Source organism: Gorilla gorilla, chromosome 21, assembly GCF_029281585.2.
Source record: "Gorilla gorilla gorilla isolate KB3781 chromosome 21, NHGRI_mGorGor1-v2.1_pri, whole genome shotgun sequence".
Taxonomy (NCBI): Eukaryota; Metazoa; Chordata; class Mammalia; order Primates; family Hominidae; genus Gorilla; species Gorilla gorilla.
In genome coordinates, this window is record NC_073245.2 from 56,565,024 (window position 1) to 56,676,696 (window position 111,673).

The following is a 111,673-nucleotide window of genomic DNA, read 5'->3' on the forward strand; positions in this document are numbered from 1 at the left end:
TGTGCTATGCGTGCTGAGAGAGCCAGGCTTACTTGTTGACACTACTGGGTTCCTAAGAGCCAAGGCTGTTTGTGTCTGCCTTCCCTGGGCTGCAGAATTTGCCCTGGTGTATCGAAGATCCCAGCCTGTTGTAGTCCGAAGAGCCAGAATTGGGAACCTATCAAAGCGAAACTGGGAACAGCCTTCTTCAGTGGGGGCACCAATTTCAGTTCAGTTTCTTCAGCGGGGCATCCAAGGCCCAAAGAAGGAAAGAAGTTGCCTCAAGACACCCAGCACACTGGAGGCAGAGATGGGGCTAGATCGAACGAGTCTCTCTTGTCCTTCTGGCATAGTGGGACAGCCCCCATAGGGGTCAGGGGTCGCAGCCCTCACCCCTCACTGCTCTGCCCTCCCCACCTTCCTCAGCATCCAGCAGGAAGGTCACTGCTCCAGCAGGAAGGTGTGTGCTTTGGCAGCTGCACTGTCTGGGCTGCCTGTGGTGGGAATTCCACATGTCTGGAGAGGACCCATCTGGAGTAGCCCAGTCCCAGCCCCCAGCCCTGCTTCGCCAGCTGGCCCAGGGTTTGGCCTGCTGCCCCGAGACTAGGTTCAGCCTGGGAATCCTCAGAGCTTGCTAGAAGAGTAGTCTGAGGATTGCAAATTCTTCACCTGTGTTTTTTGTATAACACCTTTCTGTTGTAAGTCTATCCCCTTCTATTACAAAAGTAATGCTTGTTATTTTTGGGGAATACAGGTAATGAAACAGGAGAAAATAGAACTCTTTCTTAACCTAAGACTTCAGCAACTCAGAGACCAACGAGACTTTAAACACACACACACACACACACACACACACACACACACGTCCATTATCTACATACTCACACATTCACCTGGGGACACATGTGAACCAAGAACACTCAAACACACACGCATGTAAGTATACTTGCACACACATACAAAAGTGCATACATACTCTCACAAGTACACACATGTACACACAAACACATTCACACACACATTCCTAGAGTGCATACCGTGTGCCGGCCACTGTACTAAGGCTCCACAAATGTTCACTCATTTCATCTTCACAGCAATGCTACAAGGTAGGCACCGCTATTTCTCCCATTCTACAGATGAGTTACACAATGGTTGAGTAACGTGCCCAACACCTAGTTAGTGAGGGGGTGGGATAATGGAGATTTAAACCCAGATTCGTGGGCTTAATTCATTTGCTAATGAATAGGCTGTGTTTGAATGGCATCACGATGAACATCACCCTAGGCTTTTTTCCTTATGCATCTATATTTGGTTTGGTTAGAAAATGGCATCTTTGGCTAATACAAAAAAATTAGCCAAGTGTGGTGGTGCGTGCCCATGGTCCCAGCTATTCAGGAGGCTGAGATGGGAGGATCACCTGAGCCTGGGAGGTGGAGATTGCAGTGAGCCGAGATTGTGCCACTGCACTCCAGCCTGGACGACAGAGCGAGACTCTGTCTCAAAAGAAAAAAAAAGAAAGACAGCCTGTCCAATATGGTGAAACCCCATCCCTACTAAAAAGTACAAAAATTAGCCAGGTGTGGTGGTGCGCACCTGTAGCCCCAGCTACTTAGGAGGCTGAGGCAGGAGAATCGAGGTTGCAGTGAGCCGAGATTGCACCACTGCACTCCAGCCTGGGCAACAAAGTGAGACAAAAAACAGAAAGAAAAAAAAAAGGAAATGAAAGGAAAAGGAAAAGGAAAAGGCATCCTTTTTAGGTACTAACCAGGCCTGGGGTCAGATCTGGACTTAAATCCTGGCATGATTGCAGACTGGCTGGCTTGACTTTGGGCTTGTTCTTTCTCCTCTCTGGGGCTCAGTTTCCTCATCCATGAAATGGGGAGCTATAGTACCTGCTTCTGAAGGTTGGCTGGGCTTGTATGTAAAGCACTCAACCCTGGACCTGGCACATAGCAGGGGCTCACTAGATGGGCCATATTAACTGTCTACTCCAAGGCTGGAGGGTGTTATAGGGAAAACAGTCAGAAAATACTCTCCAGATGCAAGGTGGCCTTAATATGTCAGGATGTGGAAGGCAGAGAGAAGCCTCGGGGTCTGGGATCTCCCATAGGGGATGAGTATTTTTTCCTGGAATCCCTGCCCTGTTGCCACATCACTACCCTGACCATTCGCCCAGCCCAGCCCTACATGCTTCAGGTGAAAGCAGAGAGAGAGTGGCGGGAGAGAAAAGCCCATCAAGCAGCAGGCGGAGCCTCCCTGCAGGAGTCTGGCCTGGCTGGAAGGGGAGGGGGCTGTGGGGCCAGGGACGTCAGATGCCAACAGCACCAGGGGACCCTTAAAGTCGCTGCGCCGCCAGGTGGGCCAGGGTGTCTGCGGAGGTCCCCGGCCTCCTGGGCTGCGGCCTGCTGCCGCTTGGGCTGCCCGTCCTGGGTACGCACCGTTGGAGCCTCCTGCCTGGTCTCTCATGCTTCTCTGTCTCTTCTCTAAGTCGATTTCTCGCTCTTTCTTCTGTTTCTGCCCCTCTCTCTGTCTATTTCTGTCCTCCCCCAGCCACATTGTTGCCTCTCTCTCATTCTCTCTTATCTCTTTACCCTGCTATTTCTCATTCTTTTTTCTCTGTAACTCTTTTTTTCTGTCCCCTTTTTGGTCTTTTTTCTCTGCCTCTTTCATTCTCTGCCATTGGGTTTTCTCTGTGTCTCATTCTCAATTCCTAAATTGCAGCAAAGCAGGGACAAAAGGACCCTGCAATATGCTTTGGGGTAAGGTGGGCCCTGCCCTCCGAGGGCATTGACTGAGCCAGCTCCAGCAGGATTGGTGAAGAGGATGTCTAGACTGGAGAGGGCTGCTGTCTGTCTCCTGGGCTGGAGGGACAGAGCACTGGCTTTGAAGTGGTGGCACCATCTCACCCCAGGGCCATGTCTGGATTAGCCACTGTCCGGGCATTTCTTCCCCTTGCCCAACCCACTCAGTCCCCTGGGGTGGAAAGGAAGGGGTGCTGGGCATCTGGACCAGAGCTGCATCTGGAGATCTTTGCCAAGTTCCCAGGAGGCAGCATCCTCTGGGTCGGCACTGTTGGAGAACACTCAGGGTCTGGTGCTCTCGTGCCTGCCCCTTCCAGGCAGCCGGCTCTGATTGCACAAAGCAGACCTGTGACTCCTCCATCCAGCTATGCCCCTGCTGCCCAGCACTGTGGGCCTGGCAGGCCTGCTCTTCTGGACTGGCCAGGCAGTGAACGCCTTGATAATGCCTAATGCTACCCCAGCCCCAGCCCAGCCTGAGAGCACAGCTGTGCGGCTCCTGAGTGGCCTGGAGGTGCCCAGGTACCGCCGGAAGTGCCACATCTCTGTGAGAGACATGAATGCCTTACTGGATTATCACAACCACATCCGGGCCAGCGTGTACCCACCTGCCGCCAACATGGAATACATGGTGAGTCCCTGTACCTGCCCCCCACCCCCCGCAGTGTCCCTTCTGGCAAACGCAGCCGGACTCATCTTGGCCTAGAATGACTGGCTTTGAAGAGCTGGACCACTCGCCTGCCTGGCCCCACTAGCCAGTATCTGGGTGTCGACCTGTGGAAAGGGCAGGAGTTAATCTGCCCATTTTACAGATGAGGAAACCAAGAAGGTTGCACAGCTGTTCCAGTGAGTCAGGCATGGGACTACTATGTAAGGAGCGCCTCTGTGCGCTAGGCACTGCACGTGAGTATCGTCTCCATTCTCCAGAGGAAGAAACTGAGACTCAGAGAACTAATTTGCCCAAGGTCACCCAGCCAGGATTTCAATCCAGGTCTGCCTGCTGCCACCTGGCACCATCACAACTGTAACCATCACAATCCCCTACCCAAGAATTTTGGCTCCCCACACTGGGGACCTGCATGGGGTGCGTGGCTGGTGCTTTCTATGCTATTGTCTCTTTACCCTAAGGTTTTGACTGACACACCCACAGCATCCTCCACAAGCCCCTGGAGGCAGGCTTGGAGCAGTGGGGACAGGTACTGGGGAATCTCAGGCTGAGGAAAACCAGCAGCTGACCAGCAGAGGAAGCTGGGATGTCTCCCCTCAAAGAGGCAGGGCTGGTGGCTCTCACTCCAGCCCCCAAGAAGTCAGAGGAGGGCACCAACCTTTTGCTTACAGCTCCTCCCCCAGGGCCACTGTCCAAAACCAGCCTAGAGGGATGGGTTTCCAGCCCACCCAGAGATGTCTTTAGGGAAAGAGTTTGCCAGTCTGCCCCCTGAAAGACCAACACATGCCACTCGATAGCCTGAAAACTTAACTTTTTCGTCGTATCCATTGACTTATACTTGGAGTACACTTGGAACCAGGCACTGTGCTAAGCCTTGTGGATACTGCTGGGAACAGAATGGACAAGGACCCTTCCTTCATGGAGCCGACATTTTAGTGGGAATAAGAGAAAACAAGCATGAACAACAAGATATTAATATATATAAGATAACGTAAGGAGGCAACACGGTGTTGGGAGGGGCGGGAATAGGAGCCGGGACGGCAGGCAGCTAGAGCGCAGGGGAGTCATTGACTTGTTCATTCATTCTTTAGCACCTAGAATGCCCTCCATTTTTCAAACAAATGGCACATTTACTGAGCACCCATTGTGTGTGCGTGGCACCTGCCCCAACAGGTGTTTAATGATTGCAGGCAGCATGGAGCGGAGAAGGTTAGATGTCTCACCAGGGACTCCAGGGAGGGCCTGAACATGTAGGTTTGATGTTTAGCCTGCTCCTTCCCTCAGTTTACCCCTTTGTGGCATGAGGGAAGCATTCCTCTGCTCTGCCTAAAAGACTGAGCCAGACAGCCGGGCGCAGTGGTTCATGCCAGTAATCCCAACACTTTGGGAGGCCGAGGTGGGGTGGATCACCTGAGGTCAGGAGTTCCAGACCAGCCTGGCCAACATGGTGAAACCCAGACTGTACTAAGAATACAAAAATTAGCTGGGTGTGGTGATGGGTGCCTGTAATCCCAAGCTACTCGAGAGGCGAAGGCAGGAGAATCGCTTGAACCTGGGAGGCGGAGGTTGCGGTGAGCCGAGATCCTGTCAGCCTGGATGACAAGAGCGAAACTCTATCTAAAAAAAAAAAAAAAAAGATTGGGCCAGACCAGACAACCCTGGGAAGATACCTGGACCCCTCTTTGGATGCCCCATTTCTCCCTCCCTAGCTGACTTCTGCTCACAGAACAGGCTGTCCAACTCAGCAGCCTTTGCCCTAGCAGCCCTTCTCTCATTGCTTCAAGAAAGTTTGGCTCCCATTTCTCACTCTCACACCGACCAGGACTGTAATAATCAATGACTTGTTGAAGGCCTTGTTGCCTTGCTACCCTGAGTCCTTAGTGCCTAGAGATGTTGTTTGATATTTGATGAATGAACAAATCCTATCTCAGAGAATCCCAGGAAGTCAGAGATGGAAGGGAACTAGTATTTAATTGACATATTTTCTGGTTATAAAACTTGGGGAATTCATACGTTGGAAAATTATAAAACTGTTAAGGAGGATGAGGAGGGCATTTACCATGTACTGATGGGGAATAATCACTAAGACAAAAGAGCAAGGTGCAGAATAGAATATGCTGCCATTTGCCAAAAAAAATATATATATGTATATGTGTGTGTGTGTGTGTGTGTCTATATATAGAGAGCTGCTTGTACAGGTATAGAATATATACCTGTATACAGAGGACGCAAGAAGCAGTGGTGACTGCCTCTTGGGACGGCGTGCAGGGTGGTGGGGTTGGGGGAGAAGTATAGGAGAGAGATGAGACTTTCTACTGTTCCTCATTGGTTATCTGTTTTTGCTGTTGTTGACAAGGAATCTCCCTCTGTTGCCCAAGCTGGAGTGCAGTGGCACGATCTTGGCTCACTACAACCTCTGCCTCCTGAGTTCAAGCAATTCTCATGCCGCAGCCTCCCAAGTAGCTGGGACCACAGGTACACACCACCACGCCTGACTAATTTTTGTATTATCATTATTATTTTTGAAGAGAGTTTCACTGTTGTTGCCCAGGATGGAGTACAATGATATGGACTCAGCTCACTGCAACCTCGGTCTCCCAGGTTCAAGCAATTCTCCTGCCTCAGCCTCCCGAATAGCTGGGATTATAGGTGCCCGCCACCACACCCGGCTAATTTTTATATTTTTAGTAGAGACAGGGTTTCACCATGTTGGCCAGGTTAGTCTCGAACTCCTGACCTCAGGTGATCCGCCCACCTCGGCCTCCCAAAGTGCTGGGATTACAGATGTGAGCCACCATGCCTGGCCTAATTTTTGTATTTTTAGTAGAGAGGGGGTTTCTCCATGTTGGCCAGGATGGTCTCAAACTCCTGACCTCAAGTGGTCTGCCTGCCTCAGCCTCCCAAAAGTGCTGAGATTACAGACGTGAGCCACTGTGCCCAGGCGGATATCTTACATATTAAAATTATGCATATTTTCACGATTTAAAAAAGCTTTTGACTTAAACATTTTTAATGTTAAAATAAACACATTTAGAAAATACTACAAGGCCGGGTGCGATCCACCTGCTTCAGCCTCCCGAAGTGCCCTGTAATCCCAGCACTTTGGGATGCTGAGGCAGGTGAATTGTTTGAGGCCAGGAGTTGGAGACTAGCCTGAGCAACATGGCAAAACCCTGTCTCTACAAAAATTAGCCAGGTGTGGTGGCATGCGCCTGCAGTCCCAGCTACTCAGGAGGCCGAGGTGGGAGGATCGCCTCCCACCTCACCACCTCCCACTGTACCAGGAGGCAGAGGTTGCAGTGAGTTGCGATCGTGCCACTGCACTCCAGCTTGGGTGACAGAGTGAGATCCTGTCTCAAAAAACAAAAGAAAAGAAAAAAAGAAAGAAAGAAAAAGAAAATACTATAAGTACAATTTAAGAATTAGTTATTTTCTCATCCTTCTGGGTTCAGTCACTTCTAGGGACTGCTGAGAACTCCTGTACGAACGCCCTGGGACCTGCTCAGAGCAGAGCCCAAGCTCAGAGTCAAGAGATCTGGGTGTGGACCCCAGCTCTGGTATGGACTCATGGTTGCCCTTCAAGTCATCAGCAAGCTGAGCCTCAGTCTTCTACTTTGTCACGTGGGTTTGTTGCAGGGTTCCAGGGAGATGGGGTAGAAACGGCACCAGGTAAATGTGCATCTCTGGACACAGTTGTGACGATGGTGGCTATTCCCCTGGGAAATTTCATTGCCTTTCTTTCCCCAGGTCTGGGACAAGCGGCTGGCCAGGGCTGCCGAAGCCTGGGCCACCCAGTGCATCTGGGCACATGGGCCTTCACAGCTGATGAGATACGTGGGCCAGAACCTCTCCATCCATTCTGGCCAGTGAGTGACCCTCTGCCCTTCCTTCACTCAGTCATTCAACAAATACTCATTGAACACTTACTCTGTAGCAGGTGCTGCACTTGACACTGGGATACAGTGGCGAGCAAGGCAGACAAGCTCTCCACCTGCAGGGAGCCTGCATTCTAGTTAGAAGGGGCAGGCAAAAACCTAACAAAGTTGTGTATACATTGAATTGAGGCAAGTCTCGTTTGGTTTGAGAACAAACAAGTGCACAGATTGTGGTGGAAAGTGAGGAGGGATTGGAAGACTCAGAAAATAGGATAAGGGGGCCGGGCACGGTGGCTCACACCTGTAATCCCAGCACTTTGGGAGGCTGAGGTGGGCAGATCACTTCAGGTCAGTAGTTCAAGACCAGTCTGGACAGCATGGTGAAACCCCGCCTCTACCAAAAATACAAAAATTAGCCCAGTGTGGTGGCGCATGCCTGTAATCCCAAGTACTCGGGAGGCTGAGGCAGGAGAACCACTTGAACCCGGGAGGTGGAGGTTGCGGTGAGCTGAGATTGCGCCACTGCACTCTAGCCTGAGTGACAGAGTGAGACTGTGTCTCAAAAATAATAATGTCAATAAAATAAAATAAAGCTAAGGGGATAAAATAAAATAAAGATAAGTCTGAGAATGGCAAACCCACCCTTCTGGCCTGACCTTCTCACCGCCATTCTGACTCTCAAGTCAGATTCCGGGGACCTTCTGATCTGGGTAGCCTTGGGAAGTTATTTCCACTTTCTAAACCTTGGTGTCCCTGTTTGTAAAACAAAGTTGTTAGCCTAGCTCAGTTCTTTCCAGACTTGTGGATTTCACAGGCCTATAAAATTGCAAAAAGAAATCTGTGAGACTGCCACACAATTGTCAGATTTTTATTTTGCCAAATAAGCATGTTAGAAAAACAACTACCTTCCCATCCTCGCCATTCTGCCATCACCCCGGGGAGAGTGGGAAAGAATTAAGGCCAGTCCTTTCAAGTGAGCTCAGTGGAAATTCAGGGCCCTGTCTGCGTTTTTTCATGTCCTTCACTGGTCACAACCAGCACCAGCCTCTGAGAGCCGTGAATGGTCACTCAGAGCCCTACAGAGCAGACATCAGGTGATTCAGTCCTGCCTCCATTTCACTTTCCCTCTCCCCTGCCGCTGAACTCTTCCTGCCAGACTCCACCCCTAGCCATGGCCACCATTTGAGAGGCTCACAGAGAGAAAGAAATCAGTGTTACACACGAAGCTGTGCTGTCGTAAATTATGAATATGCATTCTTCCAGATTTTCTCCCTCTTTAGTCATTCATGTATATTTTTATATATTTGTGCCCCTGTCAAATATGTGTAATAGAAAAAGCCCTCAGAGGCTGGGTGCGGTGGTTCATGCTTGTAATCCCAGCACTTTGGGAGGCAGAAGCGAGCGGATCACCTGAGGTCAGGAGTTCGAGACCAGCCTGGCCAACATAGTGAAACCTCGTCTGTACTAAAAATACAAAAATTAGCCAGGCGTATGCAGGTGCATACCTGCAGTCCCAGCTACTTGGGAGGCCGAGGCACAAGAATTGCTTGAACCCAGAAGGCAGAAGCTGTAGTGAGCTGAGATCACACTGCTGCACTCCAGCCTGGGCAACAGAGCGAGACTCCATCTCAAAAAAAAAGAAAAAGCCCTCAGGTCCTCCCAGATGGCTTTTCAGACTGCAGAGGTTATCTCCGGGTGACACACCAGTATCTGCCTTCTCCTCACATCTCAGAGGCCTAGGAGATGGTCCAAGGAGCCCTTCCTTTCCTAAAAATGCAAGCTCCCCCGTCTGAGATGCACCTCCTGCCCGGCCCTCTGTATAACAGTAACACGTATCCTTTTTTGAGGACTTACCACTTGCCAGGTACAGGGAGGCACTTCACATGGGTTCAGAACATGCCTGTGAGGCAGGGCCACTGCCCTCCTGCTCACAGATAGGAAACTGAGATGGGGGAAAGGAAGCAAAGTGATCACCCAAGATCACCAGCAAGTTGGCAGCCGAGCCACTTTTCCATCCTCTCACCCAGCTTCTTCCGTGTCCCCCGCCTCCCCAGGTACCGGTCCGTAGTGGATCTCATGAAGTCCTGGTCTGAGGAGAAGCGGCATTACTTGTTTCCGGCCCTGAGGGACTGTAACCCACACTGCCCCTGGCGCTGCGATGGCCCCACCTGCTCCCATTATACCCAGGTACTCCTCCGTCAGGGCTGAGGGCCCCTGGGATAACACATCCTGGTGCCTTAGAAGAAAAGGAATGTGTGGAGCAGAAATAAGAATGCAAACAAAGACCGTTATGAGCTTCTTTTCACCAAAGAAACATATTCCTGGAAAGTTGTGTGCACAATGAATTGAGGTGAATCTTTTTTGTTTTTGTTTTTTGTTTGTTTTTTGAGACAGAGTCTCACTCTGTTGCCGAGGCTGGAGTGTAGTGGTGAGATCTCGGCTCACTGTAACCTCTACCTCCCAGGTTCAAGCGAAACTCCATCCCCCTCCGCAAAAAATTAAAAGTTATATATATATAAAGAAAGAAAATGACTGGGTGCAGTGGCTCACGCTTGTAATCCCAGTAACTTGAGAGGCCGAGATGGCAGGATTTCCTGAACACAGGAGTTTGAGACCAGCCTAGGCAACATAGAAAGACCTCATTTCTAAAAACCTTTTAAAAAATAGTGAGGCGTGGCCAGGCAAGGTGGCTCATGCCTGTAATCCCAGCACTTTGGGAGGCCGAGGGGGTGGATCACGAGATCAGGAGATCAAGACCATCCTGGCTAACACGGTGAGACCCCGTCTCTACTGAAAATACAAAAAATTAGCCAGGCATGGTGGCATGTGCCTGTAATCTCAGCTACTCGGGAGGCTGAGACAGGACAATCACTTGAACCCAGGAGGCAGAGGTTGCAGTGAGCCAAGATTGCACTACTGCACTCCAGCCTGGGCAACAGAACGAGACTCCGTCTCAAAAAAAAAAAAAAAAAGTGAAGCTTGGTGGTGCACACCTTTAGTCCCAGCTACTTGGGAGGCTGAGGCAGGAGGATTGCTTGAGCCCAGGAGGTTGAGGTTGTGGTGAGCTATGATCCCACCACTGCACTCCAGCCTGGGTGACAGTGAGACCCACCCCTCTAAAAATAATAATTTAAAAAGGAAATGAATAGAAAAGTATAGAAAATATATTGGCTGGCCAGGTGCAGTGGCTCACGCCTGTAATCGTAGCACTTTGGGAGGCCGAGGTGGGCAGATCACCTGAGGTCAGGAGTTCAAGACCAGCCTGGCCAACATGATGAAACCCCATCTCTACTAAAAATCCAAAAAATTAGCTAAGTGTGCTGGTGGTTGCCTGTAATCCCAGCTACTCGGGAGGCTGAGGCAGGAGAATCACTTGAACCTGGGAGGCAGAGGTTGCAGTGAGCCAAGATACCACCACTGCACTCTAGCCTGGGAGACCGCGAGACTCTGTCTCCAAATAAATAAATAAATAAAAACATTAGTGACTGTCAAAAAAAAAAAAAAAAAGAAAATATATTGGCTAGTCTGAAGGTAGTGAGTTCTCTCAATTGATTGTTTACAGTCAGTTACAGATCCAACTTCCTTCTCGCGACTTCACTTGACTGAGTGCAGTATGAAATGAAAGAAAATATATCACACATGATAACATGATAAGGCTAGTGATTTGTAAAACTCTTGTTCAAATTGTGTGTATGTGTGTGTCTGTTTGTACACCTGTAACAATATAAAAATTATTCCTTACTGTTGGTTGTAATAAAAAGAAAAGATTGAGAAACATCATGTTACAATATAAATGCCTCTGTTTCCTCCCCCAACACTTTGGAACAGGCAGACTGTCTCTCCCAGGAAGACCTCACCTAATGCAACCGTACAACCCCAGGGAGCCTGGGTCCCACTGAGCCCTTCTCATAGCCCCCTCTGTCTCTGTCCTTCACCAGATGGTGTGGGCATCCTCCAATCGGCTGGGCTGCGCCATCCACACCTGTACTAGCATCAGTGTCTGGGGCAACACCTGGCATCGGGCGGCATACCTGGTCTGCAACTATGCCATTAAGTAAGTGCCTGCACCAAGGCAAAGAGGGCTCTGGGGCGGGCGGGTGGGTCCTGAGAATTCAAAGAAAGATGCGCTCCATATCCCTTCTTCATTCTAAGTGCCCTCAATACCATATAATTTGGGTAGTTTTAAGAGTTTACTAAGGCCGAGCATGGTGGCTCACACCTGAAATCCCAGCACTTTGGGAAGCCAAGGTGGGCAGATCCCTTGAGCCCAGGAGTTCAAGATCAGCCTGGGGAACAAAGCAAGACCCCAACTCTTAAAAAAAAAAAAAAATTAGCTGAGTGTCATGGTGATCATCTGTAGTCCTAGATACTGGGGGAGGGGTGAGGCGGGAGGGTCACTTGAGCCCAGGAGGTTGAGGCTGCAGTGAGCCATTATCATGCTCACTCATGACTGAGAAACTGTCTCAAAAAAAAAAGTCAATTAGGCCGGGCGCGGTGGCTCACGCCTGTAATCCCAGCACTTTGGGAGGCCGAGGCGGACAGATCACGAGGTCAGGAGATCGAGACCATCCTGGCTAACACGGTGAAACCCCGTCTCTACTAAAAATACAAAAAATTAGCCGGGCGTGGTAGTGGGCGCCTGTAGTCCCAGCTACTCGTGAGGCTGAGGCAGGAGAATGGCGTGAACCCGGGAGGTGGAGCTTGCAGTGAGCCGAGATCGCGCCACTGCACTCCAGCCTGGGCGACAAAGCAAGACTCCGTCTCAAAAAAAAAAAAAAAAAAGTCAATTAATAATCCATTTTTTCTTTCTTTCTTTCTTTCTTTTCTTTTTTTTTTTTTTTTTTTTTGAGAAGAGGCCTTGCTCTCTCAGCCAGGCTGGAATGCAGTGGCATGATCTCAGCTCGCTGCAGCCTCCACTTCCCAGGTTCAAGCAATTCTCCTGCCTCAGCCTCCCGAGTAGCTGGGATTACAGGCGTCTGCCACCACGCCCAGCTGATTGTTGTATTTTTACTAGAGACAAGGTTTCGCCATGTTGGCCAGACTGGTCTCAAACCCCTAACCTCAGGTGATCTGCCCGCATCGGCCTCCCAAAGTGCTGGGATTACAGGAGTGAGCCACTGCTCCTGGCCTATTTTGTCTTCTTTTTTTTGAGACAAGGTCTCCCTCTGTTGCCCAGGCTGGAGTACAGTGGCACAATCACAGCTCACTACAGCCTCAACTGGCTGGGCTCAAGTAACCCTACTCACTTCAGCCTCTCAAGTAGCTGGGACTACAGGTGAATGCCACCATGCCTCGCTAATTTTTTGTAGGGACGGGGTCTCACTATGTTGCCCAGGCTGGTCTTGAACTCCTAGGCTCAAGCAATCCTCCTTCCAAGGTCTCCCAAAGTGCTGGGATTACAGGCGTGAGCCACCCTACCCAGCCCAATAATCCTTTTCCTTTACCCAAGTTTGAGAATCACTGGGAAATAGACAGGATTGACACAGGTGGAAAGACAGTGTTGCTGAAGTCAGTAGTGGAGAATGTGGCTTAGATCTGCCGATACACCAGCCAGCTAGGCTTACAAATATCTCACTACTGAATTAGATCTACACATCCAGTGGCAGGTAACACTGGATAGCCAAAGGCCCCTTCTTACGAGTACAGTGCCAGCCCTCTAAGCTTACGACAAGAAAAATACAGCCAAGAACACATGCTCCCTGCAGGCAGGCAGATCCCAAAGAAAAGGAAGGAGGAATGAGTGTGCTTAGCTTCTCCAGTTTGCTGGGTGGGAGAATTTAGGAGATGCCTGCATACAAGCCTCTTGGAAACAGGGAGCAAGCGTAATGAAACTTGCAGACGTTCCAGATTCTCATAGAAAAACAAGAACAGGCCAGGCACAATGTCTCACACCTGCAATCCCAGCACTTTGGGGGGCTGAGGTGGGTGAATCACCTGAGGTTAGGAGTTTGAGACCAGCCTGGCCAACATGGCAAAACCTCGTGTCTACCAAAAATACCAAAATTAGCTGGGCATGGTGGCGCGTGCCTGTAATCCCAGCTACTTGGGAGGCTGAGGCAGGAGAATCGCTTGAGCCTCAGAAGTGGAGGTTGCAGTGAGCCGAGATCACACCACTGCATTCCAGCCTGGGCAACAGAGCAAGACTCCGTCTCAAACAACAACAACAACAAAAACAAAAACAAGAACAAATTCTAAGTAAACATGATATTTAGAATTTCTTTTTTTCTTTTTTTTTTTTTTTTGAGACGAGGTCTTGCTCTGTCGCCCAGGCTGGAGTGCAATAGCCAGATCATAGCTCACTGCAGCCTCAAACTCCTGGGTTCAAGCAATCCTCCCGCCTCACCCTCCTGAGTAGCTGGGAGTACAGCCATGCACCATCACACCTGGCTAATTTTTAACATTTTTGTAGAGATGGGGGGCTCATTATGTTGCCTAGGCTGGTCTTGAACTCCTGGCCTCAAGCAACCTCCCTACTTGGACTCCCAAAGTGCTGGGATTATAGGTGTGAGCCACCCACCATGCCTGCCCTAGAATTCCAAAATTATATAATAACCACATTTTACTGTCACATAGCCTTTAATCATTTACAAACGACTTTCACACTATCTCATTGAAGAGATGAAAGAAAGAAGGAAAAAGGGGGGAACCCTAGGAGGACATTGTTTCTTTTTACAAATTAAGAAATTGAGGCTCAGGCAGGTTGAGTAATTTACCAAATGTCACAAAGCCAACAAGTAGTAGAGCTGGTTCAGAAGAATCAGTCTTTTGATTCCAAATTCCAAATTCTTTCTATTGTATTATTCTGATGTTCTTGAAGTCATTAGTAGCCTGAAACAAATTCTCAAAACAGGATACTTGTTATTTGTTAGAAATGGCATCTATTGACAATGTGTCACATTACAGCCCAGCTTTATCAGACACAGAAAAATACAAGAAACCAAATTTCATTACAAATAGCGTCTAATTTCTTTTTTTTTTTTTTTTTTGGAGGCAGGGTCTTGCTGTGTTACCTAGGCTCGGAAGTACAGTGGCATGGCCACAGCTCACTGCATCCTCAACCTCCCAGGCTCAAGTTTTCTAGTTTGTTTGTTGACATATCAAATGTTTGAAGCATTGAGTGTTATCAGTATAGTTGTTAAGATTTTTAGCCTCTGGGGCCAAGACTACCAGGGTTCAAATGTGTGATCTTACTTAACTTCTCTATTCCTGTTTCTTCATCTGCAAAATGGGAATAAAATAATACCCAATCTTAGAACTGAGATAACACAGGTAATGCCCCCAGGCTCATAAGTGGGAAATACAGATTGGTTACTATTGTTATTACCAGGCCTAGGTTTGATTCCCCTCTGCAATGCAACTACTAAGCATTTGAATACATCATTTTATCTTGACAGGCTTCGGCCTTCCCCTTCCTTTCTTTCCTTCCCCTTTCCTTTTCCCTTTTTCCTTTCCCTTTTCCCCTTTCTCCTTTTTCCTTTCTCCTTTCCTTTCCTTTCTTTTCTTCTGTCCAGCTCTGTCACCCAGGCTGGAGTGCAGTGGCAGAATCTCAGCTCTGCAACCTCCACGTTCCTGGTTCGAGCAATCCTCACACCTCAGCCTCCCCAGTAGCTGGGACTACAGGCGTTCACCACCACACCTGGCTTATGTTTTGTTTTTTGTTTTTGTTTTTTGTAGAGACGGGGGTCTCGCCATGTTGCCCAGGCTAGTCTGGAACTCCTGGGCTCAAGCAATCTGCCCACCTCAGTCTCCCAAAGTGCTGGGACTACAGGCACGAGCCACCAAGCCCAGCCCCTTTAAGGTTACTGCTACCTGCTCACAGAATTTAAGGATTAAAATATAATGTGAGGCCAGGTGTGGTGGCTCACGCCTGTAATCCCAGCACTTTGGGAGGCCGAGGCAAGTGGATCACCTGAGGTCAGGAGTTCGAGACCAGCCTGGCCAACATAGTGAAATCCCATCTCTACTAAAAGTACAAAAATTATTCAGGCATGGCGGTGCGTGCCTGAGGCAGGAGAATCGCTTGAACCCGGGAGGTGGAGTCTGCAGTGACCTGAGATCATGCCACTGCACTCTAGCTTGGGCGACAATGCGAGACTCTATCTCAAAGTAAAATAAAATAAATAAAACAAATAAGCCTCTGTGGTGCCTTGCCCATGGTACATGCTAAATAAATGGTGGCCATGACTAGAACTAAGTTATAAACTCTTGGGCGTGGGAAATCGACCGTTTTCATTTCTAGATCCTTCTACTATAGCGATTGCAATCCTTTGTTTTTTTAAGCAGAACTTTTTTCTAAGTGGTTAAATTAAATAAAAAAAGAACTCCATGTCATCCCAGGTATCACCACCACCCACTCTCCCTGCCCCCAAACTTCTGAGAGCACCTTTTGAGAACTGTGGACTGACAGCAACTGGCACAAATCCTGATGTTCAATAGGTGCTCCAGAAGTGTTTGTTGAATGACTAAATGATGGAATGAGTCCTGTTAGGAAACCAGAAGTGAGTATTTTTCTGAGCACTCCAGCTGATTTCACTCATGGTCACTCAACAATCACGTTTGGAGAAAAAAGATTATATTTCTGCTCAAAGGTGTGTTCATTTAAGGTGAGAAAACAAGGCACTGGGGCTTGGCAAAGAATGTCACAGGCCAGTGGTGAGATTATTAGGCAGCCATGAGCAAGAGCTGGAGGAACAATTTTAGGCTTTGAAAGGAGAAAGAGGGAGAAAAAGGCTGGACGCGGTGGCTCACACCTGTAATTCCAGCACTTTGGGAGGCCAAGGTGGGCAGATCACTTGAGGTCAGGAGTTCGAGACCAGTCTGGCCAACATGGTGAAACCCTGTCTGTACTAAAAATACAAAAATTAGCCAAGTGTGGTGGCACATGCCTATAATCCCAGCTACTCAGTTGGCTGAGGCACGAGAATTGCTTGAACCCAGGAGGCGGAGGCTGCAGTGAGCCAAGATCGCACCATTGCATTCCAGACTGGGTGACAGAGCGAGACTCCCTTTCAGAACAAAACAAACAAAAAGAATAAGAAAATCAACCCTTACAAGGGAGCCACTAATTAACTAGGCACAGTGCTAGGTGCATACATACATGTGATCTTTGCTGAATTCCTTAGAGAGAGAGGAGGCTCTTCTCTTGGTTTTACAAGAGAAACCAAGGCTTACAGGTTGGGCACAGTGGCTCATGCCTGTAATCTCAGCACTTTGGGAGGCTGAGGCAGGAGGACTGCTTGAGACCAGCCTGAGCAGTATAGGGAGACCCCCCATCTCTGCAAATAAATAAAAAATTAGCTGGGCATGGTAGCATGTGCCTGTAGTCTTAGCTACTCAGAAGACTGAGTTGGGAGGATTGCTTGAGCCCAGGACGTCAAGGCTGCAGTGAGCTATGGGTGACAGAGCAAAACAAAATAAATAAATAAAGGAAAGAAAAAAAAGAAACCAAGGCTTGCAGATGTGACTTGCCCCAGATCCCCTGGGCTGGTCAGTGGCAGCGCTGAGATCTTGACATCTGTGTGAAGGTTACTCACCTAATGCTCCTCTGTCTCCCTGGGTCCTTTTCTCTTCCAGGGGCAACTGGATTGGCGAGGCCCCGTACAAGATGGGAAAGCCATGCTCCGCCTGTCCCCCCAGTTATCAAGGCAACTGCAATAGCAACATGTGCTTCAAGGGGCTGAAATCCAACAAGCTCACGTGGTTCTGAATTTTCTCTGGGCTTTGGTGTGCCTCCAGCTAGGCCTGACCCTCCATGTCCTGCCCTCAAAAAACTGGGTGGAGAAATAATTGTTTCTTTAAAGGATATGAGTTAGAATCACCCCCTATTGAATTTTCCCTCCTAGATTCCCCTTCTTAAATGTCCAACATGGGTCAAAAGAAAATGACCCCCTTGCCTTCCTTCTTTCCTAGTTGCAATCTTTCTTTTCTTGGGCCTCTGGGAAAGAGCCCTGCATCTTTCATTAATTCAGTTCTCAGAGAACCAAGGCTGGAAGGCATAGAACTGGCACCTTGGGACCAGGCATAATGGCTCACACCTATAATCCCAGCATTTTGGGAGGCTGAGGTGAGAGAATCACTTGAGTCCTGGAGTTGGAGAACAGCCTGGAAAGCCTGGCAATACCCCATCTCTATTTAGAAACAAACAAACAAACAAAAAACCTGGCACCTCGGTTTTGTAACTCTCAGGCTTTGTCAAACCCAAATGACTTTGTCCATCCAATGAAAGGAATTCCACTGGGTGCGGTGGCTCACACCTGTAATCCCAGCACTTTGGGAGGCTGAGGCAGGTGGATCACCTGAGGTCAACAGTTCGAGACCAGCCTGGCCAACATGGTGAGACTCTGTCTCTACTAAAAATACAAAAATTAGCCAGGAGTGGTGGCTCGCGCCTATAATCCCAGCTACTCGGGAGGCTGAGGCAGGAGAATCGCTTGAACCTGGGAGGCGGAGGTTGCAGTGAGCAGAGATCCAGCCACTGCATTCCAGCCTGGGGACAGAGTGAGACTCTGTCTCTAAAAAAAAAAAAAGAAAGAAAGGAAACCCGCTTTCATTCATCTCATAACAGTCAACCAGTTTCTGGGCAGCCTTTGAGGACTTGTGATTCGCTCCCTGAGTTGGGCACATTTCAGGCCCATGATTTTAAAAAACATTGAAATTGGCTTGTGGACATCCGCCCCCCACCCCCACTGCATGGTATTGGAGCCATGACAGAGTCCAGGCCCCCCTTTTTACAGATGGGTACACTGAGGCTCAGAGCAGGGTGTAACTTACCCAGAGCTGCACAGCTTGTCTTTGATGGCCAAGGTTAGAGCTCAGTCTCTCACAGCTCCTTCCTGCTTCCTCGGCTCTCAGAACTGAGAAGTGAAAACCAAAGTTGGCCTGAGGCGACTCTCTCTGGGCCTTTTTTTCTCTTTCTATCTCTGCCTCGGTCTCTCTCTCTTTTGTCTACTGTCCGTTCTGTCTCTGCCTGTTTTTGTTTTGGTCTCTGCATCTCTGATTCTTTTTCTCCCATATAATCTTACTCTCATTCCAATAAACCATTTCCCCTCTCCCCCCACCATCCCACCCAGGGATCATAGCACACAAAAGTCCTTTTGTCTCCAGAGATAGTAAAATCTCCTCCCTCAGACCTTGCCCTGCAGCTGGGGCCCACTCCCTGCCTGGCTGGAGAGCTCCTCCTTTGAAGACCCGGGATGGAAAACAGGCCCTTTTCCATGGAGTCCCTACGTTGTCCTGGATGGAATGAGTTTTCTCATCCTGTGCATGTCACCCCCTCCCATTCCACCCCCAATAAAGTCTTTTGAGATCCAGTGTAGTGGCTCTTTCTGGTCCCTCCCTCCCTTGGCTCCCAAGAGGGTCAAAACACAAGGAATGGGAACTGGGTGGGGGAAGATGGGTGAGAGGAAAACCAGCTCAACTGGAAGACCAGGGGAAGGAACTAACAGCGCTTTGGGCCCCGCTCTGCAGAAGGCTAGATCAATGCACAAGTGCATGCACGTATACTATTGCTCCACTTTACAGATGAGATAAATGAGGCATGGGGTGAGTACTAATTTCTAAATGCTGGAAATGAGTGAAATAAGAGAATTAAGAGGTCGGGCGTGGTGGCTCATGCCTGTAATCCCAGCACTTTGGGAGGCCAAGGTGGCAGATAGCTTGAGGCCAGGAGTTCAAGACCAGTCTGGGCAACACAGTGAAACCCTGTCTCTACTAAAATTACAAAAATTAGCCAAGCATGGTGGGGCACGCCTGTAATCCCAGCTACTCAGGAGGCTGAGACACCAGAATTGCTTGAACCCAGGAAGTGAAGGTTGCAGTGAGCCAAGACTGCACCACTGCACTCCAGCCTGGGTGACACAGCAAGTCTGTGTCTCAAAAAAAAAAAAAAAAAAGAGAGAGAGAATTAAGGACACTGTTGTGAGTTCACTGTTCTTAGACTATATCTTTCCTACTTTATTTTTTGGAATGGGCTCTCGAAGGCAGTATCAGAAATGGAAAACTGAAGAGATCACGTGGAATTCCCACTTTACAGTGGCACTTTTTGCTTGTCTCTTCCCTGGCACAGTGGCTTATACCTGTAATCCCAGCACTTTGGGAGGCCAAGGAAGGTGGATCACCTGAGTTCAGGAGTTCCAGACCAGCCTGACCAACATGGTGAAACCCCGTCTCTACTAAAAATACAAAATTAGCCAGGCGTGGTGGTGTGTGCCTGTAATCCCAACTACTTGGGAGGCTGAGGCAGGAGAATTGCTTGAACCCAGGAGGCGGAGGTTAAAGTGAGCCGAGATGGCGCCATTGCACTCCAGCCTGGGCAACAAGAGCAAAACTCTGTCTCAGAAAAAAAAAAAAAAAAAAAAAAGAACAGATTTAATGAAACTTCTTGAGTCCCAGTTTTTACATCTGTAAAATGGGAATATTGACGGTGACAATTCAATGACATTAAGAATATACAATGCTGACAAACTAAACAGTTCATAAATGCCAGTGGTTGTCATCCTCATTATCCTGGTGCTCAGGAAGGCAATGTGAGACCTGTTGAAATAGCACAGGGTTTGGGGTCAGATGATGCTGAATTCCAGTTCTGTGTTGGCTCCTTCCTAGTTATGTGACCTCATGATGCCACTTCATGCAGGGGGTCACGTACCACTTAAATCTCCAGAACATTTTGGGAAATTGACATAGGGTTAGCAAACCTCCCCCACCCCCATATAAAAATATTAATACTTCTTTTTTTTTTGAGGTGGAGTCTGGTTGTGTCGCCCAGGCTGCAGTGCAGTAGTGCAATCTCGCCTCACTGCAACATTTGCCTCCTGGGTTCAAACGATTCTCCTCCTTCAGCCTCCCGAGTAGCTGAAATTACAGGTGCTCACCACCACACCCAGCCAATTTTTGTATTTTTAGTAGAGATGGGATTACACCATGTTGGCCAGCCTGGTCTCAAACTCCTGACCTCAAGTGATCCACCTGCCTCAGCCTCCCAAACTGCTGGGATTACAGGCATGAGCCACTACACCCGACCAAGAATATTAATACTTTTTTTTAAAAAAATCGAACAGTTATTTATTTATTTATTTATTTTGAGATGGAGTCTCTCTCTGTTGCCCAGGCTGGAGTGCAGTGGCGCGATCTTGGCTCACTGCAACCTCTGTCCCCCTGGTTCAAACGATTCTCTTGCCTCAGCCTCCCGTTTGCCACCAGGCCCGGCTAATTTTTTTATTTTTAGTAGAGACGGGGTTTCACCATGTTGGGCAGGCTGGCCTCAAGCTCCTGACCTCGTGATCGGCTCGCCTGGGCCTCCCAAAATGCTGGGATTACAGGCGTGAGCCACTGCACCCGGCCCCAAAATCTAACGTTTGTTATCACTGTTGTTTTACAAAAGAAAGGACATTTTAATGCAACCCATGCCCATCCGTAGGGGCTGAAGGTCCCTCTGAGGTGATTGATAAAGCTGAAAAAAGAGACTATGGGAAGAGAAGAGGAATATTATCAATTAGCTATTTTAGAGGCAGGGCAAACTATGAGCTAGGTATTCCTATAAGGAAATGACACTAAAAAACATACAGCAAGAAAATAATAGAGCTGGAGTTTTCTGATTTTTCTGAGTCCAGAATTTGTTTCACTGTTCTCATTTCAGCTCTCTCTAACAGGATGAATGACCTTGATTTCAGAATCCCCAAGCAGGTGGTGAGATCCAAAATTGAGACAAAAGAAACGGGGCTGTTCCGAAAAAAAGCTAGGTGGCAGGTGTCTAACATGCCAGGGAGCTAAAACAGGGTGTGCAAGTTTCAGCAGCAGGTTGAATTTAGAATGGGGAAGGAGACCAGAGGAGACGCCAGACAGGATGACTTTGTCCCATTGGCCTGGAGGCAGACCCATGTTTCTCCACCCCTCATATCACCCACCAGTTTGTAATAGTATCTTTGAATGACGATCTGATTAAGGTCCGTCTCCTCCATTAGTCCACAAGTTTCGGGGGTACATCTACTTTGCTCATTTCCATATCACCAGAGTCTAGCACAAGGCCTGGTACGTAGTAGGTGCTCAATAAATATGTTAGATGAAAGGAAGATAACACCTCTATGTACTAGCAGTGAGACTCCAGGCATGCAATATCTCTCTGTCCTTCAGTCTCTTCATCTCAAAGTTTAATTTAAATATGGTAATGCCTGTATGCAACTCCCAGCATCCAGTAGGCACTCACTAAACACAGTTCTCCACCCTCCTTTTTTCCTCTGCCCCTCCCTCGGTTTTCCCACTACTTCCTGCATGGTGACACACCCATAGTTTGGAGCCATAAAACCCAACCCAGGTTGGACTCTCACCTCTCCAGCCCCTTCTGCTCCAGCCCTGTCCTCAAATTGGGGGGCTGATGTCCCCATACACCTGGCTCTGGGTTCCCCTAACCCCAGAGTGCAGGACTAGGACCCGAGTGGACCTCAGGTCTGGCCAGGTCGCCATTGCCATGGAGACAGCAACAGTCCCCAGCCACAGGTTCCCTAAGTGACTGGTTACTCTTTAACGTATCCACCCACCTTGGGTGATTAGAAGAATCAATAAGATAACCGGGCGGTGGCAGCTGGCCGCACTCACCGCCTTCCTGGTGGACGGGCTCCTGGTGGCTCTGCTGCTGCTGTGAGTGGGCCCCTGCTCCTCCATGCCCCCAGCTCTCCGGCTGGGTGGGCTTGGCCATGGTCAGCGTGAACGCGCCCCTCGGGGCTCCAGTGGAGAGTTCTTACGGTAAGTGGGGCTGGGGGAAGACTGGACAGGGCGGGACTGCGGTCAGCTTTGGGAGACCATGGGACACCTCCCCGTGTGTTTCTTACGGGCCCAAAGCTCCTCCTGGAGCTCCTCTGGAAGGGCAGGAAGCCCCACGGAGGCAATGTGACTGCTTCCCTAAGCTCTCAAGCCGGGGCATGGCCTGCTTGGTGCGAGAAGTGCTGGGAGGGGCCGAGAAGCCCTGGGGCAGAGGCTTGGCTCATTTTGTCTGTCCAGAGGCCTTCCTGGGAATGCATCTCAGGGGTCTTTCCAAAACCCCACAGAGGGTGGGGCTTGGAAGCACCGTCCTGTTTCGATGCGGGGCAAATTGAGGTCCACCAAGAGAGGCTTGCTGGGCCTAGGTCAGGTTGCTGGTGCATTATCAAGCTGGGCGTGGGACCGGGCAGCTCGGTCGCTCCGCACCTCCGTTGGCTCTGGATAATGGGGAGGAGGTAGAAAGCGCCGCGCAGGGTGGAGCGTTGGAAAATGAGAATATCTTGTGCGGACGTGTGAAACTCAGATGCAGGGCTAGAAAGCATGTGTTACTGAGAGTGAAAGGCTCAGGCTCACTCCTTAGGGTGACCCCCACATTGGAAGCAACCCAACGTCCCTCGGCAGAGGGAAGACGGGTAAATAAAGCGTGAGACGTCTTTACAGTGGAATGCTATCCCATTGTTCAAGGAAACAACGCACATCTGTGTGTGACAGGGAAGAACCTCTCAGTTAAATTAAGTGAAAACGGTACACTGAAGAACTGTATAGCTGCTGATAGCGAAACGGATATAGATGTATATATGTACACACGCGTATACATGTACATTCCACGCATAGAAAATTCGTGGAATGACACGATAAAATTGGTGACAGGTTTGTTTCTGAGGAGGGAAATTCAAGAGAATGTTTTATCTTTTGGGGACACATTTTGGATTTTTTAAAAGTTGGGTGCCTTTTATAAACCTGTTCAAATCACACACCCGCACAGAACTTGGCCTCTGGAATCCAGTAGACCTCGGGGTCTAGTTGTGACTCTGTCACATGGCTCAACATTCACGTGCCTCTTGCTTTCTTTCTGAAGTGGAGACAGGACTAGGATGTGTCTTAAGATCATGGTGGATGCCGTGGGGAACAAGGGTGTAAAGCCCTTGATACCACGTGCATTGCAAAGACACAATCAACATTTATGTCATCAATTGCTGAGGACAGAGGGCCAGTGAATGACAGAATCAGGGCCTGATCTCCTGACTCTAGTCAGGGAGAATCTTCTTTGCTTTGACCCCCATCAAACAGGAATATGTGATGCACTGGAAATGGCAGAGGCTGAAGAAACCAACAGCCTGGGAACCCATCCCACACACCAGCTGTGTGACCTTGGGCAAGACATTTCCCCTCTCTGAACTTATTTCCTCATCTGTAAAACGAAGATAACAACAGGACCTATCTCCCAGAGGGTGGAGAATTAGAGGAGATAGCATAGAGGAGATTAAGGGTGAGGCCACCCTTAATCCACAATTTTAAGACCTGGAGTAAAGATGCAAATGGATGACTTGGTTGAACCTGTGGCTAGGGGAAGACATTGTCTCTCAAAGGGGCCAGAAAGCTTCTGGGGAAGGACAGCCCAGGTCATAAGGCTAAGCTAGGGGTGAACAGAAGGCCCCACAGTGTCTCTTAAAGGATGATACAATAATATAACCTGACAGCCTTTCACTGTCTCCCACGTCTCTGCACCTTGTAGGATGTCCTCATGTCTCTTCATCTCTGCTCCTGTGTCATACTCATTATATAGCAAGCATTCAGCAATTATTAGAATGGTTGCTTGTATCGACGGGTAGGTGCGTGAATGGATGGATGAATGGGTTAGTGAATGTTCTACTATTATCTCTCAGACAGCTGTTTCATTTTCCAAACGGCTGTCTGAGATAAATAATATTGTAATCTCCAAGGACAGAAGAAAAAACTAAGGTTCAAGATTAAAAAAAAACACACAAACAAACAAAAAATGTCATCTGACTCGAGACTTGACACAATCCAGCTGTTGCTGGCCCTCTGCTCTAGGCCACAGATATGGCTGAACAGAGAAAGGAGAACTCCAGTGACCTTGCAGTACATCCACAAAAAATGAGCACTTTTGTCCTGGGGCAGTGGAACATTCACTGCAGTGGATGTGTGCCTATGTGTATGTGTGTGAGAGTGGCTGAAAGACCCTGATTTGATATTTTTGATAAAATACACCTGGGTTAGCATCCTAGATCTACCTTATTAAAAAAAAAAAAAACTGTGTGGTTTTGTTAGTCAAATCATTACCCCTCTCTGAGCTTCACATGTTGTATCTGTAAAATGAGCTAGTGAAGTCTGCTGGAAGGCTCCAGAAAAAAAAAAAAGAAAGAAAGAAAAGAAAAATTTGCTTTCTGAGAAAAGAAACAAGTGCTCCAAGGAAACAAAACCCCTCTCCCAGGCTGGGTGCAGTGGCTCACGCCTGTAATCCCAGCACTTTGGGAGGCTGAGGCGGGCAGATAACTTGAGATTAGGAGTTTGAGACCAGCCTGGCCAACATGGCAAAACCCTGTCTCTACTAAAAATACAAACATTAGCCAGGCATGATGGCACACGCCTGTCCAGCTACTTGGGAGGCTGAGGCATGAGACTCACTTGAACCTGGGAGGTAGAGTTTGCATTAAGCTGAGATCATGCCACTGCCACTCCAGCTTGGGCAGCAGAACAAGACTCTATCTCAAAAAAACAAAACAAAACAAACAAAAAACAAACAAAAAATCTTCTTCTGGGGTTCTCTAATGGGGATAACATTAATCATCTCCTAAGATGACTATAGTAGAGGTGCATTGGTGGGTCAGGGACATGGCACATAGCAGAGCCTCAGTTAGAGGCAGAGGAAGACATGGCTGTTGTGAGGATCAAATGGAAGGATCCATGAGTGCTTAGAACAGTGCTGGGTCCAGAGCAAGCACGCAAGAAATCCTCGTTGTGGTTTCATGTTTTTGAGCTTTAGCAGGACTCTAAAGAGCTGCTCTTTGGTGTGGTGATGCTGGGTGGACTTGGCCCTCCCTGGACTTCCGGTGCTTCCACGGCACACTGGATTTGGCTTTGTGGTTCTCGTCATCGCTCTGATCAGATAGTTGCTGGTGTGAATTGTGTCTGGCTCCCCCACCAGACTATAAACTCCATGAGTTCTGGGACCTGGGTAGTTTGTTCAGCCTTGTTTGTCTCACAATGTCTCACATGGTGACTGGCACAGAAGAAATGCTCAATAAGCATTTGTTGGATGAGTGAAATGATGGGCTTAAAACAGCGCTACAACGATGATCATCAATGTCAGCCAGATCCCACTCTCTTCCCTTCCTTCCTCTCTGCCCTCCTCACTGCATTGTCTTTGGTCCTTGTATTTGCTCCATTATAACCCAAACTGGCTGTCCCAGCTTCAGCTGTCATGTCTGCACTTACGTGTCTGAAGCTGGAGGCAGGAGGAGAAGAGGTTTTCCTCAGTGCCCTTGTTTCCTTTATCCAAAAGCAAAACTTCCCCAGAAACCTCCTGGCAGACTCCCCTAGTTCAAGGAAAGCTGGGAAGAGAAGTATGTAGTGGAAAGAGATGGGAAAGCCAAGATGGACCTAGACCAGTGATTTTTCTCTTGGGGTGTGGCACACTCCTGCTCCAAACAGAACTGAGGCTCTGGTATAAATGAGTTTCGCAGCCTCAGCACTGTTAACTTTCTGGCCTGGAAGATTCTCTGTGGTGAGGGGCTGTCCTGTGCATTGTAGGATGTTAAGCAGCATCCCTGGCCTTTACTCTGCTCCCTAGATGCCGGTAACATCTCTTCCCATCAGTTTTGCCAATGAAAAAGTGTCTCCAGAAAGCCAAATGTACCCTGGGGCACATATAACCCCACTGTGTTATAGGAGAACAAGGTAGTTCTGGGGAGTGTCTACCACAATGGAGTAGAGTAGACTGTGACTCTTGTGTTGTTCTGCTTTGAGTGCCAGGATCTTGCTCAGTGTCAATCTGGTACTACCCTGAGTAACTCTGAGGATGAGGTGCTAAGCATGCATATCTGTGTGCTAACCTGACTCCTGGCCTTATTACTTTTCTACCCTTATTTTCCCTTTAACAAGTTTCCCTTGGTTATTTATTTTGCTTCTTTGGTAGTTGCTCATTTCTGTAAGTACCTCGAAACTCCTTGAAGGAAAGGTCTGTATCTATCTCATTCTTTTTGTTATAGTCCAGCCTTCCACAGGGCCTGATCCCATGTAGACCTTGATTGAAGATTAATTAAGTGGATGAATGAATGGGAAGATGGATGGATGAATGAATGTATGTTTAGGTGGGTGGATAGGTGAATGGACTGATGAATGAATGTGATGTGATGAATGGATGTGATAGATGGGTGGAGGGATGCATGAATGGAATAGAGGGAGAAATAACTGGATGGATGAGACAAATGAATGAGTAACTGGGGAGATGGCTGGGTGGATAGATGGGTGGATGGATTAATAAAAAGATGTTATGGGTGGATGGGTGGGTGTGGAGGATGATGCATGGATGGGTAAGTAGATGGATGGAAAGATATGTAGGTGCATGTGATAAATGGATGAATAAGTAGCTGGATAGATGGGTAGGTGGTTAGGGGAAGGATGGATGGACAAATGATGTGATGAGTGGGTTGATGAAAAGACGGATGAATGGATGGATAAAAAGGGGTGGGCTGAGGTAGCCTGGAATAGCAGCATCTTCAAGTGCTCTAGACAGGACAAGTGAAGAGATAGGGGATGTCAGCAATCTTCCATCAGGGCAATACTGTATATCTGTTTTTAAGTGCCAGGTGAGCCTAGTTTTTCCTAGCTATGTAGGCCTAGTCCCTTTGACCAATAGCATCAGCTTGAGGACAGATCAGAGGCCATTGTCGGAGGCAGTTTGGTGACGTGGCTCTGCCCCTTGAAGCTCTATGATGATGGTGCTTTGCTTCACTTCTCTGGTCCTCAGTTTCTTCACCCATCAAATGAGCCTTGGTTGTTGTGAAGATTCCATGAGCTAATGAAACAGAAAAGGTAATAGAAGCTATAACGAACATGTCGTGTCCTTGTGAAGGGTGGATAGGCCCAAAATCGAGTAGGACCCCAGATGCTGGCTGGCTATGGGACTGTGTCCAATATCAGGCTATGGCTGTTCCCACTCTTCATTCTCAAAATATGGCCCCTCTCCAGCCCTTCCCCTATCTCCCCTCCCACATCACCTTCCCATCCTACGTCAATTCAGTCTTCAGCCCCTATGATTCACAAACCTGGTTGCACATAGGAAACTTTTTAAAACAATTTTGGGGCTCCACTCCAGACCCAGTGAATCAGTCTCCTGGGGTGAGTTCCAAGAATCTGTAATTTTTTGAGCTCCTTGTGTGATTTAGGGTATGCAGTTCAGTTGAGGTATGGAAACCATTGCCTTACTTTCTCCCATTTAGTAAACAGAGGAACTAAATATCCAGAGTGCACCTTGCCTCAACCCAGAAGCCTCCCGTATTCATTAATTCATTGTTCATTTGTTCATTTCTTCAACAATCTTCCACTGGAGGCTTATGGTATTTAAGACATTTTGTAAGGCACTGGGGAAACACAGGAGGATAAAACTTTGCTTCATGTGGTGGCTCATGCCTGTAATCCCAGCACTTTGGGAGGCCAAGGTGGGTGGATCACCTGAGATCAGGAGTTAGAGACCAGGTAGAGGCGGAGGTTGCAGTGAGCCAAGATCACGCCACTGCACTCTAGCCTGGCGACAAGAGTCAGACTCTGTCTCAAAACCAAAACAAAACAAAACAAAACCAAAAAAACAACAAAAAAACAACTCTGCTTCAGATCTTAAACCGTGCTCAGTTTGGCAGGAGGACAGACAAGCCAGCAGCAACCAAAGACAGAGTGCCATGATAAGGACAGCAAAGGCACTGTGGGATACAGAGGGACTTAGGAGAAGGGGAAGGGGTCACAGACTTCTTGACCTTGGAGGAGTAGACTGATATCTAAGCTGGAACCTTGGTTTAGCAGGAGTCAGCCGGGAGAAGAGATGGTGGGGAAGAGTGTTCCCAGCTGAGGGAACAGCATATGAAAAGGCCTGGAGCCCGGCCACACACTGCTCTGATTTTACTTATATTTGACTGCAATTAATTCCATCCTTTACTGAAAGTATCTTGAGACTTGTCTGGTTGTTTCATGACTGATTAATCTTATTCCTAAAAGCATGCTGAGGCTGGGCATGGTGGCTTATGGTGGATTACACGCCTGTAATCCCAGCACTTTGGGAGGCTAAGACGGGTGGATCACTTGAGGTCAGGAGTTCGAGACCAGCCTAGTCAACATGGTGAAACCCTGTCTCTACTAAGCATACAAAAATTAGCTGGATGTGGTGCCAGACGCCTGTAATCCCAGCTACTTGGGAGGCTGAGGCAGGAGAATCACTTGAACCCAGGTGGTGGAGGTTGCAGTGAGCCGAGGTTGTACCACTGCACTCCAACCTGGGCAACAGAGGGAAACTTGTCTTAAAAAAAAAAAAAAAAAAAAAAAGCATGCTGAGATGCTTAAGTGAAGGAATTGTGCCTTCCATTTTTCCTGACTCATATGCCTGTAGCATAAGGATGGGTCAATGATAAGGGAAGAAATTTGTTTTCATTTAAGCCCCTTTTATGTAATGGGCAAGATGTTGGCTATTTGATATGTTTTCTCCCTTTTAAGCCTTGCAATAACCCATCCAAGTAGGAAATATTATCTCCATTTTATAAACAAAGAAATTGAGATTCAGAGTTGTTAAGTCACGTTTCCCTGCATCGCCTTGCAAATAGGTGATTAAAATCTAGTCTGACACCAAATCTTCATTCTTTCACCTATTATGTCATAATAGCATCCAAGGAGGTTACCACCTTCTACCACCTACTAGCTGTGTGACCTTGAGTAAATGACTCAATTCTCTTTTTTTTTTTTTTGAGATGGAGTCTTGCTCTGCTGCCCAGGCTGGAGTGCAATGGTATGATCCTGGCTCACTGCAACCTCTGCCTCCTGGGTTCAAACAATTCTCCTGCCTCAGCCTCCTGAGTAGCTGGGATTGTAGCTGGGGTTACAAGCGCCTGCCACGATGCCTGGCTAATTTTTTGTATTTTTAGTAGAGATGGGGTTTCACCATGTTCGCCAGGCTAGTTTTGAACTCCTGACCTCAAGTGATCTGCCCGCCTCGGTCTCCCAAAGTGCTGGGATTACAGGCCTGAGCCGCTGCGCCCGGCCGACTCAATCTTTTTTGCCTCAGTTTCCTCATCTGTCAAATGGGGTTGATGATAATACCATTTACTTCACAGGGTTGTTGTGAGAAATAAAGTCAATATTTGTAAAGTGCTGAGTGTCTAGCACATAGAAAGTGCTATGTGAATTTGAACTGTTATTATTATTATACCTATAGTGTGTGCATCTACTATATGCAAAGGACTGGATGCTTACTAGGTGTTAGCATCATTTTGGCTGTTGTAGAAACAACAGAGATGAGTAAGGAATAGATAACTGGTCCCAGGATGCAACTGTCTCTGGCTGGAGAGTAAGGACAAGGCTTTGTTGCAAGCCTTCTGGGGCCCTGGGATGCCCAGGGTCTCCTCTTGGGGGTGCTGGTTCATAGATGGGGGCCTGTGTGGCTCCTTCACAGAGGAGGAGGCAGATGAGAGGCATAGAAAGGGAGGGGACAGACCTATCCTCATCAGAGACCTGGGAGATGGCTCTGGCCCTGGCCCTGGGTAGCTGTTTGTGACCTCACTCAAGTCCTTCTCCTGCTGTTTCTCCATCTCCTTTTTTTTTTTTTTTTTTTTTTGAGACAGAGTCTCAATGTCACCCAGTGGCTCTATCTCTGCTCACTGTAACCTCCACCTCCTGGGTTCAAGCAATTCTCATGCCTCAGCCTCCCAAGTAGCTGGGATTGCACGTGTGTGCCACCACACCTGACAAATTTTTGTAGTTTTGGTAGAGATGGGTTTCACCATGTTGGCCAGGCTGGACTCCTGGCCTCTTGTGATCCTCCCACCTCGGCCTCCCAAAGTGCTGGGATTACATGTGTGAGCCACAGCACCCAGCCTCCATTTCCTCTTTTGAGAAATGGAGGTATGACAACCATCTGGCTCAGCCATTGTCACACAGTATTCCCTGGGTCCTAAGAGTCAGGAAAGATGCTCCAGGGTTCCCTTTGAGGGTAATGTGGGTAGGGACGTGTTCAAATGGACTAGGGCTTAGCCTCTCCCCACCCTTCAACCTCTGGCTCCATCAGAGACACTTCTTTTTGACTTTTGTATATTTCTTTTTATTTTATTTTAGAGACAGGGGTCTCGCTATGTTGCCCAGGCTAGCCTCAAACTCCTGGGCTCAAGCAATCCTCCTGCCTCAGCCTCAGCCTCCCAGCCCCTGGGATTACCTGCTCATGCCACTGCACCCGGCACTCTGTTTTGACTTTTAAATGAAATATTTAATGGAGGGTCTCCACAGTTCAAAAATATTTGGAAAATCAGAAGACCACACCAGTGTGTTTCAAACTGCAATCTTAACCCAGGAATAGGTCATGCAATTTTTTCTTTCTTTTTTTTTCTAGATGGAGTCTTGCTCTGTCACCCAGGCTGGAGTGCAGTGGCACGATCTTGGCTCACTGCAACCTCTGCCTCCTGGGTTCAAGCAATTCTCTGCCTCAGCTTCCTGAGTAGCTGGGATTACAGGTGCCCACCACCGCGCCCAGCTACTTTTTGTATTTTTACTAGAGACGGACTTTCACCATCTTGGCCAGGCTGGTCTTGAACTCCTGACCTCATGATCCACCTGCCTCGACCTCCCAAAGTGCTGGGGTTACAGGTGTGAGCCACCGTGGCCAGCCAGTCCTTCAATTTATTGGGATTGTATTAGTTCAGACAATATAGCTTATGTAACAAGCAAATGCAGACTTTAAGTTAGAAGTTTATTGACCTCTGTGGCATAGTCATCCAGGGACCCCTAAGGTCACCCTAGCCCAGAGAGACACTTTCACTTCTACTCACATTCCATTGGTGAGAACTAGTCACATGGCCCTTGCCAAATGCAAAGGGGTCTGGAAGATGTGGTCCCTAGCGGGGTGGGACTAGCTGTAAAGTTTGTAAAGGGGAGCATGAATTAGTTGGTACACAGTTGATTGTTTGTGCAGTAGGGTCGTGCTCACACGTCCCTCCACACACACACGTTAAATATGTATAACAAGTGTAAATATACAATTTAAAAAAGTATCTTTTTTTTTTTTGGTTTGTTTTTGTTTTGTTGTTGTTTTTGAAACAGGGTCTTGCTCTGTCATGTGGGCTACAGTGAGCCACAATCATGGTTCACTGCAGCCTCAACCTCCCAAGCTCAAGCAATCCTTCCATCTAAGCCTCCCAAGTAGCTGGGACCACAGGTGCATGCCACCATGCCCAGCTAATTTTTTATTTTTATTTTTTTGTAGTGACAGGTCTTGCTGTGTTGCACAGGCTGGTTTCCTACTCCTGTCCTCAATCTTCCTGCATCAGCCTCCCAAAATGCCGGGATTACAGGTGTGAGCTACTGCACCTGGCCTTTACAATTTTTTTTACATAAAATGTTTCAATAAAAAGTGCATAGATAGATACAGAGATAGCAATAAAGCAAATGTGACAGAATGCAACCAGTTGAATTTAGGCGAAAGGATACATCAGTGCTCACTATACTAGTCTTTCAAACTTTAAAGTTTGAAATTTTTCGAAGTAAAATATTGGAGAAAATGAAATTCTTAAAATTTACTAGACCTATAAGTAGAATAAAACAGTAAGTTATAACTAAAGTAAGATTTGGCCAGACTCAGTGGCTCATGCCTGTAATCCCAGCACTTTGGGAGGCTGAGGTGGGTGAATCACTTGACCCCAGGAGTTCAAGACCAGCCTGGGCAATATGGCAAAAACCCACCTCTACAAAAAACTCAAAAATTAGCTGGGCCTGGTGGTACACGCCTGTAGTCCCACCTACTCGGGAGGCTGAGGCAAGAGGATTGCTTGAGCCCAGGAGGTGAAGGTTGCTGTGAGCCGAGATTACAACACCACACTCCAGCCTGGGTGACAGAGCGTAATCCTAGTGCTTTGGGAGGTCAAGGCAGAAAAATTGCCACCACACCTGGACTTAAAAAATATTTTTGCTGAAGTATAACATTCATAACAGAAAAAGGCACAAATCATCAATGTATCGCTTTATGAAATTTCATATGTTAACAAAAGAATGAAATAAAATAAAATAGAAAATATCATAGAGCACTTCATGTAGTAAGAGTAAGATATGTATGTTTTTGAAACTTTTGTTTTATTTATGTATATTTATGGATTTGTGCTTGATGTTGTGATAATAGCAAAAATTTATAGAGTACTTACTAGGGTTTTACACATATTAACTCCTAATTCTCGACATGTCCCTATGGGCCGGGCGCAGTGGCACACGCCTGTAATCCTAGTACTTTGGGAGCCCGAGGTGGGTGGATCACTTGAGGTCAGGAGTTCAAGACCAGCCTGGCCAACATGGTGAAATCCCATCTCTACTAAAAATTCAAAAATTAGCTGGGCATGGTGGTGCGCACCTGTAATCCCAGCTACTCAGGAGGCTGAGGCAGGAGAATCACTTGAACCCGGGAGGCGGAGGTTGCAGCGAGCCAAGATCGCACCACTGCACTCCAGCCTGGCAACAGAGCAACAGTCCGTCTCAAAAAAAAAAAAAAAAAATTAACTCCTTGGCCAGACATGGTGGTGCACACTTAAATCCCAGCACTTTGGGAGGCTGAGGCAAGAGGTTCACTTAAGGGTAGGAGTTCAAGACCAGCCTGAGCTACAAAGTGAGAAAATAAATAAATAAATAAATTACTCCTTTAATCCTCACAACTGTCTATTGAGGTAGGTACTGTCATCATACCCATTTCTGAGAAAACAAAGTCTCAGACAGACTAAATAGCTTATTCAAAACCACGCAGCGCATGAGAGGCGGAGCTAGAATTCAACATCAAGGATTGTATTAGAAAAGGCAATACCAGCTTATCAACCCAAAACACGAGAGGAGAGTTTATCTCTCCTTCACGCAGTTGTCCAGGGTCCCCTACTCCTTCCTCCCTAGATGGAAGATGGGCTTTTTTTTTTTTTTGAGACATAAATATATGTGTGTGTGTGTGTGTGTATACATATATGTGTGTGTATACATATATATATATATATATATTTTTTTTTTTTTTTTTTTTTTTTTTTGAGACAGGGTCTCACTCTGTGGCCCAGGCTGGAGTGCAGTGGTACCATCTTGGCTCATCACAACCTCCACCTCCTAGGTTCAAACGATTCTCGTGCCTCAGCTTCCTGAGTGGCTGGGATTACAGGTTTGCATTACCACACCCAGCTAATTTTTATATTTTTAATAGAGATGGGATTTTGCCATGTTGGCCAGGCTGGTATCGAACTCATGACCTCAAGTGATCCGCCTGCCTCGGCCTCCCAAAGTGCTGGGATTATAAGTGTGAGCCACCGGGCCCTTCCAGGAAGATGGGTTTTATTTGAACCACTGGGCCCTACTGGGATGGGTAGAATTTTCTGTATCATTCTGGGATCCACATCCTCCTCTGAAAATGGGGTTAATAATGCTAGTTCTATTTACCCCTCAGGGTAGCTCTGCTGCTCAAGGGGATAGAGGCAAGAGTGTCCTGCAAACTGCAAAAAGTTCCTTGAATGTAAAATGTTAGTATGTATTGTTAATGATATTGACCAAAGCTACATTACCATGTTACAGTGAAGATTAATTGAAACAGTGCATGGAAAGGCCTTGGTTCACATACAGACAAAGTCAGCTGTGAGTAATAGCCATAATAGTAATGTGGTTATGCAATTTAAAATATTGATTTATCTCCAAATTGGGATATAGTTGTATAGGATCTTTCTTACTAGCAAGTTAACACATTATGTCTATAACTAAAAAATCAAGAAGTCTTGATTTCTTGAGAAGTCAGTATAACCATGATGTTTAGAAATACAACCAAGAGGCTGGGCACGGTGGCTCATGCCTGTAATCCCAGCACTTTGGGAGGCTGAGGCAGGCAGATCACAAGGTCAGGAGTTCGAGACCAGCCTGGCCAACATGGTGAAACCCTGTCTCTACTAATAATACCAAAAAAATTAGCCGGGCATAGTGGCGGGCACCTGTAATCCCTGCTACTGTGGAGGCTGAGGCAGGAGAATCTCTTGAATGTGGGAGGTGGAGGTTGCAGTGAGCTGAGATCCCGCCATTGCATTCCAGCCTGGGCAACAAGAGCAAAACTCCATCTCAAAAAAAACAAAACAAAACAAAACAAAACTGGGCTGGCCACAGTGGCTCAAAATGCTGTAATCCCGGCATTTTGGGAGGATGAGTGGGGGGATCGTTTGAACCCAGGAGGTCGAGGTTGTAGTGAACAAACATCATGCCACTGCACTCCAGCTTGGATGATAGACTGAGACCCTGCCTCAAAAAAAGAGAAAGGAAAATAAATAAATAAATGAAAATTTAAAAGGAAAAGAAAATATTTAAATGCTATTTCAAACAATCTCAAATGTACCTGGAAACAGTTGGGACAGGAAGTCATGAAGGGAATGGGGCAGAGTTAGAGAAGGTCAGAGCACAGCCATGTTTCACATCCCAGCTGAAACTCCTCCAACAGCTTTGTATCGCCCTTCAGATACAACCTGAGCTCTTTTTCTTTCTTTCTTTTTTTTGTTTTTCTGAGTTGGAGTCTCACTCTGTCACCCAGGCTAGAGTGCAGTGGCACGATCTTGGCTCACTGCAACCTCCGCCTCCCAAGAAGCTGGGATTACAGGCGCGTGTCACCATGCCCAGCAATTTTTGTATTTTTAATAGAGTCAGGGTTTTACCATGTTGCCAGGCTGGTCTCAAACTCCTGACCTCAAGCAATTTGTCCACCTTGGCCACCGCGCCCGGCCCTGGGCTCTTTTCTTTGACCAAAAGGCTCTCACAGGCTCTGACTCTTGTCTGATAGTCTCTCATCTTTCTCCCTTTGGTCACTGCAGTCAGCCACACTGGACTTTTGGGTTTTTTTGTTTGTTTGTTTGTTTTTTTGTTTGTTTTGAGACGGAGTCTCGCTCTTTCACCCAGGCTGGAGTGCGGTGGCGCGATCTCGGCTCACTGGAAGCTCCGCCTCCCGGGTTCATGCCATTCTCCTGCCTCAGCACCCCCAAGTAGCTGCGACTACAGGCGCCCGCCACTGCGCCCGGCTAATTTTTTGTATTTTTAGTAGAGACGGGGTTTCACCGTGTTAGCCAGGATGGTCTCGATCTCCTGATCTTGTGACCTGCCCGCCTCGGCCTCCCGAAGTGCTGGGATTACAGGCATGAGCCACAACGCCCGGCCACACTGGCCTTTTGACAATCCTTCAATCATGCCAAGCACACTCCTGCCATTGGGCCTTTGTACTTGCTGTTCTCTCTGCCAGGAATGCCTTTTCCCCAGATCTTTGCATAGCTGATTTCTTCTCATTGTCGAGGCCTTAGTTCAAATGTCCTCCACTCAGAGCAGCCTCCCTTGAACACCCAAATCTAAGCCTGCCCCACCTCCATCCCTTGATAGCAATTCCATTATCCTCTACAGTGCTGAAATTACGTATTCCTTGATCTGTTTATCATCTGTCTCCTTCACAGAAGTTCCATGACAGCAGGGAGTTAGGCTGTCTTGTTCCCTGCTGTATCCCCAGCATGTAGAACAGTGCTTGGCACACAGTAGGCGCCCCATAAATATTTGCGGAATGAGAAAATACAGATGGGGACAGCTGAGTCAGTAGGGTGAGCAGCTGGCCGGGCCAGTGGTGGAGGGAGGAAACGGCAGCCTCTGCCTGGGCCTTGCCCTGGGTAAACAGACCTCCCTCTCCCCAGACAGCCACTGTTTGACGACTGTCTGCCATGGGCCTGGCTGAGCCTGGGCCGCCAAACTGCCAACGCCTCTGTATTCTCTGGGACAAGCAGTGGAGGCAGCCATACCTCCAGCAGAGTTTGTGAAGGAGCAGGTCAGAAAGTTGTCCAAACAGGCATGAGGAAGGGCGGAGGAGGTGGGGAGACAGGGAGAGAACAGGCGGCCCTGCCCTGGGCAGAGCCAGAGAAGCTGGAGGGAGGCCTGGGTGCTCCCCTGGGCAGCTTCCCAGGCAAACCCAGCTGCCTGCAGGGCTCAGCGCTGGGAGCAGGTTGTGGTCCCAGCTCTAGCCCTGACACACACAGGATCTCAGGTACTTGCCATTTGTAGGCCTTAGCTTCCTTACTTGTAAGTTAGAGGCTATGGGCAGATTAGTGGCTTTCAAACAATTTTTTTTGTTGTTGCTTTTTGTTTTTGAGACAGAGTCTCAATCTTGTCGCCCAGGCTGGAATGCAATGGTTCGATCTGGGCTCACTGCAACCTCCGCCTCCCAGGTTTAAGTAATTCTCCTGCCTCAGCCTCTGGAGGAGCTGGGATTACAGGTGCGTGCCACTACTGCCCAGCTAATTTTGTATTTTTAGTAGAGACGGGGTTTCGCCATGTTGGCCAGGCTGGTCTTGAACACAGCAAGATTCTATCTCTACAAAAAATACAAAAATTAGAGGCTGGGCCCGGTGGCTCACACCTGTAATCCCAGCACTTTGGGAGGCAGAGGTGGGCAGATCACTTGAGGTCAGGAATTCGAGATCAGCTTGGCCAACAGTGGGAAATCCCATCTCTACTAAAAATGCAAAAATTAGCCAGGCATGCTGGAGTACGCCTGTAATCCCAGCTACTTAGGAGGCTGGGGCAGGAGAATCTCTTGAACCCAGGAGGTGGAGATTGCCGTGAGCCAAGATCGCCACTGCACTCCAGCCTGGGCGACAGAGCAAGACCCTGTCAAAAAAATAAATTAAAGAAAATCCCAACTTTCACCTCTTTCAAAAAAAGTGAAGTTCTAGCAACACTGATTCCTATGAGACAAGAGTCTGCTGGAGCCACTTTAGATTCTCATGCTTCCTCTAATTTGCCATAGTCCCCACTATTCCTTAGTGTCCCCATACGGAAACTTATTAATGAACATAAATCACCATGTTTGCTGTATTGTTTTTCTTAGAGGAACGTGTGAACTTTGCTCACACCCTATCTGTTCCATTTATTTCAGTTACTTCTCTGGGTATTGAGGGCACTTGAGTGTGGGACCCCTGATCACTGAGACCAAAGCGGAGTTCATTTATTTGCACGAGCAATCTTCTATTTCATAGATTTACCATGTTTTTAAGTGACTACAAGAAAAGTTTAAATTATGTCTGTGGCTCACATTCTATTTCTATTGGCCAGCACTGGCCGGGTCCCTCAGATTCTATAGCAGTGTACAAGTGCTTGCTGCTAACTCATTCTGCCTCCATTTTCCATTCTTGCGTAGACCAATCCCAGTCAAATCTCTTGGGCTGGTGTCTTCTCCCCACCCCACAGTTATCTTTGGTGCCTCCATCCTGGTTGCCTGGCCACTTGTCTGTCCAGAGGATCCAGGCTCCAGAACTCCAGGCATGTCTTCTAGAATTCTCCACATGAGAAATCTCACTCCCAGCCCCCACCTGGCAGCCATTGTGTTTTCTTTATCAGACATTCACATAAAACAATAGTCAATTTGAAAGCTAAATACACATCCATTCTTCTGTCTCCAGCCTGTAAATTTACCCCAAATCCAGTAATTTGGGAGGTGGAGTTGGTGGGAAGAGGTTTTTTTTTCCCCCTCTTCTCCAGGGCAAGTCATATAGTTTTTCTGGAGATGAGGTGGACTGAGTTTGGGCGAAGAACACAGGTCCGTCTACAGTGAAGGCTCTGACTTTGTTTTTGGAGGAGATGGTGTCATGACTTCTCTGGGGAGATGAGATGAGGGAATCCTGAAGACTTAGGGGGCCGGGAGGAAAAGGAATCTTGGCAATGATGAAGACACCTTCAAATGAAGGGGCTGATATGGTAGTGGCTGAGAATTTGTGCTGCAGTCAGGAGGACTTGGGTTAGAGCTACATCCACAGTATGACCTTGGACAGGTGACTTTATCTCTCTGATCCTCAGTCTCCTCATCTGTAAAATAAGGATAAGAATAGACTTGACTTCCACTTCAACGAGAAGTTAAATGAGATATCCTAGCACTGCGCTTTGCACGTAAAGGCTCTATAAATGTCAGCTATCATCATAAAGAGCCCAAAGTGGCATTTGGAGTAAATCTGATTTGTTTTTAAGAGATAGGGTTTTGCTGTGTCACCCGGGCTGGAGTGCAGTGGCATAGTCAAAACCCACTACAGCCTCAAATTCCTGGGCTCAAGCCATCCTCTCGCCTGAGCCTCACAAGTAGCTGGGACTACAGACACACACCACCATGCCTGTCTAACGTTTACTTTTTAATTTTTTTAAGTTTTAAAATTTTCTGTAGAGATGGGGTCTTACTGTGTTGCCCAGGCTGGTCTCAAACTCCTAGCCTGAAATGATCCTTCCAACTCAGCCTCCCAAAGCACTGGGATTACAGGTGTTAGCCACCACACCCAGCCTAGTTTAATTCTTTTTTAATCATCCTTCTCTGCATTTTTGTAATTCCTCTACCATGAACCTGCTTTAGTTAAGTAAGAAACAGTTAACTGGGGGAGGAGAAATAAAACCAAACCCCTAAAAAGCCCCTAATAAACCCCTAAACGTGGGGTCCAACGTGAGGTGTTACGGCTGGGAAAAGGTAAGAGATCAAACTATACACACCCTTTTTTTTTTTTAATTAAACTTTTAAATTTTTTTAGAGACAGTCTTGCTCCATTGCCCAGGCTAGAATAATGGCATGATCTCGGCTCACTGCAACCTCCGCCTCCTGGGTTCAAGCAATTCTCCTGCCTCAGCCTCCTGAGTAGCTGGAACTACAGGCACGCACCACCATGCCTGGCTTCTTTTTGTATTTTTAGTAGAGGTGGGGTTTCACCATGTTGGCCAGGCTGGTCTCGAACTCCTGACCTCTGGTGATCCACCTACCTCAGCCTCCCAAACTGCTGGGATTACAGGTGTGAGCCACTGCACCAGGCCTTCATTAAACTTTTATTTTTAGATTCAGGGGGTACATGTACAGGTTTGTTACGTGGGTATATTGTGTGACACTGAAGTTTAGGCTATGATTGAGCTCATCACCCAAGTAGTGAGCATAGTACCCAACAGGCAGTTTTTTAGCCCTTGCCCTCCCTCTAGAAGTCCGCAGCATCTATTGTTCCTCTCTTGAGGTCCATGTGTACCCAATGTTTAGCTTCCTTTTACAAGTGAGAACATGCAGTATTTGTTTTTTTGTTTCTGTGTTGATTCACTTAGGCTGATGTCCTCCAGCTCCATTCATGGTGTGGCAAAGGACACGACTTTGTTCTCTTTTTTATTTTTTTTGACACTGTCCTTGAACTTGGTTGAGGTTTTGTTCTCTTTTATGGCTGCGTAGTATTCCATAGTGTATTATGTACCACATTTTCATTATCCATTCCACTGTTGATGGGCACTTAGGTTGATTCCATGTCTTTCTATTGTTTTGTTTTGTTTGAGATGGAGTCTCACTCTGTCGCCCAGGCTGGAGTGCAGTGGTGCAATCTCAGCTCACTGCAACCTCCGCCTCCCAGGTTCAAGCCATTCTCCTGTCTCAGCCTCCCAAGTAGCTGGGATTACAGGCTTGTGCCACCATGCCTGGCTAATTTTTGTATTTTTAGTAGAGACACAGTTTTACCATGGTAGCCAGGTTGGTCTCGAACTCCTGACCTCAGGTGATCCGCCCGCCTCGGCCTCCCAAAGTGCTGGGATTACAGGCGTGAGCCACTGTGCTTGGCTGATGTCTTTCTATTGTGAATAGTGCTGTGTAGAACATATAAGTGCATGTGTCTTTTTGGTAGAAGAATTCATTTTCCTTTGGTTATATACCAAATCATGAAATTGCTAAATTGAATGGTGGTTCTGTTTTAAGTTCTTTGAGAAATCTCCAAATAGCTTTCCACAGTGGCTGAACTAATTTACATTCCCACCAACAGTGTATAAGTGTTCCCTTTTTTCCACAGCCTTGCCAACATCTGTTATTTTTTTGACTTTTTAATGACAGCCATTCTTCAGATATCAAGGGTGGGGACAACAAAAGAAACTTAATAATCATTTTGACTAGTGTGAGATGGTATCGCATGATTTCATTTGCATTTTTCTGATGATTAGTGATGTTGAACATTTTTTCATCTTTGTTGGCCGCTTGTACATCTTCTTTTGAGAAGTGTCTGTTCATGTGCTCTATCCACTTTTTGTTGGGGTTCTTTGTTTTTTGCTTGTTGAATTGTTTAAGTTCCTTGTAGATTCTAGTTCCTTGTAGAATTGCTAAGTTCCTTGTAGACCTTTGTGGGATGCAGAGTTCGCAAATATTTTCTCCTGTTCTGTAGGTTGCCTGTTTACTCTGTTGATAGTTTCTTTTGCTGTGTAGAGGCTCTTTAGTTTAATTAGGTGTCACTTGTCAATTTTTGGTTTTGTTGCGATTGCTTTGGAGGATTTAGTCATAAATTTTTTGCCAGGGAAATTTTTTTGTTTTTTTTTTTGAGACAGGGTCTTGCTCTGTCACCCAGGGTGTTAATAACTTAACAAACTGAGACCCCAAGAGGAAAGGTGATTTGGCCAAAGTCATACAGTAAGTTAGTGGCAGAGCCAAGACTAGAATGGTGGACTGTGGGTGTTGGAAGGGAACTTTGAGGTTGTTAGGGCAGCCTTTCCTAAGGCGAGGCCCCTCAGACAAGAAGGATTCTATTGTTAGATGTTTGAAAAGTGCTGAATTAAAGAAAGCTGCACAAATTTCATTATCCGAGAACTTCTCAGAATTCTTAACACATGACAATGCCTTGGCCACTCCAAGAAATGCCTGCAGTGTATAGGGCCCTGAATTAGTTTCAAGAGTCCCTTGAAGGACATTAACACCTATGCAAGCTCTCCCTGCTCTCAGACAGAGAAATGCTATATCTTAGATATACTCCTAGTTGCTTTTAAAAAATAGGATTCTAGGGCCGGGCATGGTGGCTCATGCCTGTAATCCCAGCACTTTGGGAGGTTGAGGCAGGCGGATCACGAGGTTAGGAGTTTGAGATCAGCCTGACCAACATGATGAAACCCTGTCTCTACTAAAAATACAAAAAAAATTAGCCGGGCGTGGTGGCGTGCACCTGTAATCCTAGCTACTCAGGAGGCTGAGGCAGGAGAATTGCTTCAACCCGGGAGGCAGAGGTTGCAGTGAGCCAAGATCATGCCACTGCACTCCAGCCTGGGCAACAGACTGAGACTCTGTCTCAAAGAAAAAAATATATATATAGATTTCTAGATTTTTTTCCACAGTTGCTTGTCATTGTGCAAATTGTTGTCATTGTGCAAATTGCATGATTTTTAAAATTATACTACCAAATTGTCTGTCGCTGGTATGTAGGAAGATGGTTGACTTTTTTTTATAATCTCATTTCTCCTTTTTTTCAAGTAAGAAATATTACAAATATGCAGAGAAGTATAGAGAATAATATTATGAACATTTATGTATCCACCACTCAATTTTGTCAAATCTTACTACATGACCATGTTTTCTTTGGATGTTGTTTGTTTGTTTGTTTGTTTTAATGACAAATTAAACATTACACTTAGAGTTGAAGCCCCTTGTCTTCCTGATCCCATCACCCTGCCACCCTTATCAGTGGTGATCATGGTCACCATTTGGTATTTATCATGTGTATTTGGTATTTATCTGGTAATGTGTCATTACCAGACACATTTTCACAGTTCTACCACACGTGGCTATATAAGCAAAGTAAAATATTTTGCTTATCTGGAAAATTTATTTAAATGATATACTGTACATATCCTGCAGCAACTTCCTTTTATTACTCCTCATAATAGGTCTCTGGATCTTTTCATGATGATACAAGTTGCACCAGATCACTCATTTAAAATGCTGTGTAGGCTGGGTGCAGTGGCTCACACCTGTAATTCCAACACTTTGGGAGGCTGAGGCGAGTAGATCACTTGAGCCCAGGAGTTCAAGAGCCAGCCTGGGCAACATAGTGAAACCCTGTCTCTATCAAAAAATAAAATAAAAAAGAAATAAAATAAATAAAATGCTGTGTATCCATGAAGTACTATACAGTCATAAAAAAGAATGAAATCATGTCCTCTGCAGCAACATGGATATGGCTGGAAACCATTATCCAAAGCAAACTAATGCAAAAACAGAAAACCAAATAACATATGTTCTCACCTATACATGGGGGCTAAACCTTGGGTACACATGGACATAAAGATGGGAACAATAGGCACTGAGGAAACCAAAGGGGTTAGGGAGGGAGGGGGCAAATGTTGAAAAACTACCTATTGGGTACCATGCTCATTACCTGGGTGATGAATTCATTCATACTGGAAACCCCAGCATCATGCAATATACCTTTGTAACAAACCTATACATGTACCTCCTGATTCGAAAATAAAAGTTGAAATAACTGGCCAGGCAATGTTTAAAAACACATGCAGCCGGGCGCGGTAGCTCATGCCTGTAATCCAAGCACTTTGGGAGGCCGAGGTGGGTGGATCACTTGAGATCAGGAGTTCGAGACAAGCCTGGCCAACATGGTGAAACCCTATCTCTATTGAAAATATAAAAATTAACCAGGCGTGGTGGTGGGCACCTGTAATCCCAGCTACTTGGGAGGCTGAGGCATGAGAATCGCTTAAACCTGGGAGGCAGGTAAAAAACAAAGTTGAAATAACAAAAAACAAAATAAAAGTGTCTGTAAATATCCTGAGTATATTTATTCTGTTTTGTTTGTTTGTTTGTTTTGAGATGGAGTCTCACTCTGTTACTCAGGCTGGAGTGCAGTTGCACGATCTTGGCTCACTATCTCAGATGATGCTCCAAAGACTATTCTTATACCTGTGGATGAGAGTTTCTCTAGGTAACATGTAGAGACGGAATTTCTGTTTCTTAGACAGTGGATATCAACACTTTTAAGAGATGTTGCTAAATTGCTCATTCTTGAATGCCAACTTCCACTTCCAACAATAGTTACAGAGTTTTGGTTGCTCTACAACCTCACCAGCACTTGATTTTGTAAGATACTGAATGTAAAATTATGCAAAATTATGCTTCACTTTCAAATTTACATTTCCTCTATTACTAGAGAGGGAGAGGCTCTTTTGCCATTTGAGTTTCCTCCATTATGAGTGTGCTTGTTCGTATCCTTTGACCATTTATCTATTGTATTATTTACCTTTCCTTATCAATTTGTAGGCATTTTTTAGCACTCTTAGAAACATCTTTTACGCATGTATTTTTTTTTTTTTTTTTTTTGAGACAGAGTCTTACTCTGTCGCCCGGCTGGAGTGCAGTGGCACAATCTCGGCTCACTACAACCTCCACCTCCCAGGTTCAAGTGATTTTTCTGCCTCAGCCTCCTGAGTAGCTGGGGTTACAGGCATGCACCGCCGTACCCAGCTGATTTTTGTATTTTTAGTAGAGACAGGGTTTCACTATGTTGCCCAGGCTGGTCTTGAACACCTGACCAAAGATGATCCACCCACCTCAGCCTCCCAAAGTGCTGGGATTACAGGTGTGAGCCACCACGCCCAGCTGACCATTTTTAAATGTGCAGTTCAGAGAAATTAAATATATTCACATTGTAATACAACCATCAACCCTGTCCATCACCTGAACTTTTTTCATCTTCCCACACTGAAGCTGTACCCATTAGAAAATAGCTCCCCTTGGGAGGCCAACATGGAGAAACCTCGTCTCTACTAAAAATACAAAATAAATACTAAAAATACAAAAAAATTAGCCGGGCGTGGTGGTGTGTGCCTGTAATCCCAGGTACTCAGGAGGCTGAGGCAGGAGACTCGCTTGAACCCGGGAGGTGGACGTTGCAGTGAGCCGAGATCGCGCCACTGCACTCCAGCCTGGGCCACAGAGAGGGACCCCGTCTCAAAAAAAAAAAAGAAAAGAAAAGAAAAGAAAAGAAAATAGTTCCCCTTTCTTCCCAGCCCCTGGCAAACCCCTTCTACTTTCTGTCTCTGTGAATTTGACTACTTTCCTGTAGGCTAGTGGAATCATACAGTATTTGTTCTTTGTGACTAGCTTTTCCCCTAGCATAATGCCCTCAAGATCCATCCATGTTGTAGCATGTGTCAGAATTTCCATCCTTTTTAAGGCTGAATAATATTCCATTGTATGCATATACCACATTTTATTGATCCATTCATCCATTGATTGACACCTGGGTTGCCTCTACCTTTTGGCTATTATGAATAATGCTGCTATGAACTTGAGTATACAAATCTCTCTTCCAGATGCTACTTTTGGTTCTTTCGGGTATATACTCGGGAGTACAATTGCTGGATCATATGATAGTTCTATTTTTCATTTTTTAGGAAGCCGCCATACTGCTTGCCACAGAAGCTGCACTATTTTACGTTCCCACCAGCAGTGACAGGAACGTAAAAGGGTTACAGTTTCTCCACATCTTCACCAACACTTAACTATTGTCCGTTTTGTTGTTGTTTTATAATATCCATCCTAATGGGTGTGAGGTGGTCTCTTATTGTGTGTTTTGTTTGTTTGTTTGTCTTGGTTTTTTTTGGAGACATAGTCTTGCTCTGTCGCCCAGGCTGGAGTGCAGTAGTGCAGTCTCAGCTCACTGCAAACTTCTCCTCCAGGGTTCAAGCGATTCTCCTGCTTCAGCCTCCCAGGTAGCTGAGATTACAGGCATGTGCCATCGCACCCGGATAATTTCTTTTTTTCTTTTTCTTTTTCTTTTTTTTTTTTTTGAGACAGAGTCTCACTGTGTGGCCCAGGCTGGGGTGCAGTGGCGCGATCTTGGCTCACTGCAACCTCTGCCTCCCAGGTTCGAGTGATTCTCCTACCTCAGCCTCCCGAGTAGCTGGGATTACAGATGCATGCCACCATGCCTGGCTAATTTTTGTATTTTTAGTAGAGATGGGGTTTCACCATGCTGGCCAGGCTGGTCTTGAACTCCTGACCTCGTGATCCGCCCGCCTTGGCCTCCCAAAGTGCTGGGATTACAGGCGTGAGCCACTGTGCCTGGCCCACACCCAGATAATTTTTATATTGTTTAGTAGAGTTGGGATTTTGCCATGTTGGCCAGGCTGGTCTCAAACTCCTGACCTCAAGTGATCCACTTGCCCTGGCCTCCCAAAGTGCTGGGATTACAGGCATGAGCCACTGTGCCCAGCCTCTTATTGCAGTTTTGATCTGCACTTCCCTAATGATTAGTGATGTTAAGTATCTTTTTATATGCTTAATGGTTATTTGTATATCTTCCTTGGAGAAATGCCTATTCAAGTCCTTTGCCAATTTTTTTGTTTTCTTGAGACAGGGTCTTGCTCTGTCACCCGGGCTAGAGTGCAGCAGCAGGATCGTGGCTCACCACAGCCTCAAACTCCTTGACTCAAGTGATCCTCCCACCTCGGCCTCCCAAGTAGCTGGGACTACAGGTGTGCAGCATGCCTGGCTAATTTTTAAATTTTTTTGTAGAGACAAAGTTTCACTATGTTGCCCAGGCTGGTCTTAAACTCCTGAGCTCAAGCAATCCTCCTGCCTCTGCCTCACAAAGTGGTGAGATTACAGGCTTGAGCCACTACACCTGGCCTCTTTGTCCATTTTTAAAGTTTTTGGTTGTTGTTATTGAGTTGTAAGAGTTCTTTATATATTTTGGACATTAACCCCTTATCAGATATATGATTGGCAAATATTTTCTCCCATTCTGTAAGTTGCTTTTTCACTCAGTCAAGTGTCCTTTGGTGCACAAATTTTTCTAATTTTGATGTAGTCCAATATATCTAATTTTAAAAAATTTCCTGTGCTTTTGGTGTCATATCCGAGAAATCATCACCAAATCTAATATCATGAAGCTTTTCCCTTATGTTTTATTCCAAAGGTTTTATACTTTTCTGTCAAACTCATTTTTAGTTAGTTTTCGTATATGGTTTAAGGAAAGAGTCTGATTTCATTCTTTTGCATGTGGATATACAGTTTCCCAAACATGAATTTGGTTTTGATAGTACTTTGTTAATTAAGACTTTTGCACCTGGTAGACGCTCTTTGATTTGACCTCTAACCCGCTGGAATCCTCTCACCATCCTTCCCTGACAGTTGACCATTTAGCTTGGGCTTAATACTTCCAATGACGGAATACTCACTACTTAATAAAGCAGCTTTTCCTGTGGTAGAACAATTGTATTTTATAGGAAGATCTCCATTTTGAGCCTCAAGTTTCCTCCCTGTAGCATCCACATTTTGGTCCTGGTTCCTTTTTTTTTTTTTTTGAGACAGAGTTTTACTCTGTCACCCAGGCTGGAGTGCAGTGGCACGATCTCTGCTCACTGCAACCTCCAACTCCAGGGTTCAAATGATTCTCCTGTCTCACTCTCCTGAGTAGCTGGGACTACAGGCACATGACACCACATCTGGCTTATTTTTGTATTTTTAGTAGAGACGGGTTTCACCATGTTGGCCAGGGGAAACTGGTCTCAAACTCCTGGCTTCAACTGATCTGCCTGCCTCAGCCCCACAAAGTGCTGAGATTACAGGCGTGAGCCACTACACCCAGCCAGTGGGCACTCTTTTCCAAAGGAAAGTACTTTGTTGCCTTTTTTTTTTTTTTTTTTTTTTTGAGACTGAGTCTCAATCTATCACCCAGGATGGAGTGCAGCGGCACGATCTCAGCTCATTGCAACCTCTGCCTCCCAGGTTCAAGTGATTCTTGTGCCTCAGCCTCCCAAGTAGCTGGGATTACAGGTGCCCGCCACCATGCCCAGCTAATTTTTGTGTTTTTAGTAGAGACAGGGTTTCACCATGTTGGTCAGGCTGGTCTGGAACTCCTGACCTCAAGTGATCCACCCACCTCAGCCTCCCAAAGTGCTGGGATTACAGGCCTGAGCCACCGCACCCAGCAGGAAAGTTTGAATTGAGTAAATAACACAACTATATGCTGGGCAGCTACCTGCCAGGTTTATAAGGTTTAACACATTTACTCCACAAAGCAATCTATGAAAAGGTCCTATCATTGATTCCTATTTTATAGATGAAGCAAATAAGGCTTGAAGAGCTTATGATTTTAGCAAGGTCCAACAGCTATGTAAATGGCACCACTGATATTTCAAAGGCAATGGCCCTGACCACTCTGCTACACGACCTCTCTCTCCTCTTCTCCAATACCCAGCCCAGAACTCTTTTGGATCTTTGATTATTCTTCAAGGGGCATAGCTTTCTTTCTTTCTTTCTTTTTTTTTTTTTGAGACGAACTCTCGCTCTGCTGCCGGGCTACAGTGCAGTGGCGAGATCTCGGCTCACTGCACCCTCCGCCTCCCAGGTTCAAGCAATTCTCCTGCCTCAGCCTCCCAAGTAGCTGGGACTACAGGTGCGTACCACTACGCCCGGCTAATTTTTGTATTTTTAGTAGAGATGGAGTTTCACCATGTTGGCCAACATGATCTCGATCTCTTGACCTCGTGATCCGCCCGCCTTGGCCTCCCAAAGCGCCAGGATTACAGGCATGAGCCATGCCGCTGCACTCGGCCTAAGGGGCATAGCTTTCTCATCCTCTGCCATCCTAGGAAAATTTTAAGTATTCATATTAAAATGAAAACTAAACACAGTTTTCCATATATGCTCCTTAGGAGTAGAATGCCAAGGACCTCTTAGCTCCTCTGACCTGGGAACTACATTCTCTCTAATGATACGTACGACTGGGTTAGAGGTTTGGGCAGCTGCCACCAAGTAAAACCTCTAGAATTTTGCTATGTCACTTTCTGCTAAGGTAGCTTTTCCCATCTACACTAAATAAATAAATCATCCAGGTGATTTATTTTTAACCAATGCAGAGGATTTTTCACTTATCTCCATGGAGTTCAAACATTTCTCCAGGCTGGGGGGGGTGACTCACGTCTGTAATCCCAACACTTTGAAGACTAAGGAGGGGCAGATTGCTTGAACCCAAGAGTTCCAGACCAGCCTGGGCAACATGGTGAAATCCCATATCTACAAAATATAGAAAAATTAGCCAGGGGTGGTGGTCCACACGTGTAGTCCCAGCTACTCTGGAGGCTGAGGTAGGAGGATCATCTGAGCCTGGAGATTTGGAGGCTGCAGTGAGCTGTGATGGCGCCACTGCACTCCAGCCTGAGTGACAGAGACCCTGTCTCAAAAAAAAACAAACAATAATTCACCAAATCTATTTGGATCTGGGTCCTGCCATCATTTTACAGGTAATGCCTCCATAGCACTCACTAAGTGCCAGGCACACTTCTAAGCCCTTTTTATACATTAACACAAATAATCCCCACCACGACCTAATGCCATACACATCATTATGGTCACTATTTTGCAAATAAGAAAACAGTCACAGAGCAGTTCAGTAACTTGTCCAGGGTCACACAGCTAGTCCATGACTGAACCAGAATTTAAGCCCAGGGTGTCAAGTTCCAGAATTGGTACACTCAGCCTCAATACTGTGCTGCCTTCAAATATTCTGACAATCTTAGACAGCTTTGGGGATCCAAAAGATTGAGAAGTACTCTTGGGGACCTCTTTTTTTTTTTTTTTTTATACGGAGTCTCAACTCTCTCCCCCAGGCTGGAGTGCAGTGGTACAATCTCAGCTCACTGCAACCTCTGCCTCCTGGGTTCAAGTGATTCTCCTGCCTCAGCCTCCCAAGTAGCTGGGATATTACAGGCACATGCCATCATGCCCAGCTAATTTTTGTATTTTAAGTAGAGACAGGATATCACCATGTTGGCTAGGGTGGTCTTGAACTCCTGACCTCAAGTGATCTGCCCACCTCAGCCCCCCAGGTGCTGGGATTACAGGAATGAGCCACCGCACCTGGCTCCCATTTTTTTTAAGATGGAGTTTCACTCTTGTTGTCCAGGCTGGAGTGCAATGGAGTGATCTCGGCTCACTGCAACCTCCGCCTCCCAGGTTCAAGCAATTCTCCTGTCTCAGCCTCCTGAGTAGCTGGGATTACAGGCACATGCCACCACACCCGGCTAATTTTTGTATTTTTAGTAGAGATGGGGTTTCCACATATTGGTCAGGCTGGTCTCGAACTCCTGACCTCAGGTGATCTGCCCACCTCGGCCTCCCAAATTCCTGGGATTACAGGTGTGAGCCATCACGTCTGGCCCCTGGCTCCTTTTTTTTTTTTTAAAAAAATAAAGAAAGACCAAAGTTCCAGAGGCTTTGAAAGGCAAATAGTATTAAGTCAGGATTTGATATCAGGATTTCTTTCATTCTGTTTATTTTCTCATTGCTTTCTACTTATGATACTGTTTCATTTGGTGGTAATAATATTTCTTTCTAAAATAAATTGAAGTAAAAAGAGGTGAGTTGATGTAAGAAAAATGTTACAGATATGAAAAAATCATAATGGTCATTAAAAAATTAGTGAAACTTTGGAAAGACTGTGTTCAGTCAAGTGAAGTGAAGTTAGCTTGCAACCACAAAAAACCCCTAAGTCTCAATGGTTTGAACAGCAAAGTTAATTGCTCACCTATAGTACACGCCCAGCATGGGTCGGCAGGGGGCGCTCCGCGTTGTGGAACGATTCATATCTATACTTGCTTCCCCAACAAGGGCAGCACTGGCCTTTAAAGCTTCTGCCCAGGTGTGACACAGGTTGTTTCTGCTCACATCTCATTACCTGAAACAAGTAACATGGTCACATCTCATTTCAAAGGAAGCAAGAAAATGTAATCCCATCATGTGCTGGAAAGGAGAGAAATAGAATAGTTGAGAACAGCCCTTAGGGAGACTATAAGTAAGAGGGCATAAAAGATGGGTCTAGAGAGATAGGCTGAGTCATGACTCACTGAGTTTGTCTGACGTAGATCATGATGGCCCATCCCACCAAGTGGCCAACATTTGTTCCCAGAAAAGGGAGTGTGATGATCCCCCAGAAAGAACACAGTCTGACAACATTATTCTGATGAGCAGACACATCTCTCAGGCTGCAACTCAGGAGTCCTTTTGGGTGGGGAGGTGGGGATGCTGATATTTCCTAAGTGGTTTCAGCTGAACTCTGTGATCTGTTTTTTTGTTGTTGTTGTTTGTTTGTTTTTGTTTTGTTGTTTTTTGTTTGTTTGTTTGTTTGTTTGTTTTGCCTATTCCCTGAAGGGAGATGAGGCAATTTGGGCTTTGGGGGAGCTAGGGTTTGGTTCTGTCACCACTTGCTATCTAGGGAAGGGTAATAATTGGAAAGGAGAGGAATTCAAGGAGACGGTCCAGGTGGGTAGGGAGCCTCACACAGGGCTTGGTGATCAGGTGATTGAGAGGCCTCCTCGAGGAGTTTTCAAAGTGCGGTCTGAGGGCACCTGGTATCAGAAGTACCCAGCAGCTCATTAAACACTTGGGCCAGGGGCTCCGTGGCTCCTGCCTTTAATCCCAGCACATCGGGAGGCTGATTTGCTTGAGGCTGGGGTTCAAGACCAGCCTGGACAACATAGCAAGACACCTCCCCCCGTCTCTATTTTTTAATTAATTAATTTGTTTGTTTGTTTATTAATTTATGGACTCTCACTCTGTCGCCCAGGCTGGAATGTAGTGGCCTGATCTCTTCTCACTGCAACCTCTGCCTCCCAGGTTCAAGCAATTCTCCTGCCCCGGCCTCCCAAGTAGCTGAAATTACAGGCATGCACCACCACACCCAGCTAGTTTTTGTACTTTTAGTAGAGACAAGGTTTCACCATGTTGGCCAGGCTGGTCTTGAATTCTTAGTCTCCAGTGATCCGCCTGCCTTGGCCTCCCAAAGTGTTGGGATTACAGGCATGAGCCACCATGCCCCACCTCTATTTATTAAATATTTTCTTTTTTTTAATCTGATGACTAGGCCCACTGTTGGTCCTGGCACCTGGAGGTAGGACCCCAGGCATCTGATTTTTTTTGTTGTTTTTTTTAAGGCAGGGTCTCGTTCTGGCGCCCAGGCTGGAGTGCAGTGGCACGATCTTCACTCACTGGAACCTCCACCTCCCAGGTTCAAGCGATTCTCCTGCTTCAGCCTCCCGAGTAGCTGGGATTACAGGCATGCATCATCACGCCTGGCTATTTTTTTTTTTTAGTAGAGACAGGGTTTCACCATGTTGGCCAGGCTGGTCTTGAACTCCTGAACTCAGGTGATCCACCCACCTCCCAAAGTGCTGGGATTACAGGCGTGAGCTACCGTGCCCAGCCGCCATCTGATTTTTTTTTTTTTTTTTTTTTTGAGACAGAGTTTTGCTCTTGTTAACCAGGCTGGAGTGCAATGGCACGATCCTGGCTCACCACAACCTCTGCCTCATGGGTTTAAGTGATTATCCTGTCTCAGCCTCCCAAGTAGCTGGGATCACAGGCATGTGCTACCACGCTCGGCTAATTTTGTATTTTTAGTAGAGACAAGGTTTCACCATGTTTGGCAGGCTGGTCTCGAACTCCTGAACTCAAGTGGTCCACCTGCCTCGGCCTCCCGAAGTGCTGGGATTACAGGTGTAAGCCACCTCGCCCAGCCGGCATCTGAATTTTTAATAATGGCCCCAGATGATTCTTATGGACACCAAGATTTGAGAAGCATTGAATGACTGAGAGAAAATTTCTTGTAAGGGTAGAAGCCCAGCACAGTGGTTCTCAGTGGAGATAATTTCAATCCCCAAGGGACATTTATAAATGTCTGGAGATAGTTTTGGTTATCACACCTTGAGGGTAGGGAAAAGTGCTGCTGACATCTAGTGGCTAGAGGCCAGACATGCTGCCAGGGACAATGTACAGGACAGTCCCCACGACAAAGAATTCTCTAGCCCAAATGTCGTTAGTGCTTAGGTCAAGAAACCCTGGTTAGCCATTAAGAGTTTGAACCTTTCTAAATGTTGGAGCACATATAATTTTTAAATCTTCAATTTTTATTTTATTTTCCAAAATTTCTACTATATGCATAGAATCCTTTTCATTGAATACCTGTTACGCACCGAGCACTTGAAGTTTACATCACTATCAGTTCCTCCTGAAAGACCTTTTCAGTCATTCATCCAACAAATATCCATCAAACACTTACTAAAATGTATTCCAGGCCGGGTGTGGTGGCTCATGCCTGTAATCCCGGCACTTTGGGAGGCCGAGGTGGGTGGATCGCCTGAGGTCAGGAGTTTGAGATCAGCCTGGCCAACATGGCGAAACCCCATCTCTACTAAAAATTTAAAAATTAGCTGGGCGTGGATCCCAGCTACTCAGGAGGCTGAGGCAGGAGAATTGCTTGAACCTGGGAGGCGGAGGTTGCAGCAAGCCGAGATCGTGCCATTGCTCTCCAGCCTGAGTGACAAGAGCAAAACTTCATCTTAAAAAAAAAAAAAAAGTATTCCAGGCAGAAGGGAAAGTACGTGCAAAGGCCCCCAAGACAGGAAAGAAAAACTTTAAAATGGCTAATATGCCTGCTGCTGATAGGGGTGGGGGCAAGTGGAATGAAATGAGGTTGGACACAGAGGGATAAAAAAACAAGGGCGTGCATGGCCTCACAGTGTTAAGTGGGAGTTGTATGAGTTTTGTTATAAATGCATAGGAAGTCATAAAAATTTAAGTAGAAGAGGATCTGAGCCAATGTACATTTGTACAAGATCACCCTTGGCCCCTGAGTGAAGAGTAGGGGGTAGGGAAGCCACAGGAGAAAAAGTGAAGGGGTGGGGCGGAGGCAGGCGGGGGGGAGGTGGGGGGGGGTGGAGCAGGGGGAGATCCCCTCCCCAACCCTGGCAGGTTTAAAAAAAAAAAAAAAAGGGAAGAAGTGAAAAGACTTTTGCAGACCTCCAGAGATGATGCATAAGGTTGGCTGGGGTGGAGATGGAAAGATGAAAAATCTAGATTCTGTTTGGAGGGTGGCAAGAACTGGATTTTCTGATGAACTGGAAGGCATGAGAAACACAACACAAAGATTGTGACTTGCAAGATGTTGGCTTGAATAATTGTGAGAAGGTGGGTGATGATATATGACATGTAGATATGACTATCATTCTCTTTTGACGACTGAGGAAGGGGAGGTGAGTCGTCCTACTTCACAAAGATAGTATATGGGATCCAGGTGTGTCTAACCCAAAGGTTATAATTTTTCCACACTCCTATATCCACACATTAATTTTTTTTTTAAATTGAGACAGAGTCTCACTCTATCACCCAGGCTGGAGTGCAGTGGCGTGATCGTGGCTCACTGCAGCCTCCAACTCCTGGGATCCAGCGATCCTCCCACCTTGGCCACCTAAAGCTGGAGTTACAGGCATGCACCATCACGCCCTGCCTATCTTCATAATGGGGATGACATTTAATGATAGTAATATCATTATACATGCCCCATACATGCTAACATCTGCTTCCACATGGAAGCAGCACAAAGCCTGGAACCTTCCTCAAAGACCCCCCTGTACATTGGAACAAGGTTCTGGGAACAGAAGTTTAGTAAGTGGTGGAAGGGCAGCAGCTGCTACCCTGGGAACTGGTTTTAAAATCTTACGTTCTGATTGCTGCCGTGGCCATGTGCTGGTGTGTGATGGGGAGATGTTCTTCTAGGTAACTAAATCCAACGAGCTGTGATTAGTGATCGAACGGAGCAGGCCTCCTCTGGATTTGGAGAGACATAGTGCGTCTGGGCCTGTGATTGGCGGGATTGCTGTGATTGGTGAAGTCCCTAAGGCTATTTAAGTTTCTGAACACCAGTTCCTGCATTGGCCACGAGGAGGAGCCCAGGAAGCGCAAAGCGCAGCACTGCGGAGAGTCTTGGCCGCCTCCTCCGGGACGCCCTCCGGCCCAGCGCGGTGCCTGCCGTGCCCTGCGCCCTGGGGCAACCGCGGGATGAGGTGGGGCGGCAAAGGGTGTCAGGGCTCCCAGCTGCGGCCCGGGTGGCCACGCTTCTCTGCACAGTTCCTTTGGCCTCTTCCCCTGGCTCCCAGCCCCACAGAAGACATTGGCTGACCCGAGGGGTGGGGCTGCGGGTTCGCGAAGGTTTGTGAAGGCCCAGATCCAAGTTGCAAAACTGTGGAGTCTATCAGGTGAGACTTAGCAGCCCCACTCCCTCAGGTGCGCCCCTTGCCCTCCTCAGAGTCCTTCTCCCAAGTTTAGCAGCCTCCACCGTGCCCTTTAAGATCCTCAAAGAACTTTTGCAAAGTGGCATCTCATTGGAGCTAAAATGACCTGTGCAGGCAAAGGCCACTAGCTCAGGGGATCGTCCTGCCCATCCCCAGGTGCTATCACATCGCGCTGTGCGTCTTCACTGCACTTAAGCACTGTTTGTAATTGATTTCGTTTTTCATTTATTTACTTGCTTATGTCTGCAACCCGCCTCTCCACCAAAATGCAAGCTCTGTGAGGGAGGGTGTAGGGTTGCCCGACACAACACAGGACACCCAGTTTCAGATGAGTGTGAGATGAACACCACGTTTTAAAAGTATAAGCAGGTCCCATGCATTATTTGGGACACGCTCATACTAACAAAGTATTCCTTGTGTATCTTAAATTCACATCTGACTGGGCATCCTGTATTTTTATTTGCTCATCTGCACCCCTCTGAGGGGGATATTTTGCCCATGGTCTTCCCTGCTGCATCTCCACCACCCACAACGATGCACGCAGAAGGTGCTGAATAAATGTTGAATGTTTCGATGGACGATTTCCGTCCTTCATTCACTCAGTTATTCATCCAGCCTATTTATATCAAGTGGGTCCTGGGAATACAACGGTAGACGGGACACAGTCCAGTGGAGGAGGCAGACAACCAGTCTAACTACCATCTGACTAAACTATGATGATGTAAAGCTTTGGGGGCTATGGGGGGACAGAGGAGGACCCCGGCGTTCTGTTTCCCAGAGGAAGATGACTAAGATGGGACTTGGAGGATGAGAAGGCAAAGAAGGAAGTGCGACAGCTCTCTGCTTGAGACCACGGGGTTCTGGAAGCTGCAGGGTGCTGGGGAGGGCAAATGTGCAGTGTGGGCGTGGCAGTCAGGAAAAGGTGAGAAGGAGACTCACATTCACTGGATGTTACTACCCACCAGCCAGCACAAGAGGGATGCCATGTTGCTATTATTGTGCCCATCATACAGATGAGGAAGCTGAGGCTCAGAGAAGTGAAATGCCTCGGCTAAGTTTACAGTCGTGGAGGGAAAAGCTGAGCTTCAAGCTCAGGTCTGGCAGACTCTGAAGCCTGCACTCTTCTAGAAAAGCCACTGGGTTAAGGATTACAATGCCAATAGGGGGATGGAGAAACACGCTCAGAAAGGTGATAGGGCTCTCCCTGTGAATATGGCTCTGTCCAGTTGAGCAGAATACTGAAGCAATGCAAGAGTTATGGTTTTTTCCAAGCCCTCCAGAGAGACAACAGGAGGGTCAGAGCAGGACCCAGGAGTCCAGACCACTGTGTCTCCCATTCCTATTGGGGTTGGCTCTCTAGGAGCCCCTTGCAGAGCCCTGGGGCTAATTCCTTGCATGGATCCTGGACAGGTCTGCAGTTTCCATGGAGACCGCCTCCCACCATCCCTGAAATCTCATTGTGACCAGTATTAAGGGATTAACTCTGCCCAGCGGCCCTCGCAGGGTCTGGGGTGCTGAGGGGGGCCAGCAGGAGCTCCCTCAAGGATGAAGAGGTTGTGCACTGTGCGGGACCCCATAGCAGCAGGAGGAGGATGTCGGACTGGGGCCAGGGCTTCCCCCAGGACCCACCAGGTATGGTCCTGACTCCACATCTGCCTGGAAGGAAGGATGGGATGGTAGGAGAGAGACACAGGACCAAGGGGGAGGATTCCAGACTGGGAGCAGTGTGGAGGATTTGTACCCTCATCCCCTAACCCAGGAACGTCCAGGGCCCTGATGGGTGAATGACGTTCCGATCAGAGAAGGAGAATCCAGACGACCTCAACAAGGTGAGAGGAGCCCCGTAGAGTATTAGGGGTAGTCCAAGGCTGCCTAAAGACCAGATCTCTTATCTCTCTCATTTTGCAGTTGGGGAAACTGAGGCACGGAGAGGGAAAATGACTTGCCCAAAGCCAGTGAGTCAGCAAACTGAAGCAGGTCAAGAATCCAGAGGGAACCCTGAAGTTCCCTGAGCAGAAAACAATCGGTTAAAATCTCATTGCCACTTGTGCCTTGAACTCCAAATCCTCCTTCCTGAGCTCCAGGCATGCGGTCCCCTCTATCCCCTCACCCAGACCTTGTCTCATCAGCCATGCTTCCCTCCCTGCCTTTCATCCTCCTCCTGACTTCCCCTGCCACCCGCACCACCTGAGGCTGGCAGAGAGTTCCTGGCAGGTTCTCCAGTGCTGACGGGCACAGCCACCAGGCCCCCACTGTTCCATCCAGGGGACACCTTCCCACTGGGTCCCTATCTGGATGACTTGGGACATTCTTTGTTCTACACTTCATCCTCTCTTTGGGATTTCTGAGTCCAGACACAGTGGGGACCCCAACAGCCCCCCTCCTCACCTCTTGTCCTGAGAAGGCCAGGCCTGCGTGGGAGAGATGTAACCAGACTCCAAAGCTTTCTGGGCCGGGCTTCATGGAAGGCCGTATCGGTGCAGGGGCATAAACACCAGCTCTGGAGCCAGGTAGAGATAGTTCTAACACCATTGCCTTGGCTCACTGGGAAAATGATGTCTCTGAGCCTCAGTTTCCTCACCTGTGATGGGAGGCAATAACCCTTCCATCCTCAAAGCTTGCTCTCAGCTGCTATGGAAACATCTCCAGGTTGTGATATTAAATGAACCAAACAAGATACAGAACAGTGTAAGAGCAGAGGCTACTCATGTATGATCTTACGTGCTGTCTGGTCTGTATAAAGAAACCTTGGCAGATACATCTGTAAGGAATGATGTCCCCCATAGTGAGGAAGTCAAGGAGAACAGGTGAACAGGAGACAGCTGGAAGCAAGACTTCTCAATTTACACCTTTTATGTTTTGATTCTGAACCATGCGAATGTAGCACCAATTCAAAACTAAATGTAAAGATGTTCACAAATTAAGTAAAATATTAAATAATAATAATAACACATACCTCAATAATATGACCGGTGTGCAGTCAAGATTTAAACCCAGGTACTAGAAATTGACTCAAAGGAACAGAGGAGGCCTGTCTTCAAGTCACCGAATCCTTGACCTAGAAAGGCCCTTTATTTTGTCAACGTCAAATTGCCCATAACAACAATAATAGTCTTGGTAGCAAGAATCAGGAGCTCCCTACCTGGGGAACACGGTGCCAAGCACTGTCTGAACATTATCTCATTTAATTGGCATTTTGATTTTGTGAGGAAACGATCATCATTCCCTCTTTACAGATGGGAAAACTGAACCTCGCTGAGGTTTTGACTAGTAAGTTGTAGTAAGTGATAGAACTTGATGCCATCGAAGGCTTTCCAGCTTCAAATTTGAAGCCCCCCTACAGTGGGTCTCAATATTGGCTGCACAAAAATATAGATGCCTGGCACCTCCCCACCCCTACCCCAAGATTCGATCATTGATCTGTGATAGGGACTGGGCATCTGTCTTTACTTTTAAAAAATCTTTTTAAAAAATAGACACAGGGTCTCACTATTGCCCAGGCTGGTCTCAAACTCCTGGGCTCAAGTAAACATCCCATCTCAGCCTCCCAAAGTGCTAGGATTACAGGTGTAAGCCACCATGTTCGGCCAACATCTGCATATTTTAAAGTTTTCAGATGATTCTATTTCATCTTCAGAGATGAGTCTCTGCTTTGTTAGACAAAACTTCTCCAATGGGAAACCAAGGCCAGGGAGGGAAATGACCTTGCCCAAGGACACACAGTGGCTGGAACCAGAGCTGGGGCAGGACACCCAGCAGCTCACATGAAGCCCTAGGGCAAATAAGAAAAAGGCACCCCACTCTGGGCAGGCAGAGCTCCATGGGCACTTCGCTTGGCAAGTGGAACAAGGGCTGGATTTCCATCCCTACCTGCCCTCTTGGCTGGAGAACCTTTGTGCAGTGAGCAACCTGCACAACTGTACAGGCAGTAACTCTGGTCTGAGCCTCAGGACTTCCAAACACTTCACCTTAGTGACCTGGCAAATCCCTGGGGACCCTCAGAACAAGAGTATGGGGAGACCAAGGGTGGCTTCTGGGATGTAGGCTCAGCCCTCACTCCCCAAACCAGAGTCTGGGTCAGGCAGGGACTCCCATCAGCCTTCAGGCCCCACAAGGGCCAGGAAGGCCGCATCTAATTCCCAAGGTCACCCCTGCAGACAAATTCAGGGACATAAACAGGAGGGATGAACATAAACAGTAGGACAGCAACACCCTCAGCCCAGATGTCATAAGCCACCTGGCAGGAGGCAGCCTGCAGAGAGGCTCCACCCACACAGACCCAAGTCCTCCTGGCTTCCTTCCTGATCATTCTCCAGACCATACTCTCTGCCCTACCTCCGGAGCCTTACAGTCAGCATCTCCCACAGTGCCCTGCTCTCTGCCCTTCTCCTGGCCATCTCTCATGGCATCCCTGGAAGGGAAGGGTAGCCCTGGAGTTAGAGGCACAGACTCTAGAGACAGACTGCCCAAGTTCCAATACTACTTCTTGTTTCTCATCAGCTGTGTGAGCATGGGTATATGGCTCAACCTCCCTGTGCCTCTGGTGTGTAAAATGATGGTGAAAACATTGCCTACCTCCCAGAGTGGCTGGGAGGATCAAGGAAGTAACACATGCAAAGTTCCTAAAACAGCTGCATATCCTGTGGCCATGATGATCAATGTGTATATTTTGCTCCATTTCATTTTCATGACAACCGTGGAAGTTAAGTATTATAATTCCCAATTTACAGGTGAAGAAACTGAGGCTCAGAGAGGTGGAGAGAGTCAGGGCAGGGCTCTGCATCTTTTTTGTGATAGGGACTGGGCATCTGTCTTTAATTTTAAAAAATCTTTTTAAAAAATAGACGCAGGGTCTCACTATGTTGCCCAGGCTGGTCTCAAACTCTTGGGCTCAAGTAATCCTCCCATCTCAGCCTCCCAAAGTGCTGATGCCTCCAGAGGCATGGCTGAGATGGATTATAACGTAGTCTCTGGTTTGCAGTGCATGGCTGCTGGTCATATCCTCACAGGGCCCATGGGACACAGAGCCAGGTGCATTCCCCTGACTTGGGTCTTCCAATGGCTCTCAGGCACCTCTCTGCTTCCAGCCAGCCCTGGGAGGAGGGGGAGAACGGCATGGCAAGGCGTTTGCAGAGCCGTCTTGTTCACCAATGTCTTTCAAGACATTGCCCGGGTCCACAGAGAGCCCACCATTCATTCCCATGCTGGCTGGAGCCCCTGAATACCCGAGGTGACCTTCTGTCCTTGGACAAGTCACTTCCCCCTCTGATCTCCATCTCCCCATCTGTGCAATGAGGGGATGGGGCTGAATCAGTGGTTTTCCAACCCTCAAATAAAATATTAAGATTACATGTAAAAGGGAGTCGCTGGTTGAAGCTGGGCCTGTGGATGCATACCCTTGGCTCCTGGGAGCCTCGGAACCCAGCTTGAAAAACCCCAGCCCACATCCTCCTAAAGATTCTCCTGGCTCTGACACTGCAGAGTTCTAGAACCCCAAGCTCAAAGCTGCCGCTTCCCATCCCTGTTTGGAAAGCTCTCCCCCAGCTGCCTTTATCTCTCTTTGGTAACAGAGCAAATTTGCTCAGGACCCAGCACAGGGGGAACAAGCAGACTGTTGACTCTTGAGCAAAGCCTCTTCTTTGGAGAGCAGCCGAGGTGGCAGTGGGCTGTGCGTTGGGAGGCCAGCGGCCTCTTGCATAACCCTGGAGGCCTCCTGCCCACCCAGGCCTTTTCAGGGTTAGGGGTGAGGAAAACCGCAAACTCATGCCCAGTTAATTTTTTAAGGCAAAATCAACAGGCTCAGCAATGATTAGCAGCTGGGTAAGTTGGTCTTAATCAGGCTAAGGACAGGGAGGGAGGAAGGAGGCCCAGGGATGGGGCCCAGTTATCAGTTAACCACATGAATGTTGCTTCCTTCCAAACCCACTGGCCTTCAGCCCCAAGCTCCCTCATCTTCCTCTCGGAAATACTCCTGTGACAAGCCAGTGGCCACCCATCATCAGGTGAACAAACACAATGCCACTCATGGTCTGTGATGAAGTAGAAAGTGCTCGTTGTTAAGACAAAGCTCACCCACCACCGCTGCGTGGACTTGAGCAAGTCCCTTTCACCCTCTGAGGCTCCGTGAGGGGCCCCAGGTCTGGGCCCCAAGTCTATGGTTCAGTCTGTGGCCAGCTGCCACTCCCCTGACGGCCTCAGTGTTTCCGTCCACTAAATGGGTGGGTTAGCCAAGGCATCTTTTCCAGTCTTGAAGCTTTGTGGGTGCCTGATTTGATTAAGCCACAGTGGCCTTTGCCGAGTGCAGAGGGTGGTATGAGTGGCATTTTAGGAGCTCAAGGAAGAGAAAGGGAGGGGACCTACCTGGTATCTGCCGTTGGTATCAGCAAGTGTCAGATCCCAGCTCCAGGAAGAGGGCTGTCCTCTCAGATGGGAGGCAGGGGTCCAGTGGGGTGGCTGTGGCTGCAGGGACAGCCTAGCAGAGCCTCTTGGTGGCCCAGACCCCCTGTCCCTGGACCTTGGAAGCCGCTAAAGGAAGCAGCAAGACCAGGCCAGCTGGTGGCTGCCTGGACTGGAGTTTGGTCAGTGGTTGGGGACCTATATTGTGAGATAGTTAGGACTTTGTCCACAAACTGGAATTTGAAATTTCAAAGGGGCAAAACTGAAGGGCCCTACCCCAGAGTAGAGATGGCTCTTGGCTTCTTTCCTCCACGACTTTTGTTCTTTGTCTTGGTAAGTCCCAGTTTTCTCTGCACCGCTCCCGGAGTGGTGGGTGGGGAAGAAAAGATAGGAGATAATGGTGTGGTGAGCGCCAAGGGAAAGTGAAGATGCCACGCAGCCCTGGGGTGGCCAGGCGTGTGGAGGATGCCCCTGCACCTGCCTATACCCTGGGATAAGGTGCTTTGCTTCTCAGGTCCTTGAGTTCCCCTGCAAGACTGAGGCAGTGAAACCACCAGCTCCAGTGCCTTAGAATTCCGAAGTCCTTTCAGGGATTCCAGGAGTCATGATCCAGGCAGTGCGTAGAGGGGTGAAGCCCTCAAGCTCTGGAGGCAGACTCGGGTTGAAACAACAGCCCCTCCCTTACGAGCTGTGTGGCTTTGGGCAAGTCACTTCACCTCTCTGAGGCTGAATTTCATCATCTTTAAAATGGGGATGACAATAGCCCCTATCTCAACAGGCAGATAATATGAGAAGGCTAGAAGGTTTTTAGCACCAGGGCTGGCACAAAATTTCTCTGTAAACATTAGACCTTATTATAATGTAAAAGAGAAACAATGTGGTTCGTAGTGGCAGCTCCCTTACCACCGTCCACAGCAGAGGCACAAGCTCCCTACACTTGCCTCCCCGACTGCAGGTTGCCCAGGGCAATCCCTTCCCGTCTCAACTGGGTCTCTCTGTGGGCTCTGAGGTCCTCTGCTATCCCCTGGAATCTGCTGCCTCTTGAGCTGGGGCCTGACAGCAGGTGAGCAGAGGTAAAGAACAGCTGCTAAATTGATGGCATTGAGGCTAGTGCTTGTTCATGGCTGGGTGTGTGGTACCTGGAGCTGTCCTGAGCAGGGGTCCTGATTCCAACTGATTATGTGGCCAGTGTGTCATGGAATCAATGACCAATGACAGTAATTGCTACTATTGTACTGTATGCCTACACGTGGTCATTTAATGCTTGAACCATCCCTACAAAGAAGGTATCAACCCAATTTTTCTGATGCTGAAACTAAGGCTGAGAAAAGTAGAAGTTGAGGTCACAGAGTTTGGTACATTGGCACTGCCTGGATTTTAACCCAGATCTATCTGACCCACAAGGTCTGTGGTTTATTCCCCTAAAGAGAGGTCGGGGGAAGAGAGGCTAAAAACCTTATCTACTCCCTCATTTAATCTTCACGACAAACGACAAGTTAGACCCCTTGTACAGAAGGAGTAACCAAGGCTTCAAAATAAAAACTTGCCTTGTGCAGACAGCTGGCCCTGGACTTGGAATATAAATAGTCACTGGTATACAGGCACCAGAGACCAATACCCACAGGCTAACACCCACTCAGTCCACAGAAAGAAGCTTAATATTTTTTATAAGCATAGAAATAAAAACCAAACCAATACTGTGACATTTGCTCTGTGACTTCATGTATTTATTATTGCTCATATGAAAGCACCTAAGCATTGTCAGGATAATGTTCTTCCTCATTGGAGGGCGTTATGAAGTTGCTTTCTTTTTTCCACTAGTTAAAAAAAAATTCCCTTGGAGGAAGGGAATGAAACTTTTTATAATTGATACATAATAATTGTACATATATATGGAGCACATGTATTTTGATACTAACTATAATCGCTCTACTGTGCTATAAGAACTAGATCTTATTCCTTCTATCTTACTTATTTTTGTACCCATGAACCAACGTCTCTCTTCATCCCTTGAAGAAAGCATTCTTTTTTTTTTTAGACAGAGTCTTGCTCTGTCACCCAGGTGCAGTGGCACAATCTCGGCTCACTGCAGCTTCCACCTCCCAGGTTCAAGCGATTCTCCTGCCTCAGCCTCCCAAGTAGCCTGGACTGCAGGGGCATGCCACCATGCCTAGCTAATTTTTGATTTTTGTATTTTTAGTAGAGACAGGGTTTCTCCATGTTGGCCAGGCTGGTCTTGAACTCCTGACCTCAGGTGATCCGCCTGCCTCAGCCTCCCAAGATGCTAGGATTACAGGTGTGAGCCCCTGTGCCCGGCCTGAAACTTTCAAGGTCTCAAGACACTGTACATTTAAAGTACCCCAATGTCTTCCTTTTCCACTTCCCATTCTTTCTCCTTATCTAACATGAAGAACATTGTATTAAATCTGATTTTTAAGGAGTTTTTGTCTGTTATGTGTTAAGGGTTTGTTTGGTACCCCAGTGAAAACATTCTGCATTGCAGACCAAAGTGTGCTTATTTCAGGGGCATGGGATCATTGCATTCTTAGCCATTGTCACAAAATACATGGAGTCATATTTAAAATGTAAAGTTGTAACATACGTATGTTTAAAATGGAAATACAAAGCAAAAAGATGGATGTACAATGTCATGTGTATTCAGTTCTCTGTACTTAGTAAATGTAACAAACTTGTCTGTCTATTACTGAGCTATAGGTGCAAGGACACGTCTCCAGTTACTTTGCATCTGTAATCCACAAAGATTCTGGGCAGCTGTATTATCATAGCTTGGTTTAAATAAACTATGTAGTAACAATGAACAACAAGAACAAAAGAAATAATAGCTTGCCTGAGGTCACAGAGCCAGCAGATCTTATAGGTGGTGCGTCATTTATATGAGGAATGTGTATCTAGAAGATATTGTTTGGCGTTGGCTAAGGGTGGAATGAATCATGTATGTAATAGATGATGCAATTTACAGTGATGAGTGGATAGATTTACTTATGGGGTAGGTTATAATGTGGTGGGATGTGAATCTAGAATGTGCCTCCTAGGCAGTCATGCAGATTATGCATTTGGTAAGTCAGGTATGTCGTGATTCGTGTATCTAATAGCTCTTCATTTGCAGGCTGTCCACCTAGTAGCTCTTGGATATAACGGGTCATGGCTGTGGCATGGTGTGGTTGATCTTGGTTGATCGTAGACCTTATTTAATTGAATCTAAGATGTCATCTATGGAAAAATGCATTGTTATTTTTGTTGCCAATGAAATTCTGACATGACATTGATCACATTCCCCGTTAAGCAATGTGGAACTGTGCCTCAGAGTGGAAGAGGCCATGTATTGCTGGGTTGTGTGGGGAGTAGCTGTGCCTGTGGCCTGCCATAGGTGCCAGGCAGGTGGCAGAGGCCTGGGCTCAGCCCTTGGAGGCTCCTCCCAGATCTGCCCTCCATATCTCTTCTGTGTTTACCCCTTGGTCAGATCTTCTGTTTCTTCCCACCTCTGCACTGCCCCCAAGGCTGGCGGAGCCAGACCAGATACTCCTGAGGTAGGCATGGGAGGAACCCGCCGCTATTTGGTCTCTTTCAGCCCCTTATCAAGTCTCAAAGTGTGGGTTGCAGGGGGCTGCCTCTTGCTCCCTCCCTCAGAGTCTTGTCCTGGCTAACAGAAAACTGAGCCAGGATCATCTTTCCATTTTACAGAGGGAGAAATTGAAGCCCTGAGAAGAGATGATGTAAATAAAGTTATTGGAATAGTGACTGAGCTAGTTCCTAACCCCAGGTCTCCTGACACCAAATCTAGCCTCTCTTGTCCTCCACAACAGTTGCTCCCTCTCCCCTTTCCCTGCAGGCAATAGCACTCCCCAGTCATCTCAGCTTCAGAGGTCAGATCAAGTGGACAGAATAAAGCTAAGCAGGGCAGAGAAAAGGCTTCTAGCAGTGGGAAGAACATGAAGATGCATCCTCATACCACTCAAACACACATGCCCTGACTCCCGATTTGCTCACTCATTAATTCACCCACACATTCACTCATTAATTCACCCACCCATTTGCTCACTTACTCAGTAATTTACCCTCTCATTCGTTCATTCACTCACTCAATTCATGCATTCACTCAACTCACTCATTAATTCACCCTGCCTCTAATTCACTCACTCCTAATTCACCCACTCATCAATTCCCCCACACACTCACTCATTAATTGGTGCTCCCACTAATTCGCCCACTCTTGCTCACAGGTGTCACCGAGGCCCTCCAACCTGCCCTTCCAGCCAGCAGTGGAGGACAGGCTCCCAGGCCTCCCAAGTCTCAGGCTTTCCTTCCTCTGCCCTCACTCTCTGCCTTCTACATCAAGACTTTACTTCCCCAGATTGATTGGCAGCCCTTGAAAATGTCTGCACAGAAGGCAATGAGGGCTGGAGGGAGTGAGAAGAACAGAGTGCACCAGAGCTTCAGACAGCCAGGACCAGCTGTGTAATTTTCAGGGCCCCGTCCAAAACAAAAATGCACAATCCCTTGTTCAAAAGTCATGATGAATTTTAGGACAAGCACAGCAGAGCACTGAACCAGGAACCAGGACTTTCTAAGGGTTGGGTTGCCTGTGACTGCACTGGCGATACCCCCACAAAGCCCACTCTGAAGGTAGGAGACGGGTGGAGAGAAACAGGGGGATGGCAATGGGGATACGAAACAGGGAGAGGGAGGAGGAAGAGGATGGACGTCTACCAGGCCCCACTTGGTGCTTGATTTATGCCATCTCATTTCCTTCTCAAACCACCCTTTAAAGTTGATTGTACATTTTACAGAAAAGGAAACTGAGGCTCAGAGAGGGGAATCATTTACCCAAGGTCCCAGTTAGTAGACGATAGGTGCCTGAATGTAAATCCAGGTCTCTGCCTGCTCTGGGAGGGGGTGGGGGTGAGGGAAACAGGAGAATGTGATGGGAAAATCCGAGATGGAGCCCGCCTGGGCCAGAAGCACTGGGAGCTGTGGGAGACGGTGAGGGGCAGGGTGGGATCACAGGGAGCAGGAGCGGGGAATTGGAGGTGAATCTGGCCCTCCCAAACTTCCAGTCCATTCTGCTCCCAGGGGAACCGGGAAACTGCGGGGGAACTGGAAGGGAGCTCCCAGAACAAGGATCCAGAAGATTGGCATCTGGGGCCTGGGATTTAGGTTTCTAAACCGTGGGCCACGGGGCAGCCTTATCTCTGCAAAAGCATTGAGGGTAGAAGTCAATGATTTGGGAAGTTATTGAATTAGGGGATCTCGGAGGTAGGCTGTCAGTGCCTGATAGTATCAGTTAGAATGCCTGACTTGGGGTGACAATGGCTTGGAGGGGTGGGTGGGTGAGTCAAGGGTCAAATGAGTGCCCGTGAGTCATGATGCCTGCCTTGTACAATTGATAACTGAACATCGGTGAGTTAGGGCCCCAGCAGTTGTAATTAGCACCCCGGGTGTCAGCCAGAAACCAACAAACAGCCAAATCCCTGCAGCCCCGCCCAGCCTATCCACCGGCGGGGGACCGATTAACCATTAACCCCCACCCCTCCCCGGCAGAGCCTCCACCCCTTCACAGAGGCTAGGCCAAGACTCCCAGCAGATCTTCCCAGAGGACGGTTTGAAAGGAAGGCAGAGAGGGCACTGGGAGGAGGCAGTGGGAGGGCGGAGGGCGGGGGCCTTCGGGGTGGGCGCCCAGGGCAGGGCAGGTGGCCGCGGCGTGGAGGCAGGGAGAATGCGACTCTCCAAAACCCTCGTCGACATGGACATGGCCGACTACAGTGCTGCACTGGACCCAGCCTACACCACCCTGGAATTTGAGAATGTGCAGGTGTTGACGATGGGCAATGGTAGGTGGGGGCAGATGTGCCCAGGTGTGCCAGTGGGGGCAGGTATGCCTGGGTCCAGGAGCAGATCTTTGGCACTCAACTTTGGGGTGGGAGGAGAATGATACAAAATGGTAGGTTGGTCCTACAGGCCAGCACAGGTGTTGCCAAGTGAAGCCCATGTGCCCAGGCACAGTGATCACAGGCATTCCGGGTGAAGGGAGGCCTGCAAGGGCCAATTTCCAGCAAAAGTCGATCCCAGCTATTCCTCCCAGGCCCTTCCAGTCCTCACTGCCTCACAGTGGCTCTGCTTGGCGCTTGGCGCAGTGACATGATGGTGAGCTCCCCCTTGGTGCCCAGCTCCAGCGATTCAGCCCAGCACGGCCCCTTCGTGAAACCCTTGGGCCTAGGTTCAGAGAGACGGCAAGGGATGTTGTATCCCTGGAGATGGTGGTTGGAGACATAACTGCATTTCTCGGTGTCTTTGGGACTTTCCTAGGGAAATTGGCACTTAGGGAAAATGGAGCTCTCAGGGAAGTTTTGCTAACTACGAAGCCAACTCAGCACTGTGTGTGTTGTGTGTGCGTTCGTGTGTGATAGTGAGTTTCCATGTAGGTTGTATGGGTGGGGTGACGCCTTCAGGAACCCATTTGCATATGTGTGTTCATTTGTCTCTGTGAGTTCTGGGTCTATTTTCCTTTGTATTCATTGAGTGGGTCTGTGTTTGTGTCTTAGGAGGTGCCCGTGTTGATCTTGCTTATGTATGTAAGTGTGTATGTGTGTGTACGTGTGTCTGTGGATGTTTGTACATGTGTGCTGTGTGTGCGGGTCATAGAGCACATGTGTTTGTGCATGAGGGCCTGTTGGAGTGCCCTGTTCTTCCTGCATCTTTATCCTGTATGGGCGTTTTGTCGTGTGCCCATATTTGTACCTGCTGTGTATATATGCAGTTCCCTGTGCTGCGGGTGGGGGTCAGCGGTCTCTGGTGTGCACGACTGCACAGACCCAAATGCAGGACTCTGTTGTTGCCACTCACCAAGTGAGATTCATATCAGCAACATGTCCGTTTGTCTCTGAGCAGATTTTGTTGCCGCTGCGTCTCTCCAGATTGAGGCATCCCCTCCGACATCACTGGAGCATATCTGGAGGGGTGGACAGTTCTCCACAGGGAGGTAGGGGAAAAGAGGAGGCCTGGAAACCCCTCCTGGAGGGAAGAGCCCCATCGGTCCCAGGCCAGCCTCAGAGGAGAGGGGGCAGGCAGCTGGCTGAGGTCAGCCTGCCACCCTGCTTCCTTCTGTGTCTTGGAGCCACTCAGCCAGTATGAGGCTGCAGCTCCAGCTGAGGTCTGGAATCTTGTGGTCAGCTCAGCTAGGGCGAGGAGGCAGCTGCTGGGCATTGCCTGTTGTCAGCTCAGCAGGTGCTCGCCTGCCCCTGCCATCCAGTCACTGTGTGACCTTGGGCATGTCACCTCCCCTCTCCTGGCTTCTGTATCTTCTACAAAACAGGCTTCATTCCCCCAGGCCTGCTGGCTGGCCGGCTTTTAGGCCTGTCTGAGGACCATGCCAGGAGCGCAAGGCAAAAACACACCAGAGATAGCAAACAAGTTGCTGCTGCACTAGGTGGAGTGTTGTGTGGCCCCACGAGGACCACTGCCCTGCCCTGGGCTGCTCCCCGCCCCCATCACTTTTTCCAAGCCCAGGAACTGTGTGCTCCTGAGGCAGAGGCCAAGCCCCTGAACTGGGAGTCCCAAACACAAGGCCACCTCCAGCTCTGGAACCAGAAAGATCTGGGCTCAAATCCGGCATAGATCCTTCCAACCTGTGTGAACGTGGCAAGGCAATTTCCTCTCTGAGCCTCAGTTTCCTCACCTATAAAATGGGAATAAATAATAGTGTCTGCCTCCCAGGGCTGGCCAGAGGATAAATAAGATGAGGTGCCTGGGTGCTTAGCCCCGGTAAAGGGCCTGGCCCCAACATGGTTCATCTCAAGGGCTCTGAGCATCTGTAAGCAGGGTCCCCACATTCCTCACTGGAGTTTGAAGTGGTCTGAATTGGGGTTATGTGAAGTTGTCCTCTGAAGTGTTTCGAGTACATCCTGGGCTGGTGTCTCAAAGGCTCCAAGGATATTTCTCCCCCGTCCACTCCCCACCCCAAGGGAGCAGCAGCCCTGGGTGGCTCCTTGTTCATTAGAGGCCCCAGCAGACACCTCAACATGTGTGGCACTGGCTGGAGTAGCCCAGCAAGCCTGGACCATAAACCCATGGCTCTGCTTCACGGGAAGCAGTGTGATGACACCAGGAAGCCACTTGTCCTCTCTAAGCCTCAGTGTCCTCACCTGTGGAATAGAGGTGCTCAGCTGACCTCAGAGGGGAGATGATAGAGCTGACAGCCCCCAGCCCATCCTGCCTCAGAGGTGGGAGCTACTTCCCCAGCCTCCTGCTGAATGGCCAGGAGCTGTGGGGGTCAGCTCTCCCCGGGGGTCGGGGGAGGAGAGGCCGAGGGAGAAAGGGCACCCACGTGGCTTAACAATTATCCCCATCTCCAGGAATAATTCACCAAGTGGAGGGGGCTGCACTCCTGGGGACACCTGGGAGTCTGCGATGGCAGAAATGAGATGCAGCAGTGTCTGCCTGTGCAAGGAGCCTGGAAGTCCTCTGCTCTGAGAGTTTTCCTATGCGGAAAAGTTTTTATTTCATGAACACTGATATAGTGCTTACTATGTGCCAAGCACTTCACATACACATATGAGAATTCACCGAATCCCCATAACGAACCTAGGGGAATATCACGTTCCCCATTTTACAAGTGAGGAAACAAAAGCATAGAGAAGTAAACGAACACAGTCAATGTCACACGGCTAAAAAGTGGACAAGCTGGAATTGAACCCTGGGCAGAAGGACTTCAGAGGCTGTGCTGTTACCTACATTGCATGGCCCTCTCTGGGTCTTAACTGGATGCCCCTGAGGAATCCAAGGTTGGATTCAGGATTTCTATGAATACACGTGTGTGTGTCTGTGTCTGTGTGTGTGTGTATGTTTGTGCATGTGAGCATGTGTGTGTGGACTGTGTGTATGTGTATGTATATGTGTGGACTGTATGTGTGCACACATTTGTATATGTGTGTGTTGATGTGTTTGTATGTATGCATGTGTGTGGACTGTGTGCAAGTGTGTGCAATGTATGTGGACTGTGTGTGCATGTGTGGACTGTGTGTATGTGTGTGCACGTGTGTGCATGTGTGTGGAGCGTGTGTGTGCTTGTGTGGACTCTGTTCGTGTGTGTACTGTATGTGTACACATGTGTGTATATATGTGTGTGTTGATGTGTGTTTATGTGTGCGTGTGTGTGAAGTGTGTGTGTGTGTATGTGTGGACTGTGCGTGTGTTCATGTTCGGACTGTGTGTGTGTATGTAAGTGTGTGTGTGTGACTGTGGTGTGTCTGTGTGTGCCTGTGTGGACTGCTGTGTGTGCGTGGACTGTGTGTGGGTGTGTGCATGTGTGTGTGGACTTGTGTGTGTGTGCGTGTGTGTGGATTGTGTGGTGTGTGTGGACTGTGGTGTGTGTGGTGCGTGTGTGTGCTTGTGTGTGGTGTGTGTGCGTGTGTGTGGACTGTGTGGTGCATGTGTGTGTGCTTGTGTGTGGACTGTGTGGATTGTGTGGTGTGTGTGCACACGTGTGTGTGCGTGTGTCTGTGTGGCGTGTGTGTGCTTGTGTGTGGACTGTGGTGTGTGTGTGCGTGACTGTGTGGTGTGTGTGTGCACGTGTGTGTGACTGCTTGGTGTGTGTGGACTGTGGTGTGTGTGGTGCGTGTGTGTGCTTGTGTGTGGTGTGTGTGCGTGTGTGTGGACTGTGTGGTGTGTGTGGACTGTGGTGTGTAAGGTGTGTGTGTGCTTGTGTGTGGTGTGTGCGTGTGTGTGGACTGTGTGGTGTGTGTGTGTGCATGTGTGTGGACTGTGTGGTGCGTGTGTGTGGACTGTGTGGTGCGTGTGTGTGCTTGTGTGTGGCGTGTGTGCGTGTGTGTGGACTGTGTGGCACACGCGCTTGCATTTTCCGGGGGGCTGACCCATTGCATTTGTCATCTTCAAAGGGGTCTATCTTTGCTGAAAGATTTGCTGACAAATAAAGGGGGTTCAGCTGCTGCTATTTTTTTAAATTTGGAAACACATTTTTTAAATTTTGTAAATTTTTTAAATTTGGAAACAGACCAGTCAAACTGCTCCCTTTTATGGTTAGAGAAAAGGAGGCCCAGAAGAAATTGAAGCAGGGAAAACGAAGTTGCCCAAGTTTACAGGCGAGTTAGTGGCAGCATCAGCAGTAGTGCCCAGGACTCCTGGCACCCAGCCCAAGATCCTCTTTCCACCTGCCTCTACGGCCCCCCTCACATTTGTGTAGATGCAGTAGCTTTTGCCTGCGGGATGGGAGGGATGGGAGATGTGTCCAGACCCTCCTAGGAAGCCACATGAGTGTGACTGTTCTCGGCCCAAGTCTTTCTCGTTCCTCAGAGAATTTGCGGGGCCTCTGGGCACGCAAGCTGAGATCCACCCAGCCCTGGTCCCTTGGCAAGAACCGAGGGACAGGACCTGGTTCTGGGGAGAATGCAGCGGAATGTTTCTCCCTTCCACAGCCCCCTTCCGAGTTAGGAGGCCGGCTCCCACCCGAGAAGGTGGCCAGGTTTTCATGCCTTCCTAGAGAAAGCTGGGGCTCGTGGCCTCCACCGCAGGGAGACGCAGACCCTCAGAAACAAGTCTGTGAAGTCACAACCAGCCCCAGTTTACAGATGTGAAACTGAAGCTCCAAAAAGTCAGGAGGTCACTGGGTGGGGAGGTGATGGAGTGGGAACAGCCCCCAGATCTGGCTGAGGCAGAAGCCCTGGAGAGATCCCCGCAAGGCTCCCTTAGATGCCTGACATTCTGTTCTTCCTGAAGCCTCACTCCCTTCTCTCCTGGCGCAGACACGTCCCCATCAGAAGGCACCAACCTCAACGCGCCCAACAGCCTGGGTGTCAGCGCCCTGTGTGCCATCTGCGGGGACCGGGCCACGGGCAAACACTACGGCGCCTCGAGCTGTGACGGCTGCAAGGGCTTCTTCCGGAGGAGCGTGCGGAAGAACCACATGTACTCCTGCAGGTGAGGAGCCTCAATTTCTTCAGCTGGGAAATGGGCACACTTGGGCTCACGGCCCCAAGGTCTGTCTTCTCCCTGAGTGGGTAGGTCTCAGAGACAGCTGCCCTTCAGGGCCTCCAAGGCTCTTCTGGTTTTGTAAAAGACTTTGTGAATCCAAGAAGAGCATCTATTCTAGGAACCACATTTACTGATCATCAAGCTGCTGGCTGCCGTTTATTGAGCTCTTATCATATGCCAGGCACAATACTAAGTCTTTGTGTGTATTTACCCATCCCCTTGAGCCCATTGTTCTTTTTCCCATTCCATGAGGCCTCTCCTGAAGGCTCAGTAGATGAGCCCGTCTTCCAGTCTGGTGCTGTTTTTGGGACAAATAGGAGATTGACCCCAGGCCATTCCACGTACCCCAAGGGCTTCCACCAACCCCAAAGTCTTCCCAAGGCCTTGGAGAGCCCTCTTTCGAAGGCATCTCCTGTTCTGGGTAACGACAATAATAAAATCATAGCAGCTGTCAATTGCGAGCACTTGTCATGTACAAAGACTGTGCCCCATCGGCGCATGACTTCATTTCACCTGTCAACACCCCTGTGAGATGGTTACTGTTGTTATTCCCATTTTATAGAGGAGGAAGCTGTGGCTTGGAGGGCTAGGCATTTGCCCAAGGTCAACCAGCTTGAATCACTGGCAGAGCCAGGGTTAACACTCAGGGCCCCACCCATCACCACGGTGTGGCACTGCCTCTACTTCCTATCCCCCTCCAGAGAGAGGCTTATGTGAACCGAGTATTAACTCTGAGCCATAACCAGGAGCCTGCTATGGGTTCTGAGCTTTTATAGGATGTGGTGGAAATAGCAGGGCTCTGGTACTCGAGAGGTCGAGGTTCCCAACTCAGCTCTAACACCAACCAGCAGAGCGACCCAGTACCACATGTTGCCTCTCTGAGCCTCAGTTTCCCCATGTTTAGCAGGACAGGACTGGGCTCTTAGAGAGTTCATAGCACCTTTCCAGCTGCTGATGGGTTCAAGAGAGAACTCCCGGGATGAAGAGATGAGAGCACTGAGGTTGGGGGGTCAACTGGATAGCCAGGGCCCTAGTTCTGTCCTAAGAGGAGGAAGTTGTGTCTTCTCCATCCAACCATCCAAAGCCCTCCCCAGATTTAGCCGGCAGTGCGTGGTGGACAAAGACAAGAGGAACCAGTGCCGCTACTGCAGGCTCAAGAAATGCTTCCGGGCTGGCATGAAGAAGGAAGGTGAGCCTCGGCCCTCCCCGCCCCACCACCACTGCCCCACCTGCACCCACAGCTCCCCGACAGTCATTTACAACTGTAGCCACACTTTATGACTCAGTGGCAGGCCCCCGGGTGACTGGCTAATGGCTGAGAAGAGGGAGGGCCTGGAAATCTGACCATAGGGAGCGGCTGGGCTTGGTCTTGAGAAAGATTCAGAGAGATAAGCTCCCACTCTTGGCTCCTCAGGCTCCCAGCAACCACCACCCCTGCCTGCCTGTCTGCGCCACCACAAAGCAGCCACGTTGTGTGTGTGTGTGTGTATGTGTGTCTGTGTGTGTGTGTGTTTAATATAATATTTCGAACATTAGGACAAGCATAGAGAATGATATTGCAAACATCTGAGTACTCACTACCCCAACTTTATAAAGGGGACAGCCAGAGGAGCCCGATGCCTGAGCTTCCGGTCCCAGGGACAAATGCCCCAGTTCCCTTAGTATTCATTCATGGGTATCACGTGATCTCCAAAGTCTTCACATTCTAGAAAATGGGAACAAGACCCCAGACCCATCCTGGACAAAGGAGGAGAAGACCAGAGCACAACATTTATTAAGGTCTTGCCAGGCTTCCTGCTACCAGCAGGTATCAGTCACTGGGCTGTGCTTTTTCCACACTTCAATACGTTGGGTTCATTTCATTTTCATGACAACCCTATATGGGAAAATGTTGTGAAAATGAAATGAGCCCAGCCCATTGAACCTATTACAATTCCTCCCTTTTTGTGGATGAAGGAACTGGGGCCCACAATGGTTAAACAACTTGCCTAGGGCCCCACAACTGATCCTTGGAAGATCTGAAGTCCCAGAGCTTCTGCTATTTGGACCACACTTCAGCACTGTCTATTATTTTATGCTCTCCAGATACCAGGGACATTTAAAATTGTTTTCAGCCCAAGCAAGGGAAGCAAAAATCTTTTAACTGCTTTAAAGTAACTTGAGGCCAGGCGCAGTGAATCATGCCTCTAATCCCAGCACTTTGGGAGGCCGAAGCAGGCAAATCATTTGAGGTCAAGAGTTCGAGACCATCCTGACCAACATGGTAAAACCCCGTCTCTACTAAAAATACAAAAAAATTAGCTGGGCGTGGTGGTGCATGCCTGTAGTCCCAGCTACTCGGAAGGCTGAGGCAGGAGAATTGCTTGAACCCAGGAGGAGGCGGTTGCAGTGAGCTGAGATCATGCCAGTGCACTCCAGACTGGGCAAGACAGCGAGACTCTCTCTCAAAAAATAAAAAAGTAACTTGAGTTCATTTTCGAATCTCTTCATTTCCTGTTCCTCTAAACTCAACCTTTCCCAGCTCTGCGACTAGTCCCAGACCTTCCCTTCTGACCCACAGTTGTGCCGTACCAGCCAAACCTTGGTCTAGTCCGCTAGTTCGGTACAAACACCCCTCACCCCCATCACCCCAGCACACCCCAGAAGCAGGAACGTAGGACCCAGCTTGCTCCAGGGCCCACTGAGAAGGAGGGGAGGGGAGGCTTTGGTAGACGCTCTTTCCCCTGTATCTGCTCCTGGACCCCTGTTTTCTCTGCCCCCTCCCTTGGAAATATCTTCTATGTCTCATCCTTACGGGACCTTAGTCTGAGCTCATGAGCTGTCTTGGAAAATCTGAGCTTGCTGATCCCGATGCAGGAGTGGGTGGTCCCCAAGACCTGCTCTGAACGCTGCAATTCTAACATCTAGACATCAGTGGTTCTCCAAGGGCAAGAGGGGCTTTTAAAGCTGCAGATACTCCCTCCTCTCCCAAACCCAGTTTTCAATGGAGTTAAGCCTGTCTCATCCACTTCAACTTCCATTTTGTGGACTGAGAAAGATTATGAATGGGAACCTGATGCATGTGTGAACAGTTGGAGGCAAGAAAAAGATTGAGAACTACAGTCTAAGGTTCCAACATTTCTGTGGTTGTATTAGTCAGTGATTCCATTATCCCAAAAGCCTAAGATTTTAGGCACTATGATTCCTCATAGGTGTCATCCAGGGGGCACTGTGTTTGAGAGAACAGCTCTCTCACAGTGAAAGTTCAGGTCTGTGACAGGCAGATGGGAGAGGGGTTGGCAGCCCTCCTGAGTGGATGGCTACCCACCTCCACTGCGTGTGGCCTGGTCCTGTGTGTGGTCAGTTGTTATAAATGTCTTTTATTAGACATCCAGAGTCATTTTCACTTGGGTAATTTAGGGGCATTTCTGTCTCTTCTGGGCTCTAGTTTTCCCATCTATAAAATGAGGACATTGGATAATGAACCCTTGAGCCCTATGAGTCTCGCTCCTCACTCCCTGACCTACCTGCACAAGTCACACTGCCCACTAGGATGGCTGTGTTTGTTCCCTGGTCCCTTCTTTATTTTTTTTAGATGGAATTTTGCTCTTGTTGCCCAGGCTGGAGTGCAATGGCACTATCTCGGCTCACTGCAACCTCCACCTCCTGGGGTTGAGTGATTCTCCTGCCTCAGCCTCCCAAGTAGCTGGGATTACAGGCATGTGCCACCACACCTGGCTAATTTTGTATTTTTAGTAGAGACAGGGTTTCACCATATTGGCCAGGCTGGTCTGGAACCCCTGACCTCAGGTGATCCGCCTCAGCCTCCCAAAGTGCTGGGATTATAGGCATGAGCCACCGCGCCCGGCCTCTGGCCCTCTCTTGAGCTGCTGCAAAGCCAGCAAACCCCTTACTAGGCTCCTGGAAGGGGGATGAGAGCCCCAGACCATTCAGCCTTAGCTCAGCCTTGAAAATAGCTGCTTGCTTCCTGGCCCAGGGAAACGGACATGCTGCCCGGAGGATAGGAGAGTTGGCTGATGGCGAGTGAGCGTGGGTTAGTCGATGCTAGTGTTTGTTTACATGCCTGGGTTACCTGGAAGATCATGACACATGCAGTCACTTTGTTGTTTTGAGAACGGGCCAGAGTGACAAAGTGTTCAGTTGCCACTGTGGTCAAGCCACAGGAAATGAGGGTATTCCTAGCTGTGCCTGTCTTCTAGGCCCCACCGCCCCTCCTCAGCCTGCTGGGAAGCTCCCAAAGCCAAAAGAAAGTCTCGGTGGAAGTCTCACTGGCCAGGAGAGTTGGGACAAGTTTTTATTTCTTTTTCTTGATGACCTTAGGAGAATTTGAGGACTGAAACCCTAAAATAGTCCCGGAGAACCAGAAAGTGTGAGCTGGAAAGGTAGGATTTCAAGACCAGCTGAGTCTATAAGAGGTCATCAAATCTACCTGCTCCCCACTTTACAGAAGAGGACACTGAGGCTAGAGAGGTGATGTGATGGGTCAGGGGTGGAGTCAGGTCTAGAACTCAGGCTCCCCAGAGCTGAGCAGACACCAAGCTCCCTGGAGTGAAACTTGCAGTGATCAGCTTGGGAGGCACATTTCTTGATCTAGATGGCTGAAACTTTCTCTCGACCACAGAGAGGGGCTTCAGGTCTCATGGGCCTATAAGTATCTGCCACAGGATAGTCCACCGTGGCTGGAAGGGGCTCCCTGGAAGGGCAAAGAATCCAGGGAGAACCCTGGGGGTCAGTGGGCCAACAGCAGGTCAAGAATTCTTTCCTGTAACCCAAAGCCAGGGAGACAGACACCTGCCTTGGCCTAAGCTGTCAGGCCCAGGACAAATATCCGGCTCCTGGCATCAAAAACCCAGCCCAGAAAGCGGACCCAGAGTTGCAGGAGGTGAGCGTAGGTGATGGGCCAGGGGCCATCTGATGGGACCTTCCTTGGAAGCCCCTGCCCTGCTCCCCACAGCCCCCTACCCAGGAGCTCCCTGGGAAGACAGGCTCATCACCTCTCCGCCTCTGCCCAGGTCGGTTAATATTCAATAGAAGTTACATTAGGTCCCCGACCCTGCTAATACTGAGCAAACATTTGGAAAACATCATTCCGTGACTGAGCTCGCGCCGGGCACTGATAACGCCCGCCTAACCTTGAGGAGCCCTATCCGCAGCTGCTGACAGCAGCCCTTTCATTCCGCCCGCCGGCCACTCGGCGCCCTGATGGGTGGGTGCGGGTGCTGGCAGGAGGCTGCCGTGGGAGGGGTGTGGGCGGGTGGGGCGGACGGCCCAGTCAGGGAAGCCATGCTCTGAGCTGGCCCCGTCCACGTGGTGGTCTGAGAGGAGGTTGCTTGCCTCTGGACTTCTGTTCTATCCACTGACTCCCGGGCTCAAGTGCAAAGGATTTGACTTATTCTCTGATTTTAACAATGTGTCAACATCAAGAGAAAGTTGAATAGCTGGGGTGTCAATGTTCCCTGGAGAAATAGGGTTCTTATAAGAATTAGAGTTTATGACCAGGTGTGGTGCCTCACACCTGTAATCCCAGCATTTTGTGAGGCTGAGTGGATCGCTTAAAGCCAGGTTTTCGAGACCAGCCTGGGCAACCTAATGAGACCCCGTCTCTCAAAAAAAAAAAAAAAAAAAAAAAAATTTAGCCAGGTGTGGTGGCACATGCCTATAATCCCAGCTATTCGGGAGGCTGAGGCAGGAGGATCGCTTGAGCCCAGGAGGTTGAGGCTGCACTGAGCTATGATTGCGCCACTGCAGTCCAGCCTGGGCAACAAAATGAGACCCTATCTCGAAAAAAAAAAAAAGAAAAAGAATTAGAGCTTGTCTCCTCCAATGCCTTCGTTCTCTCACTGCACAAATATTTATTGAGTACCTACTGTGAACCAGGCTCTGTTCTGGTGGCTGGGACTACAGTAGTGAACTAGAGGGATGGAGTTTTGGCCTTCTGAAGCTTTCCTTCTCAGAGAGAGACAGATAGTAAAGGAAGTAACAAATAATTCTACAATAAATGCCTTGAAGAAAAATAAAGCATGGGGGGCAGGGCCAGGGTGGGGGTCATGTTGTATTAGACAGGGTGGCTGGAGAGGGTGTCTGAAAGGCAACATTTGTGCAGAGGCAGGAGTGAAATGAAGATGCTGCTGCGCTGTGCAGGAAAGGGAATCCCAGGCAGTGACCACAGCAGCCTACAAGCGTGCAGATGCGTCCAGGTGGGGAGGCGGGTTTTCGCGGACAGAGTGTGTAGGGGGAAGCCGGTAAAAGGTGCGATCCGAGAGGAGAGGAAGGGCCCTGGGGACTTGTGAGGTTGGAAGGCACTGGTTTTGAGCAGCAGGGGACGTGACTTGAACGGATCCCTCTGTCTCTGAGAGGAACACAGACTGCAGGCGCAAGGCAGAAGCAGAGCCCAGGAAGAGGCTGATCTAATCCAGGAGAGACAGCGGGCCTGGGAGCAGAGAGGGAGCAGCGGGTCTGTTTGTCAGGATCACGACAGCACTGGGGTGTGAGGGGAAGCCAAGGAAGGTGGCCAGGCTTGATGCCAGTCCCTGAGACGAGAAAGAGTGCAGGGAGCCGGCTGGCAGGGAAATGCCTACGGGTAGGGAAACTCAGCCCCAGAGAGAGGCTGCGATTGCCACCGGCACACAGAGTGGCAGGTTCCAGACAGGAAGCCGGGTCTGGTGCAGCTTCATCCTCCCTCCTTTCTGAATCAGCCAAGCCTCATTCCACAGTGAGGCCTCTTGGACTCCAAGTGCTATCCCATCCACTGTCGGGATGGTGGAAGGATCATCTTCTATCTCAGGCCAGGACTGACCCAGATGGGAGCGGTCAGTGGAGCCTGGGGCCCCAGTGGGCGTAGGCTCCAGATCCCTCAGTGCCTGGAACAGAGCAGCAGTGGGAGGGAGGGAGACAGCGCCTGGCCGTGCTAATGCTGAGGTTAGTCTGGAGTACATGCAGCTCCTGCTGATGGACAAAACCATCAAGGCAGTTGGAGCCCCCAGATCCCCTTGTTCAGGAATCCCCAGGCCATCTCCGTGTCACCCAGAGTAATTTGTTTTGCTTGCTTTACTCACTTTCATTTGGAAAGAAAGGGACCCTTTTGTAGACCAGAGCTTGAACATCTTTAATCTAGTCAGATCCCCTCCTCAATGCTCAAGACCCATTTTAAGCCCATAGCCGAGTCTTCACTGTCTTGCACGCCCCTGCTGATGGGTGGATCATTCCTATAGCCTCTCCATTGTGTTGGGGGCAGTTGTGATATGTGGAAAGTTCTTCCACCAGCTGAGTTAGAGGCCATCTCCCCTCATTCCACATGCTGATGTGGGCCTGTTCTCTGGACACCCCCCACCTCCTGCTCCCACTCCTCATCAGTCACAGACACCCCCACCCCCCACTCCATCCCTGCTCTCCCTCCTCACCTCTTTGTGCCTCCTCACAGCCGTCCAAAATGAGCGGGACCGGATCAGCACTCGAAGGTCAAGCTATGAGGACAGCAGCCTGCCCTCTATCAACGCGCTCCTGCAGGCGGAGGTCCTGTCCCGACAGGTACCGGGGTGATCCTGCCACCCACCCAGGGATCCCCCACACTACAGAGGAGCTCACCTCCTCCACCTCCATTCTCCCCAGCCAGGCCCTGGAGCAGCTGATGGGAGGGGCCTCAGATATTACAGAAGGGACACTGAGTCCGGTTTCACATGGCCCAGTTTGCAGCAAGGGCAGAAATCGAACCTGGCGCCCTGGGGCACTTTCTAATTCATCCTACTGCCTGCATCCCACAGGCCAAGCAGAGTCTTCACCTTCACTGAGGGCCTGCAATCAGCTCAGCTCCGAGAGAACAGAGCAGTGGCTCAGTGGAGAGAGGTGGCAAAGTGGGGCCCAGCCCTTCCCTTGCTGAGTGACCTTGGGCAAGTCACAGCACCTCTCTGAGCCATGGTTGCCTCATTGTCAGAAAAGGATGATGATTTTTTGCCCTGCTTCTCCTCTAAGGCTGACAGACTCCTTGGGGCTCTAAAGCTGACAGAGGAGGGGGCAGGGGGCAGGTAACAGGTGAAGGCCCAGAGGGAGCCCTTCTGCCTCATCCCTGCCTCCTCCCTCCCTCCGTTTTTACCCTGAGCTTCCTTCAGAGCTGGAGGGCACCCACTATCCAGCCCCCTCCCCACATCTGATTCCAGGGAGGGGGCTCTGTGCAGGGGACAGAGAGTGCAGGAGGGCCCGGACATCTCCAGCATTTTCTTCCCTGTATCTCTCAAAGATCACCTCCCCCGTCTCCGGGATCAACGGCGACATTCGGGCGAAGAAGATTGCCAGCATCGCAGATGTGTGTGAGTCCATGAAGGAGCAGCTGCTGGTTCTCGTTGAGTGGGCCAAGTACATCCCGGCTTTCTGCGAGCTCCCCCTGGACGACCAGGTGAGGATGGGCGTGGATGGTGGGCAGTAGTGGGCAGTGGGCAGGGCAGCCAGGGGGCTGCTGGCCCACCTGGGATATAGCCGTGGACTGGCTTGATTTGATTTTATTTAACAAAATATGTAGTGCACACACATGTCTGAAACTTTAAATCACCTTACAAATATTAACTCAGTTAGCTCCTCCAACAACTCTATGAGGTAGGTACTAAGGTACTATTATTACTGCCATCTCATAGGTGAGGAGATTGGGGCACAGAGAGGTTAAGTAACCTGCTCAAGGTCACATAGCTACTATCCAGCATAGCAGGGATTAGAACCTGGCAGGAAGCTCCAAAGTCCAAGCTCCTGACCATTGTACCTGAGGCTCTCCCAGGGGGATGTTGACAGGGACCCTAGGACAGGGATCAGGAGATTTTGGCTTAAGCTATGGCTCTAAGACTGGTTGTCTGCCTAATCCTGGGCAAATGAGTTCCTCTCTCTGAGCCTCAGTGTTCTCTTATCTGTAAAGTGGAAATGATAATATCCACTTTAGAGTGTGGTTGGGAGGATTGAGGACATTGGTGTCTGAAAAGTACAAAAATCAGGTGATGGGGCAAGCTGCACAGTGACCAGACCAGAGCTGGTCTCCCTAAACATTAGTTTCTTCCTTGTTTCCCACCAAAACAATTGAACTCAGCATCGTGTTTCCCACCAAAACAATTGAACTGAGCATCATATTTCCCGCCGTACATTTTTTTGGAATACTGAAATGTCCCTAGGGGGAAGAAAGGGTTGAAGGAAGGTGGCGTGTGTCTGAGGACAGATGAATTTTGGAGATGCCACCTAGGAAGCTCCTGCCCAGAGCACCCCTGGGCCTCCAAAGAGATGTTACCCGTCTGGGGAAGAGGAGCTGGGCTGGGCCACCTCCTCAGCTTCGGAGACAGACTCTGGTGCATTCGCTTACCTGTTTCGCACCTTTGCATAAGACACTGACAATGCATGTGAGTCTGTGAAAGCTTCTGAGAAGTCTCGTCCAGGCAGTTGTTTGACTTTGCAGAGGCCAAGGCTTCTCAAACTCCTTTGGCAAGATTCTCCTGGAACACCTATTAATACTGCACATTGGGACACTGTGAAAACGCTGGTTTGGCTTGTCCCCAGCCTCATACAGGGGCTGGACCCGGGGCCCTCTTCCATGGTTCCTCCTTCCATTAGCAGAGTCGACAGGGCAAGGATCTTGGACAATCCGCCCCTACCCTCTCCCCTGTTCCTTGTGCTCTGGCCCCAGTCCCCTCTGCTGGAGTCTCTACATTAATGTTTAATCCCTCCTGTTCCTTCCCAGGGGCTTAGCAGGGCAACAAGATACCCCCAACCTGAGCAATTGTTAACCTCGATTTCCCACCCAAACCTCCCTGGCTGGGGCTCAGAGCATTCTCAGAGAGCAATGATGGGTGGCCAATAACACAGGACAATCATTAACACTCCACCCCGACCTCCCGGCCCACCCCCCAGAACAGCTGCCATATCAGGGGGTTGAACCTGGGATCAGAAGGGTTCCCAGCTCCCCATTCCTGGTGTATGAGGAGCCGAGCTTGCCCAATGCAGGTGGGGCATCCCTGGGAAAGTCGGGGGCATTGTCCTCCAAAGGGCTTCCCAATTTTGTTGACATTGCCCCAGAAACTAGATTCCCAGTTGGTGTGCTTCTTGGGCCTGGATACAATTGCAGAAAGAGATTGGGGCTTAGAGAGAGACAGAAATTTGCCTGAAGTCACAGAGCAAGTTAGCCACAGAACTGGGATTCAAATCCAGGTCTTCTGCTTCGCGCTGTGAAGGCCACTGGAGTGACTGATGAAAGACTTGCACAGTGCCCGGTGCGCAGGAGGCGCTTGGCTATCAGCATCCTCGGCCTCCCTCCATACTGGTCATGGAAAGTGGATTTTCCCTCCCAGGCAGTTTCCTCTTTTTCTGTTTTCCTCACAAGTTTCTATCCATGGGGAATAGAAGGGGCAAGGACAAGTGGCTGCCCAGGAGCAGCTAGAGCTAGAGAGGAAGTCAAGATGTTTGCTCATTCATTCATTCATTCATTTCCCCTTTCCTTCCTTCCTTCCTTCATTCAAATATTTATTGAAGGCTTATTTTGTGCCAAATATCTTCAGGCAAATGTCTTTTTTCCTCTAACAACAATTTCACCTCCTTAGAGGCCTTCTCTGACCTCCCCATCTAACGCAGCCATTCTTGCCCCATTGCTCTCACCATCCTTTCCACTCCCCTCCCTCCCTTCTTCCCTTCCTCCCACCTTTTCTCCTTCCTTCTTTCCTTTATGCTGTGATCACCCTGTGTCCTGTGTACTTACTTGTTCTCTACTATCTGTTCATCCTCTCTCCTATAAATGTTAGTTCGATGAGATTAGAGACCTTGTCTCTCGTTTTTAAACATTGTGCCTCCATTGTCTTAAAAAGTGTCTGGCATTTAGTGGGCATTTAGGATTTGATAACTGAAAGAATGAACAATCAAATTAATGAACAAACAAAGGCATCTTAACCTTCTAGTTTGGCTTGCTATGGAACCTCCAAACTCCCTAACCCAACCTTGAAGATGAGAAGATGAGATCCTTGAGGCTACCAGCCTGGTGCTGTTTTGTTTCAAGCCATCCTTTGGTCCTCAGGCAAGCACTAAAGCAGATGGCTCTCAGTGGGCTGGCTATGTCCTTCTGTGAGCTTGCTGGGCCCCTACCTATGACTCCAGTCTTAGAAGTCTTGCCTTGTACCCCCTGCAGAGAAGGGTTTCATCAAGCTGATTCTCTGCCAGGGGCCAGTGCTCATACATTTGCTCTGAGAAGGACCAGCCCTGAGACCTAACATCCACATCCAAGTTCTTGTAATGCCCTCTCAGAATCCTGGAGTCCTGCAATGTCGATCCCTGGAGGGATCTGCCAGACCAATGATTTCCCAAACAGAACTGCACTTCAGAGTCAACTGTGGAGCTTTTTAAACACAGATCCCTGGGCCCACCCTAAACATACAGAATCAGGATCAGAATCTCAGGGCCTAAGAATCTGTATTTTCAGGCCGGGCGCAGTGGTTCACACCTGTAATCTCAGCACTTTGGGAGGCTGAGTTGGGCTGATCACCTGAGGTCAGGAGTTCGAGATCAGCCTGGCCAATATGGTGAAACCCCGTCTCTACTAAAAATAAAATTAGCCAGGCATGGTGGTGCACGCCTGTAGTCTCAGCTACTCTGGAGGCTGAGGCACGAGAATCACTTGAACCTGGGAGGCGGAAGCTGCAGTGAGCCGAGATCATGCCACTGCACTCCAGCCCGGGTGACAGAGTGAGACTCTGTCTCAAAAAAAAAAAAAAAAAAATAGAATCTGTATTTTTACAAAGCACCCTTCATAATTCTCCATAGCTGGTCCATGGGTGGGAATTTGGGACCCACAGTTTTGGAACTTTTTGGGATCATAGACCTTTTTGAGAATCTCAAAAAAGAAAAAAAAAAAGCACACAGACTGTTGCTTACAGTTTCATCAGGCACACAGAAGAGGCCCAGCACGAAGCAGTTTCTTGCCCAAGGACACAGCAGTTCAAGGGCAGAGTCGGCGCGAGGTCTCTCAGCTCTGAGCACGTGTTCTTTCCCCTTCCAGGTTTCTAGTTTTATGGGTAGTAGTTTTATGATGCCCATTTCACGGTTCAGGCAGGTAGAGGCAGAGGGGAGCATTAAGCTGACTTGCCCAGCGTCACTGAGTTGGCTACGGGCAGCCTTCCCAAGGGTACAGATGGCAAACACAGTTCCTTCTCTCTTTCAGGTGGCCCTGCTCAGAGCCCATGCTGGCGAGCACCTGCTGCTCGGAGCCACCAAGCGATCCATGGTGTTCAAGGACGTGCTGCTCCTAGGTGAGGTGGCTGCCTGCCCTGGCCAGGGCTCCAGGGAGGGCATGCCTAGCATGGCACTCACCCAGGCAAGGAGATTCACATGGTGGCATGCAAGGGTGAGGGAGACTAGTCAGGAGTGGCCCTGTCCTCAGGCTTGCATTGGAGGGCTCCAGGACTCAGTTTTCAACTGGGTACCCCACTCAGATGCAAGGAAATGTGGATGCAAGGCACCAGATTCCCAGCATTGAAGTCAGAGCACAATCAGGGTTATCCCTGGAATTACCTGTGCATCCTTTTTTCTTTTGACAGAGTCTTGCTCTGTCACTCAGGCTGGAGTGCAATGATGTGATCTTGGCTCACTTCAGCCTCCACCCGCCAAGTTCAAGCAATTCTCCTGCTTCACCCTCCAGAGTTGCTGGGACCACAGGCGTGCACCACCACACCCAGCTAATTTTTGTATTTTTAGTAGAGACAGGGTTTCACCATGTTGACCAGGCTGGTCTCAAACTTCTGGCCTCAAATGATCCACCTGCCTCAGTCTCCCAAAGTGCTGGGATTACAGGTGTGAGCCACCGCGCCTGGCCTACCTGTGCATTCTGATGTTCTTTCTGGAGTAGGAGCAAGAGGTGGTTAAGAATGGCACAAAGCCCCAGCCCGTGTCACCTGTGCCTTCATGGCATATTTATTATTTTAAACGCTTATACAGCACACACTGTGTGCCAGGGACTGTGCTCACTGCTTTGCAAACACTACCTATTTTAATACAACAATGCTATGAGGGAAGCTCGATTATTTCTCCTCATCTTATAGATAAGAAAACTGAGGCACAGAGAGGTTAAGTAACTTATCCAACTATAACCAGCTATCGGGGCAGAGCCATTTAAGCAGGGCAGTGCAGTTCCAGAATCTGGTCCTTTAACCTTGATGCTTTGGTGCCTATCAGGTGGCCTTTGAATGTCATCAATCTTGTGAGTCATGTTGGTAAATGGAGCTTGGGTCATGTGAAAGAGGTCCTAGAAAGCCAAGTTCCAAGCTCAGCCGGATGACTCAAGGCAGCTTATCTTCTGAATCTGGGCCTCGGCTTCCTTACCTGTGAAATGGGAGTGACCATCCCTGCAGGTCCTCCTCCCACAGGCACCAGCTATCTTGCCAACTTAAAAGCCAAAACTAGAGGAGAGGGGTCAACCCAAGGTGACTTCCCATCTTCCCTCCCTCCCAACCCTTCCAGGCAATGACTACATTGTCCCTCGGCACTGCCCGGAGCTGGCGGAGATGAGCCGGGTGTCCATACGCATCCTTGACGAGCTGGTGCTGCCCTTCCAGGAGCTGCAGATCGATGACAATGAGTATGCCTACCTCAAAGCCATCATCTTCTTTGACCCAGGTACAGTGAACACCTCCTAAGCCATCCCTGACTCTCTCTCCAGAACACTCTGCCAGACTTCTCCTATTGGGTTATGTACACTGAGTTCACAACCTCATCTCATGTTAACGACAGCCAGGAGAGGCCATTTTCATTTAACAGATGAGGCAAGTCGAGATTTGAAGAGAGGATATGGCTGGGCGCAGTGGCTCACACCTGTAATCCCAGCACTTTGGGAGGCTGAGGCAGGCGGATCACCTGAGGTCAGGGGTTCAAGATGAGCCTGGCTAACATGGCAAAACCCCATCTCTACTAAAAATACAAAAATTAGCCAGGCATGGTGGTGCATGCCTGTAATCCCAGCTATTCGGGAGGCTGAGGCAGGAGAATTGCTTGAACCTGGGAGGCGGAGGTTGCAGTGAGCCAAGATCGCGCCACTGCATTCCAGCCTGGGTGACAGAGTGAGACTCCATCTCAAAAAAACAAAGGGAGGATATGACTTGACAGGGCACCCTGACTCCAAAGGCCTGGGCTTTCCCTTCTTTTACTTCTTCCCTCCATCCTTCTTTCTCTTTACTTCCCATCTTCCTCTTTTCTTTCACATTTGCTTCTTTTCCTCAAAAAAATTTATCAAAATAATATCTAGAACCAGATGTGGTGGCTCACATCTGTAATCCCAGCACTTTGGGAGGCAGAGGCAGGAGGATCACTTCAGGCCAGGAGTTCGAGGCCAGCCTGGCCAACATAACAAGAACTTGTCTCTATAGAAACTAAAAAAAATTAGCCAGGGATAGTGGTGAGCACCTGCAGTCCCAGCTACTCAGGAGGCCAAGGTGGGAGGATCTCTTGAGCCCAGGAGGTGGAGGCTGCTGTGAGATGTGATTGCACCACTGCACTCCAGTCTGGGTGACAAAGCAAGACCTCATCTAAAAAATAATAATAAATAAATAAATAAATCTACACATACTTAAAATGCAAATACTTCTCCCCATCCTACTTTTCCAGCTCTAAGTCTACTCCCCAAGAGAAGCATGTCTGATTATTTTAATTGTTTCTTCTGGCAGTTTCCTCAACAATTCTAAATGAAAGACAAAGCCTTATTTGTTGATGCATCCATTTTGGATCATAATGTTCCTCCTAGGATGGCAGAGGATTTTGCTTTTCTCCATCACCATTCCCATCTTTTCTTCCCCATTTTTCCCAATATATTTTTATTGCTATTTTTGTGTCTCTGTTGCAAGTTATGTGCTTTTGTCTTTCCTTTCTTGTTCTATCAACTGTAGACGGTATCTCCCAACCCTTCACATTGCAGGATGAAGAAAAAGCATTCCTACCCTCTCCTGTGGCTCTTGGCTCTCCTCTCCCCATTCTGTCCACTGACTTTTGCACCTGCATTTATACAGAATGCATTTGTCATCAGTCTTTGTACAAAACTTGCTTTTGTTTACCAGTGTCAAAGGTGCCTGAACTCCGGAGGCTTGCTTGCCTTCCCTGCTTACATGTTAGAGGGGACCTACTGTGTGCCAGGCACTGTCCTTCACGCTGCAAATAGATTACCTCTAGTAATAAGAGTAATGAAAAGGCTGGGTGTGGTGGCTCACGCCTGTAAGCCCAGCACTTTGAGAGACTGAGGCAGGCAGATTACTTGACGTCAGGAGTTCAAGACCAGCCTGGCCAACATGGTGAAACCCCGTCTCTACTAAAAATACAAAAATCAGTTGTGTGTGGTGGTCCGTGCCTGTAATCCCAGCTACTCAGGAGGCTGAGGCAGGAGAATCGCTTGAACCCGGGAGGCGGGGGTTGCAGTGAGCCAAGATCATGCCATTGCACTCCAGCCTGGGCAACAAGAGCAAAACTTCATCTCAAAAAACTACATATATGTGTGTGTATATATATATATTATATATATTATATAATATATAATATATTATATAATATATATTATATATTATATATAATATATTATATTATATATTATATATAATATATTATATTATATATTATATATAATATATTATATTATATATTTAATATTTAATATATTTAATATATTTAATATTTAATATATTTAATATATATATATTATAATATATATAATATATAATATATATATTATAATATATATAATATATATTATATATAATATATATTATATATTACATATAATATATATTATATATAATATATAATATAGTGATATATAGTATATAGTGATATATTATATATAATATATATTATATATTATATATTATATAGTGATATATAGTATATAGTGATATATAATATATATTATATATATAAAATAATATAGTATATATAAAATAATACTATTTTATATATATAATATATATTATATATATAAAATATACATATATATTTTATATATATAGTGATATATATTATATATAGAGAGAGTGATGAAGTGGAAGATGAGCCCCATGTATTGAATGCTCCCTAAAGAGCTGTTTTTAAATGCTTTATGTGGATTGTCTTACTTACCAACATGGTACCTGTGAAGTAGGAATTATTGTCTCCATTTTACAGATAAGGAAACTGAGGCATGATTAACTTGCCCAAGGTCACACAACCGGAAAATGGCAGAGCTTGGATTTGAACTTCAGATCACCTGTCAATCCCAATTTCTCTCTCTCTCAAGCCCACATTCTTACCTACCACCTGCTATCCCACACTTCCCAGAGGGTGAGATTTCTAGTTCTAGTTCCCTCCACAGCCTGGCCCAGCCTGTATCCTCTGTAGTGCTCAGCACGAGGCTGGACTGGCAGAATTGTTCTGCAAAATGGGCAGGATCACTGATGCTGAGTCAGAGGCAGCAGCCTCCAGCAATTTGAAGGGGCGGGGGACCTAGTTCAAGGCCTGGCATGCAGGAGGTGCTCAATAAACATGTGTGGCCTGAATGAACTAATGAACAAGTATGATTCAGTGGAGACAGCCCACTAGAAATGTCAGTGAATGTTCTTTCTGCCACTTCCTTTGTCCATGAAAGAGGAAATAAATGCATTACCTCCATGAAGGTTGAGATTAAATATTGTATGACCGCTTAAGTTCCTTTCTAGGCTAAGGATCTAGAATTTATTCACTGATTTTTTTTCATTCATTCATCCAGCCATCTAACAAAAAATATACATATAGTTATCAATAAATATATATTTATATATAAATATATATATATTTAAATATATATTTATATATAAATATATTTTTAAAATATATATTTATATATAAATATATATATTTTTAAATATATATTTATATATAAATATATATATTTTTAAATATATATTTATATATAAATATATATATTTTTAAATATATATTTATATATAAATATATATATTTTTAAATATATATTTATATATAAATATATATATTTTTAAATATATATTTATATATAAATATATATATTTTTAAATATATATTTATATATAAATATATATATTTTTAAATATATATATATATAGTCTGTCACCCAGGCTGGAGTGCAGTGGCACCATCTCGGCTCACTGCGACCTCCGCCTCCCAGTTTCAGGCGATTTTCCCGCCTCACCTCCTGAGTAGCTGGGATTACAGGCATGTGTCACCACGCCAGGTGAATTTTTGTATTATCAGTAGAGATGGGGTTTCACCATATTGGCCAGGCTGGTCTCAAACTCCTGACCTCAAGTGATCCCCCCGCCTCGGCCTCTGACAGTGCTGGGCTTACAGGCATGAGCCACCATGCCTGGCCCTATTCAATAAATATTGACTATGCACAGTGCTAGGTGGTGGGTTTGAAAAGGCAAAGGCTGGGTGCAGTGGCTCACGCCTGTAATCCCAACATTTTGGGAGGCTGAGGCAGGCAGATTACTTGAGGTCAGAAGTTTCAGACGAGCCTGACCAGCATGGTGAAACCCCGTCTCTACTAAAATACAAAAATTAGCTGGGTGTGGTGGTGTGTGCCTGTAATCCCAGCTACTCGGGAGGCTGAGGCAGGAGAATCGCTTGAACCCAGGAGGCAGAGGTTGCGGTAAGCCGAGATCACGCCACTGCACTCCAGGCTGGGGGTCAGAGGGAGACTGTCTTAAAATAAAATAAAATAAAATAAATAAAATAAAATAAAATAAAATAAAATAAAATAAAAATGGCAAATAAGACATACGCGTGCCCCTGCCGAACTCACAGTTGGATGGCACAGCAATTACATCCTGTGTCGTCAGCAGTGATGGAGGGGCCACAGAGATTTGGAAACAGGAGGGACACAGGATACAGATATAGGAGGGTAGAAGGCAGACTTCCTGGAGGAGGTGAAACCTAACCTGAGTCCCTAAGGTGATAGGAAGCAGGAACCAGGGAAGGGAAGCCTATTCTAACACAGTAGAAGCAGCAAGTGCTGAGGTCTGGATGAGGGGACCTCAACTGTGGCCCAAAACCCCAAGTTCCCATTGTGGCTCTGCCAACAACTGGCTGTGCGACCCAGGACAAGTCCTATCTTTGCACTGTGTCTGGGTTTCCCCATGTGTAAGATGAGGCGGTTGCTAGGTGCTTATTGGATGCATTCCTCAAGTCCCGCCCTCCATCTCCTATTCCCCTCTCTTCTGGTTTAGTGCCTTAGGAAATGTGGCAGAAATCTTTTTCTGCCTGTGTCTAGGAAATCATAATTCATGCTGGCGTACCCTGGTTGTTGAGGTCCCTGAATCCTTGTGCCCACACTGCTGAAGACTCCTTGTGTGACACAAGTCAGGGGACATCTGGGTCTTGACTCCCCAGATGCTCCAGCTGGACCCTGCTGCCCTCCCTTGCCCACCCTCTTCCATTGTAGATGCCAAGGGGCTGAGCGATCCAGGGAAGATCAAGCGGCTGCGTTCCCAGGTGCAGGTGAGCTTGGAGGACTACATCAACGACCGCCAGTATGACTCGCGCGGCCGCTTTGGAGAGCTGCTGCTGCTGCTGCCCACCTTGCAGAGCATCACCTGGCAGATGATCGAGCAGATCCAGTTCATCAAGCTCTTCGGCATGGCCAAGATTGACAACCTGTTGCAGGAGATGCTGCTGGGAGGTCCGTGCCAAGCCCAGGAGGGGCGGGGTTGGAGCGGGGACTCTCCAGGAGACAGGCCTCACACAGTGAGCTCACCCCTCAGCTCCTTGGCTTCCCCACTGTGCGGCTTTGGGCAAGTTGCTTAACCTGTCTGTGCCTCAGTTTCCTCACCAGAAAAATGGGAACAAGGCAATGGTCTATTTGTTCAGGCACCGAGAGCCTAGCACGTGCTAGTCACTGTTCTAAGTGCTGGCAATTCAGCAAAGAACAAGATCTTTGCCCTCGGGGAGGCTGTGTGTGTGTGAGTATGTATGGATGCGTGGATATCTGTGTATATGCCCGTATGTGCGTGCATGTGTATATAAAGGCTCACATTTTATGATTTTGAAATAAACAGGTAATATGATAGAGTTTAACTGAAAAGGAACCCTCTTTAGATAGGGGAGGCCACAGGAGACCTCTCTGAAGTGGTGACTCTTGTGCTAAGACCCTGATGGCTGAAAGGAAATGGAAGGCTTAAAAAACAAGAGAGGAATATTCCAAGAAGAAGGAACTACTTCAAGGGCCCCGGATAGGAGAGAGTGTTGTGTTTGAGAAAGAAGGGCAAGGTTGTGAGATGGAGGACGTGTAGGAGGTGAAGATGGAGATTGGGCAGAAACCAAATCATAAACATATGGCTTTGTCAGCCTTTTCAGAAATTTGGATTTTATTCTCATTGCAACTATTGTAAGGAGAGTGAAAACCAGACTAATTATTTTTATTCTTTGAGACAAAGTCTCCCTCAATCATCCAGGCTGGAGTGCAGTGGCACAATCTTGGCTGACTGCAACCTCCACCTCCCGAGTTCAAGCAATTCTCCTGCCACAGCCTCCTGAGTAGCTGGGATTACAGGTGCCCGCCACCACGCCCTGCTCATTTTTTTATATTTTTAGTAAAGACAGGGTTTCACCCTATTGGCCAAGATGGTCTCAAACTCCTGACCTCAAGTGATCACCCACCTCAGTCTCCCAAAGTGCTGGAATGACAGGTGTGAGCCGCCACACCCATCCCAGACTAATGCTTCAAACAAACCACTCTGTTGGGTAGAGAGTGAATTGCAGATTCCTGAGAATGTCACTGTCTCCAATCATGTGATGGATGATGGAGGCTTGGACCATGGCAATGGAGCAGTGAAGATAAACCTGATCATCTATTTGGAGGAAGAGACCACACCCACAGGATTTGCTGATTGATTAGACATAGGGAGTGAGAGAAAGAGGAAGAGTCAAGGACAAAGTCTACATTTTTGCTTTGAGTAGCAGAAATGACGATGGAGTAATTTACTGAGATGAGGAGGACAGAATAAACAACAAGACACTGGGTCTGGGGGTGGTAGTGAGGGGTGACCTCAGAGATCCATTGTGGACCCTCTTTTCTTTTTTCCTTTTTTTTTTTTTTTTGAGACGAGATCTCTCTCTGCCACCCAGGCTGGAGTGCAGTGGCGCAATCATAGTTCACTGTAGCCTCAACCTTCCAGGCTCAAGAGATCCTCCTACCCCAGCCTTTCGAGTAGCTGGGACTACAGGTGCGTGCCACCACACCCAGCTAATTTTTCATTCTTATTTTTTATAGAGACAAGGTCTCACTATGTTGCCCAGGCTGGTCTTGAACTCCTAGCCTTAAGCAATCCTTCCGACTTGGCCTCTCAAAGTGCTGGGATTACAGGTGTGAGCCACCATGCCCAGCCTCATTGTGGACTTTCATTAAGCATGAGATGACTATTACAAATCCAAGTTATCAAGGAGGCAGTTGAATGTATGAGTCTGTTGCTCAAGCACAAGATTAAAGGCAGCTCTGTGGAATCAGGGGGAAGATGGAGCCATGGAGGGAAGGGAAGAAGACTGGCCAGAGGGGTAGGAGAAAACCAGGGCAATTCCAGAATCTAAGAGAAGAGCGTGTTTGAAGGACAGAGTGTTTAATGGTGTTAAACTCTACAGAGAGACAGAAAGAAGCGGGGAGGAAAGGAGAGGTGAAGAGAAGAGGGGAAGAGAGAGGAAAGGGTCCATTGGATTGACAGCTGGAGGCTCTTGGCAATTGTGTTGAAAGCAGTGTCAGAGAGCTGGGAGAGTGGAAACCAGATTGGAGAGTGCTCCAAAGAGAGTGAGTGGGAAGGTGGAGATAGAGTAGATAACCCTTTGAAATGGTTTGACTATGAAGGGGAGTATGAAGGAGTTAGGATGACTGCAAGGGAGTGATTAGAATGATAGGTCATGGAGTCTGGGCTGCACTCAAAGAGAAATAAAGATAGAGGCCGGGCACGGTGGCTCACACCTGTAATCCTAGCACTTTGGGAGGCCGAGGCAGGTGGATCACTTGAGGCTAGGAGTTCAAGACCAACCTGGCAACACAGCAAAACACCATGTCTACTAAAAATACAAAAAAAAATTAGCCAGACATGGTGGCATGCGCCTGTAATCCCAGCTACTCGGGAGGCTGAGGCAGGACAATCACTTGAACCCGGGAGACGGAGGTTGAAGTGAGCTGAGATCATGACATTGCACTCCAGCGTGGGTGACAGAACAAGGCTCTGTCTCAACAACAGCAACAAAAGGATGGGGTGATAGTGAAAAGAGAGTGTCAGTGAATTGACAGTCTCAGTAGGGCTGAAGAATTTTTGCAGCGATGGTATTAGATTACGGGAGCTGGAAGGACATGAGGTGAAGTCAAAGTGGGGATGTTGAATTCGAGATTTTGGAGGTGTTTCAGTGACTGAAGATGACAAGGCGAGGGTGAGGTTTCTCAACATTGGTATTATTGATACTTGGAACTGGACAATTCTTTGTTGTGCGGGGCTGTCCTGTACATTGTTCAGCTGCATCTCTGTCCTGTACCCATAAGGTGCCAGTAGCACTTCTCCAGTGGTGACAACCAAAAATGTCTTCGGATATTGTCAAATGTCTCCTGATGGGCCAAAATCATCCCCAGTTGGGAATCGCGGTTATGTGATAGCTCATTTCATTCTCACTTTGACCCTGTGAACATGGGGTTATTATGAATCGGGTGTCATTGAGATCAGGATCAGGAGCCTGTAGTCTGTTGCCAAATAATTAAGTAAGAGCTCTCTGGGCTCAGTTGTCTCATCTGTAGAGTGGGCTAATAATAGTATCCATCCTATAGGATTGCTGTGAGGATTAAATTATGTGAAACATGGAAAGTGCTATACAACAGTACCTGGCACATGATAATTGTTAATTATCAACAATTGTTATTTATCACTGAAACAGATGTACTGTAGAGATCTCTTGCAAGCGTTGAAATTCCATCATCGTCATATTACTCACCATAGGCTATTATTAAACCATATCCCATGTGGTATTTTTACTCCCTGACATATGTTTGAAGTGGTTACTGTGTTCCAGACAATCTGCTAGGCCCTCAAAGAAAGAAGAAAAATGCCTCTGAAATTGTAATGCTCATAGACAGAAGAAGTGGTTGTTCCTAAAAGTTGTGTTACAGACAAATTACTATGAGAAATCCAAGGAAGGAGAATCAGGAGAGGCTTCTAAAGAGAGGAAATATATGAGCTGGGATTTGGGCTTATGGACATGGAACGGGTTTGGGGTGGAAAAAACGTCTCTGACAGAAGCAACAACGTGAGCAGAAGCATAGAGACAGGAAAACACAGGGGACACATAGATGCTATAAGTAGGTCAGTTGGCTGCAGCAGAGATGTGGGGGATGAGGCTGAAAGGTGAGGCGGGACCAAATGGTTGAAGGACTTGCACTCCAAGGAGCTTTGAGAGCCATTGATTACATCCATTATGTTACTATGTGACCAATACACTACTCATTAGAACATTTACGTGATCTCAGAGCTTCCTTATATGCACCATGTTCCTTTCAACTCACTTTTGTTCTCTTGGTTTTTTGGGGTCCTCTTAACACTCTCATGAAGTCTATAGATGGGAATGGTACACCCTAGTTTACTAACCCAGGAATAGGTACCCAACAGGCACTGCCAATATTGGATGGGCTGGTTGATTGGCCACGCCTGAGGAAGATGGCGTCCCAAGGCCTGAGGTCTGCATCCCAGACTCTCCATCCTGATCGACCTTCTCTACCTGCAGGGTCCTCCAGCGATGCACCCCATGCCCACCACCCCCTGCACCCTCACCTGATGCAGGAACACATGGGAACCAACGTCATCGTTGCCAACACAATGCCCACTCACCTCAGCAACGGACAGATGTGTGAGTGGCCCCGACCCAGGGGACAGGCAGGTGGGCAAACTCTGGGGTTTTACCTTGCAAAGGGTGAGGATGGGGCTTAAGAGAGGAGGCAGGAGAAGGTGGAGTCTAGAAGGTAGAACCAGGATGCAACAGTTTTCTGGGTTCCAGGGTAGGGAATAAAGGGCAAGACTGTCCATTTGTTGAGGCTGTTTATTCAGTAAGGTGACTGACAGCCTTTACTGAATGAAGCCATTGTTGGGATGAGGCAATCCACTGGATGAGGTAACCCATTGGGTGAAGATGTTCTTGGGTGAGAATTCCATTAGGTGACATTGTCCATTAGGTAAAAGTGGTCATTGAAGTAAGGCTGCTCAGTTGGGTAAGGCTATCCATTAGACAATTAGATGAGACTACCCATTGGGTCAGGATGTCTGCTGGGCTAGACCATCCTCTGAAACCTCCAAAGTATAAACTTGTCATTGGGCAAAGCTCTTCAAAGGATAAGATTATCAATGGGATGAAGTGATCCACTGAGATAAGATGATATTTTACTGACATTGTTCTCAGGGAAAGTTTTCCATTGAACAAAGATAGCCAATTGGGTCAAATTTGCTCTCCAAACCTGCCATGAGAGTGAGGCCAATTAGTTTCTATTACTCATCTCCTAAATACCCAAGAAATGGTATTTTCTGAGCCAGCTGGCCCAGGGTTTCATCAACTGCTGCTCCTTCTCCCAGGAAAGAATATCCCTGTCACCCATCCCATTGCTGCTGGGGACAGCCAGGCCTGGGCCTTGGTTTGGGAGAAGCAGTCCAAGTCTGCATATCAAATAAATGATGGAGGAGATGGGTGGTAGGACCTTCCAGACCTCATAAAACTTAGGCTTTATGATCTGGGACTCACAGAAGGTTGAGCAATAAAAGACCTTAGGGATTATCTGGTTTAATTAATTCTCTCATTTTATAGAGGAAGAAATTAAGTCAAGGTGGGGCAGGGTGGGAGGGGAGAACTTTCCCGGGGCTCTTCATTTACTCCCACAAAGGCTGGAATTTTGAGCAGCCCCTATCTGTCTGTTTGTCCTTCCAGCCACCCCTGAGACCCCACAGCCCTCACCGCCAGGTGGCTCAGGGTCTGAGCCCTATAAGCTCCTGCCGGGAGCTGTCACCACAATCGTCAAGCCCCTCTCTGCCATCCCCCAGCCGACCATCACCAAGCAGGAAGTTATCTAGCAAGCCGCTGGGGCTTGGGGGCTCCACTGGCTCCCCCCAGCCCCCTAAGAGAGCACCTGGTGATCACGTGGTCACGGCAAAGGAAGACGTGATGCCAGGACGAGTCCCAGAGCAGGAATGGGAAGGATGAAGGGCCCGAGAACATGGCCTAAGGGCCACATCCCACTGCCACCCTTGACGCCCTGCTCTGGATAACGAGACTCTGACTTGGGGAGACCTCTACTGCCTTGGACAACTTTTCTCATGTTGAAGCCACTGCCTTCACCTTCACCTTCATCCATGTCCAACCCCCGACTTCACCCCAAAGGACAGCCGTCTGGAGATGACTTGAGGCCTTACTTAAACCCAGCTCCCTTCTTCCCTAGCCTGGTGCTTCTCCTCTCCTAGCCCCGGTCATGGTGTCCAGACAGAGCCCTGCGTCCAGACACAGCCCTGTGAGGCTGGGTCCAATTGTGGCACGTGGGGCACCTTGCTCCTCCTTCTGCTGCTGCCCTCACCTCTGCTGCCTCCCTCTGCTGTCACCTTGCTCAGCCATCCCGTCTTCTCCAACACCACCTCTCCAGAGGCCAAGGAGGCCTTGGAAACGATTCCCCCAGTCATTCTGGGAACATGTTGTAAGCACTGACTGGGACCAGGCACCAGGCAGGGTGTAGAAGGCTGTGGTGAGGGAAGATGCCTTTCTCCTCCAAACCAACCGCATCCTCCTTCTTCAGGGACTTGGGTGGGTACTTGGGTGAGGATCCCTGAAGGCCTTCAACCCAAGAAAACAAACCCAGGTTGGCGACTGCAACAGGAACTTGGAGTGGAGAGGAAAAGCATCAGAAAGAGGCAGACTATCCACCAGGCCTTTGAGAAAGGGTAGAATTCTGGCTGGTAGAGCAGGTGAGATGGGACATTCCAAAGAACAGCCTGAGCCAAGGCCTTGTGGTAGTAAGAATCTAGCAAGAATTGAGGAAGAATGGTGTGGGAGAGGGATGATGAAGAGAGAGAGGGCCTGCTGGAGAGCATAGGGTCTGGAACACCAGGCTGAGGTCCTGATCAGCTTCAAGGAGTATGCAGGGAGCTGGGCTTCCAGAAAATGAACACAGCAGTTCTGCAGAGGATGGGAGGCTGGAAAATGGGAGGTCAGGTGGGGTGGATGATATAATGCGGGTGAGAGTAATGAGGCTTGGGGTTGGAGAGGACAAGATGGGTAAACCCTCACATCAGAGTGACATCCAGGAGGAATAATCTCCCAGGGCCTGTCTCAAGCTCTTCCTTACTCCCAGGCACTGTCTTAAGGCATCTGACATGCATCATCTCATTTAATCCTCCCTTCCTCCCTATTAACCTAGAGATTGTTTTTGTTTTTTATTCTCCTCCTCCCTCCCCGCCCTCAACCGCCCCACTCCCTCCTAACCTAGAGATTGTTACAGAAGCTGAAATTGCGTTCTAAGAGGTGAAGTGATTTTTTTTCTGAAACTCACACAACTAGGAAGTGGCTGAGTCAGGACTTGAACTCAGGTCTCCCTGGATCAGAACAGGAGCTCTTAACTGCAGTGGCTGAATAGCTTCTCCAAAGGCTCCCTGTGTTCTCACCGTGATCAAGTTGAGGGGCTTCCGGCTCCCTTCTACAGCCTCAGAAACCAGACTCGTTCTTCTGGGAACTCTGCCCACTCCCAGGACCAAGATTGGCCTGAGGCTGCACTAAAATTCACTTAGGGTCGAGCATCCTGTTTGCTGATAAATATTAAGGAGAATTCATGACTCTTGACAGCTTTTCTCTCTTCACTCCCCAAGTCTAGGGGAGGGGTGGCAGGGGTCTGTTTCCTGGAAGTCAGGCTCATCTGGCCTGTTGGCACGGGGGTGGGACAGTGTGCACAGTGTGGGGGCAGGGGAGGACTAAGCAGGCCTGGGTTTGAGGGCTGCTCCGGAGACCGTCATTCCAGGTGCATTCTGGAAGCATTAGACCCCAGGATGGAGCGACCAGCATGTCATCCATGTGGAATCTTGGTGGCTTCGAGGACATTCTGGAAAATGCCACTGACCAGTGTGAACAAAAGGGATGTGTTACGGGGCTGGAGGTGTGATTAGGTAGGAGGGAAACTGTTGGACCGACTCCTGCCCCCTGCTCAACACTGACCCCTCTGAGTGGTTGGAGGCAGTGCCCCAGTGCCCAGAAATCCCACCATTAGTGATTGTTTTTTATGAGAAAGAGGCGTGGAGAAGTATTGGGGCAATGTGTCAGGGAGGAATCACCACATCCCTACAGCAGTCCCAGCCAAGCCCCCAATCCCAGCGGAAACTGCGCCCTGCTCAGAGCTCCCAAGCCTTCCCCCACCACCTCACTCAAGTGCCCCTGAAATCCCTGCCAGACGGCTCAGCCTGGTCTGCGGTAAGGCAGGGAGGCTGGAACCATTTCTGGGCATTGTGGTCATTCCTGCTGTGTTCCTCCACCTCCTCCCTCCAGCGTTGCTCAGACCTCTGTCTTGGGAGAAAGGTTGAGATAAGAATGTCCCATGGAGTGCCGTGGGCAACAGTGGCTCTTCATGGGAACAATCTGTTGGAGCAGGGGGTCACTTCTCTGCTGGGAATCTACCCCTTTCTGGAGGAGAAACCCATTCCACCTTAATAACTTTATTGTAATGTGAGAAACACAAAAGAAAGTTTACTTTTTTGACTCTAAGCTGACATGATATTAGAAAATCTCTCGCTCTCTCTTTTTTTTTTTTTTTTGGCTACTTGAGTTGTGGTCCTAAAACATAAAATCTGATGGACAAACAGAGGATTGCTGGGGGGACAAGCGTGGGCACAATTTCCCCACCAAGACACCCTGATCTTCAGGCAGGTCTCAGGAGCTTCTAAAAATCCGCATGGCTCTCCTGAGAGTGGACAGAGGAGAGGAGAGGGTCAGAAATGAACGCTCTTCTATTTCTTGTCATTACCAAGCCAATTACTTTTGCCAAATTTTTCTGTGATCTGCCCTGATTAAGATGAATTGTGAAATTTACATCAAGCAATTATCAAAGCAGGCTGGGTCCCATCAGAACGACCCACATCTTTCTGTGGGTGTGAATGTCATTAGGTCCTGCGCTGACCCCTGAGCCCCCATCACTGCCGCCTGATGGGGCAAAGAAACAAAAAATATTTCTTACTCTTCTGTGTTTTAACAAAAGTTTATAAAACAAAATAAATGGCGCATATGTTTTCTAAGTCCTTGGATAAGTATCTTTTCTTTCAGGTATCAGAAATAAGACTGAATCTTCTGGTTCTACTTGGGGGTTAAAAAAATTTTTTTAAAGGAAGAATGAGAATAGTTTTATAGTTCTTTGTGATGTGCAGAATGTTTTTGTATCCATTATAATTTGTCAGTCTTCACATCAAGAGGTAAGCAGTTACACATGATTACTCCCACTTTCCAGATGAGGAGACTGAGGCTTGGGGGAAGTGACTTCTCTTGGAAGGCAGAGGTGGACATCTAACCCTGGTCTCTTGATTCCAAGTACTTAGTATATCGAGAGAGTGAAAGTTGATCCCCCTTCTTGAAGAGGGGAGTGATGAGGGGAGAGTGCAATGGCAAGATCTGGAAGAATGGCAAGAGGGTCCAAGGGTCTGTCATCCTCCACCAAGGTTCAAGACAGAGCCTTTTGCTGGGTCACCTCAATCTGCCAGCAATGGAAGATGAGTAGCTGTGGGAACATTTCATAAAAGCAAGTGGTTTTTTTGTTTTGTTTTGTTTTTTGTTTTTTTTTTCTAGAACAGGGCTGTGCACAGTGGCTCACCTCTGTAATCCCAGCACTTTGGGAGGCTGAGGCGGGAGGATCACTTGAGCTCAGGAGTTCAAAACCAGCCAGAGCAATATAAGGAGACCCCATCTCTACAAAAAATTTAAAAATTAGCCAGGTATAGTGGTGTGTGCCTATAGTACCAGCTACTCTGAAGGCTGAGGTGGGAAGATTGCTTCAGCCCAGGAGTTCGAGGATGCAGTGAGCTATGAATGCAACACTGCACTACAGCCTGGATGAAAGAACAAGACCCTGTCTCAAAACATAAATAATAAGTAAAAAGAATAAAAGCAAGAGATGCACTTGAGAATCTCCAGCCAGATCTGTAGCCACCGGGGTTCTCTCCAAGGCTAAACTATTATAGGAGGGTGGCCTTGTGTCTCGGTCACCACAGACCACAGCGTTCCATTCACTCGGGGTTGTGCTGGAGCTGGCTTGTGAGAACTGACTGTTAGCTTCTCTTCCCAACTCCATGTTTGCCAGTGCCACACTGATAGCTTGAAATTCGTTATTGCTGGAGTGTTTACACCACAAGGACTAGCAAACTCTACAAATCAGGGCTTTTGTTCCTGGAGAGCCCGTTGTTAACATTCACCAGCACACCACAGCATTCGGCAATGGCTGGACCATGGGATGCCTATATATGGGGACATCCTCCTTGGGGATGAGGGTAGAGCAGGGTGATCCTTTCACCTCTTCCTTAAGGGAGGGGACAAAAGTTCTGGTCTGGGAAGCACACGTTTTGCTGATCAGTGTAACCTTGGGCAGGTCACTCCACCACTCCGAGCCTCATCTGTAAAGTGGGAATGATATCTCCCTCCAGGGCAGATGTCAGGATTCAATGGAATGAGATCACAGTAACTGAGAGAGCTCCCGTTACATGAGGAGTACAAGTGAACTCTTCATGCGCCCCTTTCTGGCGAGAGGTTAACCATTAAACTCTCCAGCCTTCAGAGCACCCATTCGCTGTCTACCTGATCCCTAGGGCCGCTCCCGCCTTCCCCTGTGCCTTCCCTCCACTAGTCAGCACCAGGAAATGTTTTCGATAACGTTGCAACGGAGGCCTTGTTCATGCTGCCGCCATCGGGGACATGGGGGGGTGGGGGCCAGAGGAGACTATTTCAGTCCTAAATTGTGCTTAATAAACCCATATCAAAACCATAAACCCTTGGCTGCCATAAATTCCTCTACCCTTGGATCCTCCACCTCATCAGCCCTTTGCCCTGGTTAATCTCAAATCTCAGCACAGGCAGCCAGAGCTTTAGGTCTGGTTTCTACTTCAGTTGCTAAACAGCATCAGCTCAGATGGCAGACAGTAAAATTCCCATTTTAGAGATGATGAAACTGAGGTTCAGAAAGGTGAAGAAACTTGTCCAATGTCACACAGCTAGAGACCCCAGCCGAGACCTGAGCCCATGCTTCCACCACCCAGGTAGCCTGATTAAGAAATGGGAATTCTTGGCTGAGCACAGTGGTTCACCCCTGTAATCCCACCACTTTGGGAGGCCAAGGTGGGCGGATCACCTGAGATTAGGAGTTCAAGACTAGCCTGGCCAACATGGTGAAACCCCATCTCTACTAAAAAATACAAAAATCAGCCGGGCACGGTGGTGCACACCTGTAATCCCAGCTACTCGGGAGGCTGAGCCAGGAGAGTTGCTTGAACCCAGGAGGCGGAGGCTGCAGTGAGCCGAGATCGTGCCACTGCACTCCAGCCTGGGTGACAGAGCGAGACTCCATCTCAAAAAAAAAAAAAAAGGAATTCTTAATTCTCAAGCTTCTCGGGGAGACAGATTTGAGGTTTCCTCTCACATCTTTGTTTGGTGGCCCTACAATTAAACCTCTTTCTCTGCTACAAAACAATGGAAAAAAACTGGAATTTCTAAGGCTCCTCATTTTTTTTTTTTTTTTTTTTTTTGAGTCAGGGTCTCACTCTCTCACCCAGGCTGGAGTGTAGTGGTGCCATCATAGCTCTCTGCAACCTCTGCCTCCAGAGTTCAAGCAATCCTCCCGCCTCAGCCTTTTGAGTAGATGGGGTACAGTGTGCCAGCACACCTGGCTAATTTTTTCTTTTATTTTTAGTAAAGATGAGGTCTTGCTATGTTGCCCAGGCTGACTTCCTTTTAGCGCCTCTGAAAAGTTGTTTCCCCAAGCCATGCTACTAGAAGCTTCTTATTCCATCATTCCATCATTGCTCAGAGTGGGGACCAGAAGTAGAAGGGACCCTGGGTGACAGGCTGCTTGAAGATCCAAAGAAAGTTTCATGCAGTGTGAATGGCCTGTCATCTCCCAAATTGGTGAAATCGTCCTACTTCCTCATTTGTGGAACCCAGATAACCTTTGATCTACACTTCTCAAATCCACGTATCATATGTAAATTCCAGGATGTGATCTCAGAGGCCTGAATCACAGGATCCCAGGCAGCTATTTGACAATGGTGGAGTTAGACACCAAATCATGATGCCAAGGACATTTACTGGGCTCTTCCTCTTTGCCAAACATGGCTGGACATAATTTAATTCCCACAACGACCTCTGAGGTTGTCATTCTTGTGGTTCTGTTTCACAAATGAGGAAACAAGGCCGGTCATGGTGGATCATGCCTGTAATCTCAGCACTTTGGGAGGCTGAAGCAGGTGGATCACCTGAGGTCAAGAGTTTGAGACCAGCCTGGCCAACATGGTGAAACCTCATCTCCATTAAAAATACAAAAAAAAAAAAAATAGCCGGGCGTGGTGGCATGTGCCAGTAGTCCCGACTACTCGGGAGGCTGAGGCAGCAGAATCACTTGAACCCGGGAGACAGAGGTTCCAGTGAGCCGAGATCATGCCACTGCACTCCAGCGTGGGCAAAAGCGTGAGACCCTGCCACAACAACAACAACAAAGAGGAAACAGGCTCAGGAGGAGAGAGGAAGGGACTTGCCCAAGGTCCACACACAGCTGGTCACCACTCCATAGCTGGTGTGGCCGCTGATCTGATGCTCATTGTCTGACTCCAGGGGCCAACATGAGGCCTCGAGGAAGACACTGGTGACTCCGTCACTGCGTGGTGGGCACAGAAGTAGTGTGAATGGTGGAAAGCTCATCTCATGACAAATGTTGATGGGCAGAGCCCTGTGCCGGGCACCCTGGGATTATGGAGAAGCAATAGCATGAGGCGCCTCCCTCCCAGAGCTTTCAGTTTTCATACAGACAGGGGAAAATTAGAAGCAGTTGACGACAAGAGCCAAAGGGGTGAACATGACAGCTGGTGAGGTGGTAGGGAGGGAGAGGTGACTGCACTCTGGGAAAGGGAGTGGTGTATGCTTTGAAGGACGATTCAGAGGCAATAATGAGGCAAGACAGAAGTGCGCTCGAGGCTGAGGACTGAGCAGCAAGTGGGAGGAGGCAGCGGGAACTCTGTGCATGGGGGCAAGATGAGGGCTGGCATTTTCCAACCTTCGTGCACAGGCCACCTTGACCTCTCCATGCCCAAGGACCGCTGTAACTTCCATTACTTATTTTTCATTAAATCAGTTCATCATGATTCCCTTTAAACTTCAGGTCACTGACATGCATAGGAAACCAGCATCATTTGCCGTAAATAAGAGGTGACTGCAAAATTAGTGAAAAGAAAACAATGTTTTTCAGCTGCAGCCAGGTGGAATCGCCCCAGGGAAAGCTCTGCTCTTGTTTTCGTATTAAAAAGGAAAACTGACAAATATTACAGAGATGTTAAGGGCATACACGTACCCAATGGAGACTTTCTCCTTAAAGCTTTCAGAAAAGGCCTGTAAAGGACAGACTTTGGAGACAATATCACTTAATACCTTCCAGTATGTTTCTAAAACTTCCCCCAGTTCACTGGAAGCCCTCATCCACTTCTGGAAGCTCACTGACTAGGACAGCCGGTCCGCACACAAGTGGTGGGGACCTCAAATACTGGACAGAGGAGTATGGAATTTCTTCCAGGGAAAAGGAAGCCACTAGAGGTTTCTGTTTGTTTTTTGAGAGGGGTTCTCGCTCTGTCACCCAGGCTGGAGTGCAATGGCGCGATCTTGGCTCGCTGCAATCTCTGTCTCCCAGGTTCTAGCAAGTCTCCTGCCTCAGCCTCCCAAGTAGCTGAGATTACAGGAGCACGCAACCACACCCAGATAATTTTTGTATTTTTAGTAGAGGTGGGGTTTTGCCATGTTGGCCAGGCTGGTTTCGAACCCCTGACCTCAAGTGATCCACCCGCCTTGGCCTCCCAATATGCTAGGATTACAGGCATGAGCCGCCACGCCTGGCCCACTGGAGGTTTGAGAGCAGTGAAGGTTGTAGGCAGATCTGTATATATGTATATAAAGATACATATATTTATATATATTTATATATATTATATTATTATATATATTATATATTATATATATTTATATAATATTAATGTATATATTTATATTATATATATAATATATGATATATATTTATATGATATATATAATATATGATATATATTTATATGATATATATTTATATTATATATATTTTTTATATTATATATTTATATATTATATATTTTATATATATATTTATATATTTATATATTATATATTTATATATATTTATATATTATATATATTATATATTTATATATATTTATATATATTTATATATTATATATATTATATATTTATATATATTTATATATTATATATATTATATATTTATATATATTTATATATTATATATATTATATATTATATATATATTTATATATTATATATTATATATATATTTATATATTATATATTATATATATTTATATATTATATATTATATATATATTTATATATTATATATTATATATATATTTATATATTATATATTATATATATATTTATATATTATATATTATATATATATTTATATATTATATATTATATATATATTTATATATTATATATTATATATATTTATATATTATATATTATATATATATTTATATATTATATATATTTATATATTATATATATTTATATATTTATATATTATATATATTTATATATTTATATATTATATATATTTATATATTTATATATTATATATATTGATATATTTATATATTATATATAAATATATTTATATATTATATATTTATGTATTATATATTTATATTATATATGTGTATGTATATTTATATACATATACACATATATGTGTATGTTTATATACCTATATACATATATGTGTATGTGTGTGTTTATATACCTATATACATATATGTGTATGTGTGTGTTTATACACCTATATACATATATGTGTATGTATGTATATTTATATACATATATACATATATGTGTATGTATGTATATTTATATACATATATGTGTGTATGTATGTTTATATGCATATATACATATGTGTATGTTTATATACATATATGTGTATGTGTGTATACATATATACATATGTGTGTATGTATATATACATATATACATGTGTGTGTGTATATACATATATACATATGTGTGTGTATATATACATATATACATATATGTGTGTGTGTGTGTATATACATATATACATATATGTGTGTGTATGTATATATACTTATATACATATGTGTGTATGTATATATACTTATATACATATATGTGTATGTATATATACTTATATACATATATGTGTGTATGTATATATACTTATACATATGTATATATATATTTATACATATGTGTGTGTGTGTGTATATATATATATATATATTTTTGAGACAGGGTCTCCCTCTGTCACCCAGGCTGGAGTGCAGTGGCACAATCACAGCTCACTGCAACCTCTGCCCCCTGGGCTCGAGTGATCCTCCTACCTCAGCTTCCTGAATAGCTGGGACCACAGGCACCAACAACTATTTTTTTGTATTTTTAGTAGAGACGGGGTCTTGCCATGCTGTCCAGGCTTGTCTTGAACTCCTGAGCGCAAGCAGTCCGCCCACCTCGGCCTCACAAAGTGTTGGAATTACAGGCGTGAGCCACTGCACCTGGCCAGATCTGTATCTTTAAAACAACACCCTGGCTGCTTTGTGGCAGACGAAGGGGTGCAACTGTAAGCTGGGAGACCAATGAAGACACAAGTGTACCGGATCAGGTGAGAGGTAGTAATGTCCATACCAAGATGGTGGCAGTGGAGTAGAGAAAAGCACCAATCCAAGAGACTTTCATTCATTCATTCGTTCATTCAACAAATACTTAGTGAGTGTCTGTCTGTTGAACATTTTTCTGAGTCTGAGAGGTAGGCAGGGGTGAGACCAGAGGTAGCCTTCTAGGCCATGAGAAAGATTCTGGATTTTCTTGTTGGTATAGTGGGAAGCTCTTCATTTTTGAATAGAGAAGTGATATGATCTGCTTGATGTTCTTAAAAGGCCACTCTCTGCTGTATAGATAATGGACTATGTGGAAAAACAGTGGAAGCAGAGATGCCCACAGGTGGCCTGGGCAGTGGTCCAGGTGAAAGATGATGGCAGCATGGAGTAGGGTTGTGGAGTGGGCAGAATTTTTTAAATGCCCCCCAAGACGCCTGCCTTTGGTGCATACACACCTTCTTTCAGTTATCCAATTAGACATGAATCTAGGTGTTCCTGTGAAGAGATTTTGCAGATGTAATTTAAGTCCCAAACCAGCTGACTTTTTGATAGAGAGATATTCTTTGGTGGGCCTGGCCTAATCAGGTGAGGCCATAAAGGGAGCTGAACTCTTTCTATGAAATTAGAAACGTGAGAATTAGAAATGTGAGAAATTAGAAATGTGATTCCACATAAGGGAGAGTCTCTGTTGCTGGCTTTGAAGACAAGTGGGCCACTTGGCAAGGGATGCAAGTGGCCTCTAGAAACTGAGAGACCCCTGGCTGACAACCAGCAAGAAAATGGTGACAGGGTGACAGTCCAACGACCATGAGGAACTGAATGCAGGCAACAACATGAATGAGCTTGGATCCTTTCCTAGAGCCCTCAGGTAGGTACACAGCCCAGTCGTTTAAGAACCCGAGCAGGGAACCCAGTCACACCACATCTGGACTGCTGGACTCTAGACCTGTGAGATCACAAATGGGCAGTGTTTTCTTTTCTTTACTTTTCTTTTGAAACAGAGTTTCGCTCTTTTTGCCCAGGCTGGAGTGCAATGATGTGATCTCGGTTCACTGCAACCTCCACCTCCCAGGTTCAAGTGATTCTCCTGCCTCAGCCTCCCAAGTAGCTGGGATTACAGGAATGCACCACCCCGCCCAGCTAATTTTGTATTTGTAATAGAGATGGGGTTTCACCGTGTTGGCCAGCCTGGTCTCGAACTCTTGACCTCAGGTAATCTGCCCACCTCGGCCTCCCAAAGTGCTGGGATTACAGGCGTGAGCCACTGTGCCCAGCTGACAAATGGGCAGTGTTTTAAGCATCTGCGTTTGTGGCAACTTGTTATGCAGCAATAGAAAATGAATACAGGTGGTGGTGGTGAGAGGCGGTCAGAATGGAGTGTTCTGGAAGTAGAACAGCCAAGAACTTACTAAGGTATGTGAAGAAAAGTAACTGTGGCCAGGTGATGCTGTCTGTTGACAGAGGAAGCCTGGAGGAGCTGCAAATTTGGGTTAGAAAACAAAAAGCTTGGTTTTGGATGTGCTGTTTGAGATCCCAATTAAACATCCAGGGACTCATTGGATATACGAGTCTAGAGCTTGGGGAAAAGTTGGGGCTAGAGATAAAGAGTCTAAGTCATAAGCATAGATGAGAAGTTTAATAATCAACTGGGCTGAGCATGGTGCTCACTCCTGTAATCCCAGAGCTTTGGGAGGCGAAAAAGGGAGAATCTCTTGAGGCCAGGAGTTCGAGACCAGCATCGGCAACACAGCAAAACCCCCGCCTCTACAAAAAATTAAAAAAAAAAAAAAAAAAAAAGGTAGGTGTGCTGGCACATGCCTGTAGTCCCAGCTCCTCTGGAGGCTGAGGCAGGAGAATTGTTTAAGCCCAAAAGTTTGAGGTTGCAGTGAGCCATGATCAAACCACTGCACTTTAGCCTAGATGATAGAGCAAGACCCTGTCTCTATTGAAGAAAAAAAAAGTCAATAGGAAGATTGCTCAGCAATAAATAGAAGCGAACTACTGATACAAACAACATGGGGCCAGTCGCGGTGGCTCTATTCCCAGCACTTCAGGAGGCGGAGGAGGGGGTGGATCATTTGAGGTCAAGAGGTCAAGACCAGCCTGGCCAACATGGTGAAACCCCATCTCTACTAAAAACACAAAAATAAGCTGGGTGTGGTGGCACATGCCTGTAATCCCAGCTACTCAGGAGGCTGAAGCAGAAGAATTGCTTGAACCCTGGAGGCAGAGGCTGCGGTGAGCTAAGATCGAGCCACCGCACTCCAGGCTAGGCGACAGAGGGAGACTTAGTCTCAGAAAAGAAAAAAAAGAAAACCATGGAACTCAAACTCGTAACACTAGGTGAAAGAAGCCAGGCTCAGAAGACTACATACTATATGATTCCATCTCTGTGATGTTCTGGAGAAGGCAAAACCATAGACAAAGATCTGTGGCTGCCAGGGGCAAGGGTTGGGGTAGGGGTTTGAATACCAAGGGACACAGGGTAGGGGGTTTGGAGTGATGGGAATGCTCTGAGAAAATCTTGATTGTGATAGTGGTGACATGACTGCATACATGTGCCAAAACTTGCAAAAGCATACACTAAAAAGGGCAAATCTTAGTCTATGGAAATTATACCTTAATTTGGCCAGGTGCGGTAGCACACGCCTGTAATCCTAGCACTTTGGGAGGCCAAGGCAGGCGGATCACCTGAGGTCAGGAGTTCGAGACCAGCCTAGCCAATATGGCAAAAGCCCATCTCTACTAAAAATACAAAAATTAGCTGGGCATGGTGGCGCACACCTGTAATCCCAGCTATTGGGGAAGCTGAGGAAGGAGAATCGCTTGAACCCGGGAGGTGGAGAGGTTGCAGTAAGCCGAGATGGCACCACTACACTTCAGCCTGTGCAACAGGAGTGAGACTCCATCTCAAAAAAAAAAAAGAAAGAAAATTATACCTTAATTTAACAAATGAAAGAAATGAAAAGCCAATAGTTGCTTGGGCTCATTGAAGAGTGAAGAGAGGAAACAGAAAATAGGTGAGGACTGCACTCTAGGTTGTACCACCATGGAGGTTGGAGAGAGGGAAAGGGAAAGCTGCAAAGAACAAGTGAGGTGAATAGAGGCCGGGCATGGTGGCTCACGCCCGTAATCCCAGCACTTTGGAAGGCTGAGGTGGGAGGATTGCTTGGAGCAATCCTCAGGTCCCTAGGAGTTCAAGACCCACCAGGGCAACTTAGTGAGACCCCGATCTCTGCAAATATAAAAAAAATTAACCAGGCATGGTGGTGTGTGCCTGTAGCCCCAGCTACTTGGGAGGCTGAGGCAGGAAGATTGCTTGAATCCAGGAGTTCGAGGCTGCAGTGACCGTAATTGTGTCACTGCACTCCAGCCTGGGAAACAGATTGAGACCCTGTTTTAAAAAATAAAAACAAAAAAGATGAATATAGTTGGTGAACGAAAGGGATTCAAGCAAATTTGTTGCAGACCTACTAGGTGCTAAGTGTGCTGACATACTGGTCTTACCCACTCACCTTACTGAGATTGTTGGGGAGGTGAAATGGACTAGCCCTGCCATACGGATGAGAGGAAAGTGGTTTGCCCTGGGTCCACACACAGCACAATAGTGGTGAAGTGAGAATATCCATGCTGGTGTGTCCTGCACACTCTTCCCTTTGTATCAAATGAGTGGAAGAATGAATGAGTGAATATCACTGCAGGTGCTGAGGTTTCACTAGCAGATCCCAGCCAAGGATCTGAGAACGTGATATTTTTAGCGAAGTTGCGGCCATAAAACTTGTTCCATTTCCCAACTTGTGCAACGCCCAGCCCCTCCCCCTGTGGCTCTGAGATTGCTCCCCGGCCTTGGGAAGGGCTCCCCAGGCTTATCTAGGGGGGAGAGTGAAACTGTAAAAGCCTTTATGGCTTTGAGATCACGTCTGCAAGGGGCAGCGATTGTCGTTATAAACTTGAGCTGGCCCTGCAAGGGAGGGCAATAGCCTGGGCTGAGAGGAGTCAGGGGAGAGTTGAGCAATGCCAAGGGAGCGGCCGTGCTGAGCCGAGCATTCTGGGGCCTGTGGTCAGGGACCATCATTCATTTACCTCATTTCATCCTCACATAAAACCCTGTGAGTTTTTTTCTTTTTGAGACAGATCTTGCTTTGTCACCCAGGTTGGGGTGCAGTGGCTCAATCATGGCCCACGGCAACCTCGATCCCCTGGGCTCAAGTGATCCTCCTGCCTCACCCTCCTAAGTAGCTGAGACTACAGACACATGCCACCATGCTTGGCAAATTTTTAAATTTTTTGGAGACTTAGGGTCTCACTATGTTGCCCAGGCTGATCTCAAACTCCTGGGTTCAACTGGTCCCCCCACTTCAGCTTGCAAAGTGCTGGGACTGCAGGTGTAAGCCACTGCGTCTAGCCTTATTGCAATGTTTTTAAACATTCTATGACATGCCCTTTTTCACATTATGGTATCTCTGAAATCAGGATGCGTCTTTAAATCAATGGCGTCCCACAATTGCTAAGGGTTTGATCAGGTGGTAGCCCTGACCTACCTGGTTCTGGTCATTATTTCCAGTGGCCTAATTGGACAACTGCACCCCCTTTGTATTTCATCAAAAATGACTTAAGGACCATTTGAGGAAGGGACCAGAGTCCTGCTTGTTTCCCAAAACCTTCCATTAACACCTTCTGATAAGATCAAGAAAGCACCTGGGGCAAAACCTGCAGAATAGGAGTAAGTGGGTTGGTAGGAAATCCAGGAGACAATAGTGGAGTGTTCTTTCGAGAAATGCTGCATGGGCCGGGTGTGGTGGCTCACGCCTGTAATCCCAGTACTTTGGGAAGCCAAGGCGGGTGGATCACGAGGTCAGGAGATCGAGACCATCCTGGCTAACACGGTGAAACCTCGTCTCTACTAAAAATACAAAAAATTATCTGAGCATGGTGGTGGGCGCCTATAGTCCAGGTACTCGGGAGGCTGAGGCAGGAGAATGGTGTGAACGCAGGAGAATGGTGTGAACCCAGGAGGCAGAGCTTGCAGTGAGCCGAGATCGCACCACTGCACTCCAGCCTGGGAAACAGAGTGAGACTCCGTCTCAAAAAAAAAAAAAAAAAAGAAGAAATGCTGTATGAACAAAGCATTTAATGGGATGGAAGATGATTGCATGGAAAAATATGGACAATGAAGATTCTGGGCAGAAAAGTGACCTCAGCAGGCTGGATGCTGACTATGAGATTTTGAAACTCCTTACCTAATCTATCTTACCCAGATTTTCCTTTTTATGTGTGCACAAGGGTGATATATGATTTTTTATTTTCTTGAGACAGAATCTTGCCCTGTCGCCCAGGCTGGAGTGTAATAGTGCGATCTCGGCTCACTGCAACCTCCACCTTCCCGGTTCAAGCAATTCTGCTGCCTCAGCCTCCCGAGTAGCTGGAACTACAAGTGCGCACCACCACACCTGGCTAATTTTTGTATTTTTAATGAAGATGGGGTTTCACCATGTTGACCAGGCTGGTCTCAAACTCCTGACCTGAAGTGATCTGCCCACCTCGGCCTCCCAAAGTGCTGGAATTACAGGTACGAGCCACCATGCCCGGCAGTTTTTTTTTTTTAGATGGAGTTCCACTCTGTCGCCCAGGCTGGAGTGCAGTGGCAAGATCTTGGCTCACTGCAGCCTCCACCTCCCAGGTTCCAGCGATTCTCCTGCCTCAGCCTCCCGAGTAGCTGGGATAAAAGGTGCCTGCCACCACACCCGGCTAAGTTTTGTATTTTCAGTAGAGATGGGTTTTCACCATGTTGGCCAGGCTGGTCTCAAACTCCTGACCTCCTCCCGCCTCGGTCTCCAAAAGTGCTGGGATTACAGGTGTAAGCTGCAGTGCCCTGCCAATATATAATTTTAAAAACTATGTCTAAGTCTCAAAGAGCCTTTTAATAAATAGAAAATAAAAATTCTAAGTGATAAGGAGGCATTGTCACAATTAATTGGCAGTGTCTTTTCTAAGTGGTACATAAAATGCTAGTGCTGCTTACAGCAGAAGCATCTCCGGTCAGGTTATCTCATTTCACAGATGAGAAAACTGAGGACATAGAGGCCACAGGGCAAATCAGTGATGGTGCCAGGGCTCTCTCTGACAACAGATACTGTGCTCTTCCTA

General features: G+C 47.6%; 2 protein-coding genes and 1 long non-coding RNA gene across 8 annotated transcripts; 2 read left to right on the forward strand and 1 right to left on the reverse strand.

Moving 5' to 3' along the window:
* The first annotated feature begins 3,032 nt into the window (after window positions 1–3,032).
* Window positions 3,033–17,473, forward strand: R3HDML (R3H domain containing like). Its single transcript, XM_004062195.4, has 5 exons — window positions 3,033–3,408; window positions 7,192–7,310; window positions 9,374–9,506; window positions 11,258–11,373; window positions 16,893–17,473. The coding sequence occupies exons 1-5, from the start codon at window positions 3,148–3,150 to the stop codon at window positions 17,023–17,025; spliced, it is 762 nt and encodes a 253-aa protein (XP_004062243.3). The 5' UTR covers window positions 3,033–3,147; the 3' UTR covers window positions 17,026–17,473.
* A 4,427-nt stretch (window positions 17,474–21,900) lies between these two features.
* HNF4A (hepatocyte nuclear factor 4 alpha) lies at window positions 21,901–98,854 on the forward strand. Of its 6 annotated transcripts, XM_019017415.4 has the most exons (11): window positions 66,207–66,465; window positions 67,497–67,587; window positions 71,366–71,540; window positions 72,689–72,783; window positions 79,015–79,121; window positions 79,828–79,983; window positions 83,764–83,851; window positions 85,059–85,214; window positions 90,010–90,246; window positions 94,332–94,484; window positions 95,520–98,854. In XM_019017415.4, exons 1-11 carry the CDS (start codon window positions 66,325–66,327, stop codon window positions 95,660–95,662), a joined length of 1,542 nt encoding a protein of 513 aa, XP_018872960.3. In that variant the 5' UTR covers window positions 66,207–66,324; the 3' UTR covers window positions 95,663–98,854. The 6 variants fall into 6 exon arrangements, with proteins under 6 accessions (XP_055229001.2, XP_030860749.3, XP_004062244.4 ...); XM_055373026.2 differs by lacking the exons at window positions 66,207–66,465; window positions 67,497–67,587 and adding an exon at window positions 21,901–22,055; XM_031004889.3 differs by lacking the exons at window positions 66,207–66,465; window positions 67,497–67,587 and adding an exon at window positions 21,901–22,055 and having other exon boundaries at window positions 94,332–94,454.
* LOC109024399 (uncharacterized) lies at window positions 36,957–60,827 on the reverse strand. The gene is made up of 3 exons (XR_002003903.3): window positions 60,555–60,827; window positions 49,655–49,804; window positions 36,957–38,162 (listed from the first exon to the last, which is right to left on the reverse strand). It is a non-coding gene; the product is annotated as an uncharacterized lncRNA (long non-coding RNA).
* Window positions 98,855–111,673: the final 12,819 nt, after the last annotated feature.

Bases quoted from the DNA above. Each gene is read 5' to 3' on its own strand.
- R3HDML (XM_004062195.4), top strand. From the start codon at position 3,148: ATGCCCCTGCTGCCCAGCACTGTGGGCCTGGCAGGCCTGCTCTTCTGG. The intron at 9,507-11,257 runs GTACTCCTCCGT...GTCCTTCACCAG, and splicing joins CCTGCTCCCATTATACCCAG to ATGGTGTGGGCATCCTCCAA. The intron at 11,374-16,892 runs GTAAGTGCCTGC...TTTCTCTTCCAG, and splicing joins GTCTGCAACTATGCCATTAA to GGGCAACTGGATTGGCGAGG.
- HNF4A (XM_019017415.4), top strand. From the start codon at position 66,325: ATGCGACTCTCCAAAACCCTCGTCGACATGGACATGGCCGACTACAGT. The intron at 79,122-79,827 runs GTACCGGGGTGA...TATCTCTCAAAG, and splicing joins CGGAGGTCCTGTCCCGACAG to ATCACCTCCCCCGTCTCCGG. The intron at 90,247-94,331 runs GTCCGTGCCAAG...CTCTACCTGCAG, and splicing joins GCAGGAGATGCTGCTGGGAG to GGTCCTCCAGCGATGCACCC.